General features: G+C 51.7%; 2 protein-coding genes across 9 annotated transcripts in view; one reads left to right on the forward strand and one right to left on the reverse strand.

Moving 5' to 3' along the window:
• The first annotated feature begins 4,808 nt into the window (after nucleotides 1–4,808).
• Nucleotides 4,809–86,565, forward strand: Grip2 (glutamate receptor interacting protein 2). 7 transcript variants are annotated; one of them, XM_036180659.1, is made up of 24 exons: nucleotides 4,809–5,059; nucleotides 61,377–61,457; nucleotides 61,651–61,786; nucleotides 62,482–62,627; nucleotides 63,270–63,356; nucleotides 63,984–64,059; nucleotides 64,988–65,133; nucleotides 65,913–66,060; nucleotides 66,148–66,317; nucleotides 67,000–67,122; nucleotides 67,452–67,595; nucleotides 69,609–69,795; nucleotides 70,224–70,369; nucleotides 70,870–70,950; nucleotides 71,171–71,237; nucleotides 71,329–71,474; nucleotides 72,484–72,646; nucleotides 74,630–74,769; nucleotides 75,267–75,446; nucleotides 76,211–76,382; nucleotides 77,424–77,529; nucleotides 81,754–81,897; nucleotides 83,447–83,593; nucleotides 84,435–86,565. In XM_036180659.1, the coding sequence occupies exons 1-24, from the start codon at nucleotides 5,005–5,007 to the stop codon at nucleotides 84,591–84,593; spliced, it is 3,150 nt and encodes a 1,049-aa protein (XP_036036552.1). In that variant the 5' UTR covers nucleotides 4,809–5,004; the 3' UTR covers nucleotides 84,594–86,565. The 7 variants fall into 7 exon arrangements, with proteins under 7 accessions (XP_036036552.1, XP_036036555.1, XP_036036556.1 ...); XM_036180662.1 differs by having other exon boundaries at nucleotides 71,174–71,237; XM_036180663.1 differs by having other exon boundaries at nucleotides 72,502–72,646; nucleotides 84,435–86,564.
• Nucleotides 86,566–94,053: 7,488 nt separating this feature from the next.
• Slc6a6 (solute carrier family 6 member 6) overlaps nucleotides 94,054–141,615 on the reverse strand; it is a 72,105-nt gene continuing 24,543 nt past the window's right edge. The window contains exons 1-14 of one of the 2 annotated variants that reach the window (XM_036180534.1): nucleotides 136,933–136,991; nucleotides 125,580–125,819; nucleotides 124,161–124,295; nucleotides 122,722–122,956; nucleotides 113,677–113,809; nucleotides 109,152–109,286; nucleotides 108,161–108,264; nucleotides 107,914–108,038; nucleotides 104,220–104,332; nucleotides 100,599–100,736; nucleotides 99,522–99,624; nucleotides 98,954–99,054; nucleotides 96,869–97,039; nucleotides 94,054–94,337 (exon numbers count right to left, since the gene is read on the reverse strand). In XM_036180534.1, the coding sequence (XP_036036427.1) occupies nucleotides 94,194–94,337; nucleotides 96,869–97,039; nucleotides 98,954–99,054; nucleotides 99,522–99,624; nucleotides 100,599–100,736; nucleotides 104,220–104,332; nucleotides 107,914–108,038; nucleotides 108,161–108,264; nucleotides 109,152–109,286; nucleotides 113,677–113,809; nucleotides 122,722–122,956; nucleotides 124,161–124,295; nucleotides 125,580–125,819; nucleotides 136,933–136,951 (1,896 nt within the window). In that variant the 5' untranslated portion in view covers nucleotides 136,952–136,991 and the 3' untranslated portion in view covers nucleotides 94,054–94,193. Of the gene's footprint in view, nucleotides 94,338–96,868; nucleotides 97,040–98,953; nucleotides 99,055–99,521; nucleotides 99,625–100,598; nucleotides 100,737–104,219; nucleotides 104,333–107,913; nucleotides 108,039–108,160; nucleotides 108,265–109,151; nucleotides 109,287–113,676; nucleotides 113,810–122,721; nucleotides 122,957–124,160; nucleotides 124,296–125,579; nucleotides 125,820–136,932; nucleotides 136,992–141,615 lie in introns of those variants that run through there. The other variant, XM_036180535.1, reaches the window with a different exon arrangement.

Below are 141,615 nucleotides of genomic sequence, written 5' to 3' on the forward strand. Positions count from 1 at the left end.
AGGTTGGGATTAGAGGCTTAAACTACCATGCCTGGCATTCCTGCTGCTTTTTTAGAAGATTTCTATTTTTTTTTTTTGCCCCCTTTTCCTACAAGGCTTCAGAATTGGCAAGCATCTGGAAGGAGCAACAGCTCATCCATACATACCTTCTTCTCTCAGATTCTTCCCAGAGTTCCTATCTGTGACTGGAAGTCCCGCCTATCCTCTCCTGCCTAGCTATTGGACATTCAGCTCTTTATTAAACCAATCAGAAGGTGCCTTAGGCAGGTGAGGTAAAACAGCAACACATCTTCACATCATGTGGTCAAATACCCTGCAACAGTTCTTTCTGGATCTGGGCACACAGAATGCCTCTGCAAATGTTCCCAACCCCTTACATACTTTTGTCAGAGCCATACTGCAAGGTTGGGAAAGAGGGAGCTATAAGCTCTACTTCCAAGGTGAATAAACTGAGGTTCAAAGAGATGCAGTGATTTGTCTGGGGTTGTGTAGCAGGTGAGCTGATCTGTCGGCATGCTAGCTCACAAGAGCAACAACTTTGGTCCAGTCACTGATGTACTCTAGCATGGAATATGGTGGCTTACCCTTAGTAGTGGTGCTCAATAAGCATCCACATCGTGAATGTCTGAGATGATGATATGGGATGTAGGCCCTGGTTATGTGACTGCAAGGCTTTGGCTCTTTTGAACGCTCAGCGCTGTCTCCAGTTAGGGCAACAGAAAGATGTGGATTATGTTACAGAAGGCAAAGGGCATAGAAGCATGTAGAATACCAACTGTGTGGTGGCAATCATCAGGAAAGAATGAGGAACAGCTAGGAACAATGGGGAGGCCGGGCCACACTCAGTTCCATGTGGTGCCTTGTACAGGCCCAGCAGCGCGAGCACAAAGGCTGCTGGGAGCCTGCTGGGCCTGCAGTAATTGCAGAGCAACTGTTAGTGCTGGCTGCAGGTACCCTCTCCCAGAGGGCCGGCCTGTGCTAGGGGGATTGCTTTGGCCCAGGCTTCTCTGAACTTCTGGTCTTTTGTGGGCAAAATAGTTTGGAAGGGCACACCCCCAAATATGCACATGGTTATAAACTGAACACATATGCTGTCGTCAATTCATGTCAAATACAAGGAAATCTTCCTGTTCGATTTTTCCATTAAAAAAGATAACTAGCAACAGTGCCTTCCTCTGTCCCAGTGTTTTGCCTCAGCTCCTTCCGCCCCCCCCCATCACCAAGCCCAATTCTGTCTACCTCCACCAAAGGTTGACATATTTCCAAACTGTAGTCAGTGTTTGGAGCTCTAGAGTACCTACACTCTGGTCACCCAGAGCCAAGTCCCTCCCTTGGGAAGCCTGGCTAGAAGGCCTGGAAGCCAGACTGGGCCCAGGGTCTGTGCCCTCTTGGAAATGACCTTGGCTGAGTCTGGTCCCTGTCTGCAGCAGGTTATGAAGCTGTCACCAGATTTCTGACAGGGACATGCTAGGACCTACCTGCTCAGAAGCCTAGGTTATGTAGGATCCGGGGATGTGTACTGTGTAGCAGGCATGCCAGCTGCATGGGCTGGGCACACTGGAGCACCACTGAGGTGGTAACAGCCATCTACACAGGCTTTTTGATCAGCTGGTCCTGGCAGCCTTCTCCCTGTGGCTACTGTTCTTCCGAGTACACTTCCATAGTGCCTTCTCCATGAGGCTGACAGCAGACGCCTTATTCACGTGAACTCATTCAACCCTCATGCCAACCCCTGCAGGCAGGGATACGTTTACCCCTCTTGTACAGAGGAGAGGACTGAGGCCAAATTGGAAAGTCACCAGAGGCCATGTCCCAGTTTGGAGGACAGGAAGCACACTGGCCCATTACTTTTCTTTGCATTTCTGTTCCTCTGAGTGCAACTTATGTCATAACCCAAAGACTGAGACGTTTCTGCGTGTCCTGAGCTGCTGTTCCTCCTGCCCCCATTACTCTGTGCATTGCAGGGGGCGGTTCTATTCACAGAAACCCACTGTATATCAGAAGTAGCCTAGGTTGAGAGCTCCTGGAACACCCTGGCCTGTGGCCCATCATAGCTCAGCTGCAGCTTGCTGCAGATCTCTGGTCATTCCTCTCATGGTCGGGACTGACGAGACAGGACATGACCTTATCATGTCTAGTTGTCTACAGCAAAGAACAACATAGATTGCTCTTTTTTTTTTTTTTTTTCAAGACAAGATTTCTCTGTGTAGCTTTAGAGCCTGTCCTGGAACTTGCTCTGTAGACCAGGCTGGCCTCAAACTCACAGAGATCCACCTGCCTCTGCCTCCTGAGTGCTGGGATTAAAGGTGTGCATCACCACGCCTGGCATAGATTACTCTATTCTACAGAATAACATATGTCATTTTCTCAGCATCACCAAGTCAAGGAGTCCTGAGTCAGCCCATCCTAATTCAGAGGCTATCTGTGTATGACCATCCTGCTGTCATTTGGATCTTGAGAGACCCTCCTCCACCCCCACCCCCCACCCCCCACAAAGACTCACATTTTAAAGGTTTGGTCCTCAGAGTGGCATTCATAGGAAGTGGAAAGACTTCCAAGGGGCAGAGTCCAGAGGTCTTCAGAGCATTAGAAGCATGCTATCGCAAGGGCTGATCTGGGTCCTGCTTCCCACCTTTCACTCTCTTTCTTCCTAGCCTTGAGAGCTCCTGCTAAGATGCATACCACCACAGGCCCCAAATAGCCCAGCCCAATGATCATGGCTGATCCCTCCAAACCTGTGAGTCAAAACCAACATTTTCTCTTAAAAAGTTGAAGACTTCAGCTGTGTTGGTGTAACAGGAAGCTGACTAGCCCATCTCCCAAACTGGGGAAGGGGCAGTCCTTTCTCAAGTCACCTTTGAGGACCCACTCCCGTAAAAGTTGCAGATGCCAGGAACCAGCAAGGGACGTCTCCAGAGGATCCCAGCTGTCATCCACTTTGTCCCACCTTTCATATCTTTGTAGAATTGTCATATATCCTCTGGGCCCAGATTCCTGCCTACAGACTTCACAACCGTGGTGAAATGGCTATTTTATACGGCACTCAGTGGCCTCTTCAGCACCCAGATGTCACTGAAGACCCTCCCCACACAGGCTGTTCCTGCATCCCGACGCTGCCAACTGTGCAGCACCCTGAGTGTCACTGGCCTCTTCTGGGGCCCCTGTCTGAGCATGGCCATTTTTACCTCTTCCATCAGCAAATCTATCCCACCCTCCTTGGCACTTTGGTACTCTAGCCATAGAGACCTCATTCTGGGCACAGATGGGAGAAACCTGTCTTGCTGCAGTGAGGCCCACTCCCCTCTTGGGTACACAGCTACCCAGGGGTACCCACTCTCAGGTGGGGTACACAGCCATTAGGCCTAGTTCTGGAGTTCACTTTGCAAACTTGAGTTCACCTCAGGCCTGCTGACTGAAGTGATTAATGGTTCAAAATGAATACCAGGCTGTGATGAGATCCATCAAGGGTTGTTAGAAGCACACATAAATGGCAAGCGTGTATGTCAGACATCGTGGGTTGTGCTTGACTGGGATGCTTTGGGGCTGAGCAGACCTGGATTTAAAGGTCAGTTCTGTTAGCTCCTGGCTGTGTGGCCTTGGGCAGTGTGCTTAACCTTTCTGAACCCCAGGATCGTCATTTGCCAAAAGGGCGATTACAGCAGTCATGCACAAAGGCTGAGGATCAGACATCACACTCTTCTTTCAAAGGCAGTACTTTTGAAGGTCCAAGTTTGAATGGCTGGGTTGATAGGATCAGGCTCCTGGTTCTACTTGCAGTTTCCTTCTAGAACACAAGCTCTTGCTCCAGCCTGACTTGACTGCTGGGACATTGTGGTGTTCTTAGATTTGTAGGTGCAGAGAGTAGGGGAGGCCCAGGGAGATTAGCAATTTCCCCACTGACCACACAGTTAAGCTCTGGCAGACCTAGGCTCACCTTCCCATCATTCCCTGGGATAGGCTGCTCTGTGCAGGCTCCCTCTCTACTGACCAGAGAGACCCTCTTGTACCCTTCATCTATACTGATGACACACACCTGACTATTCTAAACTGTTCCTCAGAGTTGAGATCGGTGGAGCTCAAGGGCTGACAACTTGGCTGGGTGGAACCATCTCTAGGTACAGAGTCAAACTGAGCAGTCACCCTTCCGCCCCTCCCCACCAGATCCAGCCTTTGCAAGCTTCTTCAGACAAGCCCTACCCTTCCTGAGCTTCTCTGGCCTTACCTGCAAGATGCAAGCCTCAGGCTTCCTTCTAGAGCAGGAGGGAGCCTGGCCTCAGGGCTGTGTCCTGGATGGCTTTTGTCTGTCACAAGTAAGGCTGGAGGACATTAATTCATTTAGCAGTGGACCACTTATTCCCTTCATTAATTTCCTCACTGATTATTTTTTTATCTCATTCATTTATTCAGTCAGTCACTTATTCACACCTCTTTAGTCTATTATCCACGTGTTCATTTATTCGCCCATCCATTCATTCATTTCTTACTAACCCATTCATTGCTCATGCATGCATTCATTTATTCACCCATGCATACATTCGTTTACTTTTTAATCCATTTATTCATGATGCAATCATTCATTCATCCTTGCGTTCATCTATTCATTCCTTTACTTACTGATCTATTCATTCTTTCACTCATTTATTCATCCATGCACATATGCATACATTCCCCCACGCATTCGTTCATTCATGAATCCTTGAGTGCAGAGCGCTGGGGCGGGAGGCCGACGCTGGCAGGTTGCGGGTGCGAGGCCCTCCTCCTCCGGGCGCCCCTCCCGCCCGACTCCCGCGCCGCGCCGCCCCGCCCCGCCCCCGCCGGGAAAGCGCGCGCTCTCGGGGAGCCGCTGCTCAGCCGCGGGCGGGCGCGGGAGCTGGAGCGGAGCCGGCGGCATCTACGGAGCCGGCCGCCCATGCCCCGCGCGCTGGGCCCGCGGCCTCCGGAGCGCTGCGCTGCGCCCGGCCCGGCGGGGGCAAGGCCGGGTGGAGCCGCCCGGTGGCTGCGGGGATGCGGGGCTGGCGCAGGAACCTCGCGTTCTGCCTGCAGCGGCTGCCGGACGAAGGTAGGACGCGGGTGCGGAGGGGCCGGACGTCCCTGGGGCCGGAGGGTCACCGCGGGACGCGCGCTTTGCCCAGAGCTCGACAGGACCGCGGTGCGCACAGCCGCAGCGGAGCCGGGCCATTAGCTGCCACGTGCCTCCTCCTCCGCGCCGCCCGCGGGGCCTGGAGCGCAGGGACCCCGATCCTCAGAGCTCGGCGCCCAACTTTCCTGCGCACACCCGGCTTGCGACGCTGCGCGCACCAGGAGCCCTCAGCCGCCCAAGTTACAAAGAGACTGACGCGGATGAGGGTCCCTGACCGGATTCCCCTGCCGCAGCGCTGCGACGCGGCACCTCCAGGCTGCCCCTCCCCTTACCTGTTGTCTGCACGGCCCGCAGGGGAGAGGATGAGGGTGAAGCGGCAGTGGGAGGACCTGCGCTGGGCTGTCACCGCTAAGCAAAGTTTGGGTTTGATGCTAATTAGGAATTGCTAGGGCCGCGAGTCCCGGACCAAGCGAGTCAGAAGGCAGCTGCCACCCCCCAGCCCCCATAGCTCACATTTGAGGACGACACTGGGTGGCACGGGCGCTGCCTCACACCTGCCCCTGCCTTTAACCTTCACAACCACCTCTCGGGGGCGCTGTGGTTCTTTCCACTTTACAGGTGAGAATGGCCTCAGAGAGGTGAAGCCCGGATCCCAAGGTCACACAGCCCGGAAGTGGGGAGAGTTGAGATGTGAACTTAAAAAAAAAATCTATGAGACCTAAAAGATGGCTTTCGGGCCCCCAAGTTGAGTCTTGCACAGCTTCGTGTGAAAGGATCAATTTCTGACGCTTGTTGGGGAGGAGTGGGCCTGGGGAACTGGTCCTGCCCATCTGTTCTGCTTAGACCCCCTTCAAGCTTGAGTTGGTGCCTTTGATGCTTATGAGCCTCGCACTGAGAAGCTGAACGGCAGACCTGGCACCCTAGAGACGCAGGAGGGGTAGTTTCATGCCTAAGGCAAAGGAGGTAGGGTGGTCAGCTGGGGGTATGAAGTGCCTTCAGGAAGTCAGCAAACCAAGAAGGAACTCTAGCTCAGCCAGGTGCACACCACCCACCTTTAGACAGATAAGGGCTTTCTGGAAACAGAGCCACTTTGACTAAGTCGCTCACATTCTAAGGCCTTAGTCCTGACCAGATGCATAGCCCAGATCCAGCTTTGAAGTGGAGGGCTGTAATGTCCTGTAGGGAAAGCGACGCTCTCTTAGAGTTCAGGTCTCCTGCTCTACGTGTGCACACAGGCCTGTGGCATGAGTCACATGGCAGGTGTGCATAGGGTACCATGTGAGGCACAGTACAGGTTATGTGCATGTATGTACAGGTGGGTATAGCATGTATGAGATACATATGGGGTGCCTATGAGGCCTGTGACACCAGTGAGGGATAGGGGTCAGAGACACTTGTGACAGCTTTGCCTGCTATGGGTGCCATCTGTTGGACGAAGGCCACTCCCCGGTGACAAGCAGAACTCAGCCTTTGAGTATTTCCTGGAAAATCTTGGTTGGGAATTGATCCTTGACCTCAGTGCTCCAACAGAGGGTGGCGGGCGTAGCCATCTTGAGGCAGGAAATTACTATTTTAAATGGACAGAATCTCTGGCTTTCTCTGGACTACAGGAAAATTGGTTCCTGTGGGCCTGCCACTGATGAGAGGCTCTGAGATGTGGGTCCCACTGGACAAAGACTGGGTGGTGGGAGGTCACTAAGCTGAGGACAAAATACAGAGACAGGGCTCCCGTGATCTATCAGAGGGGAGCTTTACCCAGACAAAGGGATGTTTTGAACAAGACCGACTCCTTTGGGTTCCATGCTGGGTAATGAAAGGCCTTGGGGAAGAGGAATGGGCTTGGGGACCAGACTCAAGTCTAATATCTCTATCCTAGTTTGCTTAACTATTTTCGTGATAAACACCATAACCAAAAGCACCTGAAGGAGGAAAGAGTTTATTTTGCTTATAGGTCACAGTCCATTATAGTGGGAAGCTAGGGCAGGAGCTCAAAGCAGGAATCTGGAGGCAGGAACTGACAGAGACTGTGAAGGACTGCTGCTTCTTGACTTGTCCCCTGGCTCATGTTTAGTTGGCCATTTAAAATATAGACCATGGCTCAGTGGTTAAGAGCATTGGCTGCTCTTCCAGAGGTCCTGAGTTCAATTCCCAGCAACCACATGGTGGCTCACAACCATCTGTAATGAGATCTGATTCCCTCTTCCAGTGTTCATGAAGACAGGTCATTCATATACATAAAATAAACAGAAAAAAATATATACTCCAAGCCTGCCTGCCTAGGGATAGTTACTGCTCACAGTGGGCTGGGCCCTCCAACATTAGCAGTCAATAAATTCCCCCACAGCATGCCCATAGAGGCAATTCCTTCATGGAGGTTCCCTTCTCCAGATGACTTTAGGTTTGTGTCAAATTGACAGCTGAAGCTAACTATGACAGCGTCTCTAAGTGCCAACTGGGTGACCTTGGGCATGCTAATCTCCCCCCTTCCTTTTTGCATTGCTAAACATTGAACTCATGCTTGCTAGGTAAGCTCTTCACCCTGTTTTGGAACCTAAGTTTTTTGTTTTTTGTTTTTTTAATCCCACCCTCAGGTGTCATGAAGAGTCCCTGCTGTCCTGTCTTAGTGTAGGGACTAGCACACAGTAGGAGGTCTTTCTTCCTGATGGTTACAGCTGATCTGACCTTAAATTTCGGGAAACAACACAATCCTTAGAGAGCTCAGGACCCAGTGTGGATTTTGTGTTGAGTAGCCTGTGCAAGGCAATCCATTGCTACGATTTGGGGTAGTCCACAGGGTAGTGTCTATGGTGTGGCTAATTTATCCGCTGCCTTGCACTCTGAGGTTGACTTAAAGTAATAGGATTACTTAGCATCATTTTTGGAACCTGGAGCAGTAACCAGGATCTTGGAAGAGGGAAATACAAGGCCATGCAGTTGCAGGAAGCATTCTGTGATTCTTGCTTCAAAATACTCTCTGGCTCTCTGGCTCTCTGGCTCTGGCTCCGTCTCTGTCTCTCTCTCTCTCTCTCTCTCTCTCTCTCTCTCTCTGTGTGTGTGTAAGAGAGAGAGAGAGAGAGAGAGAGAGAGAGAGAGAGAGAGAGAGATGCTCCAGTGAACCTTCACCTTGACCTTCATGCTCCTATACAGTGACACATTCTCTTCCATTCATTGTAGCAAATGCTTCATGAAAGACACCCCCCCCACACACACACACACACATGAACCAGTGACTGTATGGTTAGAAAAATAAAAGCAGGTCTTTAGCTGAAAGTTGTTCTAGTCTGCCAGACCGGCAACAGACACCCAAAGTGCCCAGTTCTTGGAGGATGCTACTGAGAGATAAGAGACTCTGCAATCCAACTGAGATGGTCAACTGTTAGCCAGCAGCATCTTCCCAGGATTGGCCTGATTTAGGTTGTCCTTTGCCGGTCCTTCCTGCTCTCTGACAGACTTTGGAATGTTAACCAGGGGGTATCAGCAGTCATCATGCTCTACTCTCTCCAAAGAGATGGGGAATGAAGGAGGTGCCGCCAGTATGTCTAGAGCCCTGCTTTGTGTGCGGAGGGTCCCACCGTGAACACAGACAGGGAGAGATAAAGACGTGTCCAAGTCAGTGTGAAAGGGATAGCTTTGGAATCTTCCCTGAAATGAGCTGACTCCTGGGGGAGATGTACTGCAAAGCCCCAGGGAAAGGGATTTCTTCAGGAAGGGCATATGTGGCCAAGGAAAGTGACTTCAGTTGCCTGAAGAATAAGAAGGCCTAGCAGTGCAGCAGTGATTTGGGCCAAGAGCAGCAGGTGCAAAGAAAAGTATGGGTGTTCAGGGGTCGTGTATGTTGGACAGTGTGACTTGAAACAGGAAAGGAGGCAAGAGGGAGAGGGATGAGCTGTAAGGCTGAAAGAACTCGGATCCTGAGATGCAAGGTATCTAGCCCCTATGGCAGGGACTTTTTGGTGAGCGCCTTGGGAGGACTTAACCCAGGGCAGATGTGGGAAAACAGAGAGAGGAGAGGCTTCTACAATAGGCCCGAGGCGGCTCCCGGATCTGTCCAGGGTGCTGACAGGCGCGTGCCAACTGTCTGGAATTACAGCTGTTAGGATGGCATGCAAGTGTGTGTGCACGCACACGCCTGTGTCCTGTGGTACCCAGTTAGCTGATGTGTCCCTGTGTCGGTTACCTAGGAGACAACGGGAAAGATGATAGGATGGAATGTGATTGGCTACTCACTCCTGCTGCTCATCTCTCTGTCAGACCCGCAGGCAGGGGTTACAAATGGTCCTTGTGGGCATGCCAAATGCCGGAGAGAGCCTCGGATGCTCACAGCCTCAGGCCCTCTGCATGAGTGTGGCTGCCAGTGCGTGCCATGCACTCAGCTTGAACAAAGCGGCATCTGGAGCTGATGGACGTCCTGCTGTGAAACATCTGCTTAGGGCTTTAAATCAGGTAGCGGGGACCCGATAAATTTAAGAAGAACTAGCCAGACTCAGGAAGGGATCTTTTGTTTGGTTTTAATAACTGTAATGTCAACACACAATCTGATTTTAAATGCCTCCTTGGGCCTCCAAAAATGCAAATAAGGCTTTGAACGGCGGAAGTTATTTCCCATGACGAGGCGGGTGATGTCAGTGAGTGGCTGCCCCGCCTCCACCTGGCCCGCTGGGTGGGGTGAAGCTGTGATTGGGCTTTTCCTTCCCTCCCCGCCCTTAGAACATTTCATTTTCCTGTACATTGTGAGTGAAGGGATATAAGATCCACATTTTGCTTAGAAAGGTGTTAGGGGAACAAAGCTGTGTGCCACCTTTCCATAGCAGTCAGGGGTGGGGGTGGGCAATCATTTAAGCAACCCGAACAGACAAAAGAAAACAAAACAGAAATCAGCTCTGAGACCACAGAAGGTTAGCCCTGTCCGTCTTTTCTCCCACCGCATGCTTCAGACTCGGTAGGTAATGCGGCCCGGAAGGAAGTCAGCAAAGTTCCCTTGTGTTCCCAGCTTCTCTGTCCTAAGCTCAAGTTTTCCTGTGCCCAGAGCGAGACTTCTCAGTCTCTTCCTTATTTTTAGTGAGAACAATAACAAAAAATTTCTCCCGTAGAGCCAGCATGGTTCTATTTAGAGCACTTTCATTTCCATGCAAAAGGAAAGCAGATTTCTGTGGTCTGGAGACCAACCTGGCCTCCATATGGAGCTCCAGACCATCAAGATTCTACAGCACAGCAAGACTATCGGTCCCCTGCCATCTTCTCAGCTCCTTCTTCGCTACCCATGTCATCCTCTCAGCCTGTCTGAAGGTCTCCATTGGAACAGCACACACTGTTGAAACATCACCCCTGGGGCCCAGGACTTACTCAGAGGTAAGACAGAGTCCACAAGAGGAGCGAAGGGAGCCCAAGACTTCTGCACTCTGTCGCCTCTGTCAGACCGTCCTTCCGTCCAGTGTTCTCTGATCACTTCCTTGACCTGTGCAACTGTCCCTTCCCCGACCACCCATCTGACCCAGCAGCCCTTCACCTCTACAGCTTCCTCCCTGCAGCCACTAAGGAGCTGACTTCTGTTACCTACCTTTCCTGCTAGTATATGTCATGCCAGCCGCCATCATGTCTGTGGTCCACTCGGAGATACTCAGCTGCTCCTTAATGACACACAAGAGGGAAAGGCAGAGGAACCACCTCCAGTGAGCACCTGTTGTGAGCCAGGGCCTGGGCATCCTTTCTCACATTCTTCCTGAGACGTGATGCCTGCAGGGAGGACAGTGAAGCTCCAGGAGGGAGATCCCCTGGTCTGGGCATCCCTGTTTAGCTGAGTGCTCTTCCCAGCCTTGTGCAGCCCCCTCCCCAGACCTGCTTCTACTCAAACCTCTAGTCCAGACTACCACCTGGGGGTGGGGGCTTCAGTCCCAGCCGTTGTACTGAAGCTGTGGGATGACATTTGATGACTTTGCCTCTGAGCCTCCCCTGTCTTCTCTGTAAAGTGGGAGCATGAACAGCCTCCAGGCAGAGGAGTGGTGAGGAGGCAGAGAAATAAGGTAGGAGAGGTGGTGGGGTCCTTGTGGGATTGAAGCCGAGAAATGAAGTCAGAGCCTCATTAGGGAGAGCAGAGCAAGATCAAATGTCCTTCTGTGCCCCAGGGCCACAAGCTTGAGAGACAGATCAATCAATGTGTGCTTCTATATTGGAATGGGATAAAATCACGCCCTACCATCTTCAAAATTTATAATCAATTTTTAAAAACTCGTGTGTGTGTGTGTGTGTGTGTGTGTGTGTGTGTGTGTGTGTGTGTGTGTGTGTGTGTGTACGTGCATGTATATCACATGAGTGCTGGTACCCATGGAGGTCAGAGGCCTGGGAGCCCCCTGGAGCTGGAGTTGCATGCAGTTGTAAGCTTCCTGATACAGGTTGTGGGATTCAAACTCAGGTCCTCTGCAAGAGCAGCCAGTGCTCTTATCCACTGAGCCCTCTCTCTAGCCCCATATACTTTATTTTTTCTCAAAAGACAATTAAAATAATCTCAGGCAGAAACCCCTTGTCTTTTATGAAAAAAAAAATGAATAAAATATTCTGAAAGAAGTAAAAAATTAAAAAAAAAAAAGTGTCTCGGGCCAGACAGGTCCTACAGCTACTTGGTTAGCCCATCTGGGCCTCAAGTTTCCTCCTCAGGAAAATGAGCAGATAACCCTCCCCAAGGAGGTGGCATGTGGATGCAGTGAAATAAAGCAGAAGAGGAATTTGTTTGGAAGTCACAGGCCAATCCTCTGGCGCCTTTAGGAAGGTGGGCGGGCAGGAGAGGGTGGTGCTGTCAGGTGACCCTGGAGCAGGGACCAGGTTAGAGGAGGCTTAGCTGCGCTGGCTCCTGAGTGTGCTGCACACCATGCTCTGTGCGCTTTACAGATTAGCTATTAGTTTTCATTGTAACCCTAAGAAGCAAGAACTGGGTTGGCTTTTTTGGCAGTGCTGGGATGGAAGCCAGGGCTTTGCAGAGGCAAGCCACTTGGCAACATCCTTGGGCTTTTTGGTGCAATGAGACAGGGTCTCATTGTAGAGCTGGCCTTGAAATCTCAATTCTCCTGCCTCAGCCTTCCAAGTGCTGAGATTACAAGCATGCAACATCATGCCTGGCTGAGAGAGGCACCATTTTCACTTCCTGTTTGTCAGATGAGGAAACTGAGGCAGAAAGGTTGAGTGACTTCCAAGGTTGCGTACAATGAGGAGCAGGTCTGATCTTGAACACAGGCTGCTGAGTTCAGGGTCTGTTTTGCACCACACGACCTTCCCCAAGGTGTCCTTTAGACGTGTGCATCCTGTCCTCGAGGGTCTTTCCTGGCTTGGGGATGGGCTCCCTCCCCAGGACTGTGGTCTGTAGAGCTTGATCCCAGGACAGGGAGTCCTACCTCTGGATGGACCCTGTAAAAGAAGAGGGTGATTTACCAGGCCAGAAGAGCAAAAATGGGGATGCTGGCCACAAGGCAGGGCTTGTTTGACTGTCTGTGGCTGGAAGTATCAGTTACTAACTTTAGGTGAGAGGAGAGATTTCATACCACTTTCTTTCAAAGACATGGCACGTGTCTTTGAACTTGCACTCCTGCTGTCCTTAGGGAGGTATATTACCACACTCCCCACCCGCACAGGGTCTTGGTCATTCTTTCCTCCTCACCACAGCCTTGCCAGGAAATAGAAACTCCAAAGGCGAGTTTCACAAGGGAAACAAACTGAAAAAAAAAATGGAACCAAAAAAGTAAAAAGTGTTTATGACCCAAGAAACCACAGACAAGGTTCAGGCTGCCCCCCCCCCCCCCGGAAGAATAGTTCACGGCACAGGACACTGGCAGACGATAACACCCCGAGCGCAGAAAGATCCCTCCGGTAAAAAGATCTAAGAAATCTAGGCAGTGGTGACATCCGCACGGGGGGGGGGGGGGGGGGGGGGGGGGGGGTGGGGGGGGGGTTGTTAGCAGCAATGGCCAGGGTGAAGAAGAAAGATGGCCGCTGCCATGTCATCTTTGATAATTGTCATGGTAGCATGGGGGAGACACTCACCGAGACAATAGCAGAACATCTATTTTCTTAAAGGCTTTTTTATTTTTTTAAAGGTTTTATTTATGTGTGTGAGTGTTTTGCCTGCAGGTATGTCTGTGCACCATGTGTGTACAGTACCCTCAGAGACCAGAAGAGGGCATCAGATCCCCAGAACTGGAGTTACTGACAATTGTGAGCCACCCTGTGAACTGAACTTGAGTCTTCTGCAAGAGCAGCCGATGTTCTTAACCACTCCAACCCCATAAGATCAAGTTTAATTCTTTTATTTATTGTTGTGTGTATGTAAGAACACATGCCAAAGCACATGTGTAGGTCAGAGGACAACTCTGGGCAGTCAGTTCTTACCTTCTGCCTTTACATGGGTTCCAGGAGTGGAACACAGGCCATCTGGCTTGCACTGTTAGGTGGAAAGGACCTTTATCCACTGGACCATCTTGATACCCCCAGCACAATGTTGGTTTTGAGAGGAAATGTAAAAATTCATAGTACCTAGTGTTGACGAGACCCTGGGGGAAGCAGGTATGGATGTTACAGTCAGCAGAACCATGTTGGAGGGGATTGCACAGTTACCTGCTAGTCTAGAAAGTGCTAACATCCTTTGGTCCTCCCTTCCTTTCCAAAGTATTCTAGGAAACTCTAACACAGGGGATGGGATGAGGAGATCTGTTTCCATGTGTCTTAGTTACTTGTCCAGTTGCTGTGATAAAATACTCTGCCCCAAACCACATCCTTCCCTCTCCTACGCTGGGGAACCACTGTTAACCATTTCTAGCGTGCCCTTCTGGAGATTTCTTTACCTCGGTAGGCCACCGTTGATGCTTTCTTTCCCCGCCTCTCCATCAATGCCGGCATGCCAGCCCACGCTTCTGCACTCTGCTGTCAGATCTACTGTGCACAGAGATGGCTAAAGTGAGATAGTTCACCTTTGGGGCTGGGTGCGGTGGAGCGCGCCTTTGATCTCAGCACTCAGGAGGCAGAGGCAAGTGGACCTCTGGGAGTTTGAGGCCAGCTTGGTCTAGAGCAGGAGTTCCAGGACAGTCAGGGAGACATAGAGAGACGCTGTCCCAAAACAAACAAACAACCAAAACCCATGAGCGAGTGCACCTTTGAGAGTGCACAGGGTGACTGCATCTCACTCCAGCTTAAGCAACAGAACCACAGTACCACACAGCTCTCTAAAGGCTGTTCACCCTTGCCTTGCCTCTTCTTATTTTTTAATTAAAGTTGTTTTCATGCACTATATTTTGATCATATTTTCCCCTCCACCAACTCCTCCCTATCCACCCAATCAAATAAATAAAAAAAAAAAAAGAAAAAGAAAAAGAAAAGAAAAAGAAGGTAAAAACAAACTAAAAAAATACAACTAATTAAGACAAAAATACCAAAACAAAACACAATAACCCAAAACGAGCACAAAAAGAACATGGAGTCTGTTTTGTGTGGGCCATCTGCTCCTGGGCAGGGACCTGCCCTGGAGGGTGGCCCATAGCCCATGAGGCTGTCCTGCCTCCTAAGAGTGATTTATTTGGTAGGAAGAGGACTCTTGTGCAGTTCAATGTCCCTGGTTTGGATCCCCTTTGTCTAGTTACTCAGCAAGGTGGGTACCTCAGGCTCAGAGGAGGGGATGAAGACAGTGAGGTGGGCTGGTGTGGAAGGCACTGGCGCTTCCTGCTGGACTTCTCGAGCTGGGAAATTCCATCTGGCAGACAGCCATCCAAACAGCTGCTCTTCCACCAAATGAACAACTGCTTCCCCCTTCCTGTCCTGGGAGGTAATTTATCCCAGGGTGAGGAATGAATTCTCCCATGATGCCTTCCTGCCAGAGACCCTGCAGCCTGAGATTTACAGCTAGCCTTCTGCACAGAAGGCTAGGCTCAAGATTGATATCAGGGGTACAGAGTAGCTGCTTGGGGTTGGTGAAGTCTTGGATGACAGGCAGCGGGGGCAACAGTATTTCACTGTGAGGCTGGGCCAGGCTGTAAATCAGCAGGCTGAGGCCTCCTCCCCACAGTCATGCAAAGCGGCTGAGGAGACTGTGCCTGGGGACAACATTTAAGACCACCCTCAGAAGCCACTTGGTTTGACTCTCTTGGGTTCTAGGTGGGGAAGTGGGGTACTGAGGAGAGGAGCAGTTGGCCAGGGATCCTTTGAGTGGATCCTTCAGCTGTTTTTGGTTGTTGTTGTTTTGTTTTTTTGTTTTTTGTTTTTGTTTTTTCCTTCCAAGCAGAAACCAGCTGAGCCACAGAGCTCACTCAGAATAATTGGTTTTTGGTGTTTTGAGACAGTGTCTCACTATATAGCACTGGCTGACTTGGAACTTGCTGTGGAGTCCAGGCTGGCCTCAGACTCACAGAGATCTGCCTGCTTCTGCTTTCCAGATGTTGTCACCATGCATGGCCAACTCTAGGTCAAGAGCCAGTGATTTGCTGGGACCGTAACAGTGACTAAGAGCTTGGTGAACGCTGCCAGCAGGAATGCACAGGCTCAGCTCATCTACTAGGGGTTGGTGGAGACACATTCATGACAGGAAGGTGGAAAAGAATATCAAAGGCTTTGGTTGGCATTTGATCTTTTGTTTGTTTGTTTCTGTGTGTTATACATGACACACTATGAAGAGATGTGTGGCTAATTAATAATATAACATGTTCATGGGACTGTGGAAGCATCACAGATATCTTTTACAGGGGAGGGTTTGAAGCCGAAAAAGTTGGGGGACCATTCTCTGCCTACCTGTAGGATCTGGGATCTTAGAAGGTGGAAGATGGGGCTGGCAGAGGATGGCTCTGTAGTGGAGCGTGTTCAAGTACTGCTCTTGCAGAGGACCTGGGTTGGGTTCCCAGCATCAAAGTCATTGTCGGGACAAGTGGCTAACTGAGGTGCCTAAAGTGGCTAACAGTGGCGCCTATTAGCATACCAAAGCGTATGCTTGCCTCCAGGCTTTCTCAGTGTCACAATACCTGGCGCTGCTCAGCTCTCCTCACCCCACCCCTACCCTAAACTCCAGCTCATGGGCTTCCTTCCCCAGCTCCTCTTTCTGTCATTTCAGACCTGTGTGCTCTTGGCTCTCCCTTTTGTCTTTCTCTCTTGGCCCCCTCTCTTGGTTTCCTGTGCCCACTCTCTTCTCTCTCGCCCACCCCCTAGCGTGGACGAGTGCATTCTGCCGGCCATGTTCAGTGTACTACCTCCCCACTACTCTGGACTCTTCCAGATGCCTCTGGCAGTACTCCCCCTCATATCTACAATAAAAACTTTCCCCTCAACCATACCTTGGAGCAGTCATGTCTTCAGTTTATACATCTAATGCCCAAACCCTCAGGTTATACATCCAATGTGATTCATAACTGCCTATAACTACAGTCCCGGGGGATCTGATACCTTCTGGTTCTGAGGGCATTTTTTGCACACATGTGCACATACTCACACATATGTACACAGGTAAGTTTTAAAATGTAAAAAAAGAAAAAGGCCATTTAGGTAGTGAGTCTTTCATTAAATCCTAGTGGCTTTAAAAGAAACGGAACACACATACACACACACTTGTGTGCATACACACCCATATGTCACATGATATTCTATATGGCCTGAGACTTTGTAGCAAAAGAATGAGGTTCCTAAGGCATTACAACCAGAACTGTGAGCTAAAATTAATATCTCTCTCTCTCTCTCTCCCTCCCTCCTTCTCCCTCTCGCCCCCCCCCTCTTTCTTTTATAAGATCAGTAGCCTCAGAACTTTTATCATAATCAGAAAAAGCAAACTAAGGCCCTATTTTATAGCCGAGGAGCTAGAGACACAAAAAGAAAAGAGGTTTGTCTGATTGCATCTCACAGGCCAGTGGTGTGGCTCTTCCTTTTCCTCTCTTTCTGATGAAGAAGGAAAAAAAATCACCTTACAAGGTGTTTGCTGGGCATTTAAATCTTTTAAATAATGAAAAAACGTCAGTAAAGAAGAGTGTGGCCACGGCCATTTCCCACAGGACAGATAGGTGCATGTTTCTGATCTTTGGCTAACATTAGAAAAAAAAATCAGTCTTTCAGATTCAGGATATAACTGTTGTCACTGAAGACTATCTTGATAATAAAGACCCAGCCTCCTGGGGTACTCTAGTGGATTCTGTCATGCCAATGCAACCTTCTTATGTTTGCTGTGCCTTCACAGGCTTCCCAAGGTCAGCATGTTCCTTCCTGGGTTATTAAAAACCCTTCTTGTTGTATGGTGCCCCATTGGGTGACCATACCAGACCTGGTTTCTTCACCAGCTCCCCTACAGCTGGGCACTGAGATCATTTCCAGCCTTGCTTATAGAAGCCGTGAGAAGTGCCATCGGCCTGGCATGTGGCCCCTTGCGGCTCTCCCACAGATGTTATTTCTTGTACTTGTCATTTGTAATGGCCACATCATCTCTGGGAGCGTTGCTGTTCCTCCTGAGCTAGGCCATGTCTCCCTCTCATCCCATGAGAATGGAGCCCCTGCTCCCAGCGCCATCGTGTAACCTCAAGCAGGGAGGGGAGGTTGCCTCTGCCTCCCTCCTGCCTTTGGGGCTGGGGTGCTGCCTCCCCTCCCTTCCCCCACCTTCCTGCTGCTAGCTAGCCTGGCCCGGGTGCCAAACAAACTTAATCTCTGCCCTTGCGGAGCAAGGCAGGTGGGCTGCGGGGTGAGGGGGTAGGAGGGCAATGAATATGTGTTCTTACATGTTCTCGGAGCCAGGAGAGCTGCTCAAAGACAGGGAAGGTGGTCTGTCAGAAAGGGTAACATTTGCGCTGTCACCAGCTTAAGGAAGACTTGGAGGAGGAGGGTTTCCAGCGGCAGGAACACTGGTGGCCCAGTCCAGAGGCGAGTGTGTGCACTGGGGTGTTTGCAGCATGGAGGAATGTGGCCACCTTGTGGTCTAGGGAGCTGCAGAGTGAGCTAGGAAGCAGGGGTGAGGCCCCCCCAGGCTAAAGGCAGTGCTGAGTTCCATGATGCAGAGTTCTGCAGGGTTCTAAAAGGCACTGCCTTGTGACCTGATGGCTTGCCTGCCACCTCCCACTGTTGCCCCTTCACCTGAATGGACCTTCCTTCCACTTCCTCAAAGGGAAGAGCAGTGTGATCTTCGGAGGAAAGCGCTGATGGGTGGGAGTGGGCCAAGGTGACAGTGGGACCAGCCATGTCATTGGTACCCGAGAGCCACTGCTAGAACTGCCTATGAGGGAAGTCAGGGCTGAGGCCTGTGTGCTGCACACGACTCCCCCAGGCTACTTCATGTTCCTTTAAGTCTAACCCACCTCCTTGAAGTGGCTCACAGGGCCTCCTCCGACAGGTGCCTTAGGATAGGGTGGTGTCATACATTTTTGGTCCTTTTCCCTGCTTCCCTCCGTCCAAGGGAGCCCACAGAACTGCACTGTGTTGACTTGTCCCGGTGAACCTGTCTCCTGTAGCTGTGAGGATGATGGGCACCTGTCGGGGCTCACAGGTATCCACTCCAGGATGTTGGGGCAGATATCTTGAACAATACTCTTTTACCTTGAACTCTCTGTCCTGTGGGCTGGAGGGTGTGAGTGAGCCCTGCCTCAGTCCCTGCCTGTAGGTACCCTGGAGGGAGGTGGAAAGTGGCCCCTTGGGGACAATCAAAAGTGATTGCCGTGGATCCCCACACTTAATTTAATGAAAAGGCTGTGCAGGGAGGCAGAGGCAGCCAGGCAGGACCTGTGGGCTGAGGGCAGGCGTGATTCCAGGGAGATTGATGGTGCTTCATAAAAGATTCAGCTCTGGTTGATCTGGGACATGGCCCAGCTCAGTGCCTGCAGCCTGGGAGGCAGGTGGTCTACACTCCCGAGGGTTCCAAACACTGTGAGCCGGGCCAGTGACAACCCCTCCCTGGACTCTGCAGTATCTCCTTCCTTTCCTAGCCCATTGTCTTTGGTTAATGTGTTTTCAAGCCTTTCACAGGCCTGCTAGTTTAGAGTTGAGTTTCTTCCAAGGTATTGTTCCATTTCACAGAGGAGGAAACTGAGGCTTCGAGAAGTCCAGCATCTGGCAAACCTAGAGCAGTGCTGGGGCTGAGTGGCCCTTGCAGGTAGAGGGGAGCTTCCACAGTGGGATAAAAGGGCACCTGGGATTGGAGGGGGCTCTGGCTCTTCACACAGCCTTGGCGTCTGCTCTGTGAGGTTTTATTTTTCCTCTCAACAGAGAGATGGTCAGGACAACTAAGAAACTGGTGTGAACCCACAGCAACTAGTGCTAGAGGTAGTGTTGGGGCCCAGCCTTCTTCCAGCACACTGCACAGGGCATTGGGCCTCCCTTTTCTGGGGCTCATCTCCTCCACTCGCTCACTCGCTGTGCGACTCTCGGCTAGCGAGCTGCCTTCTCTGAGCCTCCGTAGCGGGGATGACAGTACTCGGCTTTCTCAGAGCCGTTATGTGGATACCTGGATCAGGTGTTGGCTGGTAGCTTCTACTTCAGAGATTCCCTTTCCAGGCTGTGCACACCATGGAGGGGGTCCCTCACAATAGCCGCCCCTCTTCCAATAGTTGTCAACTCTGCTGTGGCAGCCTGCATAGCCCCCGGGGGCAGAGGAGGGAGGGAACTCAGCGTGGGCCATGGTGCGGATGGCAGGCAGCTAATTTATTTACCTCTTCCTAATAAATATGCACAACACATAAATAAAATATCCCACTTGTCCTACTCACCCTCACCCAGGCAGGCAGCAGCGGTGGCAGCCAGCCGCACATCACAGAGGCTGTGGCCCAGGTGAGAGCTGGGGGACTCTGCTTTGGCTTCCTTCCGGGCTGAGACTCCCGTGAGAGGCACAGGTCCTCCTGTGCCTGGCTCAGCGAAGTGAAGCCCAGGGCCTTCTGCTTCCTCTGGAGGAGAGCAGGACCTGCCCAGACTGTTCTGGAAAGTGGTGAGTGTCTGTGTTAGTCTGATTTTTTTTTGCTGTTGTGATTAAATTCACTTTGACTTAGGTCCAGAGGCTTCAGCCCACAGTCAGCTGACCCCATTGGTTTTAGGCCTGTGAGGAGGCAACATCCTGGCTGAAGGAGCTGGTGAAGCAAAACTGCTCACCTTATGACAGCCAGGGAGCAGAGAGATGGGAGGAATGGTGACCAGGCATAATCCTCAAGGGCATGCCTCCAGGGACTCACATCCTCCACCCAGGCCTCCCCCTCTTTATTTCCGTAACATCGTGGCATCAGGATTTCACTGATGGACGAATCCACTATTGAGCCAGTGCCCTCACTATCCACCATCCAAAGCCTCATCAACAGCCACACACCCCTGCTCCCTCCTCCAGACAGCTCCCCCCTCCCCTTCCTATCCTTTTCATCCTAGAGCTAAGAATCAGCTCTAACACAAAGTAACAATTCCAGGAACTGCTACTCTAGAGCCCGAAGCAGTCTAGGAAGGGCAGGGAGCAGGTGCAGGCTGTGAGTCGGAGTCCTGACTCTCCCTCTGCCTCAGAAAAGTCAGGAGATTTCTTGGAGTATCGGTGTCTTCATCTGTGAAAAGGACAGTATTTGTCTAGGGGGGTGGGGGTTGGTGAGACTTACAGTTGTTTCTCTGAGCAGTAAGTGCACCAGACACTGCCATAGGCTATTGGTGAAATTATTGAGGCCACTCCACATAGTTAAAAGGGAGGTTTATTTTGTGGGGTAACTTACAAGTGAAGGGATAGGTCACAGGGTCTGGGAAAGGTGTAGCGCAGTCAAGCGGTGTTCTCTGGAGAACTCTGCTCCGTCTACCTCTAGCGTCCAGGGTCCAGGAACCAAGAGAGCTGGCCCATCCGGATCTTGGGTCTTCAGGGTCCTCTCTCGGCCCCGCCTTATAGGCATGACAGTTACAGAAGCCTCAGTGGGCGTTGGAACTTCCAGATCAAAGCTGGAATGGCTACCCACCTACCTACTACATCTCCCCCTTTTGTCTACATAAGAATGTTCTAACCTAATACAAGACTATATACAAAGGAATGGTTGTCAAATATTGTCAAGGAGCCTCTGTAGCGAGGATGACAGTACTCGGCTTTCTCAGAGCTGTTATGTGGATACCTGGATCAGGTGTTGGCTGGTAGCTTCTACTTCAGAGATCCCCTTTCCAGGCTGTGCACACCATGGAATGTGAAAGGCTGAGGCAGAGAGACGCTGCCAGACGCCACTATGACAAGCGAGATGTAAGGTACTGGTAAGCCACGAGCCATGTGGCAACTTATAGACTAGTAGACATGGGTTATTTAAGATATAAGAACTAGATAACAAGAAGCCTGCTGCGGCCATACAGTTTGTAAATAATATAAGTCTCTATGTGTTTACTTGGTTGGGTTTGAGCAGCTGCGGGGCTGGCGGGTGAGAGAGATTTGTCCTGACTGTGGGCCAGGCAGGAAAACTCTAGCTACAATAGGCCCTGGTGGTTCACTGGTAAATGGGACACACCAGGACTCTGCTCAGTGGTTCAACGAACAGATGTGCACACTCACGATAGGTCACGAGATGAGTGTAACAGAAGCATTTGCCTAACAGCCAAGATCCACAGGCAGCCTAGGTGTGCGTCACCAGAGGAGAGGATAAAGAAAGGCTTGTTGGCCTAAACAACAGAGCCTTGTTCAAATGTAAAGAATGGAAATGCAGGCTGGGGAGATGATGCAGTTAACAGTGTGCCCTTCTCCTGTAGAGAACCCGAGTTCCATTCCCAGCACCGTGTTGGGCAGTGCACAACTACCCCTAACTCTAGGAGATCCATCGCCCTCTTCTGGCTTCCAAGGTTTCTTCAGTACTCTTCTTCTGCTGTGACAAAGCGCCATGACCAAGGAAAGTTATAGAAGAAAGCATTGGGCTGAGGGCTCAAGGCTCCAGAGGGTTAGAGTCCATGACCATTGTGGCAGCAGGCAGCAGGCAGCAGGCAGGCAAGCTTGGCCTGAACAGTAGCTGAGAGCTTACATTTGCTCCACAACATGAAGCAGAGAGAGAGAGACAGAAAGAAAGAAAGTACTAACTGGGAATGGCATGGGCTTTTGAAACTTCAGTGCCCTCTCCCAGTGACACACCTCCTCCAACAAGACCGTACTTCCTAATCCTCTCCAAACAGTTCCATCACCTGGGGAACAAATATTCAAATATATGAACTTATGAGGGTCATTATCATTTAAACCAACACACACACACACACACACACACACACACACACACACAATTTTGGCCAGACATGGTGGTACATGGCTGGGAGGCAGAGGCAGGTGGATCTGAGTTTGATGCCAGCCTGGTCCACATAGGGAGTTCCAGACTAGCCAAGACAACATAGTCTCAACAATGATGATGATGATGATGATGATGATGATGATGATGACAGTAATAAAATCTTTCTTTAAAAAAAAGATGAAATTACATCATTTTTAGGAAAATCCTGGAATTGGAGATTATCTTGTTAAATGAATTAAGCCAGAATCAGACACCACACATTTTCTCTCAGATGCAGATTCTAGATTTATAAGACATGAAAACAGGAAAGGAACTCCAGGGGAAGAGAGGAGACCAGGGGGAGGGGGGAGGACAAGAGACAGTCACAGGGCGAGCATGGACAATGTGCACAACAGTGTCACCAAAAAAGCCCTTTATACTGTACACTAACCAAAACCAACACCAGCAAATGAAATGAGGCAGAGCCAGGGGACAGCGAGGGAGCAGATCACTGCCAAGTCACTGGGGGCAAATCTCCTGAGTGAGAGAAACCATCAGCCTTGAAGAAAGGAAAACAAGCATGGGGCTTTGGGGAGTGTGAGCAGGAGGCTGGGTGTGAGCACAGTGAGGGAGTGAGCACTGTGCCAGCATGGCTCTTGGCATGGGGCAGATACTTGTAGGTCCTTCTTTCCTCCTTCCCGCTGCCCACATGCTTTGTGGCTATGCTTGAATCCTTCATGCCCCCTGCATGAGAGTCATGGATTCCTACAACACTCAAGCTGAAAGGATTTTATACTAGTACAAAGACCCTTTAGGTGAGTCTGGTGGGTGGCTTGTGATCCTGCCTCCTGTGCAGCTATATAACATTTATACTTGCAAAGGATTTGCAGCCAGAATATATAAAGAGCTACTATAAACTAACAAGAAATTGGGCCAAGGACCTGAGTGTGTAGGTCCCAGGAGAGGAACACAAAAATGTGCCCAACAGCTTTGTGAGGAAGGAGAACAGAAAGCTATAGCGGAGCTCCTGCCAGAGGGCTGACATGAATGGCCTCAAGAGGCTGGGGAGCTCTGGTGAGTGGGGCAGTCCTCAGAAAAGAATGACAGGGTCGTGCTTACCCGCCTGAGCTCTCATTGTGTAGCTCATCTCCCGGTGACCCTGTTCCTAGGTCCCTCCTCCTAGTTCTCTCTCCTTGGCCTCTCCTGTTGCCTTGTTACTCAGCTCTGTCTACAAGCTTGCATACGCAGGGGCCTAAAGCACAAGGTGGGTTATCCTGTCAGTGAGCCTTGCTATTCCTCCTCATGCCTCCTGGCAATGACAGCTAGATAGTATTTAGTTATGTGACAGACCCAGTCCCAGCTGGAGAGAGAGAGAGAGAGAGAGAGAGAGAGAGAGAGAGAGAGAGAGAGAGAGAACTCCCATGCTCACAGCAGCTTCAGGAAGGGTTGTATCCAGAGACTCACAGAGCAGGCACCCACACCTTCTCTGCACTGCTGGTTCAGTCCTAAGCAGCCTATCAGATTCATATCTTTCTACTTTCTGGTGGGGAAAAAAAAATTCCTGGATGGCTTTAGCGAATGTCCCTGGGCCATCTCCCATGGGTCAATATGGAATCACTTGTCTGTTCCTCGCTTGAAGAATGACTTGCTTGCTTGGATTGGATGGATTTAGCTAGTATCTTTCTTGCGAACAAGGTCAGCCATTTGAACTGCACATGAGCAGAGAGGTAGTGAAGAGGTTGCCGCAGGTCAAAATAAGGGTGTAGGTACCAGAAGGAGGTTTGGATGGTTTGTGGGCATACAACTGTTCATTTGAATGAGGAGGATGGAGCTTGGATATGCTGCAGAACTCTATCAGTATGCCCTCTGTCTATCTATCCACCTACGCACCCACTCACTCTCTATCCCATGTACCTGTCTCTGTCTGTCATTTTAAGGAACTAGCTCACATGACTGTGGAGGCCAGGCTAGGCTGAGGGTTTCTCTGGAGGAGTCTTGTTCTTCTATTGAGGGGCCCTTACTCTGTTATTAAGGCCATCATTCTACATTAAGGAGAGGTGACAGGTTTTCCTCAGTGTCCACGCATGCTCCCAGAGAATGTCTGACTAACCTGCTGGGCACAGTGGCTCAGCAGTTTGAGGATCAGAGGCAGAGGCTTTTTGACACCTTGAGGCAACTTAAGCATGCTGTCCTTGTCCTCCTGGGGCTGAGAGGAACTGTTCAGGGAGGGGCAGAGGAGGCCACAGCAGAGGGAAGGGGAGGAAGACAGAATGTTCTCCAGCTCCCCATGTCAGTGGTACAGCTCTGAAGGGAAAGGTATCCTGGTAGTCAGAGCCGAGGAGTACCACAGTCACACCACACAACAAACCTTACACAAGCGATTTATTGTGAGGGAAAAACCCAGGAGGGTGGCTGCCTCTGCTTGGGCAAGAAGCAGCAGGGAACTGGGCAGAAGACAGGGTTTATACAGCATTTCTTGGTGGGTGGAGCTTTCCAGGGTAGGAATGAGAGGGTTTTCAAGTCCTGAGCTTGGACTTTTTATTCTGTAGGGTTGAGCTTGGCGGCCTGTGTCTGGAGGGGCTGGGGCTGGCCATTAAGGCTGTTAGAGTGTTCTGTGGGTGGAGCCTGGACAATGGAGGTCCTCAGGGGCAGGGAGGGGGCAGGCTTGGAGTCCATGGATCAGTCGTAAGTGAATGTTGGTAATGAATTGCCAGCTGCACCCAGCCTGGCCCTACAGGGACCCAGAAGCAGGGCCTGGTCCAGCTGCAAGGCACAAGCTGAAGTCTGCAGCCCTGGGAGCATCCTGGCACAGGATAATTTAGCCAAAAGGCACAGTGCTATGATAGTGACAAGAATCACAGTGATTAGTGACAGTGATAGTGACTTAAATGTGGCAGGCAAGCTCCCTCCACCCCTGCCTAGCAGTGAGTACAGCCCAGAGGTCTGCCCATCAACAGCGTAAGTTCCAGCTACTCCTGCCACTGGGGAGCCAGAAGCCGTAGGGAGGTGCTTGTCTCTGCAGGCTAATAGAGTTCTAGAGAACTTGGGAACTAGTAAAGGCCACTTGCACACCTGATGTCCAGCCTAGAGCTAAGGTGAGAGGGATATTCTAGAAATTAAGACTCAAGGAGAAACACAGCGAAAGACTGATTTGTGGCCCAGGTTGGCCTGATACCAGAGCTAGAACTGCCTCATTTTCAGGGGCATTTTCAGAGCTTGTGCCTTCAGCTATGGTGGTGACAGCTGGTTTCAACACCAAACAGAAATCACCACAGTCCACGGAAGTCATCAAAGTCCATAGAAATCGGTCCACAGGAACCACAGTCCACAGAAACCACAGCCCACAGCCATCACCTCAGCCCCTCCCATCTGTAAAGTGCCTCTCAGTTTGATGAAGCTCCCGATTAGTATCCAACAACTCCTGTTATACCACAAAATACCTATGGCATTTGTGGTTTGGAAGTTGTGGCCCCTGGTGTTGGCCCTGTGCTGAGGCATCTGATCATGCCTAACATGTGGCAAAGCTACTAACTCCACCCATGAGGAAGCTAAAAAGGAAGACCCCAGGCCCCACAACTTCTTTTGAGTGCATACCCATGCCCTAAAGACCTCCCACTAGGCCCCATCTATAGAGTTTCATACTGCTCAACAGAGCAAGCCTTCAACATGTGGCCCTTTGGGGACACACCATCCAAATTCCAGCAGTGCCCACTTTCCTTTCAGATCAAATGGGCTTTCTAGAAGATTTCTTAAAGTTGGCTTTATTGATGTATAATTTATATGGAACAAAATGTATTCATTTCAGTACACGGTTCAAAAGTGCACACATGACCACAAACCCAATCTGAGAATACTGAGAACTTTCTAGTTTCCTCCAAAGGTTTTACTGAGCCCTTCTGGCCTGGCCTGACTCAGGACACCATCAACCCCGCTGTGGCAATGTACATTAGGTCTGTCTTTTTAAGAGTCCCCTGGAATAGAATCACACAGTACAGTCTTCCGATTCAGGACTGGCTTCCTGAAGTGGGTGTGTCTCTGGGCACTGTCCTCTCACTGGTGATGTTAGAAGTGGCTTCTAGTCTGGGCTGCTCTGAACACCCATGAGTACTGTGTGTTGTGTGGTATTGATAAGGGAGTGTTTGGCTAGCTTTATGGCGAGTAGTCTAGGGGCAGAGCTACAAAGCAGCTGGTCCCTGGGTGCAGAAGAGCCAGAGTCAGCTGACAAGTCAGAAAGAAGACAGCTCATCCCTCCCATCCTCCCCAGACTCTCCCTAGGCATGTCACTCAATCCTGCCAGCAGTCCTAGGAGATGAGTAACATTGTCCCCATCTCTTTAGTAGTTTAAATGAGAATGTCCCCCCACAGGCGGTGGTGTTTGAACACTTGGGCCCCAGTTGGTGGTGCTGTTTGGGGAGGTTTAGGTGGTGCAGCATTACTGAGGAGGTACTCACTGGGGATGTGTTTTGGGATTAATGTCAGGAATCAGCCCAACTATTGAATAGTCCTGTGAAGATTGAGAAATGATAGACATGAAAAAGATAGATGTAGACAAAGAAAAAGACAGACACAGGATAGCTTCAGGAGGGCCCTGGGTCAATACCACAGTCGCCTCGAGTTTATTCCTAATGGGCGTTTTATACACCAGCAAGGGGAGAGGCAAAAGACCCTCCCCCTTCAAGGTCAAGGTACAAACAAGTGTAGACCCTTCCTTAATTTTTAAAACACCTGGTAACCACACTTTTGGCCAAAACATCTGATTATGCAGCCTTGCTGGGCAAAGCAAACTCAGACTCTGACCCTGAGTGAAGATGGAATAAGGCTGCACTATGGAGTCTCCGTGGGCCCCCAAAGACTTACCTTGTTTCTAGTTTGGTCTCTCTGCTTTAGGCTGAGAACCCAAGCTCTCAATTTCACGTTCCCACACCTGCAGTTGCTGCCATGCCTCCCTGGCATGATGGATGCTTAGCCTCCTAGAACCATGAGCCCCAATAAACTTTTCTATAAGTTGCCTTGCCCACAATGTTTTATCATGGCAACAGAAAGTATAACCTTCCAGTGAGGAATCAAGGCTGGGGTCCCAGGGAGACCCCAAGCACAGACCCCCTTAAACTATAGACAGCCGGGGGGAGGGTCAGGCTATTGTTTTGTTGCAAATGCAGCCAGGCCTGGGGGGCTGCACCATCTTTGGCTGGCAAAGGGTTATCAGGCCAGAGGCATCCACTGTGTACACCAAGTGCCTACTTAGCTGGGCCCCCAACTTCACATGTACCCTGCAACCTTAGTCTGGGCAAGGGCTGGCACTGGTTAACTTGAGCCTGGGGTATTGTTAGCCACCTAGGTCATATTTGCTGGGACCCAGGCAAGGTGAGATTTTTATCTGACCTAGATACAGTTTTCCTTAGCAAATCCGTGAATTTCGGGGCAGGACCTCCCGGGCTGGGACCACAGTATGAGCAGCTGTTGGAGTTAGGAATGGCCACAGAATGCCTGGAGAGGAATTGGGACAATTGGGAATACTGCCGTTTTATACTGCTGCGTAGTCAAGAACCTAAACCACCTTTGTATATATTGTATTAGTCTGATTTCTGCCACTAAAACAAAATACCCAGGGCTGGGTAATTTGTAAAGGGAAAATTTTTTTTACCTCAGAGTATGGAGGTCCAAGAGCCACCAGAGCCAGCTTCTGCTCCTCTGAGGGTCTCAGAGCTGGTAGCATCAAAATAGAATTGGCGTGTGTATAAGGGTATGAGTGGCCGGCCGTGCGGTGGTGGCGCACGCCTTTAATCCCAGCACTTGGGAGGCAGAGCCAGGCGGATCTCTGGGAGTTCGAGGCCAGCCTGGGCTACAGAGCGAGATCCAGGAAAGGTGCCAAAGCTACACAAAGAAACCCTGTCTCGGAAAAAACAAACAAACAAACAAACAAACTAAAAAAGAGTATGAATGTGTGAGATAGGAAGTTAGACAGATTTGGGGTCATGTTTGCTCTTTTCTGACAACCTACTCTTGCAGAAACTAACTAGTTCCCTGAGACCTGAAGACACTTCCCACAGCCTGCCAGCAGGTTCTACCTCTTAAAGGTTCCACTACTTTTTGTTCTTTTTAGACTATGTAGGTCTGGCTATCCTGGAACTCACTTGGTAGCCCAGGTTGGCCTTGAACTCACAGAGATCCGCCTGCTCCTGCCTCCCGAGTGCTGGGATTAAAGGCATGTGCCACCACTGCCCAGCATCCCACTACTTCTTAATACTGCCACACTGGGGGCTAACCTTCCTACACATAAACTTTTGGGGGACAACCCACCCCCCAAGGCACAGCATATCTCTCTCTGTCCCTATCTTCCCATCTCTTCCTGCCAATTCTGCCTCCATCTTTCTCTTTGGTCTCTTTTTCCGACTCATAAACATGTTTCAATTTCTGGTGAATAAACCTGGGCCATTTGTCTCGTGTCCAATCCATCATGCTCATTGCTAGCAGAAGTAATCAACATGAAATAAAACTGACATTGGCTAAAACCACGCACAGGAGAAATAGCCATCGACTGAAAATCGACAAGCGTCAAACCTTTATGCCAGTTTTCAAGGCTGCAGAACTCTGACATGTGAGAATTAGAGCTGACAGAAATAATGGCCCGACGGGAAAACCCAGGCGTGGAAGTGGTCTGCAATCAGTAGTGATTGATGAATCAAATCTTCATTACAAATTTTAATTAGACAAGACCTGATCCTGATGTAATCGATCTCAATAAAGCAAAAACCGAGAAAGGGAAAATGTGAGGGCCGCTGAACTGCGTCCTTTGGCGGATGGAGACTGCGTCCTTTGGAGGATGGAGCAATGGCTTAAGTACAACTGGTGAGCCTCATGCCAGCTGCCTTGGGCATCGTGGCTGGGCAAATTCAAACTCGCGTTCTAACAATGGGGTCACAGAGACCCCCCCCCCCAATCTGGAGGGAAGATGCTGGTGCCGAGGGGTGTTTGTAGAGGTGGAAACAATAAGCAGGCATCTGTGGACAGTGTCACTAGGTTGTGTGGTTGGACTTTGGCCAGATAGGCCTTTAAAACATGTCCCTGAGAGGTGGGTGGCTGGGAAGATGGCTAGCAGAGAAAGCACTTGCTGTGCAAGCTTAAGGACCAGAGTTCCTGTATCCAGAACCCATATAAAAAGTTGGGCAGGTACAATGGCCTGCCCATAATCCCCCCACATGGGGGGCAGAGACAGGGGATCCCCACAGCAAGCCCACTAGCCAGACTAGACTAAACTATGGTGAGAGAAGAGTTCAGTGAGGGTATCAGTGTATATGGTGGAGGGCAATCGAGAAAGACACTCAGCATCAACCTCTGGCCTACAGACGCACACGAGTATGCGCGTGCACGCACGCATAACTGTAATGTTATATGCCCACACATATAAACATGCATACATTCCCGAATGAACACATATGTACTCCACCTCACCCCAAAAGAGCTGCTCCATGGACTGGGGTGTTTGTGTGTGAGTCAGTCAGTAAGGTGATTGCCTTGCAAGTATGAGGACCTGAAGTCAATCCCAGAACCCACATGCTCACCATTAGGCAGGCGAAGACAAGCCAGTCTAGCCTTACTGGTGAGCCAGGCTACCAAGAGACAGAGGTGACACAGAGTTCCCGAGGATGCCTCTGCACGAGAGTGTATGTGCACCTGTACATTTAAAACAAGTCCTCTTTGTCCCCAGAACTATTGAGGGTGTGGGTTGCTAGGCAGTAGCTACCCCTCTGGTGGTAGTCTTACGCAGTTAACATGGGGCTGCCTCTCCACATTTACAGAAACTGGCTTTGCTTCTAGAGACTCGGGCTCCATGCAGCCTGTGCCTGCGAAGGCTTATCACAGAGGATGGGCCTGCAGCTTCCGTGTCTCCCACCTGCCTCCCTGGCTCTAGGGAGAGGGAATGAGCCTGGCAGATGTCTGAGCAGACACCAGCTGCCTCCCTGATGACAGCTTCTTAATTGTTTTCTCATTGCCTTTATTTATTTTTTACCTTAAAGGCTGGCCGGGCCAGTCAGAACCCTGCTCGCCCCTTACAGGCTTGCTGTGCCTTGATCCTCCACCCACGGGCACCCACACTCCTGGCTTTGTGCATATCATTCTTTTGGTTCACTTTGTGGTGTGAACGGCCCTGCATGTATCATCACTGCCCTGCATGTATCACTGCCCAAGGCTTGGCTTCACCTCTCCTTGAACCTCCTGTTGGTGCAGTAACACAACATGCAGCTTCTCTGTGCAGCTCTTCACGGAACATCACGTGTCTGATATTCATCCATGTTGTTGAACAAAACAGTGCCTTCCTTTTCACTGCTGTGTAGTATTCCACTGCATGGCTGAACCACATTTTAATTTTTTTATTCTGATGATGGGTCTAGATGGTTTGCTGGGTTTTTTTGTTTGTTTTGTTTTGTTTTGTTTTGTTTTGTTTTACTATGAAGGAAAATGCTGCTGTGAGTTTTTTCCCTTCCTTTTTTGAGGCAAGGTCTTGTTGTATATTTCAAACAGCCAAGAACTTGATGTCATCCTCCTGCCTCAGTTTCTGAAGTGCTGGGGATTACAGGCATGCACTTCCATGCCTGGCTTTGCTGTGAATATTCTTAAATACGCATCTGGGTAGCCAGATACACACATTTCCCTTGGGTCTATACTTTCTAGCAGATAATTTAGCATCTTTGCTGAGGTGTATTTTAGGACACACATGCTTCAAAGTTTTGAAAAATGCTGCCCAGTATCTTAAAATGTAGCTGCACCACTTTACATCCCCACAGGCAGTGGACGAGGCTTCCAGGACGAGTCCTCACACCTGGCACTGTCAGATCTTTAATTTTAGTTTGGGGCATGAATTTATAAACACAAACCAAGCTTCCAGGGGATTCAGATGTGTTTGGCGGGAGACTCATAGGGTGAGCTTTGAAAGTGCAGCTCTGGGGCCTGCTGGGTTATTCTAGGGCAAACCCTGAGTCAGAGCTGCCGTGCAGGTGTGTCGACCCAGACCCTGAGTCAGAGCTGCCGTGCAGGTGTGTCGACCCAGACCCTGAGTCAGAGCTGCCGTGCAGGTGTGTCGACCCAGCGAGCTGCACTCTGGTGTTCCTTAGCTCCCCCCCAAACATGACAGCTTCTTGTCCATTCACACGCCCAGTGTCCTCAGCCTCAGGTCCAAGGTCTCTGGCTGGAGTCTCACATCTGTGTCCCAGAGCTTGGGAAGAGCGGGGAGAGGCCCGTGAGAGGGAGTGGTGGGCACCAAAGGTAGCTTCAGCCCAAAATGGACAGTGGTACTGAGGGTCTCTTGGTTTCCATGGCCACCTTCAGGTACTGCTGCTCAGTGACAGTGTGCCTGCTCTGTGACCCGGCTCTAAAGAAGGGAGATCTGGCAGGTATTCTGAAAGCAATGGTTGACAGCACCTGGTGGTAGACTTAGATGCCTGCAGATCCAGGGGATGTGAGGGAGGTGGGCAAGGAATAAAACATATACAGGTGCACACAGGGATACCTGCACACACACACACACACACACACACACACACACACACACACACACACACACACACACACACACACACACACACACACACACACACACACACACACATACACAAACACACACATACACACACACACACACACACACACACACACACACACACACACACCCCTCACCATTTAAGCCAGCATTTCTCAACTGGGGGGTGACGGTGCCCCAGGGGACATTTGGTAAAAAGGCCTGCAGGCGTCTAAGGCACCTTGGGGATGAAGCCCTGGAGAAGGGGTGCAGGCAGCCTCCTGTCAGTGGCCAGCACTCTGATGTCAAGACAGCTTCCTGCTCACAGCCCTCCCACCTCAAGTGCTGACAGTGCAGGGCTGAGGACTGTTCTGTCCTGTCAGAGCAGAGCACTGACTCCACAGCTGGATTATAGGTGGCCTGCGCCTGGGGAAGTGCTGCCTTGCACGGCTTGTTAGTGTCTTGAGGCCAGGGGGAGGCCAGTGTTTCCTATTTCCAATACACTGAGCATTGATACATTTGAAGAAGCAAACTGGCAATTATTTCATAAAGAGAAATACAAAGCCTCAAGAAACTCAAGCAAGTCAGGGGTGTGGATGCCCCTGCAGGGTCAGAATGAAGTGACAATGGGGTCTAGCCCACAGCCCTCCTGCTGTCGCTGCCAAGGATGATAGTGCAAGTGAGTGTGGGGTCTACAGCTTTGCTCCAGAACAATGGAACTCCCCACCCCATGTGACTCAGATGCCTGTAAAGGGTCCATGCATCCAACACAGCCTCCTCTCACTCCTGCCCTGGACAGTACTGCTGCACCCTATCTTGAGTGACTGTCTGATGGGGTTAGATGGGGACACGTGCTGCAGGGATCGGCTGACTCAGGCAAGACACTGGCAGGAAGCAGCTGGTGGAAAGGGCTAATACCCCTGTTCCCAGCCATTCCCCCACCCTGACTGTTTCCCCTGCCCTTCTCCCCCAGCTGCACACACTGCTGCTCTCCCCTCCTCATTAGATTGTGAGTCAGAGATTCTGGTTCTAATCCCAACTCAGTTCTTATCAATAGGCAGCCGCCTGGGACAGGATGGTCACCTGTGCCCATTTCTGGCTATAGGATGCAGATGAATAATAGTCCCAGAGGCAAAGGTTTTGAGCAAAAGCTCTGTGAGTAAGGATATTTCACAAGCATAGAGCAGGGCCCGGCTCAACTCCTTGCTTTGCCACATCCCAGCCAGGAGAACTTGGGGAAGTCACTCTTCTGTGGGCCATGGTCACTCTGGCTCTGAGGTGAGCACAGAGCCTGATGCTGAAGCCAGCAAGGAAGGCGGAGACAGCTGTGCCTGGAAGAAGGTCACCCCCAATCCCACCCCCAGATGTCTCCAGGCCTCTCCTCCTCTGAATCTCCTCAGCCCACAAGATGCGTCCGTTTAGAGCAACAGAGTGGGCCAGAGGCAGGCTATCCAGTTGCACTCTCTCTCTCAGTGACCCTGGCCCTTTGTCCACACCCTGGTGCCTTGGTTCCCACATTTGGGACACGAGGGTAATCACAGTCTCCACTTCACCGGGTGTCAGAGGAAAAAGTGTGTAAAGATCTAGAATTGGCGTATATGGCCATCATGATGTAACTCACTCCTAGCTCCATTTTTTTTTTTTCCCAGAGAAAATTGTGGAAGTGAATGCTTAACCATCACCTTGCCAGATATAGTTTCACGGAGCACTTATGTTATTCCATAGATAGACCCTAACCTATGGGGAAGGGCCTGGAGGATGTCATAAGTGGCCAAGCGTTGGAGGATCCAGGGCCTAAACCTCCTCCCCAGGTAACAGGCTGCCCTTTCCTTATAACCCTTCAGGTGCTCCAGGGAGCCTAGGACAGGGCAGGAGGAGCAGCCGATGGAGGAGGAGCCCGGCCTGGCCCAGCCTCTTCCTCTGTAGTACATAGGGTCCCTAACTACCACACTCAGGCCATCTCTTCCAAGTGTAGCATGCCGTAATCTGCATCTTCACTAATGGCAACTGCCCAAGTGTTCGCTCCTAATTATTGCCTATAAAGGCGATGCCAGGAATATTAACAGGCTTGCCACCTGTTTCCTGGCAGGTGGCCCTATGGTGCACCTGTCAGCCAGCTGCCTTGGTCCCCAATGAAAACAAATGGTGTCTTTTTCATCCTGAGCTCAGGACCCTCTAGGAGCCATGAGATGGCTGGGTCAATTGCTGGGAGATGTCTGTCTCCCTGGGGGCTGCTTCCTAGCTGTAGCCTCAGCGGCTCTGGTGAGGGTAAAGGGCTTTGGGAATTCTCTGTCCTCTGAATGCTGTGTGATGCAGGAGCTTTACTTTCTCTTTCTGATGGCCAGTGTCCAGTCCTTCCTACAGGGCAGAGATAGGTGGAGGAGCTCTAGCCCTGGGCCAGGACTCATATCAAAACCCCTGCCTTAATTCCCCAGGGGACCCCAGGTGACATCACTTCATGAGTACTGTGGCCTGTAAGGTGAAGTCACTTTCCTGTGAAGCAATGCTACCTTATGAGTGTCATCACTTGTAAGGTGACATTCTCTTGTGGGTGTCATTATATGTGAAGTGATGTCACCTCAGGGTCCAATCACCTGTGAGGTAATGTCACCTCAGGGTGCAATTGCTTGTGAGGTGACATCACTTCCTTGGTGCCGTCACCTATGAGGTGATGTTACCTCATAGAGCCATGACCTGCAGTGACTCCTGAGGCCTACAAGGCCCCGAGTTCTGCCAGTGAAGGCATTCTCTGTGCTGACACTCGGAGCAGAGCACGCTTATGGCCCTGTGTCCATATGGGTTCCTAACTGTCCCTGTGTCAGCTGCCAATCATCTGACAGAAAGGGCAAGACTTCTGACTCACAGTTTGGAGGTTCAGGACTGGCCCAAGATTCTGGCCTTTGAAGACTTGGAACAGGATGGCTACAGGCAGTGCTGTTCACCTCAGGGCAGGAAGCAGGAGACCAGGAAGAGTGGGGTTTGGCCTTATCTGAGGATGCACCCTCCCGATGTTACTTCCTCTAAGGTCCTACCTCTTAAGGCTACACAACCTCTCAGTATCTCTAAGGACATGCATGGCATTTGAGAAATACCACAGGTACAAGCCATAATTACTGAGTTCATGGTGGTTTATGTTGTCAAGGGGGAAACTGAGGCCCAGGCAGCTAAACTCAGGGAACCTGCTTCTGATCCAGTGAAAGGAGCTGCCAATCTGGCCACTCAGTCTTCCAAGATGCACAGGCTCTTCTCCCTGTTCCCCATTTCAGGGACTGTTAAATCACAGGGCAGGTGGGCCCCTTCTGCTACAAACACCTGTGCCATTGCTCCCGCCCTCCCTCCCTTGGAGAGCTCTGCCTTACCTCCAGCTTTCTTGCCTCTAGCCCGTCTACTAGCCCTACTGCCCCGCCCCCTCACACTCTGTGCTCAGCCTGTATCCCCAGCAACCACCCCCACCACCGCCCCTACCCCATCCCCACCCCCACCCCACCCCCACCCCGCCCTGCCACCATGGCTCCCTTCCTCTTCTAGCTTTTTTCAAATGTCACCTTCCCAGTGTGGCTTTGATGACCCTCCTCTCTCCTTTTTTATTTCCATACTTTTAAATTTTCCTTTACTTCCCAATGGCACCTTCCTGTAAGGCAGGACCATCTTGAGGCACTTTACAGGCAAATCAGAGCTGGTTGGTTGGTTGGGTTGGGTTGTTTTTGTTTCCCCATATCTTTAACAGATAATAGGGTTTTTTGTTTCCCATAGTGATAATTACAATAACGGCATCAACCTAAAGGAATTAACTATAAAATTTTTTTTTTCAAGACAGGGTTTCTTTGTGTAGTTTTGGTGCCTGTCCTGGATCTCGCTCCTTAGACCAGGCTGGCCTCTAACTCACAGAGATCCGCCTAGCTCTGCCTCCCGAGTGCTGGGATTAAAGGCGTGCGCCACCACCACCCGGCTAACTATAAAATCTTAACATCATCTCTGGCTTGGTCCTTGTGAAGTCGCCCCCACCACCACCTCCACCCCCTCTCCCCACACACATACACATCCTGTAGTCTTCAAAATGTTTCTATTCATGATTCATTCACATTGGGATCCTGCCAAGGCCCCTGCACCTCATCTAGCTGATCAGTCTCTCTAGAAAAATTCCTCTCTTTTGTTGGGGTAAACCAGGTCATCTACCCATGAAATGTTCTCCAGGTATCTTTTAATGCATCCCCATGTCCTGTGTGCATGCATTGTGCCCACTGGTCCTCGGGATTTGAAGGCTCCCTGCCACTGTCTGGCATCCAGTCTGTGCCTGATCCTACATCTTAGGATTGAAAGAGAATGATGTCACATTGTGCTTGTCAGAGCAAGGGGTCAGAGACGCAGCTCCAACTGCAACCCCACACGCCTGAGGAGCACCCGGAGATGTTTAAGGACCTCAGCTCAGGCCAAACCAGGATCCTTGGCTTCCGGGCAGAGAAGAATTTCAGAGCTAACCAGTGTAGTGAGGCAGAGTTGGAAATGTTATTTTAATGTATTTTAATATAGAGTTAAGCACAACGCTTCAGAGAATGAGAGGCACTCAAAAGAAATGAAGGAAACCCAAGTGTGAGGTGTGCTTCCTAAGGGGGAGCAGGGAAAAGTAGGACACACCCATGTGTAGGGATGCCTCAAAGGGTAGAAAACATTGGTGGTCTCAGCATCAGCCCTTTATACCAGTTTGGTGACTCCTAAGCTACATCTCAGAAGGTTGCAAACTCCCCTTCTCTCTTTGCTGTTATAAAAGATATATGAGAGATGGCTCTGGAGGTGCCCTGGGTGGAGTTATAATATGATAAGATAAAACCAGAAGCCACTAGGGTTGCACAAGGGATTCAGAACTAGTCCTTCCCCTTCCAGTTTACACTGCTGGGAGTCCTAGAAAATTGCAGGTTCATGGCCAAGAAGGGAGAAAAGCCTTAAGCAGTTGGTAGCTATGCTGGAACTTTTGCTCTGGTGCTGGCAGAGGCTTCAGCCAGATCGAGTGAAGGACTTTCACTCCCATCTCACAGCCCCAAGATTTCCCCCGTCTTCCCATCCTCCCAATCGGTCTTGGCCCCACCGGCTTGCTCTGGTTCCTCCCTATGACACATCTCCTAAAACACATCTTGCTGGGAACAGAAGTCGAGGTTCTCATTCTATACCAGCATTTGTCCCAAGTGACCGGAAGGGTTTGTGGCTCTTTCCCCTTCTTTGGGACATCGTATGCATGCATGGTATCTTACAGTTTTCCAGTCTTTCTGCTTTGTTGTTCCAGTTGTGGATGCCTGGTGCCAAGCTTTGGTGACGTTCCCACCTTCCCCTCTCAGACTTTGTGCACTTCCTTAATTGCTGGGACCAAGGAAAGATAGTCAACATGTCCTCCCTAGCCCAGCCTTAGGTCAGCCCTGGGGTCCTTTGAGCCTGTAGAAGCCAGTGAGAGTCCACAGTCTGATTTCCGGGAGACAACACAAACTTCCGGGAGATACCCTTCTCCTTGCTCGGTTTCACCTTCTGTTACACCATGTACTTATTTATTATGTGGTTGTTATTCTTTCTCCTCACTAGAACACCAACACCAGAAAGCCTTCATTTTGTTCACTGCTGGGCCTCTGAGACAGCACACAGATGATGTCTAATAAATATTTGTTGAATGAAAAGGGGGATGGGACTGATGGATGGCCCACATACTCGCCCCCCCCCTGCCTGAGGGAGTTGCACAGAGGGTCCCCCACCCCTTGCTGCCTCCACAGACTCAGCCTTGGGTCTTATTTATATCCACAGAGCTAGGTGGCAGAAATGTCACCACTGGGACTGTGGGGAAGGAAAGGCCAAGAAGATTAAAGGCATCTCTGATGAGATGCTAATTTGTTTCCGGAGGCAAGTGGGGGCCCTGGGCCTTGAGGGCTTTGTGAGGCTGAGGCAGGGCTGGAGGAGGCAGAATGGCTGGCAGAGGCTGCCCTGGATCCTTTTGTGATCTTTCTACCTGTCTTTTGAGATCTGGAAATCTTGTGTGCTAAGGGGAGTTAGTCAGTCCTGTGTTCGAATCCTACCCTCAACACTCTCTGGGTCCTAACGATTTACTGTGGTTTCTAACTGCCACTGTCAGCTGGCACACAGTCAGTGGGGGTGGGGGGGGCACGACTCTGGTCCCAGCTCTGTTACCTGACGGTTGGTATAATCCCAGTGTGAAGCAGCCTCTTGTACCTGTACTGAGCTGGCAGGACACACGACACACAATGGGGCTTTTGACAAAGGCATCTCTTTGGCCCAGTTGTGGCAGTTGACCTAGGCTCAGAGTTGAGATCGAGACCTTGTTCTACCGCTTGCATGCTGTGTGACCCTGGTGGAGTCCTGCATCTCTCCTAGCCTCAGGTTCCTCATTTGTAAAAGCGGAATGCTCCTCAGACCATCCTGGTGCACTGTAAAGATTAAATGAGATAGGTTGTGGGAGGCAACAGGCTATTGATTTTCCTGCCTTGACTTCCACTGTGATTTGCACATAGGGGTGGCCTCCGTGGAGAATAATCATGCTACCAGCTGCCGCTGACTGGCTATTGAGCTCGGGTATGCCAGACTCAACTGTACACACTGCTCCTGCCGCTCACTTCAGAGGCAGTCTTAGCCCTGTTAGTCAGATGGGGAATCGGGCTCAGAGGGAAACATGGAGCTGGTTTGAGCTCAGATCTGCTCATCCCCGAAGGCTTGAGTTCTCTTATCTCTCCCCTTGCTGTTTGGATGGCTAAGTCGGAGCCTTGTTGTCTGGGAAGAGCCAAGGCCTCTCTTCTGTGGGTAGAGGAGTATGATAGGGGCAGTGGCAGGAAGAGCCAAGCAGTCTTGTGCCCACTTAGGGCTCCAGCATGCACACCCCAAAGATGGAAGAAGAAAATCTCTCACGGAGTTGGATAAGGAACCCAGGACCTCACGCCTCCCAGCCCTCCCTGACCAGTGCTCTTTCCTGACTCAGCAGGAATCCCCTCCCAGAGAGAATCAGCTGAGAGCCTGATTCCAGTCAAGCCAGGACGAACCCAGCCCATAAGGAATCAGCCTTCCGGGAGACCTCTGGGACCCTTCTTCCATGGGCTTTTTATTCATCACCTGCTCTATTTACCCCACAGTGCCCTCCTCCATCCCATCTACTTTGTCCGCTACTGGCAGGAATGCAGCAGCCCTTGAGCAGACTGGGTATCCAGGCCTGGCGGGAGGACCGACCTCATGGATCAAGGCCTCACTGCTGCTGACTCTGAAGCAGGCTTCTTCTGCAGCCCCGACTCCTGAGCAGTCCTCTGGGCTCCTCCTGAGAGGGCCCTGACCCATCCTAGAGGTTTAAAAAATGAAGAGGGAGCCTAAGCAGCCAGCTTAGAGGAGAGGGCAGGAATCCCTTTCTGCCACATGCTTGCTCTGACCCCAAGCAGGTAGTTGCTACTCTGCCTCATTTTCCCCAAGGGTAATGCTGCCTGCCCAGCCAATGGGAAGGGAGAGATGATGTGTTTACTGAGCTCTTTTCAAATACCTGGCCCTGTGGACTCCTGCCCCATCCATTCAGGCACCCACCGGGGTTTGGGGACATGTTGCCAGTGATCTGTGCTATGGCACAGCAGGGCAGTCCTTCCAGCAGCTAGCTAGCTAGGATGGGCATCTGAGGGCCAAGCAAGCAGGCAGAGAAGTTTCACAGAACCCACCCAACAGCTGGCAGAGGAAGAGGGGTGGATGCTGGTGGAGCGGAGCAGAAACCCGGGTGGGCTAGGCAGCACTTTTGGCGGGAAGAGGAAGTAGAGGATGGGTGTGCTGAATATAGATTCCCCATGCCAGAACTTGGGAAGATAGATCTGCTCTGGCGCCCCGCATGCTGTGGAGGAAGGGCCTTGCCGCCGGCTCTGGGGAGGATTATCTATTTTAGCAACTCGGGAAGGGAGGAGGCCGGGAGCGCCCAGCCTCCACCAGTCAGGCGGCTGGGGCGCAGCGCAGAGGCGCGGGCTCTGAGCTCTGAGACTGCGGGGCGGCTGCGGGGCTCCCGGCCTGGGACGTACTGGCGGGCAGTAGTGATGCTGGCGGTGTCACTCAAGTGGCGGCTGGGCGTGGTGAGGCGGAGGCCCAAAGGTACCGAACAGAGGCTGCTGTGGGGTGCTGAGGGAGCCACTGCGGGAGGCTCCCTCTCTACTGGAGGTCCTCATGTCTGTCTCCTAGCTTGCTTTTGTCTGGGTGCTTGGGGTGTCTCTGTGGCATTCCTCCTGGGGCCTAGAATCTGGGTCTCTTCTCCAGTCAGTTGTTCATTTCTCTGCATCCTTCTCTGGGGCCCCATCTCCCTGTGTTCTGGATACCTTCCTCTCTCTCCACCCCAGCGCTCTTTGTCTGGTCCCCTGGGGGTCTCTCCCTCTCCCTGGCCCTCCTCCCTGCCCTGATGGCTATCCTTATGTCTCTCCCGTCATCTCTGTCCTATTTACCCACACCTGCCCTCTCCCGTCCTCACTGGCTTTGTTCAAGGGCCCCTTTCAGTGTCGTTCAGTATCTTCACTTTTCTGAGCTTCTCATCCCCACCCCTCATGGGATGTGTCTCCAAAGAGCTTTTCTTTCCTTCCTGTTCAGACTATGGGACTGTGCTGTAGTTGGGGCAGGCTGGGGAGCGGGGAGAGAATATGCATGCATTCACACCTCTGCTGCAGGCTGGGCTGAGGGCAAAGCCTGGGCTTGGCTCTGATCCAGGCTAAGTCAACTCTGAACCCTGGCTTCCACTGGTCCCATCCCTGGCACAGGTATAGCCCCCTGGAGAAGAAGAATGGCCTCAGGTGGGGACAGGTTGCAGTGGGCTGAGGAGGACAGTGTGGAGCTGAGTGTTAAAGCCCCAGAGTCTGTGTGACCCTAGACATCACCTGTGACTGCCCTTCCATTTTCCATCTATAACACAGGGGATGAGGATGGCAGGGATTCGTGGTCCTGGGCTTCAGGCTGAGAACTAAGAATAACTACACTGTTAGCAACAGGCTCAGACCTTATCGATGCCAGTGTGTGTCAGAGAAGGCCTTTCTTCATTTAGTCCCCACTGCACCTCTCAATACCAGTACACCCTTACCTTGGTATATAGCAGAAAACTGAGGTCCAGAGAGGTTAAGGAACTTGCCCTTAGGCCACACAGCTGATCCACAGCTGCACGGTTGGCAAACATTTTATTAGCATTTGAAGGACCTGTGTGAGATGGGGCTGCTCCCCTCAAAGTGGCCAAGGGGTAGTGGGTTCATGAGGTAGCAGAGGGTTCCAGGACCTATTCTAGCCTGTGGGCAGCTGGAGTCTACTAGAGGTCCCGGCAGGGACAGAGGCATCAGGAACAGGGTTACCCAGGAACTCTCTGCTGGGCCCCCAGAAGTCTGCCTCCTCAAGGCTGTTGCTCAGATCCATGGGTCCTGAGGATCCTGTAGATGGGATAGGTGACCACATCTCAGGGCTGCTCTCTGTGGAAGACCCTGAGATCTGGAGAGAGGATGCGCTTGTGCTTTTTGGACACCAGGAAGTACTTGTATCTGCCTAGACAGACCTGGGTTCAAATCTCACTCTCTGTGTTGCTATAGACAACTGTCAGATCTCAGTTTCTTCAGCTGTAGAGGGTGACCAAGAAAAACCATCCTTTTCAGATTGTAACTTAAGAGTCTGGAACAGGGCCTAGCACATAGCAGGCTCTTGAAAAGTTTGTCTTCCCACCCTCTTCCACATTACACCTCCACCCCACAGTGGTGATGCCCTTGAACGTTAAGCTCCCTGTGGAGAAGAAGACAAAGAACATAAAACAAACAACATGTATCCTGGCTGGCTGAGGACCTACTGTGTGAAGGCATGGCCTGGCTTCTGCCATTAAGAGGTGCTCTCTGGGAGACACAGAGCTGCACACCATTGCATGGAGCTATTACTTGAGGGAGGACCCCTGAGGCCTTGGTGGGAAGCAAGAGGTTCCCCTAGCTTCATAGTCAAGGCTTTATATTTTTAAGATTGATTGATTTATTTTATGTTATATTTGTGTACTGTGTGCATGTAAGTGCCCACAGAGGCCGGAAGAGGGTGTCAGATCCCTTGAACTGGAATTACAGGTGATTGTGAGCTAGCTACCTGACATGGATTCTGGGAACCAAACCTGGCTCCTCTGTTTCCCTCCACAGGATCAGAACACACTCTTAACCACTGATCCATCTCTCTAGTCCTTCAAGGTTTTATTTTAATGTCTGGGGACATGTGTCCTTACCTTCAGCCCATGGTTTTGTTGTTCTATTGTTATCTGTTTACCTTTTAGTTAGTGTCTGTGCTCACATGGGCCATGGTGTATGTGTGGAGGTCGGAGTACAACTTACAGGAGTTGGTTGTCTCTTTCCACCATGTGTGTCCCAAGAATCAAACTCCGGTCAGGCTCGTAGGCAAGGCTCCTTACCCACTGAGCCATCCCATGTGTGCTCCAACCATGCTTTCAATGGGTCTTCCTGTTTCTCATCTTTTCTGAATAAGACCTCTAAGTGCCTCATTCTTTGAGTGCTTGACGGTGGGAGTCACAGGCTGCAGGGCCATAGGAGACCCATAGCATATTCTGTAACTCGAGTCTTTCTCTACCCTGCCAGTCAGCTCCCCAGTAATGACACGGAGACTTTTTATTTATTATGAAAGTTTGACCTATAGCTTAGGCTTGTTGCTAAATAGCTTTTATAACTTAAATTAACCCATTTATATTAATCTATGTGGTATCATATGGCATTACCTCTCTTCCATCTTGCACCTCCTGTTTCCTCTCCGTGTCTCCTAGCATCTCTTGCGTGCCTCTTCCTTTCTCTCCCCAGAAATCCCGCCTATACCTCCTGCCTAGATGTTGGCCATTCCACTTTTTATTACACCAATCACAGAAATGCATCTTCACACAGTGTACAAATGTCCCACAACAATATTCCTCAACTGAAATCTGAGGGTCCAATTAGTGTCTGGAGAAGGAGTCGATGGTTTTGAGAGAAAGGCTGGGGGAGGCAGGGGCTCGAAGTAGGGATTTGCTAGTAAGTAACAGAGAGGACAGCTTGTGCAAACAGGGCTGTGGAGCACAAAATCAATAGATGCTGACACAGGGTATACTGCCCCTGCCTCATTCAACATTTATTGAGCACCCTTTGTGTACCAAGTACTGCCCAAAGTCTTAAGGGGACATGGAGCAGGAAGGACATTATCATCTGCGGATTTGTCCACACATCATGACTTCTTCCTCCTTCCTACCCCTGAAGAAGGAGGCTCCCCAGAACCCACCTTGGTCACCACAGCCGACTCCTTGCATTTCTTATACAGCCTCTCTCATTCCCCACAGAAGCAAGAGGCTCATTTCTGACCCCCAACTCAAGCATGTTCCTTCCCTCCAGTGCCCATCCACTGGTCCCTCTTTCCTGGGCTTCTGCCCTCTTCTTGGTCTGGGACACCAGGTGTTTTAGAGACTGTGCCAGGGATAAAGTCATCCAGGGATTGTTCCAGAATCACGGAGCCCTGGCAGGCTGCTGTGAAGCTTTGCCTTGTTCTGTGTCCTTTGCAGAGTGTCAGCTACCACACTGGGTTCTTGACAAGTACTTCCTTGTATTCCTTGAGGGCTTGGGGGTCTAAATTGCCCACACTGCACCTGGGGAAACTGAGGCTCAAATAAGAAGTGACTTTCAAAAGCCTGATGTGGCTGGGCGGTGGTGGTGCACGCCTGTAATCCCAGCACTCAGGAGGCAGAGGCAAGTGGATCTCTGTGAGTTCGAGGTCAGCCTGGTCTACAGAGAGAGATCCAGGACAGGCACAAAACTACACAGAGAAACCCTGTATTGAAAAACCAAAACAACAACAACAACAACAAAAAGCCAGATGTGTAGGAAATGGTAGAGTCTGAGTCTGCCCGGGCAGGATAACTACCCATCCCAAGCATCTTGCCAGGGCATCTCATTCCTCAGTGGTCAGTGAGCTCATGCATCTGCTGGGAGCAGTGTCCTTTCTGTGATGTCCCCACTGTGTCCTCACATGCACAGCTGGCCTGGCTTTTCGAGCATCACTGAGGTTCTCTATCTTCTATAGCTCTGCCAGGGGATCTTGGCAGCCTTGATGGGCCCTGAAGCTGCTGGCTGCTTCATTTAACTAGTACTGCCCATGCCTGGCCGCTGCCTCTGCCACACCCACTCCTGTCTGTGTCCCTTTTGTGGAGTACAGACTCAGCTGGGACTCGGAGCCTGCAGTGCATGAGCCGCATAGAAGGGGCAGAGCCAGTCATAGCCCGCCCTTGCCTAGCACACACTGGGTGAAATGTGCCTCCGCCTACCCACCTTGCTCACATCGCTGTCCCCGGAACCTGTGCTGATCTCATCAGCTAATGCCCCGTGCTGTCTCCGTTTGTCAGCTTGAATGCTCAGTCCGGCAGGACCATCTGCCTGCTTTAATTGCCCAGATAATTGTGAAGGCTGCTAGCCCTGCCTCCTTCACTGCTGGTCTGATGGGGCGGAAAGAACATCTATCAGTCAGAAGGCCTGGACAGACCCGACCCCCAACTCCCTGCAGGTCCGTGGGCAATCCAGCTCTCTCTGGCCTCAGTTTCCCTTCTGTGTCGTGGTCCTGCCCTCTTAGAAATAAAAGCTCCTCACCACAACCCCTCATTTACCCACACAGTGCCCTTGGGCTAACCTTGTTTCTGAGGCCCCCGCATTCCTGTTTTGGCCGAGGTATCAGTGACTCAGAGCAGATGCGGGCAGGTGGGCGGACGTGGCGGCACAGAGCCAGCCAGCTCTGATTGCTGCACAACTGGGGCAGCTGGAGTCCCCAAGGGACGACCTTGGACGAGGTCCTTGTCCTTCACAGAATCGGGGGCGGGGTCCTTTACAGAATGGATATGTTTGAGGCAAGGAGGCAGCTACAGGTCACTTGGGGTTTATAATCTGGGGATGGAGATGAAGGGACCCCAGACTGACTGAGGCTGAGCTGAAGCTGCCCCACAGCTATTCCAGACCACAGACCCTCCCCATCCTGTTCTGGCCCACATATGGACCCCATTTTACACACGGGAAGGCCAAAATCATTTCTACTCAAAGACATCCAGCTGGTCTGAGGTGGGGGTGTCCGGGTTGAGTTCAGAGCTTCCAGAAGGCCCCAGAATGCTCTTTACTCTTTGTTACTTGTCTTGACAAAGCTCTTTGGGGGTTAGTTAGACAAGGAAGAGTGTGAGCATCCAGCCAGCAGGAAAGACCTTAGGGAGGAGGTAAGCTTCCCAGGGGACAGGACAGCAGAGTTGTGTGGAAAGACTTCCAGGACAGAGAGTACTAGGAACAGGCATGTCTGGGAGACTATGGTGCTAAGGCTGGGAGCTGGGTTCTCTTAAAGTGTTTGTGCCAGAACAGAGGGGGAGTTGCCCAGGTTTGAATCCTTCCATTCACAACACTCCTGGTGAGCCACAGCTCAAGTGTGGGACCCTTACCTGTCAGGCATCAGGAATGACCCAGAAATCACAGGCTCCAGCCCCTGCCTCAGACAATGGTTCCTACAAGTTCCAACCTCTCCAGGGATAGATACTCCTTGACATAGGTGTAAGAGCTCCCTGGTGGTCCTTTTTGCACCCTCACATAGCAGCCACCAGCTGTCATCAGCTACAGAGCTCTCCTTCCAGGTTCAAATCCACCAAAAGGACACAAAACCAAGTAGGGCCATGCCAGCCCAGTGAAGCCCTTTGGGGATCACGTGCACATCAAACTGTGGCTTATTCCCTCACCTGTCAAATGGAACTGTTATCCCAACCTCATAGAGGCAGAGGTAATATCACAGAAGGTGAGGTACAGTTTGGAGTATGGAAGGGCTGGAAGAAGCCAACTGATGTGGCCAGTGCTGCAAGTTTGTGTTTTCATTCTCTTAGAGTCTCAGTTTCCCCTTCTATGTACTGCTAGCACTGGGTATAGAAGATGTCTCTCTGGCGCGGTCCATGCTTTGCCTTGTTTCCTCCTCCCCATTGGTGGAGAATCCTCCCGGAGGAGGTCTCAGAATGGCAGGTGGGTGGCTAGTGGTGGTCCAGCCATACACAGGGGTTAGTGAAGCCACATCCAACGCAGAGCTGTGGCTCTTACTGCCAGGCCAGAGGCTGCATTGACTCCAGTGAGGAATCGAGTGTGCTTCTTACTCAGTGGATGTTCCAGTGCAAGACAGGCTGTCCAGGAGGCAGGGAGCGAGCTCTCTGTGGAGGTGTCCCTTATGGGATAGAAATTCTAGAATGATAGCAGTTCTGAGATCATGCATCTTAATTATTTATGTCTTAGTCACTCAGCCACACTGGAATGGCACTTCCTGCATATAGAGCCTCTGGGCCTGAGGCAGTGAAGGATCTCCCACTAAGAGGAAAGAACAGGGCCAGTGAAGGGAAGGAAGGCTGAAAGAAGGCAGTGAGAACCTGCTAGTGCAGTCAAGGGATGGCTACTGAGAGGAACAGGTGGAAGCCAGAGTGAGGATGGGAATGAGAACATCTTAGGCAGAGGACTGTATCTTCATAGAGGGCCCAAGAAGGAAGCAGCTGATTCTGATCCTCAGCCACCTAAGCTGTGCATGCTGGGCCACATCTTTCCTCTCCTTGGGACCCAGTTTCTCCTCTTTTTAAAAATGGCAGCAGCACAACCCACTTCATGAGGCTCTTTGAAAGAATCCATGAGACACTGTACATGTAGTATGGCATATCCAGTAGGTGCTTAATAAATGCTGGCCCCTGGCCCCTATTTAGGGCATTTGCACTTGGACAGAGAGTGATGACCTGATGCAGGGGTGGGAGTCAGGACCCTGGCTGACCCAGATGCATGTGCTTCCCCTACAAGCACCCTGTGCTCAGCCTTTGCTCTCTGCCCCCGACAGCCAGATTTAGAATGCAGATGCCCAAGCACTGCCTCACAAAGCAACTGCTCCTGTCCTTCCCAGCACACTGAGGTGTCCTCTGGAGCCTGTCCTCCCTATGTTACCTACATAGCAACCTTAGTGCCAGGAATGAGACCCTTAGTGTCCTTTGCCCCACACCCATCTGCCCGGCACACCTGCCTGCTCATGACCTCAGACCCAGCCATGCTGGTGAGAGCTTCTCTTACACACTCTGGGCACCTCCTGCACTCTGTGCTGGCCACCTCCACTGCTGGCAATGCCCTTCCCACCTCACCTCTGTGGGTTTACATCCTCTGTGGCACCCTGAGTGTGACCCATCCTGAGAAAGATGCTGACGCTCCAGCGTGGGTTCTGCTTTTAGCACACAGTAGGTCCTTGGTGAGCTGAGCTGGGCCTCAGACCTGGATCTCTCCACTCCTGGCCTAATATTTTTTCATGTTGACATGATTCAAGTTTTGATTTTGTTGTTGTTGTTGTTGTTTGGAAGGGTAGTAAAAGGGAAGGGAGAAGAGAGGCTAATGGTCCCAAGTTTGTCTACAGGGGCAAAATGGTCCCAAAGGACAGGAGAATGTGGGGTGGTGCATTGACTAAGGTCAGCTGAAGCCATCTCCTGCTCCCAGGGACTCTGTCCATTTAGTTATTTTCTAAGACCCTAAGCTGACCTCTCTCTCTCCATACTCTTCTGGCTGCCCAGTGTTTCCAGAACAATGTTCTTAACATGCCACTGGAGAAGGCTATTTATTTCTTATACCTCAGGTTCCAAGGGCACAAGGTCCCTCCATTCAGAACACGTGCTCTTGAGGCAGCTCAACCTCTGGTCTGTACAGGGAGCTGCAGGTTGGCAGGCTCTGTGGCCTTGTCAGGTCCCATCAGGGCAGGCAGAGAGCCTCACCCTGCTTCCTCATGGCAGGAGACTCCCAGGGCCAGGTTTGAGGAGGATGTAGATATCGTTATCTTTCAGGAGTCTGACCAGGTGCTGGAACACTGGATGACAGATTATTCCTGTAAACACTGCCTCCTTTTACCCCTTCCACCACACTCCAGCCAGGCTGCCACTTTCTTCCCATCTGCCACAGTCATAACATTTGTTGCTCAAGAGAGTCAAGCAGGAACTTGGGTACCCATCTTCCAGTGTGATGGGCCAGTTGTCTCTCTGCCCTGTCTTCCTCTTTCTTCCTACTTTGCAACAGCCCCGCCCTCCCCTCAGTCCCTTCCTTCTCTCCATCAGAGAACAGATCTTGCTGTCTAGCCCAGGCTGCCCTTGAACTCATGGCAATTCCTCTCCAGCCTTCTAAGTGCTGGGATTATAAATGTATACACCCCCTACATCTCCCAACTCCCACTTTCTAACCTCTCCTGCCTGGCAGGTCTCCAAATATATGCTACTGGCCTTTGTGAGAAAAGCTTTAATGTGCCCAAAGAGGAGAATGAGGCACAGAGCAGGAAGGGGCCTGGGATCCAAGTCTCCAGCCTCTGAGGCAACTGACTCATTTTCCCCTCTGGTCGCTTCCCCCACAGTCCCCAAGCCATCCAGTCCCTTGTACCCTATGTGGCTGTCATTGAAAACAGGTGGACCCTCTTATGGCTCCCTTCAAACTAGAACACAGTCCAGCTCTCCTCCCAGGGCCCTTTGGATCTGCATCCCTGAGGTCCTAGATCCTGTCTGCCCCCAGCCACCATAAGCACGGTCCCCCTGCGTGCCCAGAACCTTCCTCCTTGCCTCTTTTCATCTGTGTCTCAGCCTAAAGATCACCTCTGCGAAGGGGCTCTTCCTGACCACTTTCCCTGAGTTCCTCACTCAGCATCATTCCCATGTCCAACACAACCTTGAATGTGTATTTTCTTGATTCCTCTCTCTGGTCTCTCTTAGTTGGGGAGCTCTGGAAGTATGGGGTCTGTCTGCTTCACTCATTACAGAACAGCAGATCCAGCTTAGTTTCTGATAGGCACTAAATTCTTGGTAAATGTCCTCTGATTGAAGTACTAGGGGCTTAGTAAATGTCCTCTGCATGCAGTACTAAGTGTTTAGTAACTGTTATGAATCAGGTATGAGGGGCTTAGTAACTGTTTTGAGTGAGGTCCGAGGTGCTTAGTGAAGTCCTGAATGGAAGAGCAAACCGCAGTGGGGTAGGATTATGGATGTACAAACCTACACCAACCACCTTTCTGTGCCCCACACCCTGAACTTCTCAACCAAACACTGCAAGAGCACACACTTCTTCACCCATGTTTTAGAGGAGGGTCTGAGGTTTAGAGAAGGCCCTACTTGGTTGGACCCTCTTGCCTTCTCCCGTAATTGCTGGCATTGAGGGAAGCATGGAGCCTATGCGAGGGGGAACCTGTAGAAGTTGCCTCTACCATGGCCAGGCTCTGGTTTATGGCACTCTGACCCACCCCAGTCTCCAGAAACTCCTTAGGTGCAGCAGGAGTGCCAGGCCTCTGAACATGAGATCCTTCTGTCCACAGTACTGGACTACCCAGGACACGGGCTGACGGGAGCACTTCTGTGTGCTTCCAGGCACTCTGGGCAGGTTAGCGCTGCCGGCAGATGGCCTGGTTTCCAGCTTTGGCTCACCCCTTAGTCTTGGGGAAGGAAAGATGTGGGATTCACTGTGACCTTGGTTTGCCATCTCCACGTGGGGCTTCCACAACAGGTGCTGGATGGAGTAGGTCGTGGGAGACTCCCATTCTGCCTGGGTCAGCTGTGGAGTATCTTCTGGAACTTACCTCTTCCTTGTCCTTCACTCTGGCTGTTGCGTTTTGCTTTTTGCCCTCCTGAGACCCCGAGCCAGTGACCTCTTCATTAGCGGTACTGTACGTAAGGGACCGTGGAGATTGGGAGGGTGTGGACACCTCGAATAGGTGTAACATAGCTGGAGAGCATCTAAGGAAGCCTGCCTCAGCTCTCTTCCCCTGTGACAGGCAGAATGGCAGGCTGGCCTCTGCGTCCCCCAGAGTCCCCACTTTCTGGAAGTGTTTAATAGGAGTGATGCAGAGGCCCCAGGCCAGGAACTGCTGCCCCCTGCTTGGGGAGGGAGGAGGAGGAAGCCACTCAAGCCCACAGCAATAAAGGGTTTATCTCACTGTCCTCCATTGCCATCTCAGCCTTCCTCCCTGCCAGACTTAATTTCCGCTTGTCACTTGAGAGGCCTGGGTGGGTTTGGGGACACAGCTTGCTTGTGTCACAGTGGATTCAGCCTTGGACTGTGAGAGGAAGGGCAAAGGGCCAGGCATAGCTCAGTGCTGAGGGGGCCTCTAAGACCCCTCTAGGTCTCGGGTTCCCATTGTAGGTGGGGTGTCTGCTGGCTACTGAGGTCACAGCCCCCTGAGTCTCTGGGGACCCATCTGGGAAGTCCATCAGCATGAGGGCACCAGGGAACATCCCACCAGCAGGGACAGGGGACCTGTGAGGAGGGAGGGTCTGGGGCCAGCCCCACAGGGAAAGCCTGCCACAGCAGACCTGTCATAGTCTGAAAAGCTCTTCCAGGGTCCCACTCTCCCCCTTGCAGGTGTGACATCTGGGGCCACTCGCAGCTCCCAGGTAATGAAGCTTGACCATCCTGAGGCAGAGCAGCTAGTCCATGTCTAAGTCTTGCTGAGAGGTGCTTGGCAGGTAGGTGATGGATGGATGCTTTCTCCAGCCATTAGTGCAGGTGTCTCTGTTGTCAGCATTGGAATGAAGCACCTGAGCCAGGGGTTTGTGCAAAGGAAGGAGCCCTTGCTTTGGCCTCACTGTGCTGGTCCCCAGAGTCCAAGGTAGGTCAGCAATTGGTGGGGTAACAGTGCAATCCCAAGAGTGGAGAAGGCATAATCCAGTCCCCAGGCTTCTGTCCCATTGCTGGCTATCGTGGTCATGCCCCCTGGATCTCTGGGGACCCTGTGAGTCCATCAGCATGAAGACACCAGGGAGCATCCCACCTGCAGGGACAGGGTGCCTGTGAGGAACCCTGTTCCCGTCTCATCAAGCCTGGTGGTATGACTCTGGGATATGTGCTTATGCTACCATTCTACATCTTGGGTAGCTAAGACCAGAGAGGCTGAATGAGCAAACCATCCTGATAATCACACACAGCCTCTGGGTTTGGAGACACAGAGTCTTCTGCCAGCCCAGTGGTCCAGCCACCCTCCAGGCTACCCACACTGTCCAGTGTATCTGAGCACAGATAAGTCAGATGCTATCTCTAGGAACTGTAGGAGGCCTGGCCCCCACCTACTGCGTCTACCCTCCAATCTGTCTCCCTCTCCTCTGCCTCCCTGAGGCTGGCAGCACTGGGCTAGAGGGGTGGTCGCTGGAGCAGGTCCCAGAAGCAGCTTGGCCTGCCCTTGGCTCCCAGGTGGAACTTCTCAGCAGCGTTCCAAGATGCCTGAGTTCCTGGCAAAGATTTCTCACCCTCTTTCCCTACAACCATCTGTGGCACCTCCATTGCCTGCGGGAGGAAAGCAAACTTAGACTTCCAAAGCATTTGTTAACAGATAGGTTTGGCCTGAGAGGCCACACTTCTAGCAAGTCCCCAGTGGTGGTGTGAACGATGACATCCCTCAGACCTTACTTTGGAGGAATGAGACCTCAGAGACCTCATCTGGCTCCCTCTGCTGTTTCCCCCTCATCTTTCAGGAAAGACATTGCTCACAGGCTCACATGGTACCTGCTTTCCCATTTCTACTTATCCTTCAAAATCAGGCTCAAAAACCTCTTCCCAGTTGCTCCAGATAGTTACATGCTCATCATCTGCACCTCCAGACCTCTTTACTAGCCCTTGAAATCCTGAGTGGTCCCAGGCCTCAGACCCGCGGGGAGGCGGAGACTCAGCTCCGCCCAGATCAGCTGTGTGACCTTGGGAAAGTTGCTTATCCTTTCTGTGTCAGAGTTCACATCTAGACCCCCTTTTTTTCAAGGTGGACCAACAGTCACTTCCTCACATATGCATGGATAAAAGGAAATAAAAATGTGTGGTGGGGTGATGGGGGCAGGGCAGAGGCAGAACCTGTTTCCTTCCCTTCCTGTCTGGTCTTGTCTCAAGTCCCCAGTGCCCAGCACAACAGGCTCTCCCGGTAATCCATGGGGTGACCTTTCCAAGGGCTTCTCAGCCACAAAAGTAAATTCCAAAGGAGCAGCAAGAGCTGAAGAGCTGCAGCTGAGATTCCCACTGCCAATCAGAATCGCTCTCTAACCGCATCTGTCAAGAGAACAAATGTTTTCTTAAAGAAAGAACAGACGTCACGCCAGACGCTTGTGTATCTTTTGCCATTCTGTCCTTGAGGGGCCACAAATGGGGCAGCGGGGGGGGGGGCGGGAGGGAGAGGGAAAGGCTCTGCTAGTGGGCCTCTGGTGACTTCCTCCCCACTGTGCCCTGGTGAAGGCCCACGTCTTCATGGCCAGTCTCTCCTAGCCATTTCCAGGCAGGGGGCCACATGGAGCCTGTGCGCTCTCTCAGCTTGGTATGGCTCACCCAGGTGGGATTCAGGCCCATGTTTTCCAGACTCACTAACTCTCCCTTGGCTGCACAATGCTCCTAGATCTTTGGCCTTGGCCTTAGTGCTGGCCCAGAGAACTTGCCCGGTGTCTGGACCCTTTTTCTGCTCCCTACTCAAGATTCCCTGATGAGGAATGTCTCCTAAGGAGTGAGAGCAGGCCAGAGACGTGAGCGTGTAGACAGAGAACATAGATTCAGCTGAAGGTACCACAGGAGCTGGCCTGGGGTAGCCTGTGAGCATAATATGACTTCCATAGTGACGGGGCAGCCAGGATTTCCCTTGGGAGTGAGGACGCTGTATTGAAATCTCAGCTGCATTCAGCTGGATTCACTGTGCAAGTGCACAGGTTGTGGCTAGCCCCTGTTTGGTGCCTTGCATCATTTATACTCTGCCCTTCTCTCAGTACCCATGTGTAGCCCTGGGAAAGTGGGATGGGGCAGGAACAATGAGTGAGTACCGCTGTCCCATCTGGAAGGGGCCTGGGGCCACATTAGGATCTTCCTGGTTGGTCCTGTGCCCTGAGTGAAGGAGGCCTATCAGTGCTCAGGATTGGAGCCCAGCTGGGATAGGCAAGGGGCAGCCTGGCAGCTGTGACTGCAGCCCAGGACCAGCTGCCTTTGCCCATCAAACTTAGAGGTGGAAGAGCCTCAGCCTGGCACACTCAGACTTCATGTAATGCTTGTGAACACTGTGTATAGTAGGCTGTTGGGGTCATAGTCCCTACGCCCCACCTTCCAGAGAGAAAGTGAAGTAGAGAGAAGAAGGGCATCAGTGCCAGGGGCCTGGGAGGACTGTGAACACCTGCAGAGGTGCCCATGGGGATGCATGGCTGTACTTTGTGACTTATGACTAGATGCCCATGCGGGTCCTGCTGAAATTGGTTCCTTACAAGAATAAAGTTTTAGAAAGTCCTGTCCTTCTTTCCACATGTAAAAACTGAGACCCAGGAAAGGACAGTCATTGGCCAAAGCCCTGGGGGACTTTAGGAGCAGAACCCTGTGTCCAGGACACTGTGGAAGGACCCAGGGTCATGCTCTTCTAGGAGCCTGGGTGCTGCCACACGTTCCGGGGCTGAAGGGGTCTCAGATACTCATCTTGGAGCTACAGTGATGGAAGCCTTGTCCCCTTTAAGTAGAGAGCGGGCTGCAGTGCGTGGACTATGCCAGCCAGTGGGAGGGAGCTCCTGGGCCCCTCCTCAGGAGGGTGAGGGAGGGACCTGGTGTGTGGCTGGGAGCTGTGGGCAGTGCAGAGACCGCAGACATGCTGTGTGGGCTCAGCCGGGACAGCCCTGCGGAGGCAGGTAGGTGGGGCATGCAGACACCACACCAGCTGGGTACTACAGAGGGGAGCCTGGATGGTAGGAATGGGGCTGCCACTTTAGGGGATAGGGACTTTGGAAGTTGAGTGGGAAAGGGGGCATGGGATCCCTAGCCAGACAGGTGCTGAGGGCTGTCTGCTCTGGAGCTGGCCTGTCACTGGAAGGCTGTCTCCCAGGGCTGTCCCTGGGGCACAGGTTACAGGGTGTTCAGCCAGAGACCTGGGGAGGCTGCCCCTCCTGCCAATTGTTGGGAGCATGGGGCTGTCCATTGGGACTGAGCCTCCCCTGGGGCCAGGGTAGGTCAGGGTTTCTGGGAGCCCTGGGCTCTGGAACTCAGATGAGGGGCAGGGACCAGCTGTCACATTCCCTGGCGGTGGTTGTAGTGTCTGGGGAGGAGCAGGGGGGGTGAGTACAGTGATCCCGGTCTCTGTCCATCTGTCTGTTTCCTAACTTCAGCCTGTTGAGCCAGCCTGACACCTGCCCCCCCCCCCAATAGTGTGGGTCACCCTGCTCTCTGTGCCTTAGGGTCACTATTCCTTCCACAATGCTCCCAATTCCTTCCACAGTCTACACACCCCTCCACAGCTTCCAGGGTTGGTGCCACTGAGCACCATAGGTCTCCTTCTAGGGACACCTCAGTCATAACAGCCAGAGTTAGGGATAGTACAACTTCTGTGCTTGGCTTAGGTCCAAGCCTGCCGCGCTTTCACCCGACTCTCTTCATGGCTTTCAGGCTTCCACCCGGCACAGCCTGTGTCCTGATCTTCTGGCCTCTGGGCCTCCACCTCTGGTGGGGCCTGTGTTCTGGTGTTCTCCTGACCTGCCTCAAGCCCTGAGTTCCCAGGAGGCAGCGGCTAAGCCTGAAGTCTGATTGTAGCTCCCGAGCTCTCTGGGCCTCTCTTTGGCTCTCTAGTTCCGACTCTGATGCTTCCCTGACTCCCCCTCAGACCCTGAGAATCTCCTCTGTAGGTCAAAGGACCTCACAGTCACACCTGCATCAGGATGAGCTGACTTCTGGGAGCAGCAGGATCTAGTGTTCTGTATTTCCTTATCCCCTCCCTGCTCCTCTGTAGGTAAGGTCTGTTCCCTGTTCTTTCTTCTTGACCGCCAAGCTTCATGTCAGAGAGCCTGTTTTCAATAGTTCCCTCAAAAGTCTCAGGGCCCAACATAGATCCCACGCCCATTGCTAAAGCAACCTCGGGGCCTCTCACTGCCCAGGCCTGCTTGTAGGGCCTCTCCTAAGCTGGGGAAGGCAGCCAACAGGTGGTCTCTGCAGAGGTGGGGTGGGGTGGTGGCTGAAGCCTGGGTGAGAGTGGAATTGGCATTGGGGTTGATGGAGCCGGCAGCCTGGCTCTCTCTGGCCTGGATGGACTCTACCCCAGTGGATCTTTCCTCAGGCTCCATCCTGGGACTGTCCAGGCTCTCTCTGGGAGCCTCTAGGGCCTCTATGAGATGGAGAATGTGACATATACAGTAGACCTAATTCAGACTAAAATGACTGAGAGCCCCACCCACTGCCCATCCCAGCATATCACACTGCCCGAAGGATGGGCATGTCCTCTGACTTCTGACCACAAAGATGTCTTTGTCACCAGGGGCTGCCAGGCTTTAGTGAATACTGGCCACCCAGCAGGCTCGGGACAATTGAGGCAGAGTGTATTCGCAATGAATGATCTCTGTTGGCACCCTCCTCCCCAGAGGCTTCATCGAAGCCACTTCTAGGCCTGGGCTGTGGCCATGGGGGAACCTTGGAGGCCACCCACTTGGGGATCAGCCAGGAGCCTGGAGCCAGGGAGAGGTGGGCTCCACCCAGGCTCAACCCCTTCCTATGCCTGGCCTCCGCCCACTTATTATGCTTCTTTGATGGCCATTTTCCTCATCCACAAATGGGGATAAAGTTCAAAAGCTAGTTGCTTACAGAATGCTAGACAGCCCTACCCCCACCCCTGCTCCCACCTGAAGCACAGTGAGGTCTTTCTGATAATGTTGAGTGCTGAGGAAAAGATGGGGAGAGTTGGTAGGGACTTCAGGAAGTGTTGGGATGAGTACGTGTACTATAGACCATGGCATGGCCTCCCTGACCAGGGGATATTTCATCAGGTTACTGCAGGAGGTAAGAGAAGGGGTTTGTGGGTGTCTGGGAAGTCTTCCAGGCACAGGGAGATGCGACTTTAGTCATGGCTGCAAAGAGCCTTGCCCTACCTAGCCAACATTTCCTGCATCCTCTCTTGGGGTCTTTGGTGCTCTTGCTAGGGGAGGGAATAGAGAGATGGGAGTGAAGGATGTTTCCCCATTATGTCAGGATCACCTGGTTCCAGGATGTGGCCTCAGTCTCCCCATCACAGGGACCCCAGTGAGACTGCCCCCTTGTTTCTCAGTGAAGTACAGCTTGTGTGGATGTTTGCAGCTGCATGGCCAAGGAAGAGCCCAACAGAGTTGCCAATCCTTGTTCCCTCTGGCTACCTTGGCACTGCACAATGAGGCTTCCTGTGTGGCTGCTGGGCTCATACCATTGAAACTGTACCATGGCTGTCTTATCTGTCATCCCATGCCTCTCTGCCTATGGAAAGCTGGCTTCCTGGAGGCCTATTGGCTGTGAAGACCAAAGCCCACATCTCAACCCTGTGCTCATCCAGCCCTGCAGGGATAGTGGTGTCACTGTGGACCAATGTCTCTTTGAACAGAGAGATCCAGGGGCTGCTGAGGTGTTATCATGTTCAGAGGGAGGGGGTATGGGGGGCAGGACCAGATGCCCTGGGAAGCCGTGTGGCCTGAGCTTGAATGCATCTAGGAGCTGAGTGTCCTTACTGTGGTTCCCTTAACTTCTGTGTGCCTTGGTTTCTCCATCTATCACGTGATAGTGACAGTGGTGTTTTGGACTCAGGCTTATGGTGAGGACTGAGTGGTAATGACTTGGAAGTTCTTAGAACTAGGCCTGGGGCAAAGCTTGTTCCATCTTTTGCCATGAGGCAATAGTCAACCTCTCCGTGCCTCAGTTTCTCCCCATGTCTATCAGTATGCCAAGCTGGCCTGACTCCAAAGTTTATCCTTCCTTCTGCATACCAACAATGCCTTCCGTATTCTGGTGGTCAAATCAAGGTTGGCCAGGGATGTAATGCCAAGCAGCCACTCTCCAGGAATTGTGAAAGTGGGCTACTAAGGGTTGGGAGTGGGGACTTTAATACAGCTGTCATGGGAACACATGGATCCCACTAAGGGGTCTTCATCTTCAGCTTGCTCAGCTGCCTCTGATGCAGATGCCAGGCCTCAGCTAAGTTTACAGCACCCCCTGCCCCATGCTCCCTTTCTGGCACTCCACTTGGGCGGCATCCTGGCACAGCAGCCTGGCAAGGGTGGGGCTTCCTTTTCCCTTCGTCAGAGTTTAGTAGCTCCCTGGGGCTGCAGAGGGAGGGAGATGTAAGGCAGATCAGCAAGATTTGCCTGAGAAACATAAAGGGAAAAGGACTGCCCCCACCTCCGCCTGCCTAGTTGCAGCAGCCAGGACCAGGTGTCCAGGCCTGTGCCCTGACTCCCCATGGGCCCCGGAAGTGAATTTCCTTCTGAAGCAATTTCTACAGCCCCGATTGACTGAAGTAGTGCTCATAATTGGCCATTGCTGGAAGGAGGAGACTAGGAAAATGCAGATAAAAATATCCCTGCTTTTTTATGCATGTTTCCAGCTGAAATTGGTGGGAAAGATGTTTTTTGAAAAGCCTTCATCTCTAAGTATGTAATTACCAGGTCCAAGAACCCCCCTCCAAAAAAAATACAAGAGGCCAGGAGAATGTGAACATATTCCCTGAGGGAGGATGCTGGGGGCCAAACCCCATGGAGGCATCTATAAATAAAGTGGTCCCCTAATTTCTCACTGTTCTCGGTGAGGGAGACACCTCCCCCACTGCAGAGAATAGAGGCTCAGGCATGCAGCCAGTTGGCAGTTCTGACCCTGCTTTGGTTCTTGGTTTGAATTCTGCCTTGGTCTCTCCCATCCCAAGGTTGTCCTGGGTTGGGGGGAGGCATGATGTTCCCCCTGAAAATGCATCGGGAGATATCATCCATTCCTTATGGGTGACTCTGAATATGACTGGGGGGTCTTAAATTCAAAAGCCTCTCCCTCTCTCTCTCTCTTTCTCTCTCTCTCTCTCTCTCTCTCTCTCTCTCTCTCTCTCTCTCTCTCTCTCTCTCTCTCTCTCTCTCTCTCTGTGTGTGTGTGTGTGTGTGTGTGTGTATACGCGTGTGCGCGCTTACATGCACATGAGCATATGGACATGTGCACATGCCTGGCTTTTTATGTGAGTTCTGGGAGACCCGAACTCGGGTTCTCATGCTTGTGTGGCAAGCACTTTATCTATTGAACCGTCTCCTCAGTCTGTTTACTGACTCCATGCACAATGCCATTGACCTGCTTGTAACATCCCATCAAAACCTGGACCTGCACAGCTGGCAGCCGGAGCCCAAGGCTAGCAGGATTTGTATGAAGTTGAGGCTACTCAGTGTTCCAACAAGAGGACCCATGTGACTTAGCTGCCCTATGAAAGTTACCATGGCCAAGTTCAGCACTGGACAAGATCTGAATATTAGGATGAAAAAAGCAGGGAGAGTCATCTTTAAAGATGTGTTGCAAAGACACCACAGGGACCCTCTAGGAACGTGGTCCCCTCCTTCAGCAGCTAGCTTGCCCAGCCCATGCTGCTGAGAGCAGCATTTGGGGATGCTTGACCTTCAGTTCCCTGTTGTTTCTATTTTATCTTCAGGGTTCAAATCTCCACCGTCAACCCACAGGTATTCGGGGATGTGTTACAAAGGAGTCACTGCTCTGGTTTGGATGAGTTTCCTTGAAATACAGGCCCTCATACCCTTCCCCACAGACACATAATCCTTGAATCTTATCTCTCATCTCCCTAGCACAGTCCAAGAGGGAGAGAGCCTATGAGGCAGGATCTGATTTGCCCGGGATAAGACACATTTCAATTTCAGAATCGTCCTGGTGAAATACCAGAGACATCTGTGCCACATTGCTGATGGAACGCAGCCTTTCTAATTTTATTAGCTCAGAAACGTCTTGTTGGAGATAATGAAGGATGTACGAGGGAGCAGTAACGGGAGGCATTATACTAAATGGTGTGTTGCCTGCATCAGCAGTGGCTGTGAACATGGGTCTGAGGAGGAGGGTGAACACAGAGCTGCTGAGGACCCCACTCCAGGAGCCCTAAAAATACTGCTCACTTTAACTGCTGTTTAACTGATTATTTACCAGGTTTGGGGGGAAGCAAAGGGAGCCTGCCCACTCGGCAGAGTAAATGGGGAACCCCAACAGTTTCTCATGGGTTAGACTAAAGATGATGAAGGTTTCCATAGGCCTCAGTTGAGCTGTGGCCCTGACCCTGGCCAAGCCTTTCCCGTATGTAGGCTGAGCATGTCCCTGATCATAGAACAGTGGTCCTCAGTGGAGGCTAATGTGGCTTCCTCAGGGAACACTTGGTAATTCCTGGAACCATTTTTGACTGCCTCAGGATCTATTGATGTCTGGAAATGGAGACCGGGGTGCTGTGAACCTCCCTACAATAAAAAGACCCTCTTCCAAAAAAGAAAAAAAAAAAAAAAGGCAGTAGAGTAGAGGTTGAAAAACTCACTGAGCCCTGGATAGTCCAAGCTGTCTTTTCTTAGACTGATTAGCCCAGGCTGACCCCTAATATAGCAAGACCTAGCTGGGATGAGGTAAGTGGCCTTTGCCACCTGCATGGGTACCGTGACTTCTGTCTGACACCAGCCCCAAGGCTTAGAGAGAAGATACCTCTCTCCAGCTGTCGAATGGCAGGCACAATCCACTTAGAAGGATGGGCCTTTCTGCTCTGAGCTGGACTTGTTTGAGGGAGACACAGGGGGCATGTGCAGGGTCAAGTGAGGTCTGAGGAAGGAGTGGGAAGCTGGGAAGGATGACCTCTCCTCAGCTAGCACAGGGAGCTCCGCCCTCTTAATGGATGTCAGTCGGGTGCTGAGAAGAAGGCGGCTTGATGGAGCATGGTATACAGCCTGGTCAAGAGGTCCTGAGCCATGGGGTGGGGATGGGGGTGCAAAGTCTACCTTGGCACTGCCAGTCTGAGCCTCAGTTTCCTTATCTGTCGGGGGACGTGAAGGTCTCACCTCCCTCCCCCTGGGGCAGCTGTGAGAAGAGCAAAGTCCAGAGAAGGGACTGTGTACAACAAGGGTCCTGTGGGAAGGGGAGGCAGTGCCTTCACCACAGGGACGGTGATCTGGATACCCTGCAACTTCAGACCTCAGAAACCCAGGTGTGGGTGAGCCTGGGAAGGGGTGGAGGCCATCAGTTAGCAGACAGGGAAAGGCACAGCCCTCCCAGGCCAGTGCAGGCCACTGAGCCACTAGAGTTTCTGGGTTACTCAGGTGCTGCTGGGCTGGGTTGTCCCCGGGTGTTCAAGGGGAGATGCTTCCAAGGCCTTTGAATAACAAAAGCCACAAAGCTTAGATCACATTCCTAAAATAACGTTATTTTTGTATGTCACCTGTGTGCATTCCAAGGACGGTCAGCTTTCTGTACTGCCTGTCCCCTCTGCTGTGGGCCAACCAACCACACATAAAAATTGTCAGGAGATATTTGTACTGGGCTGTACTGAACGTACACAAATCTGTTTTCCCCATCATCTTAAATATTGTGTTACCCAGAAGTTTGGGTCAGAAGGTACTATCTGTGTAAATAATAATTTTATGAATGGACTGGAGAATCTGCAGACCTGGGTTTTTCAGGGGCTGGGAGATCTGATCCCGGTGGATAACTGAGGGATAACTAAGCTACCTTATCTCTAGTTTTCTTAAAATGCCCATCACAATGTTCATGTTGGTCACAGCTGCTGACCTGCATTGCTTAGGGATTCATGGAAGAAGAAAAGAAGATTGGGCATGTTCAGTATAGGAACATTTTTTTCCTGAACATTTTTTTTCATAGTTGCATCTGCAGGTGTGGAGACAGAGGGCTGACTGTATTTTCTTTATATTTGAAATATTGGGATGGGGTGTTTCTTTGTTTTGTTTTGTTGAGGGCCTCATAGCACAGGCTGGCCTTGAAGTCACTATATAGTTGAGGATGACCTTGAGCTCCTAACCTCTCTCTACTTCTGGAGTGCTGGGGTTACAACATGTTCCACCACACTGTGCTCTAATAACTCTTAAAAAAAATCCCCCAAAGACAAATGTCTGTGCAGATGAGACACATCCCAGGAAGATAAGGAGACAGGAAATGAGAGAGGGGTGGTAAGGATCTGAGAAGAGAGTGGCAGGCCCCAGTCCATCTGCTAAGCATTTTGAAAGAGAGAGAGGGAGAGGGAGAGGGAGAGAGAGAGAGAGGCTGATGATGCAATGGGAGAGATTTTTCTTCCAGTAAAGCTGAGGTTGGTGGGCTTACACATAAGTGGGGTTTATAATCTGTAAAACATTAACATGCACACACACACACACACACACACACACACACACACACACACACACACAGAAGCACTGGCCAGGCCTGCTCACAAAAACTGTGGTAAGTGCCTGCCCCACCAGGTATGCATCTAGATCCTGGGGCAGGGCCAATAGGTCTGGGTTCTAAGCTAGGTCATAACCCCCCAGCTGTGTGATCCTGAACATGAGTTCTCCCTCTCTGAGCCTTAGCTCTCTTTCCGGATAGTGGGGTAACATTACCCATGATAACAATATGGACTGTGACATGGGCATGTCAGATGCTCAGCCATGGATTGGCTGAGAAGCTCCCGATGTGGGGATCCTTACCCAAGCATTCTTAACCCCGAAGACAGCCCCAGGACATCTTGACCGGATACTAGGTATAACTGGTGAATGGCATGAAGTAAATGACCTAGTTCCTCAAGTGGAATGAAGTGGGGCCTGGGCCAGCTTCTGATTCCAATTTCTCTCTTTCTCCCACAGACGATGGGCCTTACTCAAAGGGGGGTAAGGACTCAGCGGGGGCTGATGGGGCCCTGGTGTGCCGCCGCCAGAGCATTCCAGGTATGGTAGATCCCGCTTTGCTGAGCTCTGCCCTGAGAATTCCATTGACTCATGAAGTGTAGGCACTACCACTAACTGGTCGAGGGTGACGTCACCAGGAGGAAAGTGGCTGAGTGCCGCCTTCCCGGCCCTAGCCTCCCCAGTCTTAGTCCCAGAGTGGGCACTGCCTGCTCATCTTCCTGTCTGTCTACAGAGGAGTTCCGGGGCATCACCATGGTGGAGCTGATCAAGCGTGAGGGCAGCACTCTGGGCCTGACTATCTCAGGAGGGACCGACAAGGATGGGAAGCCTAGAGTCTCCAATCTAAGACCTGGGGGCCTGGCAGCCAGGTGAGAGGTGTGGGGCAGTACACTGGGCATGGGGACCATGGGGACACAGGTACGCGAAAAAGCTTGATGTCCACCACAGGGAAGCCTCTAAAAGGCTGATTCAAGGCCCAGCTTCTTTCCTTCTCTTCCCCTGTGGCCGCAGCACCCCAGGCAGGCAAGGCCATGAACGCTTCCATGCCACTTCCTCTGTCCCCCCAAAGCACGCTCCTGGAAGACTCCCATTCATCTCTCTGTATGTAACACAGAAGTCACTACTTCCAGGAAGCCCTCCAGGCTTCCAACTAAGGTAGTGCCCTGTACACACTGTCCTGGATGTTTCCTTAGATAACAAGGGTTGGAAGTTGGCCCAAGTGTCCTAGTGAACCAATCAGAAGGGCTTCAAAGGACCATGGGAAGAAACTGAGAGAAGAGCAGTGGATGGGACACTATGACTGTTCCTTGGGTTTATGCAGAATGGTCACAGATGTCAGCATGGTGCTGTACCAGGCCAACACAGTGGGCCAGTCTGGGAAGTTCTGGGTGTCACAGCTGGCCTTGGTTAAACAGGTACTATCCTACCCCCTTGCTGTGTGGCCCTGGACAAAGGAAGGACTCTGAGTCTCAGCTCTCTGAGGATCCCGGGGGAGGGCGGTATGAATGTTGGTACCCAGAGGGTAGCATTGGTCCCAACTCAGACTCTGGCTTTCTTGCTTTAGGAGTGATCTACTGAATGTGGGTGACTACATCCGCTCAGTGAACGGGATCCATCTGACCCGGCTCCGACATGACGAGATCATCACACTGCTGAAGAATGTGGGCGAGCGCGTGGTGCTGGAGGTGGAGTATGAGCTGCCCCCGCCCGGTGGGTGCCCTTGGACGGGGAACTCTGTCCACTGCCTCAGGCATGGGGGGACACAGCTGCCTCCCTGCCCAGGCCTAGGGGGGTTGGGGATCACCTAGACAGGGTGGGTGATGTCTGGAAACTGGCCACACATGCTAGGGCATGCATACACTATGTTGTCACCAGGTGGTGGTGGGACCCTGCTCATAACTTGTCATTTTGCAGAGTTGGATAGAAAGGAAGGTCTGGGGATATGGACTGCATAACCTGCTCCCTGCCCCATTGCTCTTGACCCCACTGCCCTGCACTGAGCACAGTGGCCTAGGGCTTCTCCCAGCTCTGAATGTTCAAAGCTGGTCTGAAGAGTTCACTCGAGTGACTGGAAGCAAGCCTGGCCTAGGCCCCAGTCTCACCCTATCCTGTGCCCGGCTGTGGCCTTCATGAGCATGGTCAGGTCCTCTCCACTGTCTGTGGTGGACTAGGTGCGGGTAGAGACGAGGACCTCCCAGCACCCCTCACTTCCTCTGCCTGTAAAGTAGAGAGGTCAGCTGTCGCTGTGACTCTAGGACTGGTCACTTGGTTCTCCTGGAGCAAGCCTTGGGCACACTGACCAGCACAGAGATGTGGCAGAGAGACTCAAAGGAGGCCTCCATTTCTCCATAGCTCCTGAAAACAACCCGAGGATCATTTCTAAGACGGTGGATGTCTCCCTCTACAAGGAAGGCAATAGCTTTGGCTTTGTCCTCAGAGGTTAGTGTGACAGTCATCCTTGGAGTTGAGATGACGAGAACAAGGGCATTGAGAATCCCTGTGTGTTCTGTGTCACATTAGCGAGTGAGACATACGTTTTTCTTAGGACTTTATCCGTTTGCTTAACTTCATGTCTGTGCATGTATGCAACGTGACATGTGTCTAAGAGTCAGAGGACAACCTGTAGGGAAACAGTTCTCTCATTTCACGGTATGTATGGATCCTCTGTATCAAACTCAGGTTGTCAGGCTGGGCAGCAAGGCTCTTGACCTGAACCATATCTCACTAGCCCTGCTTAGGACCTTAAAGGACCCTGGAGCACTGAGTCAAACATGAAATGGACAGTTGTGAGAAGCAGTGATGCGTGCATGGCTGATGGGGCCAACAGAAGAAATGATGGGGGAAAGCTGTGGCACGTTCATAACCAAGTTTGGAGTTACTGAGTAACCAGGGCAAAAGGGAAGAGAGGATGAGATCACAGGAGACACCCATTATTGGAGAGGATTTGTGTTTCCTAGCCTTCATTCCACCTGTGCCAAGGCAGGCCGCCTGGGCTGGTACCAAGGACTTTACTTACCAGAGGAACAGTGGGTAAGTGATTCCTGCTTCCTGTTGAATTCTGTCCAGGAGGTGCCCACGAGGACCTGCACAAATCCCGCCCGTTGGTCCTGACTTACGTGCGACCTGGTGGCCCAGCAGACAGGTGAGCCTGCAGAAGCATCTGTATCCCCTAGCCACTTGACATGTAGACATGTGGACACTGTGTGGCCCTCTGAGGCTCTACATCTTCACATCACTTCCCAGATGGGAGATGGAGGCCAGGAGGGGACAACCTGCCCAGAGTCACTCAGGGATTTCATGGAGGTGACTAGGAGAGACCCCAGCTTGCCTGGCTTTCCAGGGTCCTCCTGACTCAGCCTATGGCAAAGCGCTCTGGGCCATGTGAATGGCCCTCGCTGGGACTGTGTGAAAACCTCTTATGACCCAGTACTGCCTGGCTCAGCCCATCAGGGCCAGGAGGACAGGGTGTGGGATCGGAATATGTCCAGGCCCTGCCCCTGTGCCCTGACCCCTCACCCTTGACCTCTGAGCAGGAGACTACTGACCATTTTAAGAGAAGCCTGGACCAGGCTTGTTGTAGATCTAAATTCATCCTTGGTCTGAGGCCCTGCGTGAGTGGCTATTCATAGAACCTCCTGGAATAGCTTTGGCACCTGTCAGGGGTGACATTCCATGGCAGGGACTGGGCCCAAACTGGAGCCCTGCTGAGTTCTTTCCCAAGCTCATCTGTCACTAGGCCAGAGTCACTACTGGAAAATTGGGGTGGGGACAATGGGAGGAGACTCCACAGTGGGCACCATGGGACCCATAGACCACCCCTTCTCTGATGCTGTGTGTCCCCAGCCACTCTTTCTGGGCTATGGTGCTCTCTTCTACATCTGGTGCAGGAAGTGAGTGAGCAGCCTTGAAGAACCCTGCTCAGACATACTGGAGGGCAGAGGGCATCAGAGGGGGCCTGTACATTTTACTTGCCCTTTCTGTCTGTTCAGCCCCAACTCCCTCGGGCTTCCCTCCACACACTGTCCCATTGCTGTGTCCTTCAGCTGACCGGGCTTTCACCTTCCCCACAGGGAGGGCTCCTTGAAGGTGGGTGACAGACTGCTCAGCATAGATGGGATCCCTCTGCATGGGGCCAGCCACGCTACTGCAATAGCCACCCTTCAGCAGTGCAGCCACGAGGCTCTTTTCCAGGTGGAGTATGACGTGGCCACACCAGGTATGCTGGAGTCTGAGGGTAAGGGCTGGGGCAGGAGGAGGTCCCAGATGTTCAGTACTACAAAGGCTATGTGATCTTAGGCCAGTACCTCAGCCTCTCTGAGCCTCTTGACTGGGTCATGCCTCTCCTGATTTCACTGGGGATCTTGTAGGAACAATACAGGTGAAGTCTCTGGTCTTGTGGGGAGGGAATGTCAGTTAGCACACTAGGTAAGTTAATGTATGTTTGATGACAGAGAAAAGAGCAAAGAGAGAGGGGAAGCAACAGTGCGCGCGCACACACACACACACACACACACACACACACACACACACACACACACGCATGCATCCTGGGGCATAGGTTCTAACCAGGGCATGAAGTGCAGGAGTGAACCACCTTTGGGGAAGCTCGAGGCAGGATGGAGTGTAAGTACAAAGGCCCTGGGACAGGAGTGTTTGCCCTGAGTGAGGGGGTCAGCCTGGCTGCAGCAGATGACTGAGTGGGGAGAAGCCAGGACAGAAGGGGTGGAGGTAGAAGGCACTGTAGGGGCTACAGGAAGTGACTAGCCACCTCATGGAGAGCTGATGTGAGACCAAGATGCTTGGGGTGCAGATAGGGCATGTTTCTGAGATACGATGGAGGTCTGGCCTTCTTTGCTGGCGGCTGTATGTACCTCTTCCCCTCCGTACCACCCCTTCCCTAGGCAGTAAGGGTTAAAGGACAGCAGGGCTCGTCCAGGTGGGACAGGAAGCATGTTTACTTCCTGTGATTCTTTTTTCCCCTCCCGGTCATTCCAGACACTGTGGCCAATGCTTCAGGCCCATTGGTGGTAGAAATAGCCAAGACTCCAGGATCTGCCCTGGGGATCTCTCTCACCACTGGCTCCCACCGGAACAAGCCGGCTATCACCATCGACCGCATCAAGCCAGCCAGCGTGGTGGACAGGTGAGGCGAGGCAGGGGTGTGCAGGGCAGAGGCAGCCTGGGGCTCTGTCTGCTGGATCAGCAGCCCCTCTGTGTCCCTGTCCCGCAGGAGTGGCGCCCTGCATGCTGGAGACCACATCCTGGCCATTGATGGCACCAGCACAGAACACTGCTCACTGGTGGAGGCCACCAAGCTCCTGGCCAGTGTGACTGAGAAAGTGCGGCTGGAGATCTTGCCTGCACCCCAGAGTCGTCGGCCCCTGAAGCCCCCAGAGGCAGGTAGGCACCTCCGCAGGTCTGGGGACCCAACCCTGGGATGGGATGAGGAAAGTAATTGAGGCACCAGAGTTCCAGGATGGAAGCCTTGAGCAGACAGGAGAACCGTGGGACGCTAGCAAGCTAACCGCCTGCCACACTTGGTAGGGGAAACTGAGGCTGCAGAGGCTGAGGGAAGGACTATGTGGGGGCCCATGCTGGGCTTTGTTAACTTAGTGTCTGCTAAGGCCCTGCTGGAAGCCCTAGGGATTCTTTCTGAGGAGGCAGACACTCTGCACGTCGCATTTTATTTAACCAAGAGTGGAGCTTGGAGCAGGGACTGAGGGCAGCCAATCTCCGGCGCCACGGGGTTCCATGCTGCTGCAGAAGTTTAAGGGGCCTCGTGAGCACCGCCAGCCTGCTATGCCCCAGTGTCTTTCCAGAAGGGCTTCTGTGGGTAGACTGGGCCGGGACCCTCTGGGCCCATGGCCTGGCTTTCCTGCCTGTCATTGCAACTGGCTGTCGTTGCAACTGGTGCCTGGGCATAGTGCTTGGCACACAGGGTGGCAGTGCACGTGAGCAGGGTGTTCTGTGCCTCGCTAGCTTGGGCAGTGCAAAGTTCTTGGATCTCACCGTTGGTGTGTGGGGACAGTTCTTCTGAACGGCTCCAGACATCAGCAACACCTTCCTCTTCCCACTGCCGCAGTGAGAGTACAGAGGAACGAGCAGCTGCACCGCTGGGACCCCTGTGTCCCCTCCTGCCACAGCCCAAGGCCAAGCCACTGCAGGCCCCCCACCTGGGCACCTGGAGGCCAGGACCAGAGCCGATGTAATGTACCCGCTGCTGCAGCAATGCCGTTGTCCTGGTACCCCTTCCTGGTGGGCAGTGTCTGTTGTACAGGGAGGAAGCTGACCTTGGAGCTGAGGGCTGCCCCTTGTCACTCAGCCTATCCCTAGAGGCCTGTGGAAATCCTAGTCAGGGAGGCCCAGAGCAGGAGAGACCTGTCCAAGGTCACACAGTAAGGGACTTTGGTGAAGGGGCGTGGGGATGCCTGTCTCTGTCCATGTGGCTGTGTGGTTCTCCAACACCACCCCACCCCAGTGCCAAGTGACTAGGACCCTGCTGGGGCTCACAGGGATGTGCTCTGATCTCCCCAGCCTTGTCCTCAACTCCCTTCTCCTCACCAACCGTGAACCCCGCCTTTCCCTGTGCCAACGCCAGCACCCTGCCCCGAGGACCCATGAGCCCCAGGACAACAGCGGGGCGGAGGAGGCAGCGAAGGAAAGAGCACAGGAGTTCTTGTAAGCTGGAGGCCATCCCCGTGGGGCACCAGAGTGGCCGAGGATGGGGCTGGGGTGAAACTCGGGGTCGTGTGCCAGTTCCGGTGAGGGATGGAATTCAACAAGCAAGGCTCACGCTGGCCACCTGGGTGTGGTCTGGCCACACATTGTAGAGTCCCGGCTGTGACAGGAGCCTCTGAAGTGATGGCTGTCACCAAGGGCCACATAAGCTCATTCCTGTGATGTGTCCAGGGAAACCCACAAGGACAGAAATAGGTTGAGGATAGACTGCCTGGGGCAAGATGCAGGTTCTGGGGCAATGGGTGAGGAGACAGTGTGATTCCTTTCTTTTTCTGGCTTTGAGGCAAAGTCTCACTATGTGGTCCAGTCTGACCTGGAATTCATAGTCTTCCTGCCTCAACCTCCCCAGGTGCTGAGGTTTCAGCCATGCACCACCACACATGGCTAGGAGTTCCTTTGGGAGGGAATGGGAATGCTTTAAGCCATCCAATTATACACTGGATGGGTGATAGCTGTTATGTAGGGACTGCTTATCAACAACGCTGTCACAGGAGCTGGAGAGATGTCTCCGTGGTTAAGAACATTCACTGCTCTTGCAAAGATTCCAAGCTCAGTTCTCAGCACCCATGGCAGGCAGCTCACAGTCCCCTGTCACTCTACTTCCAGGGGGAGCTGACACCCTCTTCGGGCCTCTGTGCGCGTGTGTGCGCGCGCGCACACACACACACACACACACACACACACACACACCTCACACACACCTCACACAGACATGTACACATGTACATAATCGAAAACAATAAAGTAAATCTTTTTTTTTTCTTTCCGGAGCTGAGGACTGAACCCAGGGCCTTGCGCTTGCTAGGCAAGCGCTCTACCACTGAGCTAAATCCCCAACCCCAAAATAAATCTTAAAAAATAAAACTATTGCAAAGGAAAGAGGCATGTAGACTATAGAGCACAAGTACAGCACTGCCCCAATCCAGCTTTACTTTCCTAAATTTCAGTTACCCACAGTCAACCACAATCTGAAAATATTAAATAGACAAGTCTGGAAATGGACCATATGCTTTAAATCGTACACTGTTCTGAGCAGTGCAGGAAAAGCTTATATCTGCACCATTTGGTCCATTCTGGGATGTGAACAGCGTGTTTGCCCATCACATCTATCATGTACATGCTACTCAACTGTCAATCACTCTGTATCATCGTCTCTGCTGGTCAGATTGGCTGGCGTCCGCTGCTCAGGTGATACTTATTTTACTGCATAATTCCCAAAGAGCAATAGTCATGGGACTAGGGATGTAACTCAGACTGTCAGCTGCTTTCCTAGCATGTATGAAGTCCTAAGTTTTACCCTCAGTACTGAATAAACGGGCAAAGTGATACATGCCTGTAATCCTAGCATCTAGGATGGGGAGGTAGGAAGGTCAGAAGTTCAAGGTCATGCTCAGCTACACAGAAAGATCCTAGCCAGTCTGAGCTACATGAGACCCCATTTCAAAACTAAACAAAAGGTGCTACAGTAGTGATTCTGGTAATTTTTTGAGAATATACTGATATAATAATTATATTTTATAATTGGCTATAGTTAATCTCTATCTTCCTGAGGCTTGTTTGTAGGTGAAACCTCATCATGGGGCAGAGGGAGGGGTGGGTGTCTAGGGTACCTGTAAGCTTCGGTACTATTCATGGCTTCAGGAATTTCCTGGGGTCTGGGAACACATGTCCTATGGATAAAGGGGGTTTTGTAATATAATAAATAGTACAGACATCTAGAACCTCTATCTTACAAAATCACAGTCCCTAATGCCATTTCTCTTAGCCACTGCTCGTGCAGGGTAGACGCCATACTGCCCCTATACAGACAAAGAAACCCAGGCCCATTCCGGGTGGCCCCAGGACTCCTGCTTACCTGCCACTCTGGCTCCTGGACCTCTCGGGGACTCTCAGTGGGCAGCTCAGAAGGCCTCACCGGTGTTCATCTGAGCATCAAACCCTCTTGTCCCATAGTGTCACTGGCCTCCAGCACTGTAGGGCCAGGCGGGCAGATTGTTCATACGGAGACCACGGAAGTTGTGCTCTGTGGAGACCCCCTCAGCGGCTTCGGCCTCCAGCTCCAGGGAGGCATCTTCGCCACCGAGACCCTGTCCTCTCCACCGTTGGTGCGCTTTATTGAACCTGACAGTCCTGCTGAGAGGTGAGCCTACTGCCTCTGTGGGCCTGCAATTTGGGGAGCTCTAGTCCATTGGGGAAACTGAGTCACCACTATACTATAGGCCCTAGCTTCACAAAGATACATTTCTTAATCACCATATTGGCCCCATCCCCAGCCATATTTTACAGTTAAGGAAGGGGAGGCTCAGAGGAGTTGCTGTCCTTGCCTAGAGTTACACAGTATGTAAGCCCTGTCTGCCTATCTGCCTCTGGGACTCTGTGTATCTTGTAAGGACAATGGTACCATCCCCAATGGTCAGACAGAGAAACTGAGGCCCAGCAAGCTCAAACCCTTAGCTAGGGGCAAGGCTGAGTCACAGACAGCAGAAGCTGAGAGTGCCCCCCCCACCTTGCACCACCCCAGTGGTTCTAGTCACTGGCTTCTTCTTTCCACTGGGTTCTGGGGGTTAGGTGTGGTCTGCTGCAGGTGGGGGACCGTGTCCTCGCCATCAATGGCATTGCCACTGAGGACGGAACGATGGAAGAAGCCAACCAGCTGTTGCGGGATGCTGCACTGGCCCGCAAAGTCGTTTTGGAGATTGAGTTTGATGTGGCAGGTGAGTAGGCCACCTAGCTACACACACACTCTGGGACTCTGCCCCTCCCCACTTTGTGCTCCCTGAGATCATGCACAGTGAATGCCTAAACCCTGCATAGGGAGGAGGAAGTGCCACACAGGAGTTGGGAGTCGGGAGTCCAGAGGATGTAGAGTGGGTTGTATGCAGCAGGGACATAGAGCAGGGCTCAAAGACTCCAGGCAGCTCAAGTCAGGGCTTTGGTCCTGGGAGTTCTACACTATGTGGACAGGACACCACCTCCCTCTGCCCCCCGCTTCCCCATCTGTCAAGTAGTGGAAGGCCCCACTCTGGCCTCTGCCCTGTCTCTATTCTGAAGACAGCACTCAGCTTCCACTCAGGTGGAAGCAGCAGGGTGGGGTTGGAAATGGTCATTTGCAGAGTTTACCCCCCACTCACCCATGAGAAGCCAGAGTGGGTGCAAGACACAGATCTCTGAGCTCTCCTTGAGTCTTAAGTCACCCATGGCTGTTGGTTCACAGAGTCTGTCATCCCAAGCAGTGGGACCTTCCATGTGAAGTTACCCAAGAGGCGTGGTGTGGAGCTGGGCATTACCATCAGCTGTGAGTCCCCTCATCACCTTATGGTTTATCCTACCGCATCTCCATAATGGGCTGCAGCCCCATTTTATAGAAGGAAAATTGAGTCACACAGAGGCTGGTGTGCTCACAGCCTCTCAGCCAGGAAGTAATGGGACTAGGAGCCAACTGTATCCTCTCCCGACCCCACCTTAAACAGGAGCCCTTCAAGATTAAATTCACAGGTGTCTCCCCTGCCCCACAGCAGCCAGCAGAAAGCGAGGGGAACCCCTGATCATCTCCGACATCAAGAAGGGCAGCGTGGCGCACAGGTGGGGCGCCACACGGGCAAGGGTGTGGCCATGGGGGTGGGGCCGTGCCCATCTGCACCAGGCTCCTCCCATCCCCACCCCACTCATGCAGGACTGGCACCCTCGAGCCAGGCGACAAGCTGCTGGCCATTGACAATATCCGCCTGGACCACTGTCCTATGGAGGACGCTGTGCAGATCCTGCGCCAGTGTGAGGACCTTGTCAAGCTGAAGATCCGGAAGGATGAGGATAACTCAGGTATGTGCCTAGGAGGCCATGTCTGATGGGCAGCTGCTGGCATGGGGGTGGGGGTGGGGGGCTGGGAGGACTTTCTGCAGGGACTCCTGCTACCCACAGTACCCTGCTCCAGGGCCCAGGGGAGCCACTGGAGGCTCCCCAGAGTGTGAGATGTTGACAGGACCGATGTGCAGGGCTGATATCTGAGTGGCTTGCAGGTTGCAGGAGAGGCAGAAGAGGGTGGCGAGGATTGTGGTAAATGGAGCGTGAACCCCATAGTCAGAGAGGCAGGAGGGGGCCCTCACCCTGGAGGAGAAGAAGCCACCGGTGGCCAGTTTTGTTTCCGTTCCTCCCCTCCCCCTCCCCCTTCGTCTCCTGTCCTTCTTCCTTTTCTGCTGTTTTAAAAAATGATTTTCTCTTTTTATTTATTATATTTTGTTTATCTTGTTTTTATGTGTATGGGTGTTTTGTCTGCATGTATGGCAGTGTACCACGTGCATGCCTGTTGCCCAGGGAGACCAGAAGAGGGAGTCAGAGCCCCTGGAACTGGAGTTCCAGGTGGTTGTGAGCAGACATGTGGGTATTTGGAATTGAACCCGGGTCCTCTGGAAGAGCAGCCAGTGCTCTTAACCCCTGAGCCACCTCTCCAGCCCCTCCTTTTATTTCTTCCTCCTTTCCTTCTCTTTTCTCTTTGTCTTCACTCTCCCTCCTCCCTCCCTCCTTCCCTCCCTTCTCTCTCCCTTCTCTCTGCGGTAAATCTTGAGTTGCTGATGGTGGTATGTGAGTCTGTGTTTTCAAATCCTGGTTCCATGTTCCTATAGGTTCTTGGTTTTGTTTTCTGTTTTTTTCTTCCCTTCGTGGTGCCTGGGCAGCAGGCCGGGAGCCTGAGGTGGCCTCCAGGTCCCCAGGTTGTACCCCTGAAGGCCTGAGCAGGTGTGTTAGGGCTTGATGAAGTCATAGGTGGTTGGAGAGTGCTGAGCCTGGGGAGGGGTGGGTCCCAGCCCTGCCCCCTCCTGGGCCTCACCCTCAGGAGCCTGTCCACTTGTAGATGAGCAGGAGAGTACAGGGGCCGTCAGCTACACGGTGGAGCTAAAGCGCTATGGTGGACCCCTGGGCATCACCATCTCTGGCACCGAGGAACCTTTCGACCCCATCATCATCTCTGGCCTCACAAAACGTGGCCTGGCTGAAAGGTAAACTCTGTGGTGACACAAGAAAGACCTGGGGACCCCCAGAGAGCAGAAGGTGGGCTTTGGGACCAGCCAGTCTAGCTTTTTACTTCTGTTTCAACATCAAACAACTCAAGGATATTCACTTCCTCTCTGAGCACCCACTCCCCATCCTTTGCGGGGAATTTTGGTCCAGCCCAGCAGCCAGGGCAGAGAAAATGAGGACAGAAGGGACCAGGGGATCAAAGCTAAGGGCAGAGCTGGACTCACTTTCAGCTGCCTCCCAGAATATGTCTCCTTACAGTCAGCACTCTGAGGCTTCTATGTGTCTGAATATCAGGGGTAATACCCAATTGCTGGAGCCCCAAATGAGGCTTATCCTGAGGTCCTGAGGCTTCTGGGCTGCCTGCTACTCCAAGTCTCTGGGGCTGTGCCAGGGAAGGAGCCTTGAGAGGAAGATGTCCTGACTGCCCCTCAGTGGGTGGGCAGATGTGAAGTGGGACCCAGGAGAGTCCCAGCTTTCTACCTCAGCTTTGCGAGGGGTGAGTCGGCAGCACCAGGAAGTGTGATTTCCTCTGCACAGCTGGGCTGAAGGAAGAACTTCATAGGGCCTGAACTAGCCAGAATCTAGACTCAGGCTGGGTCGCTCCTGGAGCGCCCTCTACTGGACTCTAGAGAGACTGCAGGGGCCTAGTGGGACCATGCTGACTCCAGAGGGCTGGGATGGTGGGTAGTTCACAGCCTTCTTTGCAGGGCAGCAAAGTCCAGAGCAGCTGCAGTACAATCAGATTTGCACTCCAAACTGTCTATCTAGAAGCCACATTCAAAAAGCTAAGTGAAAAGAAATTAATCTTAAATAAATATGCATTTCAACATGTAACCGATACACATTTTTTAAAGTTAGCGTGCAAAGTAGCAGATTTTGTCATGTCATTTTCAAACGTATGTGCCACCAATACACTTTGTTCTTTCTCCACCCTCCCCCACTGCCAAAGCCCTAACCCTCTGCCTCCCCTCTTCCTGATCCCCTTCCTTTCCTTACATAGCACCCCTCCTGTTCAGGTCCCAAGAATCCACCCATTTCTCTTTTTCTCTGTGTCCCTGATCCTTTAAAATCTGGTCCCTGTCATGGTCCTCTTACAATCTTTATAACCCCTCCCTATATATAATTTTATATCTAGCTTCCACATAAGAGAGAAGACACACATGATTGTCTCTCTGAGTCTCTGGCTTATTTTGCTCAACTTAATCATTTCCATCTATTTTCCTACAAATTTCACTTCTCCTTTTAAAGAATTGGTACCTTGAACTTGCTGGGCATTGGTGATGCTCGCCTTTAATCCCAGCACATGGGAGGCAGAGGCAGGTGGATCTCTGAGTTTGAGGCTAGTTGGGTCTACAGAGCTACACAGAAAAACCCTGATTCAAAAACAAACAAACAAACACACAAAAACAAAACAAAACAAAAACCCCAATAATTGTTACCTCAAACTCACAAAGACCTCTGCCTGCCTCGCCTCCAGAGTGCTGGGATTAAAGGTGCGTGCCACCACATCAGGCATCTATTTTCAGTATTTTGAGAAGCCCCAACATTGACTCCCTTAGAGAGCTCCAGGCCAGCCTGTGCTACATAGCAAGACCTATCTCAGAACAAAAGAGGAGGAAGAGGGTGACTTTGAACCAACAGAGCTATAAAACCTGGAATCTGGGGGAGAATTGTTCAGCAGAAGTTCTGAGGATGACTTGGATCCCTCACCCCTCTTCCTCTCTCCTCCTTCCCTCCTTCTCTCTCTTCTCACCTCTCTGAGACAGGGCCCCAGGATGCCCCTCTGTCTCTGAAATACTGAGAATAGCAGAATGTGCTGCTACGCCTATCCTTCCTCCTACCCAGCTGGGGCCAGCCAGGCCTGTGCCTTGGGGCCTCTGTGCAGTACTGGAAGGCAGGACCAACACACTCTAAGGCCCTGAGCATCTGGGCCTCACTTGTGCTCTGTGTCTGCTCCTCAGGACTGGTGCCATCCATGTGGGGGACCGTATCCTGGCCATCAACGGCGTGAGCCTCAAGGGCCGGCCCCTGAGTGAGGCCATCCACCTTCTGCAGGTGGCAGGGGAGACTGTCACACTGAAGATCAAGAAGCAGCTGGACCGTGAGCCTTTCCACTTCCTGGGGATTTCCTGGCCTACAGAGGAAGGGCAGTCCTGGGTCAGGCTGTGTGCCACCAATCTTGGAAAGGGGGTGGGGTCCCTGGACCAGCTGATGAGGAGGCTAAGAGAGAGGGGCCCTGTGCCATGGTGGCACAGTGCAATATGGGGTACATTCTGGGTCTAAACCATGTTCCTCATTGTTTTATCTCTCTTCAGGCTCCTACATGTTCCTATGTTCTGTGTGTGCCACAGTTTACCTGAGTCTTGGGGTCTTCTTTTAATCTGGCCTCCATTGTTGTGCACTTTGACCTTTGGCCTATTGTTCAGCCTCACAAGCCTCGGTTTTCCCATCTGTGTGATGGGTTCACTTACTAATATGCCCCACCTACATGGCAGAAGCCAGATTGTCAAGTGCCTGGGAGTTCTCAGAGTAGGGAAACTGAGGCTCACAAAACACCTGTGTCTCTGAGGTCATAGGTGATACTCCTTCTCTTCCCAGGTCCCCTCCTCCCCCGCCAGTCAGGCAGTCTCAGTGAGGCCAGTGATGTGGATGAGGACCCTCCTGAGGCTCTCAAGGGAGGCTTGCTGACAGCCCGCTTCTCACCTGCTGTACCCAGTGTGGACAGCGCTGTGGAGTCCTGGGGCAGCTCTGCAACAGAGGGTGGCTTTGGGGGCCCAGGTAATGAGCCCGGGACCTTGGACAGGATTTTGTGAAGGTGGTCCCTGCATGCCCTTCTTGGCACCTCCTCTCTCAGCCTTTTCCTTCAGAGGAAACTCCCAAGGGTCACCTGAGGAACTCCACCTTTCACCTGCCCCTCAGGGGATCTGCAGTCCCGGATTTCCTTGCCGTGTGCTGGTGACAGAGCAGATCTTATTCTGCTGTCTCTCTCCTTATCCCCATGCCTAGCACACAGTAGGTGTCAGTTCATTCTTCCAGCTGAAGACAGAAGGCAGACGATGCCCTCCTTGCCCATGTGGCTGAGGACCACTGGGGCTGCCCTCTGGCCTGTGGTTGAGGCTCAGGGAATTAGCAGAGAAGCATCTCCTGGTTCTTGGTGAACCCCCACTCCGTTTCAGTTAGGGCCTTTGGCTCTCCCTGAGTGTCCCCATCCCATGCTCCAGAGTCCCCAAGACTCCCAGCTTATCCTCAGGGCTCCTGCAGGTAGCTCTGGGACTGTGATCCAATCAGAAAACTCCCTTTCAAGGAGGCCTTTGAAGAGGCCACACCCGTGGAGCTGACCATGGTGCTGGAACTTCAGTGTTGACTGCTGGATGTCTGGATGTTCCAGGGGCTTGCTAGGGTGACAAGGACTCCTGGGTCTCTCAGTGGTCACTTGGGCCCGATAAGGACACAGATCTGCCCACTGGTATCCAATTTCTGGGAATGAGGGAGGACGAGGCAAGGCTAAAGAGAAGGCCCACATCCCTCTCTCCACCCTCCAGGCTCCTACACTCCCCAGGTGGCGGTCCGAAGTGTGACTCCGCAGGAGTGGCGTCCCAGCAGACTGAAGAGCAGCCCCCCACCCCTTGAGCCCCGGAGGTCAAGCTACACACCTGGCCCTGCTGATGAGAGCTTCCCAGAGGAGGAGGAAGGGGACTGGGAGCCACCGATGAGGTCTGTGGTGGGAACACTAAGAGAGAGTTAGCCAGAGTGGGGCAACACCAGGAAGGGGGAGCTAGGAGAACAGAAGAGCATCCCTGGCCTGAGGAACAGACCTGGGCTGGAAAGGGCATCCTGTGGAAAGATAGCAGCAGGCATGTCCTAGTGAGCTGGCAGCCTGGCTTGTTCCTCCTGAGTCAGTGAATAATCACATTCAGAACTGCAACATAAGACTCAAGAGTTTGAACACAGACTCCTGCTCAGATCAGGTTGTACAAGGCGTGACTCTCAGTTCACAGCCACTAGCCCTGGGCTGTGCATGTTTTGCATGTGTAGGACTGACCTCATACAGCAGCCAGCTCCCACAGAGTGGGTCTCCACAAGAAACACCCATGCCTCCTCTGCCTGGGCTCACCTCTCTACCCATGCTGCACTCTCCTCCTTCAAAGCAAAGCCAGGCCTTTGAGAAATGCGGACTTTGTAAATCACACTGTGGCAGGTGGCAAAGGGCTCTGAGAGCTGTCAGGTGTTAGCTGCAGATGGGCCACACAATGTGGGCTGCCCAGGATGGGTGCTGCCGACCCACCCCACCCCAACGCAAATATCCCATCTTCTCCATCCATCCGTGTCCTGGCTGGTTCTGGCTCTGTTCTGTCACTGTCCCATGGTGCCATGTGTCTGGGTGGGATCGGACTGTCTTCTGGGGCTATCCCATGGATCTCTCTGTCTGTCTCTGTCTTCTGTCTGTCCGTCTGTCTTTCTTCCCAGGCGTCCTGTGTCATCGCTCTCCACCCCGTCTCATCTGCCTCTGTTCTAATTGGTCACCAACAGTCTTGGTCGCCCCTAACTGCGTCTCCCCCCACATTCTGTGTCACCAACCACTGCCCTGGGGCCCCAGCACTGCCACCGAGGACACCCGCCTGCCTGCCTGCCCACCCTATGGCCCCTGGAGCCCAGCACTGGGCCCTAGGCAACGAAGACTCCTCAGGCCCAGCCCGCCCACCCTCCCACCGCCCGGCTGCCCACCAGGAGTTGACGCTGTGGTTCCTGTTGCAGCCCAGCCCCTGGCCCTGCCCGAGAGGAGGGCTTCTGGAGAGTGTTTGGAGAGGCCCTTGAAGACCTGGAGTCCTGTGGTCAGTCGGAACTGCTAAGGGAGCTGGAGGTACTGTCACCTGGCCAAAGGGCCTGCGGGGCACCACGTCTGGACACCCTGGAGGGCTGGGGAAAGGCTCCACATCAATGGAGTCAGGTTCCCGTGTCACCTGGGGATGTGTAATACCTATATGACATGTTGCTGTGACAAAAGCCACTCTGAAAAGAAAGGGTTGGGCTGGACATGGTTAAAGCTCTTATTCAGATCCCCCCAAATCCATGTAAATGTAGAGTGGGCATGGCAGCCTGCCTGTGAGTCCTAGCCTCTGGAAGTAGTCAGGGGATCCCCACACCAAGCTAGTCAGCAAGCTTAGCTATTATTGACGAGCTCTAGGTTTGATGGAGAGATCCTACTGCAATGAATAAGATGAAAAAGCAATTGTGGGGGGAGGTGGTTCTGGAATCAACCTTGGCCCTCCACATGACCTCAGACACACATGCCTGTGCACCCCCATACATGTGCACATATACCCATGCAAATATACATACCCACATAAACACACGTGAGAAATGGAAAGGGGAGGGAAGGATTTGTTTTGGCCCCCACTTCCAAGACACAGTCCCACATGACAGTCCCTGAAGCCATAGCAGCAGATGCTTGGGAGTGCTGGTCGCTGCATTTGCAGTGAGGATGCAGAGGCTTGGGTGTTATGCTTGCCTCCATTTTCCTTTTATTCAGCCCAGAGCTCCAGCCCATGGGTCGGTACCACTCACATTCAGAGTGGATCTTTCCACCTCAATTGAATGGACATGTCCACAGGTTTATCTCCTCACTGGTTCTGAATCCTGCCAGGTTAACAATCGGTATTAACTATTACAGTGTGTGTGTGCTCTTACCTGGGCACCCTGGGAGCGAAGGGGTCTTTACACACAGAGAGGTGTGAGGCACATGCACACACCTGCGTATCTTTGGGGCGTGCATGTCTGAGTGTGTGCATGGAAGTGCCCTGAGGCCATCCTGCTGTCCTTGTGGATGTGTGGCACGTGCACACAGGGCGTGGGTGATGTGGGTCACCATCACTCAGGTATGGGACAGGGCATACCTGACAAAGCTATTCTGAGTTCAGTTTTGAGAGCAATTGAAAGCTCTGTTTCATCTGCTACCACCACCACCCCATTTTATCATAGCGTTGTTGACTGGGGGCACTCCCCATTCATCAGCTTTGCCAATTACCAGGTTTAAAAAACAAAAAAACCCTCCAGTTTTGGTTTTCCTGCTTGTTTTCTGTCTTGCTTATTTTGATATTCATTTTCTTAGACTTTGTGTGTGTGTGTGTGTGTGTGTGTGTGTGTGTGTGTGTGTGTGTAAAGATACTTGTCCTGGTTCTTAGCTATTTAATCTCCACTCCTCTTTCTTCACATAAACTATTTTCAAAGCTATGAGTTGACCTGTAAACACTGAGTTGGCTGTGATCCCACAGGTTTTGTTTGTGGGACTCTTGCTGTCTACTCAGTATCAAATATTTTAATGGTTTCCACTGTCACAAGACTTAAACCCTTGAAATCTACAGAAATGCATGTTTGGGGTTGCCTTAGTCGGGGTTTCTATTGCTGTGATAAACACCAGGACCAAAAGCAACTTGAGGAGGAAAGGGTTTCTTCCACATCCTAGTCCATCATCCAGGGAGTCAGGACAGGAACTCAGGGTAGGAACCTGGAGGCAGCAACAGATGCAGAGGCCATGGAGTTCTTACACCTACCCAAGGGCAGCACCTACCACAGTGAGCTGGGCCCTACTGCATCAATCTTCAAGCAAGAAAGTGCACTGTAGGCTTGCCCACAGGTCAATCTGAGGGAGACATTTTTTCACCTGAGGGTCCATTTTCCCACATGACTCTAGCTTGTGTCAAGTTGATGTAAATGTAGCCAGCACGGGGTTTTAACTGCCAGTTACCTTCTTTAATCTCTCTCCCAACTCACCAAGCCTCTTCTTGGCTGTATTCATACCAATATTCAATCCAGTTCTTAGAGATTATTTCAATTTCTACTTTTTTGTTTGTTTGTTTTTTTTTTCAAGACAGGGTTTCTCTGTGTAGCTTTGTGCCTTTCCTGGATCTCACTCTGTAGCCCGGGCTGGCCTCAAACTCACAGAGATCTGCCTGCCTCTGCCTTGCCAGTGCTGGGATTAAAGGTGTGCGCCACAATCCCCTGGCAATTTCTACAATTTTATTTCCCTAACATCTCTGCTTTTCACATTTTGAGAATTTCTTTCTTAACATCTTTTACTTTTTAGTTTCTTACTTTTCTGTGTGTTTTGGGCAGACTTAAAATTTCTCTTGTATTTTCTATTAGTTCCAGCCACCTGGGTTCAGGTTTGCCTATCTGTTGTGTCTATGGTCAGAGTATAGCTCACCTGTCTGTTGTGTCTGTGGTCAGAGTGTGGTTCACCTGTCTGTTGGGTCTGTGGTCAGAGTGTGGTTCACCTGTCTGTTGGGTCTGTGGTCAGAGTGTGGTTCACCTGTCTGTTGGGTCTGTGGTCAGAGTGTGGGCTCACCTGTCTGTTGGGTCTGTGGTCAGGTGGGCTCACCTGTCTGTTGGGTCTTTGGTCAGAGTGTGGGCTCACCTATCTGTTGGGTCTGTGGTCAGGTGGGCTTTTCAGCTTCAATGTTGCAGCTGCTGTAGCTGAAGTTGCCCATGCACTTTGTGCTCTGTGGTAGTGGGGTGTCTCTGAGGTCTCGAGTCTTTGAACTTCACTGGTTCCAGACCAGATTTTGCCTGCATGTATATGTGCCCTACATGTATGCAGTTTTCCCACAGAGGCTAGAAAAGGGCATCAGAACTCCTGTAACTGGTTACATAGGTTGTGAGCTCTGTGTAGGTGCTGGGAACTGAATCCAGGTTCTCTGCAAGAGCAGCCTGTGCTCTTAACCACTGAGACATCTCTCCAGCCCCTTCACCTTCTGTTTTGAGACAGGGTCTCTTATTGAACCTGGAGTTTACCATTTTGGCTAGACTATCTGGCCAGTGAGCCCTAGGGGTCTGCGTTCCCATCCCCCATACAGCCTAGGATTATAGATGCACACTGTCATGCCTTTACACAGGTTCTTGGGACCTTGACTTGGCTCCTCATGCATGTGCAGTAAGTACTTTCCCCATTGAGCTACCACTTAAGCTCTCTACTCTTTAAGGACTCTGATCCCAAGTCTCTGGTCTTTCTCAGTAGACCCTGACTCTCCAGGAGGTGAGGACAAGTTGTAAGAGATGTGCAAAAGGCATCTACATCCACTCCACCAAGGTTCTCCCCCGTTCCTGACAGCTTGGCTGTCCCTAAAACAGTTGCTTTCTCAGTCTTCCTGGCACTTGGACATCAGCGCCAGACAGAACTATCCACCAGAGTGGAAACTCAGATACCATGATGGACACGAAGAGAGAAATTTCTAGGCTGGGGAGATACCTGGGTGCCTAGGAATATCACATTGGAAGAGGCTCATCCTACTTTGGCACCTCTGTGGTCTGCAGATGTCCCTTTCTGAATGTGATGCTCTCAGCTCACACTCACATGATGGGTACTTCTGACTCTGCCCACTGCCCCATCCCATCCCACAGCCCCATTCCTTTCTCATCTCCATCCTTGTCCGGATGACCCTTTTCCTTTTCCTTTTGCTTGGCAGCTCCATGGTCCCACCATGTCCTTCCTGGCCACCATACCCTCCTAAACACTCACATCTGTTCATGTTACATTCTTCACCAATTACTTGCTCCATAGTCACCCTGTTGTCACCGTGGGATTAAAGAGTCACATACTTCCTGTAGGCTGCTGGGTGCTGGAAGACCCTGACTCTCCAGGCGTTCCCACAGTCCAGCTCTGCCTTGTCCCCTCTGCCAGGGATGCTCTTCTTTCCCCCTTCCTGTTCCAGATATCAGCTCTGGAGGCATCTCCAACTCCTCCCTCTGTCCCAGACTCTCACTTCCTATGTGCCTTGATGCTATGAGCCAAGGCTCAGAACCCTAACTGTGGAATCAGATTCTGAGTTCAAATTCTCTCACTAAACCTATTTGTATGTAAAACAGAGAAAACGGCTCAGTACTCCAGATCGTGAAGTGAGTTAAGCTTGCTGAGGACTGAGCCGGGCACAGAGCAGATGTTAGTCTGCCTTTAGTCCCCAGAGGCTCTTGTTCTGATTCTGTGGTTGGTCAATGACCTCCTTCACTGTCTTCACCCTGTGACCGCGTGCTTGCCTGACAGAGCCAGATGTAAGTATATGGTGTCTGACTGACAACTGTGTCCCCACAGGCTTCCATCATGACAGGTGCTGTGCAGACTGTGGCTGTGGATGGCAGGCCTGGGCCTCGGCCCTGGCGCCGGAGCCGGGAGGTCCGAACATCCCCTGAAGACCTGCAGGAGCTGCTGTTGCCAATGCCCCTGGAGATGCACAGGGTGGGCACTGGAGTTGGGGGCTGCAAGCAGGCAGGGTGTGGGCACTGGGGGCCTGGCACCAGGAGGAACTTAGCTGCTTGGGATGCTGAGGGCCCCTACTCTCTGTTGAGCTTTATTCTCCCTCACTGAAAGATGGGGACGTGGAGGCTGGAAAGATGACTTAGCAGCTAAGAGCACTGGCTGCTCTTTGGGGGACCCAGGTTTGATTGCCAGCACCCACAGCAGCTAGAAACGATTTGCAACTCTCGATTCAGGGAATCTGATTCCCTCTTCTGGCTTCCAAGAGCACCAGGCACACAAGGAGTATGCAGACATACATGCAGGCAAAACATTAAACACATAAAATAATAGAAACTTTACAAACCTAAACCAACCAACCACCACCACCAAAAACACCCAGGGATTTTTTTATTTTTTTGGTTTTGGTTTTTAGAGACAGGATTTCCCTGTGTAGCTTTATACCTTTCCTGGAACTCACTTGGTAGCCCAGGCTGGCCTCGAACTCACAGAGATCCGCCTGGCTCTGCCTCCTGAGTGCTGGGATTAAAGGCGTGCGCCACCACCACCTGGCTTTTAGGTTTTTTGAAACGCTCACCATTTGGATGATTGCACCCTGCACCTGCATACAGACACACCTGTGATACAGTGGGCTATTCTTTTTCAGCAAACTTTATCCCTAGATGCATGTACACACATACAAATATGTATGTTACATATACACATATATACACACATAAAGGTTCCATTACATATATGTATATGTGTATATATACAGTTAGTCTTCCCTTCTTACAAGTTCTGAATTCAGTCGACCAACCACAGATCTCAAGTATTCAGGGAAAAGCTAGACATGGTGGTATAGCTCTTTAATCCCAGCACTTTGGAGACAGAGGCCAGCAGAACTCTGTGAGTTCAAGGCCAGCCTGGTCTATATAGCAAGTTCCAGGCTAACCAGAACTACATAGAAAGACCCTATCTAAAATAATAATTATTATTCACAGTAAAAAAAAAAAATCTGTACTGAACATGGGCTGACTTTGGACCTCATTCCTGGTGAATCATCTACATAGCACCAACCATGACCTAGGTCTCAGAAGTCCTCTGGAGAGGACTTGAGCCCGTGGGTGGGCAGGCACAGGTTCTGTGCAGATCCTTCACCATTGAGCATCTGCAGATTTGGGAATCCTCCTAGGGTCCAGGAGCCGGTACCCTGCAGATACCAAGAGACCACTTTGCATGCCACCATAGGCAGATGAATTGACACACCTTCCTGCCACCACCTATATAAGAACCAAGACATCAGAGCACATGCCAAATCCAGGGGTTTGCCCAGGGTGATGAAAACACTATGATATGACCCCCTACTCCCCTTTCTAAGGGACCCCTGAGCACTGGGACCTGCGGGCTGCACATGGCAAGGTCAATACCATAGGGCCCAGGGTCAACAGACTGCTGAGGGCAGCCTAGAGTATGGCCAGCCAGTAGACTGGGCCTGGATGCCAGGGACATGATGGGGGCTGGAGCAAAGGTCACTGCCTCCTCCTCCCAGGTGACCCTGCACAAGGACCCAGTGCGGAACGACTTCGGCTTCAGCGTCTCCGACGGCCTCCTGGAGAAGGGTGTCTATGTCCACACTGTGCGCGTTGATGGGCCAGCCCAGCACGGAGGCCTGCAACCTTTTGACAGGCTCCTGCAGGTAACTCAGGGGGGCCCAGCACTGGCCCAGGGACAGAGCTTGATTCAAACTCTGAAAATGCATGGAAAGGCCAGTGGGATGAGTCAGGTGAGGCTGCTCACACAAGAGCTGAGGTTCCACTTGCTGCTGACTCCTTGGCTGACTGAGGGCCTGCCTGTCTAGTAACTGTTCCTCCGAGACACGTGACCTCCTTAGACTCCCTGGTGTAGGAAATTTTTTTTTCCCTGCCTTCCCTCCAAACCATTATATGACAGATTCTCTTCCCAGCCTACCGGCCAGAACCAATCACATGATCTTCTAACAGAAAGGGCCTGGGAAACAAGGCTGTTCCTAACTTAGCCTCCAAGACTGCCCTTCCATTGCTCCAGCTGTTTTTATCCCCTTGTTCATTTTGTTGTATTTGTTCTAAATGTACTTAATTTGTGTTTCCTCCTAAATCTGGGTGGGGCAGGACTTCATTTCAGGAAAAACACAGTTCTCACCTCAAAGGGGATGAGAGAGTTTACTCTAGAGCCATGAGTGATTGAAATCAATATAATTTAAAAGAAAATATTGGTGGATATATCACGTAGGCTGGTTATGGCAAGTCAGAAATCCACGCTTTGGCTCTGATACCATTCTTAGTTCAGGGGGGCTGGTGGAACCTAGCGGTCACTTGATCATTGAAAGGGTGTTAGGTCAGACACAGGTAGGCAAGGAACGGCTATTCAGTGGGAGCTGAGATAAATCCGAAGCTTTGGTCCTGCCCCAGCCCACCCTCTCTCCAGTTCCAGTCAGTCGAATTGGTGCAGCTTCTTCCTAGAACTTTCATGTACAGAGACTCTGTCCCTCGGCTGTGCAGGTCAACCATGTTCGCACTCGGGACTTCGACTGCTGTCTGGCAGTCCCACTCCTGACAGAGGCTGGGGACATCCTGGAGTTGGTTGTCAGCCGTAACCCACTGGCACAGAGCCGCCGGACGCCACGGGCGCCAGGCCCCAGCAGTCCACAGATGCTCTGAGGTCATCATGAGCTCAGCTGGAGGAGTGGCCCCCAATCACCCACTTGTGGGTCTGCAGATTCCACACCCGGTAGAGTGGCATCATCAAGTTGGATCTTCAAGATGCTCAGAGAACCCCAGCTAACAAGGGGTCAGCCCTGCTGCTCAGCCAGGAAAGCGTTGGGGTGCCTCGAGATCCCTGCTTGTTACCTCCGAGCAGCAACAAGAGTGGGAACGGCCCAGCTCAGTGTGGTCACTGAAATGAGCTGCCAGTGTTTCCCACCCTGGGAGGCGAATCAGCGGGAGGACAGTCCTAGACTGTAGCAGGAAGTGTTTGGTGATCCAGCCGGACAGGTGGTACCCAGTCACACAGGGACCCTGCCACCAGGAAGGATGAGGCACAAGGAGAATAGCAACCCCCTTCCTCCCAAATCCTGGTGTTGTGAGAGCCTCCAGCATCCAATGGCCACACTGGGAAACCTCAAATAGGGACATCTGGGAACGCCAGCCTTTTCCTTCAGGTTGTTGGTTCTATACCCCAGAGCAGAGCTGTGGCCATCAACCCTCCTGCTCCACAAAACCTTAGCACAAGTCACTGCTCAGGGCGGAAAAGCCCAGGAGCATCCACCCGCCTGCTGTTCCAACAGATACGGAAACTAGGCCGAGTCACAGCTCTCCTGCCGACCTTATCAGTGCAAGGAAGGAGGAGGAAGAGGAGAGAGAGAAGCTGAGAAAACGGCTGAAAGACAAGAGAGTAGCAACGGGGAGCAAGGTCCGAAGAGGCTATTCAAGGGGGCCCCCACTTACAGCTGGGGATACCAGCATCCCCTAAATCGGGCTTCCTTCATCTCTGCCAAGCAGAACCCTTTCAGCTTCAAGCAGGAGGTCTGGGCTGGTCTGGGGATTGGCTTTGTGTTTGCCCAGCTCAAGGTCTCAAGGACCCAGGGGCCTCCAACCCTACCCCATCTCCACTTCTCTGCCCTTGAAACTCGTGGCCAGAAAGACTCCCTGTTCAAGAGGACAGGCAGGGGTCCAAGAAGCCATTCTTTGCCCCTGGTTCCCTTCTTGGCTGTGCAACCTTGGGTGAATCTGAGCAGACACAGCACCATCTCCACCTACCCACTGAGACCCCTTGGCTCTTTGCTCTCCCACGGCTTCCCCCATGCCTTGCCCTTTGTGATGGCCTCCCCAGGGTCCCTCTGCTTTCACTGCCCCAGGGTCAAAAGATACTGCCCACCCATCACGGGCAACAGACAAATCAAGACCTTCAGCTTCGAGGGCAGGTGAATGACAGCAGAGAGGTGACTCCTGGCCACCAGCACCCGGTACTGTGTGATCTTGGGCAGATGGCTCAGCCGCTTTGGGTTTCTGGCATGTGGCATGACTGACTGTACTCTAAGGGCCTCTTGGCTTGGGAAATCTGTGTTCCACTCAAAGACTCCAGGCTCTTAAAACACAACTCAACCCCTCCCCTCCCCTCGGGCTGAGGCTCTCCCATCCTCCCAGACATATGCAACTAGGCCAAGCGGGTGGTCTTCCTGGCCATGGCCTAAAGCCTTCTCATATGCAATATCCCCCTGGCTTCTCACAGGGGTGTTTGCCCCACACAACATCCCCAGCTCCCTCCCCAGTGAGCATCCTGCCTGCCTATGCATTTTGGGTACCTCCCCTGTGACACCCCCCCCCCCCCCCCCCAGAGCTGTATTTTTCTCTGGCTAATATTAGAATATATTCCTTGTAAAGTATTTTTCTATGTGGGTTTTCTTAGGGCACCCAGGAAGCACCCAGTACACCCATGGCTCCACTGCACAGGCTGGTTTGTCTGGTCTGTCTGGGACTCATGGCTAAATCTTTGTCCCACCAGGTATCACAGTGACTGGGGGGAGGTGAGTGCTATTGGGAGAAATTTTTAATAAAATTGGTTAAATGCACACTGTAGGTTGTTTGCTTTATTTAAAAATAAATAAATAAATAATAGGCTGGCAAGGTTCAGCTTCTGTGTAAAGCTTGCAGCCCCCAACTTCTTTTTTCATTCATTCATAAAGTGGTCCACGGAGCTGAAGAGATGGCTCAGTGGTTAAGAGCTCTTGGTTCTGTAACCAGAAGTTTCTCTGGTCCTGCCTTGCCCCACAGTCCGGATGAATCTCTCCCACTGGCGGTCCCACAACCACTTATAAAACAGTTACTCAAAGGTTTATGTGAATTACAAACTGTGTGGCCTATGGCTTCAGCTTCTTGCTAGCTAGCTCTGTCATCTTAAATTATCTCATTCTTATTTATCTCTATGTTGCCACATTGCTGTGGCACTACCAGTCTGCTGGCATCTTGTTGCTCTTTTGGAGGCAGGCTCTCAACCCCACCCTTCTTCTTTGTTTCTCTGCTTGGAGTTCCCACCTGGCTGTAAACTTTCTTGCCATAGGCCAAAACAGCTTTATTTATCATCCAGCGGGAGCATACAGAAAGATATCCCACGGCATGGTTCTCTCGCAAAGGACATGGGTTTGGTTCCCAGAGCCCACGTGGTAGCTCACAACTATCTATTTCTCCACTTCCAGGGGATCTGACACCCTCTTCTGACCTCTGCAGGCATCAGGCACACATGTGGTGTATGTACATACACACAGGCAAAACACTCATACACATAAAATGAAACACATCTTTAAACAAAAAATACTGGGCCATTTTGGGGGCCTAGTGGTTAAGAACATTTACTGCTCTTCCAGCAGACCTGGGTTCAGTTCCCAGCATATGTATTAGACAACTCACAACTGCCCATAACTCCACCTCCAGGAGACGGACGCCTCCTTCTGGTCTCCATTGACACTGCACTCACATGCACATACCCACCACACACAATGAATAAAAACCTTTAAAAAAAAAAGCCAGCTGCTGTATATCCTGGTGGAGACAGTGAACTGGTCATAGTCTTTTGAGAAGGCATAAAGAACAGTGAAGAAAACACAGCCTATGGGAACAGAGTGGCCAGGGTGAGGAGAACTGCAGCCCAGAAAGGGCTTCTCTGAAAGAGTGATAGGCAGAGTAGGGAATTGCAGGACAGAAGCCGGTCCAGCCAAGACATGGAGGAAGTGTCCCAGGTGGGGGGGGGGGCGGGGGGGGCAGTAAGTGCAAAGGACCTGCAGTATGAATGAGTCTAGCAGGTTCTACAGCCCAGAGAGGGTGGTACTGGAAGCTAGGCTGCAGCATGGGATGTGTCGTAATCTGTGCAGCCAGGGAATCTTTGGCATTGGTGAAGCCTGGCTGACTGGCTGTTGTACCTAAGTCTCAAGGCCCTGGGGCAAGGTAAATTCACTGGTTCTACTAGAGTCCAGAGCACAGGGCCAGGCCCATTAGGGCAGGGGAAACTTGCAGATCTAAAGGCAGAAACTGTTCCCTCAGGATGTCAGTGAGCTCACTCTCTCAGGGAGGTAGAGCAGATAAGAGTGAGGGCCACCACACTCCACACAGCCTATGTGCCAAGGAGAGCTCAGAGCACTTTGTAAGAACAATGAGATCCTTCTAGCAGCCTTCAGAGAAGGACTCCCTCTACACATTACAGAGGAGGGACCAAATCTCTGAGAGGTTAAGTGACTTGCCTAGAACAGTATGGAGTGGATCCAAGATCCAAACACAAGCCAATTGGCTGGGAAGCAGAGGCCATATAAAGGACAGCAGGAACATGGTGGTGAGGTGCTCTTTTATTCTGTCACACTATGAAACCAGCCAGAGAAGACTTATAGTCCCCAGTCCACCCAAGATCTGGCTAAGAAGTCTATGAACCCAAGAGCAAACCTGGTCTGGGAACTTCTCACCTATGCTAATACAGGGAACATCATGGTAGGCTGAGTTTTCCTGTCCCCACACTTGCTCCCAAATGACAAGCAGTCATTCCCAGTTAACTGACTCAGAGATTTAATATAAATTATAAATGTTCAGCTGATAGCTCAGGCTTGTTACTACCTCTTACATTTAAATTAACCCATATTTCTTTTTTCTTTTTTTTTTGTTGTTTGTTTTGTTTTTCGAGACACGGTTTCTCTGTAGCTTTGGAGCCTGTCCTGGACTAGCTCTGTAGTCCAGGCTGGCCTCGAACTCACAGAGATCCACCTGCCTCTGCCTCCCGAGTGCTGGGATTACAGGCGTGCACCATAACCCATATTTCTTATCAATGCTTTGCCACATGGCCCATTTATCTCATTTTCTACATGTCCTGCTTCCTCAGTGGCTGACTGCTGTCTTTCTCGACTCCACCCTTCTTCATCCCAGCGTCCTTAGTTTAGTTGCCCTGCCTATACTTCCTGCCTGGCTATCAGCATTTTATTAAAACAATTCAAGTGACAAATCTTTACAGTGTATTCCACAGCACATCCTTTATATGAAGACCTGAAATCTAAAATGCCCCCAAACTGGAAACTAGATATAATGACTAAGCTAAGATAAAGGTGCTGTTAGACCTGGGGAAGATGGGGGAGGCCCACCCAGTTCCACGACTGTCTGATAAAAGCAAACTGTATTTAGAACTGGCCAGCTGCTGCTTCTCCCAAAGTTGGGATTACAGAGGGCATCCCCTCACTGACTTTGAGGTCCCTTGTGTGGGAAAGGGTTAGGGTTGATAGAAAAGCTGTTGAGATAATTGGTTGTTAGCACCTGGACAGAAGAGTTGGGACTTAGGGCTCAAGGCTGCCTGTCAGGTAGATAAGTGCAAGAATCCATCATGTGGAAGGGGAGTCCTCATATCAGGGAAGACTCATTTTTAAGGCAAAAGGGCAGTCATATATCACAGGTGCAGGAGTCTAGCAAGGCAAAAGGGGTAGGCATACATCATGGGGTTACAAGTTCAAAGTAGGTTGAAAAACATGGTTTGGGGGGATACTTTAGGCTTAGGAAACAGACACTTATTCTTGTAAGGTACAGAGACTTAATAACAATGTGTAACAAGTTGGCTCTTGCTTTGGTTTCACCGTGCGAGGCTGGGAGATGGGGTGTGGGGGGCTCAGTACAGGTGATATGCTTGGCTTGCAAGCATGAGGACCCTCATGTTTGTTTCTCAAAACCCATATACATTTGCCATACGGGGGCTAGAGAACAGTTTAGTGGTTGAGAGCTTTTGCTGCTTTCCCAGGAGACTGGATTTGATTCTCAGCACCTATATGGCAACTCACAACTCCCTTTAACTTCATCTTCTAGGGGCTCTGATGCCCTCTTCTGGCCTCTGTGGGCACTATATTCACATGCACCTACCACTTTACCACAACATGCCCTACATAACTGGGTTTTTTTGTTGCTGTTGTTGTTTTTTAAGAGCCGAGGATCGAACCCAGGGCTTTGTGCTTGCTGGGCAAGTGCTCTACCACTGAGCTAAATCCCCAACCCCTATAACTGTTTTTTAAAAGCCAGGTGAAGTAGTTCTTACAATCCCCTAGCTGGGGAGGAGAGACAGGTGAATCCCTGGGGCTCACAGACCAGCCCCAAGCTAGTAAGAGACCCTATCTCAAAAACCAAGTCCAGTAAATGATGTTAACAGCTGAGCCATCTCTCCAGCCACAGTGAAATCCCTTTATAAACTGTACAGTTTGCCAACATGGAGAGGTGAACACACCACTCCAAAACATACCACCACACGTTCTTGGATTTTAAAAAGGAAATGTTTATTGTTGTGTTACAAGGTGATTATAAACTCCTCTAAAAAAAGCAAAGATGGATTTAAAATATCAATATACATATTCATCTAAAAAGCAAAAGAGGAAAAAAAAACGAAATCCTGCAAAATGCAGGGTCGTTGTCGTTAAACATCAATACACAGAGCTTGTATACTGCAAGACAGGTCACACACCAAGGATCCTTCAAACATGAACGCTCCTCCCCTTATTGGTTGGTTTTAGGTTTTTCTTTTGTGTGCGTTTGTTTTTTTGTTTTTTATTTTTTACAAAAGTTTAAAATATCTTAAAAATATTTTGAAGTTTTTAAAAAATGTCTTGATGAGCCAGACATATTTCTGAAGGAGGCAAAACCCACATTCTCAGCTTTCTCTTGTGCTAAATACAGAGTCACAGTTGTTAGGGATTGGAAAGATTAATTGGATTTTAAAAAAAAAAAATGGAGCTACCATCTCATTTTGAAGCCAAATATAAAACAAGATGCTCTGTCCTTCAGGGAACATGCCAGAACATGCCTGTAATGACACCACCACCACCCCTGTACCCTCCCAAGGAACATGGAAAACCAGCTTCCTGTGAAGACCCAACTACTGGGAGGTCAGCATGGAGGAAGGGAGGCGGGAGCACTGCATCTGGCTCCCGGGTCATCCCTCTCCATCTTGGGGTATCTAGGTTTTGTTTTGTGTGTGGTTTTGGACTTGATGAAGGAGGGATGTGCACACAGAGGTATTTACAGTGTCCGTGGGGACGGGGGTCTCAGGATTGAGTGGGTTGTGAAGGGCATTCTCTAAGGTGCCTTCCTGGCTTGCAAGCGTCTGCATCTTGGAGAGAGGAACCTCTTTAGACTGGCTGTCTAGAGCATTGCCCCATCCAGAGGAGCAGGGCTGGAATGCTGTCGGCCATGGTAGTGACACCCTGGGATACAGAAAGCCCCTTCCTGAGCAGAGGGGATTCATGCTACTTTCTCCTCATGTTTTGTTACTGTCCGCATGGTTTTCCAGGATGATAAGGACTAGGGGCCAGAGGCATAGAGGGAACCTTCCCCCAAGATTTTCCCAAGAAGGAAAGAAACCTTCTCAGGCTACTACCTGCGTAGCCTCGGGCTGCATGGAGGCCAAAGGCCTGCCATTACAGCCTGCCTAAAGCTCTTCACACTAGCAGTGTCTTTGGCCCTCAGTTTCTGTGGTGCAAGTTGGTGGGGGGGAGGGAGTCATGGGAGGGTATCAATTCCTAGCTCCTAAATGCTTTGGGGGAGGAGGGAAGGGTAGCATGGGCCTGGGGTGAGCAGGAGAGTGAGGTTGGGCAGAAGTGGGTGCTGCTCTCTGTTCCATGAGCATAGGCAGGGGGCCCTATCAGTCTGGCCTTTGGTTTACAGGGAAGGCCTGGGTTTACGTAGACAATGCCTGGTCCTGCTTTCTTTCTGCCAATACCTGGGGAGCCTGGAGCTACAAATGACTCAATTATCCAGTTCCACCCAGCTCACAAAAAGTCTCTCCTACTCTAGGCCTCAGTTTTCCTGTTTATAAAAGTGCCTTGGATTGGGGGCCCTCTGGAACTGTCCACAGCACCCAGTAGGGATCCTCCACATGGGGGCTAATGTAGCTCTTGGGACCAAATAACATCTCCCAGGAGAGTCTTCCTGGGCCCACCATGGTCCTCATCTAAATCTGGCATTGTACCTTGCTTCCTGCCCACATCTGACAGGCAGGGCACGGACCTGTTCCAGGCAAGGGCTGGTTGGTAGACAGCTTAGCCCTCTCTCCAAGAAGCAGGTGGACCAGAGTCATGAGCTCTACTTCAAAATGTTACTTACATGCAGACACGGAAAGACAAGATCACAAGAAGGGCTATCAGGGCCAGGGGCTGGGTGACAGTGGTGGGTGGGTATTGAAGACAGGTGCGGGGACACTGTTGGGGAGTGGGCTCAGGAGGTGGCTGGCCTTCCACCCAGGCAGGGCCTGGGGACTTGGCCCACTGTGTCTTTGGTCTAGAATTTGATCTGGGAATGATAAAAAAGGCCTTTCTCAGGCCATTTCCAGAATGGTGCCATTTGTCTGCCAACCCAAAATACTGAAGGCTCGCCAGAATGGCATGCCTGGTGGAGGGGAAGAGTAGACAGGCATGACCACAGACACAGCTGGATGAGTCCCCTCTCCCTTCCATTTCACCTGTCTTCAATTGTCCACAGTGGTTACTTTTAAGGTTCCATAAAACAAAAGAAAAACAGGACACATTACAAATTGGTAAAATCAGGGAAGAAAAACTCCAACACTCACATTAACACAAGAGCAACCAGAAATACACAGGACAATAGGAACACGGTACAATCATGAGTGGCTGACTCAACAGCCACCAGAAGAGGACTGGAGGGTCACTTGGCAGACAGAAAAATGTGTACATTTGTCAGGAGGGCAAGTTGGTTCAGGATGGCACAGTTGGGCCCAGTGGGGGCTGGGGTGAAGGTGTAGCGCCCTCTCCTGGTTCAGAAGGAAACAGCCTTGCCTGAGGTCAGCCAGCTCTGGGGCACTGGCCTTATCTCTGTGAAGACAACCTCAACCTGTAAGATTCCCCTTTGTCTGCTCTCAGTTCCCTGGGTGGGGGGGCCAAACACCTGTTCAACAGCCACCGCAGAGGCTTGGAAACAGTATCTGAGGTCACTACCGAGTTGGCTCTGTACTAGAACTTAAATCCTTTAAGATCCAGCATCTATAGCCACGCTGAGCATTTTGTGCTAGGAGATGGATGGCCCCAGGGTGGCATCTTTAGCAGGAGTCTGTCAAGAGGCAAAGGAGGAGAGTGCCCTCCTGGGGTACACTTGCCAGTCTAGGGTACACTCACTCTCCTGAGCTGCTAATATCCTTTGGTCCGCTGGCTTCCCTCCTGGCCCTCACCAAAATGCATTCTGCTTGGGGAATGCCCTGACCACCATCCGCCATGACTCCATCCAAATACAACGGCCCCTTCTTGTGTGTGATCCTGATTCGGAAACCCTGCGGCTCCTGTGGATTGGCCTCAGACAACTGTATTGAATGCTCAAGAAAGGCTGAGGCTTCTGCCTAAGCCAGCTGAGGCTCCCAGATTGCAGCCCCATCCTTGCCTGCCTTTCAGACTTCCCACTCCTGCCTCTAAGACCCATGGTGGTTCTAAGACCCCGCTGACCACCCACCCTCTACTTCAAATTAAAAGGGAGGGGGTTGGGCCCTGGTACAATGGCTTCGGCTGCTCTTAGAATCAATCCTTCATGCTGAGGGGTGAGTTATTATTTTGGCGTCTTTTTTATTGGCTGAGAAAGAGTGATGATTCTCCTCACAGCCCTGCACTCTCCTGCCCCTCAGGTCTGTTCAGCTAGTGGGGGCTCCCTCTCCTCAGCTGTGTTCTTCCTCCTGAACCAGCCCAGAAGGGACTATACCTTACTTGAAGATGTATCCATCACCATAGGAAAATTCCACCCAGCATTTAGGTGTTTTTTTCTTTTTTTCTCTTCCTTTTTTTGTTTGTTTTTGGGCAGAATTTTCTGCCAGCTATATAAGCACCGAAGAATTGCTTTTGAAAACGAAATCCATTGCTGGCAAGACCAATTCAAGTGGTAAAGTGTATGACAGACTCTAAGTATATATATAGTTATATGTTAAAAAAAAATACAAAGAAAAATTTACCAAGTTCCCATAAAATACATCAAAATCAATAAGAAAGTCCATCCTCTCCCCAGGACATAGGCCCATGGGTTCTTTTTGTACAAAATATCCCCCAAATCAGAACAAAATACACATAGACAGACACACACATCACACACACACACACACACACACACACACACACACACACACACACACACACACAGAGTAACATTTTCTGTGACAATTAAAAAAAAATCCTAGTACAAATATAAAGCTCTGTAAACCTGGTCCTATGAGAATCTAACATTAGTAAACAGCAGGAGAGCGGCGCCTGTCGCATGGCCCGGACCTCACATCATGGTCTCCACGATGACGTGACTGGGTTTCATGAGTGCGCCATTCATGAGGTTAGAGCGGGAGTTGAAGGGCGTGGCCCCCTCGTGCTCCACAGCCCAGCGGTTGGGTTCCCTGGGGGTTATCAGGTATTTGATTCTCTGTGGAGGGAAGATGAGGAGGGGTCAAGAGGGGACCGAAGGGGTCCCTCCCCACCCACCTCCTGGAATACCCCAGGGTGCCTGCTATGTGGCATCTGGCCAGCTGCCACCCGTTCTGGGCCTTTTGCTGATTTTTAGAAATGGATGGGAACGGCCCCAATGTCCTACAGTGGTTTCCCCTGAGAAACAGAGTCCTGTCTCCCTGTGGTTTATTCACCCCAGTTGCTCTGACTTTCTGCTTCTACCGTAAGTCTTAGGGTTGGGTAACTAACCTACGTGTCCATCCATATCCTTCCCCGGCCCCGGCCCTGGCCCAGCAGGGAGGGCTCTGCCCTTTCAGATAGGAGACAGTGGGAGAATCCTCAGACCCTCTAGGCACGGAGCCCAGACTTCCCAGTGTGGTGACTGATCATGGGATTGGTGAGGAAAGAGCCCTCTCCAGGGACTCCAGGAAGTCACCAGCAGAGGTGGGAATGGAACTTGGCTCCCGCCACCCGCCTCCTGCCCACTTCCTGCCAAGTGCCTGCTCAAACTGAAACGGGCCAGCAGTTTAAAAAAAAAAAAAAGGAACAAAAGGCCCTCCTAGGTATTTACATTCAACTACGACCTATCACAACTGAAAAAGCTGCTTAAAGCCTACATGTGTGGCCTTGAGCTCTCCCAGGCACTGCCAAGGGAGCTGAGGTGAAGCCACTTATTTAAAAGGATATTATTTCCCTTGAGAATCCACATTTCCACATTCTCTTGGGAAAACCCACAAGACCTGGTGACTCTAGGCTGTGTGGCTCCTACTAACACCTGAGTTGTTCTAAGCAGGCTGACAGACCTGCAATCCTTCCCAGAGTCCCAGCCTGCCTGCTCGCCTTCAACCCTGCCTCTCCTGCACTGGAACACGGGGTTCCTTGTGCAAAGTGGGGAAGTGGTACCCATCCCATGACGTGGGAAGCTCAGCTTGCTCTGGTATCCTGGTAGGGCTGGAGAGCCAGGTGTGCCACTGGCTACCTCACAACTGGGAGGCCACCTGCCAGAGGGGCTGTGGCTCACTCTAGCTGTGGGAGACATGCTTCCCCACCCCCAGCAGCTCACTCTGAATGAACTTGTGTACATGGGCCAGATCAGCCTCTTAAAATCAGGCCTTCCTTGAGCTAGATAGTGGGGCTTCTACCCATATTGCCAGCACTAGGGAGGCTGAGGCAGCAGAGTTGTGTGTTGGAGTGAGTTCTAGGCCAGCTCAGGCTATAGATTCAGATACTGTCTCAAAAAACAGTTGGGTTGTCAAGAGACCCCACCCCAGCTTAGTGACTGCTAGGGAACCTGTCTAACCAGAACAGACCTTTAGAAACCCCTGCCATGTCCAACTAATTCATATCTAGGTGGTAATGACCTTCTAGGGTGGTAACCCAGGTTGGCTCGGGCACCAAGGGCCACCTGGAGGGCTCAGAGTGGAAGCTGCAGCTGCCTGTCTGTCCTGGGATCCAGTGTTTCAGCACTAACAACAGAGAGGGATTTAGACTCTGGCTTAATGGTAGAGGAGCTGGGGGAGCTGGGGTCCTAGCCCCAATGTCTACACGCTAGGAAAGCCTCTGGGACTCGGCCCAGCATGTGTCCCCTGGCTCCTTCCCTGTCTCTTCTCTTCTCTCCCAGCCAACACAGCCCCCTCCAAGGGAGGAAGCCTGGGCCCGCTCAGGGGGGAGCCAGAGCCCCAGGACATCCTGGCTCCAGATTCTTTTTGTAAGAGAATAAAAACAGCCCAGAATAAAACTGTGGGGCCTTGGAGCCCGCCCAGGCACAAAGGTTAAAGAAGATTCTGAGAAAGGGATTTCGTGGAAAGAGCAGGGGACTGCCAGGCCTGGAGGCTCCAGCATTGTGGGAAGAATTCCTGAGGAGGCTGGGGGAAGGGAGGGAGCGCCATGAGGAGACAGGCAGTCCTAGAGGCTGGAAGCAGGGTAGAGGGGGCACCACACCCCAGCACAAAGGGTAGCCACAGTGGGGGCAGGGCTGGGTTTCCTCTCCAAAGCCCATCTCCTGTCCTGACTCGGAACAGAGATCCCACACCCTTTAGCTTGGCTCCTGAGGCCACTGTCCCCTCTCTAGGTATTGACCCTCTGGATCCAACACCAGGACCGTATTCTACCTCATACTATGTTGGGCACATTCCTCATTTTTTGTTTTGTTTTGTTTTTCGAGACATGGTTTCTCTGTGTAGCTTTACGCCTTTCCTGGAACTCACTTGGTAGCCCAGGCTGGCCTCAAACTCAGAGATCCGCCTGGCTCTGCCTCCCGAGTGCTGGGATTAAAGGAGTGCGCCACCACCGCCCTGCGGGCACATTCCTCATAAGCCCATGGTCCACTTTAAATGCCCCCACAAAGCCTTCTCCCATGTGATGGCACCAGCCCGTTTGCCCACAGCATACTCCTGCCTTGGATCTCCTGCCTTTTGTGTAGTGAGAGAAGACCTGGAACTCGGAGAGGGTGGTACAGAAACTGACACTGGTTGTCCTCCACCCCCACAGCCCATGTCCCATGCTCACCACGCGGAACGGTCCCTCCGTCCGGCAGAAGAGGATGACAATGACCATGGGAATACACACCATAGAGGAAAGGGCCAGGCCCCAGCCCAGCCCAATCGCCCAGTCGGGGTACACGTAGACTTTGTTGTAGGTCAGGGGTACATACTTGACAAGAGAGAAGATGAAACATCCCTGTGAAGAGATGGGGCAATCAGAGGGTCCCCAGACACTTGAGAGCAGGGTGGGCCTTATCCGGGGCAGGGCCTCTCCCTATCCTGACTATGGAGATAGACTGGTAGTATGCTTTCTAGGTCTCTCCCAGGCAAATCTGGCCAAATCACCTGCTCAGTGTCCTTCCATGGCTCCCCAGGTCCTTTGGAATACCAACCATGTCAGCCCACAGCTTAGGACCGCCTCCTTTTTCACCTGCTCCCACCCCTGAGGACTCCCTCCAGCTCTGCAGCATGTGCCCGGGGCCTTACACAGGCTGTCCACGCCTGTTCACTTTGCTCCATCTTTTTCACGCTTCTTCCACTCTGGTGTACTGGCCTTGCTTGCCCAGGCCCCAGCTTTTCCTTCCAGAAGCCATATGACACCCAAAGTTCAGGAGTTTTCCTCCCTCTAGAGCAGCGGTTCTCACCCTGTGGGTTACAACCCCCTTGATAGGGGGTGGGAGTGCCAAACGACCCCTTCGCATTGGAAAACACCATTTGTTTACATTGCGATCCCTGACAGTAGCAAAAGTATACTCATGAAGTAGCAGGGAAAGAGATGTTGTGGTGGTGGTGGTGGGGGGGGGTCAGCACACCAGGAGGAACTGGATTAAAGGGTTGCAGCATCAGGAAGGGGGAGAACCGCTGCTCTAGAGGGCCTCTCTTTTCTTTAACACCAGATGCAGCTCCAGGCGTACACAGCAAGTGCTCAATAAGTGTCTAAGGCATGGCTGAGAGCCAGCCAGCCAGCAGCCTCAGTGCCTTTGCCTCTCTGCACTGGTCACCAGTGTGGACCTGGCCTTGGGGTGAACCCTGAACCCTAAAGCTGTGCAAAGTCCACTTTTGCCTTTGAGAGGGGGCTCTTGGGGGACTGCCCTAGACCTTTCTCCTCAGAATGAGGAACTCCAGGGAGGGTCATGGGTGAAAACAATCAGCTACTCACTGCCTAACAACAAGGTCTGACGGGAGATAGTGGTGCAGGGTAGGGCAGGTGGCCCACGGGGCCCTACCCTTCTCTGATGCTTTCTGCCTAGAAAGCCGTAGCTTAGGTGAAGTGAACCCCACAGGTGGGTGGCTCTGGTCTCTATCTAGCATGTCCAGTAGGTACCCTCATTCTGCCCCAGAGTGCAGTCCACCTCTGGTCCAGACAACTCTCCAGAGAGGAGAGAGAAGGAAACTGGGGGTCAGTGTGAGGGGGAGTCCAAGCACAAGTCTGGTGTGAAGGAGAGTGGAGTGCAGGCCTGAGCCCGGCTGACTACGTCTCTGCCCGGGGTTGGGCCTCCTGCTTGTGACCTCTTGACTTTGTCCGGGGGATGTGTGTTGAGAGCCACAACCACACTCATCAGATTCTCAACTGTCCCCTGCCACTGAAGTCCCACAGGTGGGGAAACAGGCCCAGAGAGAGAAGTGAGTTAGCGTGTCTGCTCGGTCTGGCCTGAGTAGAGGTCACAGGAAAGGGGAGCCGTTCATCCTGAGCACTGGTTCTAAAGTGAAGGTCTCCTGTGGACTCCAGGCGCTAGCCAGGGACAGCGGTGCAGGCGGGACTCCCACACACCCAGATCCCTCGGGCATGACCAGGCTCCGCTGTGAAAGGGCAATGGTCCTCACAAGCAGAGTCTTAGAAAAGGGCCTTGCCGAGGGTGCCCAGGCAAGCATCAAGGCCAGCTCCAAGGTGGCGGGTCGAGGAGAGCAGCCTGGCCTAGTGTCCTTGGAACTACCCTTCCTGTTTCCCCTTTTTCACCAACTCCTATTGGTCCTACAGAACCCTTCTCAACCAGGCAATAAAGAGCAAACCGCCCCGCCCTCCCAGGTATAGCTGAGGCTGGCTTGGTCACAGCCACACCCAGATGAGGCAGGCTCCCGAGGTGAGAATGTCGGGCTGGATGAGACTTACGACACAGAGAGCTGGGGTGATGACAGCCCAGCTGTACTTCATCCAGGGCCCAGGCCGGTAGCCAATCATGTCCTCAATACCGTCATATAAGTTATCACCGCCTACGAGAGACAGCAGTGGGCCCCTGGTGACTCGGTGGCCAGAGCCAGCATAGCCCCGGGGAACAGTGCAGCAGGGGTCACCTGGGGGCCTCTAACCACCAGACCTGGATCTCCACACCAAACATAGCCACGTGTGTCTAAGGCAGCTAGACACTCAAATGCAGTTGGGTACCTGCACTTTGCCAGAAAGTCTCAGTCAGGGCCCACATCTCATTGTGGCCAACCTAAGTTCTCTAAGAGGTCAAAATGGACCATTTCTAGGCCAAAGAGTAGGTCATCGTAGGCTCCGGTGTGACGGTGTTATGTTTATAGCAACATATGTTCACACCTTGTGCTTTCAGTGGGATTGTCTGTGATATGCTCAAAGAGCATCCCAGAGTGAACATTCCAGGCAAGGGAAGTTTTTCCATTAAATGCTCTGACCAAATGACCAGCTTGAAAAAGAATGTGTAAACATGTATACTCACCATATATCCAGGCAATAACAAAACATTCAAAGAATGCAACCCACAAAAGGCATACACCACTAGCTGCATAGTAGTCAAAGAGTTGAAACACATACATGCCACCCTGTAAAGGGGAAAAAAAAAAAAATCAAAGGTAAAGTTGGTTTGCTATATGGTCTCCAATCCCCTTCATATATAAAGGGCTATGACAAATCAATGCATTTATTTTAAATTCTAAAGAAAAACGGGCAAAAGCTGGGATGACCAAATACAGGTTACTTAGAGGAGGAGGAGAAGGAAGAATATGATATTCAGGGCTAAGTGTGGTGATTCATAGCACTTACAACAAATATTCTAGAGGCCAAGACAGGTGAATGCTGTGAGTTCAAGGCCAGTTAGGGCTATATAACAAACTCAACTTCATGTTTGATAAAACACACAGGGTTGGGGGAGAGCACAGCATGTCTTAGCAACAAAAAGGATCACAGAAGTCTACACACACAGGTGATTTAAAACCAAGTGTGGCCAAGCCCAGAGAACCCACGGCTTGGTGAGTGGATGCTATCTGACTTTAGAGGGCTGTTCTCAGAAGCACTCCCTGAATGTTTCTCCTGGTAAAGAAAAGTGGTGAAGGCCTGAACAGGGTGTGGGGCAATGATTGACAACCTTCTCCTGGAGAACTCAGGCAAATTGGTATACTGGGGGCTCATCCCCTCTTCTCTGTCCTTTCTCCAGCCCCTGCAACTTCCACTGTTCAATCCTGTTCCCTTCCTTTCCTGGTCTCTCTCCCTCCTATTTAAAGTATGGCCCCTGCCCTCTGGGCATAGCAGATCTCTCCTCAGCAAACACCCACACAAATGGTAGAGTACTTGCCACACAAGTGCCAGGGCCTTGGTTTGACCACAGCATCTCAGAAAGGAAGTGTCGGGGAAGCTGCATGATCATTGAGAGCCGGACAGACTATGGATGGGGGGGGCACGACCCTAAGGGGGTATGGTAGGTACTCGCCTCCCCTGTGCCCTTGAGAAGGTGGCTGGGTATCAAATCCAAACGTAGGCAGGGAAATCCCTCATGCCACCCGAAGTACCAGCCACCTACCTCCGTCACCATCGTCAGCCCCAGCAGGTAGCTGATGCTACACACGATGGCGATGAAGATTTCCCGACGATAACCCTTCCTTAGGAAGGACGGGTAAAGATCAACCAAGGATGTGATCTGTCCTTCGACTTCAACAAACTGAGGTGTGAGAGAGAGAAAGAAAGGGAGAAGGGGTGTGAGGGGGTTCAGGAGGAGCGCTTGGAAACATCTGACAAAAGAAAGGCATAGGAGCTCTGTCCCGTGTCCTGAGCAACATCTCACAAAATCCACCTGGAAATCCACATAGCCAAACCCTGGGCTGTGTAGGCAGCCACTGTGGTCTGAGGTCTAAGTAACTCAGGATATATGGCTCTACTCAGGTCATTTTTGCCCTCATCACTGGAGACTCACCTGAAAGCAGATGTTTCTCTAGGAAGCCAGGGCCAGCTCTCTGGCCTGACACACTCTCTCCTTGGTCAAGGCAGGTGCCACACACATCAAGGCAATGAATGCCTAGCCCAACCCTTCACACGGCTGCTCAGCCAGAGCACGACAAGCAGGTCAACCTCTGCACTAACCAGCTGGAAGACTCTGGGCAAACCCTGGCCTCAGTTTCCCCATCCACAGGACAGAAGGCACTTCCAGTCTGACTCACATGGTGGCATAAACCCACTGGATATCAAGTGATCCAGGAATCCATGGGTTCCAGACATCATGAAGAAAATTCTGGAACATCTACACACATCATGCTTGAGGATGATTATCAGTCTTTCTATATCTTTCCATCCTTTTTGTATCTAATGATTTCTCTTGGAGACTGTGCTATGTCCCTGTACAAAAAGCCACCTTGCTTTTAACAGCAGCATAAACCTGCACCCTCTGGACACATCACTCTTCACCTAACCAATGACATGGCAACAACATTCCTTGTCTGTAACCAAGTCTTGGCAGTATTAGGGGGTTTTAGGGTCAGGGAGTTAGTTAAATTAGAGGAGCCGCACCCAGACTGCTCTGAGTCATTGAAAAATTGAGATGCTAAAGGCTCAGGGTGCAAACATCTGGCAGTGTGCTCACCCAGCATGCAAAGGCCCTGGGTTTGATCCACAGCACTCCGTTAACCAGGGCTGGTAGTGCACACTTGTAATCCCGGTACTCGGGAGGTAGGGGCAGGAGGATCAGAAGTTCAAAGTCAGACCTGACTACACAGTGAAATTTGAGACCAGCCTGGTCTACATGAAATGTTACCTTGAAATAAAAAGACAAAAAGGTTTGGGGACAGAAGTTCCCCCGGCATTCCCATGAGAAAGATCCAATCATGGAGGCCTTTGGGAGTTGGTGAGGGAGAACATTAAGAATGGACATGGAGAGAAAATCCCCCTTCATGTGTCAGAGGGATGGCACTCTGCAGCCAGGATTCAGGGATAAAATGACCAGAGCTTGGAGAGAGGGGTGAACTTTATGATCTCTGATTGATATGTCCAAAGGGGATTTGAACCTGAAAAACAACTGAGTTGTGGCGAACCAGCAGCCCCAATGCCAAACAAGTGCAGATGAAAGGCTGGGAATCAGAGCCAAGATAGGCCTCTCTTAGCCTCAGTTGCTCTGGCTGCAGAAAGGGCAGTGACACCCAGGCTGGGACACTGCAGGGATAGAAGCTAATTGATAAAGATCAGGGTGCAGTGGACTGGGGAGCAGTATATGTCTAGCATGGGCAGAGCCCTGGATCTCATCCCCAGTACTACAAATAAAGACAACTATTGGTGCAGAGCTGGGGGAACAGCCTCTGTTTGGGAGGATGGAAAAGTTCCAGGGACAAAACCTGACATCAGACACACTCCAGCGAGCTGCACATGGAAAAAATGGCCATGTGACATCTGGCACTTGATGGTATCTCACACAATGGGTCTCTCTGCACCCCCACGTAGGGCTGGCTTCTCCAAAGCCCTCTTATTGCTCCAGGTTCTGTAAACCAGTGTCTGGAAGACCAGTGGTCCATGTCCTTGCTCATCTGTACTTGAGTGAATGATGATACCATCGGGTCACTTAAGCACCTTGGGAGCCCCTCTCTACAAAGCAGGGGAAAGAGGAACACCCCAAGGCCGGCTTTCACAGTCCCTCAAGATTTTCCACTTAGGCTGTGGCTTAGCTGAGAGTCACACATCCTGAGCCCCTGCTCTCCCCAGGGGAAGACACTCATGGCACCTCCGGCTGGGAAAGTTGTGAGCCTGCATGGCCTGTTTGGAGCCATGGTGATGTCACGCTTAGCCACTTATTAACTTGTGTTTTTGTTTTCTTCTTCCCCTCTGAGCCCTGGAAGATGTTCTAAAAGCCACTAAACGGCACTGCATGGGGTCTGCTGCCAGGGCCAAGCTCTCAGAGCAGGAATGATTAACAGAATCTTGCTTGTTTACAGCCATGGCTGCCCATCACCAACTGCACAAGGATTTGTTTTTCTGGCTCTGAAAAGTTCCTTTGCTGTCTTCTCTCCTAATCCCACCCCCTTGGCTGCCAAGTCTTGCACTATGTTCTTGACCTTGCTAGCTGCCTCCTCTGGACTCATTTACCTCTGGTTCTAAGTCCCCCAGGACCCATCCTGACAGCACCTTTGGAGGCTATGCCCTTGGGGAGGGCCTTGAGGAGTCAGTCCCCAGACCTGATCCCACAGCCTGTTTCAGTTTGATGGACTTTTCCTGAAGCAGATGGAGACCCAAACCCAGGCCACACAGGAGCTTCTCCTGCCTTCCCCGGCTCTCTACTGGCCTGAGCCCACGACCTCCCTGCCCTGCACACACCACAGTCTTCCTCCTGGAGTCTCAAAATACCCCCACAAAAAGACACTCACTTCAGGCAAAGAGACCCACAATCTCCCATGAATCTTACAGGCACCTGAACGCTCTATGCCTGGCACTGAGCCTTGTGCTTAACAAACTATATCCATTAAGCACGATGAGGAAACAGGCTCAGAGGGAAGATGATGGATGAGGCCATTGTCACAACGCTACCTTCTCCTGAGCTGGATGCAGCAGCTGGTTGGCTGTCACCAGCGCTCCCTGGTAGTGAACTAACTGCTTTCTATGGAGCCCTAGCAGGGAGTTGGGGCAGGATGTGGGGTTCAGAGCATAAAAAAAAGGCCGAGGGGCATGGCTTAGGGCAGAGTCGATGCTTAGTGCATGTGAAGCCCTGGGTTCCACCCCAAAAATAAAACGGACATGCAGATAAGGCAAAGCTTAAAGCAGCCAGAGGAGGGGGACAGGCTGGCCTGAATCAGGAGCAGTATGCCAAATGCTGTTCAGCTTTTCTGGACATACTTGGGACTGTGGTGGCCTGAACAATGATTGACACGTGCACTGACATTTGTATCTCTGGGTCCCAGCCTTCTATTCCTCATTTATGGCTTGACTTCACACACACACACACACACACACACACACACAAACACACACACACACACACACACACCATCTCCTTGCTGGAGTAACAGCCTTGAACAATAGGGCTAAGGCTAAGCCTTTCTCTGGCTGCCTGGAGCCTCTGAGGTGGGAGCTTGATGGGGAAGGGTCTGAAATGTCCCTCAGCTTCAATAAGGATGGGTTCTCACAATGAGGCTGCCCAGGGGAGCACCACAGCCCCACATCCACATACCTGGCTGTCCAGTCCAAGCAAGAGGAGCATAATAAAAAACAGAATGGACCAAAAGGTGGGCAGCGGCATCATGGTCACAGCTTTTGGGTAGGCAATGAAGGCCAAGCCAGGACCTAAGGGAGAGAAACGGGAAGGGGACACAGGAGGACACACATCAGCACCCTGCCACTTAGAACCCTGGGCCTCACAAAACACTCACATCTGAGTGAGGAGAGGCTCGTCTAAGCCCCAAATGCAGGAGGAGCCAGGGAAGGAGACTGGTGAGGCTCGGGAGGGGCCCCAGGTAAGCATCTGCCTCCTATCCAGTACATGGCCTCCTCGATTGGGGCAAGGGAGTGGGACTGAGCGTGGGGCTCAGGTGTCCAGAGACTTAGGAAAAGGAGGACCACCCCTCATAAAACCAGAGGCGCACACTGATGTTAGCTGGAAGGAGGGCTGCAGTTATCTGATCTGTAAAACCCTCCTCTGCAAAGAATGGTTGCGATTTGGGGGTTAATGGCTAACACACTGTTTAAATGGAAAGAAAAAAAAAAGAAATTTAGAAGAATGCCCAGACAGGCAAATGGCTCTTCAGTGGCATCCCTGTGGGGCCTCTGTCCCCCACAGGTACCCAAGTTCACACAAGGCAAGGTAGACCCAGCCAGGCCTGGCACTGAAGGGAAGCAGCACGGGACAGGACAGGTCCTCAGGCCCAGGAGACTAGCCACATCCCAGTCCTCACTCACAACTTCCTCTCTAGATTTTTTCAGGCTTCAGTTTCCTCTACCTAAAATAGGAGGGTCAGGTGGCCCCAGGATCCTTGTGTTCAGATTCTCAGAGGTGGATATCACCGCCCAGAAAGGCGCTATGGATTCTTATCAACAGGGAGTTCTTGCCAGACCCAGAGGCAGAGGGGGACGTGAGCTCCGCCCACTCCGAGTGCCTCTCACAGAGTCATTTGAACACAAACATCTCCTGCTTGTAAAAGCCCCCCAAGTAGATGCTTCGGGAGACATTATCTAGCTGGCACTTGTGGGCTGCAAAGCTAAAGTGAAATCAACTACTAGAAACAAAACAAACCAATCAAGAAGAAATACAGGCCAGACTGCAGGAGACTTGGAAGATGTTCTATACTTTATAAAGTAAACATCAAAACCAAATGAATGGCTTAAGAGGAGGGAAAATATCCACAAAAACAAACCAATTTTGGAGAAAAAAAAAAAAAAAAAGGAACCAGAATTCACTTAATAAAGCATCAACAACCGGAACTGTGGCAGGGGAGGGCGAGTCTTACGATGCCAAACTCTACTGAAACAATGACCCGGTGCAGCCCGCTAAGTGGTCGGTAGAAGAGATACTAGAAGATTCTGTAAGTGGGAGGTGGGAGACTGCTTACCAAGGTGGAAGCTGCTTGGAAGAGCAAGATCAAGGGGAGAGGGCTGGGTGCAGAACACATCCCTCCCACCCAGGGCATCATGAAACACACTTGGAATTAAGTTAGAACCAAAAGCATTCTGGTCCCCCTAGATTCCAAAGCTCTAGCCTTGCCTGGTCCACCCCAAGAATGAGGAATCAGGACTAACCAACTACAAGATAGATGTAAAGTGTGGTGGTCCCCACCCCCAACACCTCTGCACCCGACACTGTGAGCAGACTCAGTTCACTTATTTCTGTCTTTCACTTTTGGTGTTCTCAAGCCAGCCTCAGGAGAGGGGCTAAGTTCCCTTCTCTAAGGGACAAGGAACTTAGGAGGCTAGAAGCCGAGAATGCTGAGGTCATTCTGATGCCCCTCCAGCACAGCACGCCGTGTCCTGTCTGGGCTTCCCTCAGCTGTGGAAGACACTCGTTCAAATGCACCTTTGTTGTGATGCTTGCTACAATCTTACGGAGGCTGTTCAGACATCACTATGAGGAAGGAGTGACGAGGTCTTTAGATAGATGCAAGAAGAAACAACTAGGACCGACCACATATTGGCAAGAAAATAACCGTTGTGCACAAAGATCTCCTTGATGGGCCTCATCTTTCTCCCCTAATAAGCTTCCTCTGTGCCCCTGGTGACACCCAGTTACTGGTTTTGGAGTCACCTTGCATGTGTAAGCAGAAAGAGCGCCATGTGCAGAGGGGCTGGAAGTGGTGCTGGGCGCTTTGCGAGATAACTTTTAACACAGGAGGCTCTGGTAGAAGTCTCTCTGCCCTTAGTCCCTGTCTGTGGAGCCCGAGGATGGGCAAACAGTTCTTCTGAGTGTCCAACTAGGACACAGCGCAATAGATACATGTGCACAGTGTAGAGTTCACACTGGAGCTGTGTGTCTGTGTCTGAATTAGAGCCTGGCAGCAGACAGAGGATGAGGGGTGCCTGAGGCCAGAGGAGCCAGTGAGAAGGGAAAGGGCTACAGTAGAGGGCTCGACAGACATGCAGTGGGTGGAGACTCAGCATCCAGATACACGGCCTGTGACCCTCGCTTGCTCCAACCCACTCAAGCAAGACTCCTGCTCTGGGGCCCTTGATCTCATCTAAGACATGAATATTTAGAGACACGGTGTCAAAGGACCCTCCGACCTTCTAATACCAGGGCTCAGTTCTGAGAAACTGGGACATGACCTTGAGTTTCAAACACAAGGAGGTCAATCAAGGGCAGAGAATGATGGGGACTTGGAGTTCCTGGCCCTGGCCTGCAGAAACCGCTAGAATAATGATGCAGTCTACTCTCATCCTACCCCATCCCCATGCCTGAAGGGAACCCCAGCCCAGAGCCCTTGGCAGCCTCCAGAAGGCCCCAGAGGGGCTGTGAGCAATTAGGTTAGGTCAGACAATACCTGACCACTCTTCAAGAGAACTGGGTGGGGAGGTGGTCCCTGGGGATCTCCACCCCAGAACCCCAGCCACCATAAGGCTAAATTGTAGGCTTAAGCCAAGGCTAAGCCCCCAAACCCAGATTTCTGAGGTGGTAGGATTCTAGTTCATGTTCCAGAACCACTTTTACTGGAGCTCTGGGTCCCATGTTGCTAAGAAGGGAAGCACTCTGTGCAGAACCCATGACCCTAAGACTGACCATCCATTCTGTGGCTGTAAGCGTCTCGAGTAGCAACATGGGACCAACAGGCCCCCATTCTCTAAGGGCAACAGTGTCCTTATATCCTATTCCCAAATCGGCTGTCATGGTCCCTGGGTGGTGTTCCTCCCCTGCCCTCTCACTCCTGGTGACTGTGGTGGAGGCTGGGAGGGGTGAGGAGGCTGGGAGGGGTGAGGCTTGGTAAACAGATACAGGAAGGGCTGAGGAGTGGATCGGCCTGGTGGTGGAGCTCGCCAGGAGCAAAGTGCAAACCGCAGGAATGAAGACTAAGATGCCAGCAGCGCCAGCCATGGTGTGCTAGCTGTGGCTGATCTGGGCCTCGGTTGGGAAAGCAACTTCCATGGCTCAAGCCGGCGGTGGCTGGGGAAGGATTGGGGGCTGGAAGACCAGGACTAAAACAGCCACCAATTCCCATCTCAACCGCCCTTGTTCCTCCCACCTTCAGTGGGCCAGGATGCACTGAAAACCTCTGAATGTAGCTTTTGTACTCAGGTATGGGGGCACGTCTTGGGGGGAGTGGGGATGTCTATGTAAAAGCCAGGCTCCCTCCATCCCCCTGGGGTCTGGCTCCATGCCTGCAGTACTCATCTTACACACTAGGTGGCAGTGCCCACCACCACTGCCACCAACACCACCGTACCTGACTCAGCCACATCAGCAATGTCCACCCCTTGCTCTTGTGCCATGAAGCCCAGGATGGAAAAAATTGCGAAGCCAGACACAAAACTGGTACCACTGTTCAGGCATCCCAGCAGCATACAGTCCCTAAGTTACACACACGTCAGGGGGTAAGTTAATCACAACACAAGGAAGCCAACGCTCCCTACTTCTCTTTTTCTTTAATCATCATGTCTAATGTTCGCGGGGCCTGCCGGCGCGACACTTGCCTGTACGAGTTATACTTGTACTTGTTGTAGCTTCCCAGGGAGGTCATGGCCCCCAGGCAGATGGCATAGGAAAAGAATATCTGGGTTCCGGCGTCGATCCACACCTGCGGGGAGGGGACGAGCATTAGGGTGAGCACACACTGGGGGGTGGGGGTAGGTATCTGGCTATGGGAGGATTTTTGACTAATCATGGCAAGGTCTACATTGGGATCCTCACTGTCGATGAGCTGCAAGGAACCCCAGAAAGCCGAGCCAGGGTGCCTCCTCTTTGAGCATCAGTTAAGAGACTAGACTTCTAACTCTGGGGTGACCAGCACCACTCCTAAAGCCTTGGTTTTCATATCTACAGAATGTGCGCCCTAGCCTACCCTGACCTCCAGCATGACTTCCCACACTAAACAAGAATGGTCTTTATTCTGTCTACTCCTAAGTCAAGGCTGCTTGGACAGTTAAGTCCGGGGACCTGAGTTAGAATTCAAAGCATTCTTTACTTCTCCAGACACTATCCCCAGTACCTCTGGAAGGCAGCAAGCCTACCTTCCCAGCTTGCAGCTCAGGCTGGCCACCGAGCCTACCCTGCTCGGAGACCCAGAAATGCTGGCCCCTGGGAGGCAACTGAAAAGCTTGGGATCCTGGGGCAAAGGTCTCAAAGGGCACACAAAAGCCTCCTGGGTTTCATCAACTCCCAGCACCCCTCAGTGATGTGCTGGGATAGGGGGACTTACAATATGACCTCCTTAACCTTTAGGGTCGCCATCAATCCTAAGTCCCTCCCTCATCTGAGGATGCTGTCCCAAATACTGATCTCTGTCCTGGCATGGCCAGAGCAGGAGCCCCTGCCTCAGCCAGTGCTATGCCTGAGATAGGCTCTGTAGCTTGGAAGGGCAACAAGCCACCATTGGCCCAGTGCAGAAGTCCTAGGCAGCAATGCTTCGCTACACATGGGCATGAAAGAGCCACAAGAAACACTGGTTCCTGCACCCTGACATACCTGTGGGTCCTCGAGGCGGCTGATGTCAGGGTACAGGTAGAATTTGATGCCTTCACCAGCACCTGGCAGGGTCAGTCCACGGACCAGCAGCACCAGAAGCATGGCAAATGGGAAAGTGGCGGTAAAGTAGACAACCTGGAGGGGCGAGAGGGAGTTGGGTAGGCCTGTGAGCACCCTTGCCGCAGTGAAGTGCAGACCTCCACTTCTCTCAGAGGCAGCAGGTCACACTGGGAATAGCAAGGACTCTGCAAACATGCTGGTGGTCCCGACCTGCAGTGTGTTGCTTAACCTCTGAGCCTCTGACACCTTTCCTAAACAGGACATAAGGATCTAGCTTATAGATGGGGGAAAAAAATTAAATCCTGTGGGTAGTTTACATGGCTCATTTAAGCTCAGAATTTTAAAAAGCAGCCAAGATGAAAAACAAAACCTCCCCACTTTGAAGAGCTGATCACTAGGAGGAAAAATACAGACAGCATACAACTGAGAATCACCCAGCAGGGGTATGTGCAACAGCTCAGCCCAGTAGCTATCACGTGGTACTCAGCACATACTGGCTGCCATTACCTGTCAGTACGACACTGGGGTAAATAATCAGAGAGGGCCAGAGGGATGACTCAGTGGTTAAGAGCACTTGCTGCTTTTGCAGAGACCCGAGATCAGTTCCCAGCATCCACTCGGCAGCTCTGGACTATTTGAAACTCCAGTTCCAAAGGATCTGCCATTCTCTCTTCTGGCCAACAGAGGCACTAGGCACACACGTACATGTAGGCAAAATACCCACACATACTTTTATAAAAAAAAAAAAAAAAGCAGGTGTGGGGCTGGAGAGATGGCTCAGAGTTTAAGAGCACTGGCTGTTCTTCCAGGTGTCCTGAGTTCAATTCCCAGCAACCACATGGTGGCTCCCCACCATCTGTAATGAGATCTGGTGCCCTCTTCTGGCCTGCAGGCATACATGCAGGCAGAACAGTGTAGACATAAATAAAACTCGGGGGGGGGGGGGGGAAGCAGGTGTGAGCACACATCTGTAATCCCAGCACTCAGGAGGCTGAAGCGGAAGATTTCAGGGCCTGCCTGACAAGTGGTTCAGGTCCAACTTTGGGCCTTAGTTTCTTCTCCTATGACATGAAGGCAAGAGTCACAACAGCCCTTGTCAAGAGATGGGTGAGGATTTACGCAGACAACAGCAAACGCAGACAACAGGTTGTTAAGACACACAGCCTGAGTGACAGTGACTTGAGAGAAGATGGGTGGTAACTTCTCCAAGGTCATGACCAGCTTACATGGTCAACTTTCCCAGCTTAAAAGAGACCCACGAGGTCACACTGTGTGTCCCAACAGGTCAGAGTCAGGGGTAAGAAAGAGACTGGTAATAATGCCCTCTGCCTGGTCCCATGAGCTGTTTGGTCACACCACTGCTGGGCAGTTGGCCTTGACAAGGGGTAGAAGACCTGAGGGAGACCATCACTTTCTGGCGAGTCAAGTCCCTTGGAGGGGAACTCAAGCACAGTGCCTGGCAGCTGGCGGTCACTATCCCTTTCTAGATTTGGTCTCCTCACCTCAAGGTGAGCGCCTCAGACTGGATAGGCTTAGGTTCCTAGCACTGAGGCTGCAGAGCAAGGAGGTGACTGGCCCGGAGGGTCAACTGGAGTTCATCACTCATCTGTCCTACCTCTCAGCTAGCAACTGTGGTTGCAGCTCCAAGGGGGATCTCTGACCTCACCCTCTGTCAATGTCTGCAGGGAGTGTCTGGAAACACTTAACAACCCAAACAGTGGTGGCATTCTACAAGAAGGAAGGGGGGCCCTCTCCTGCCTGACACCCCTCCCGGGATGCCTTTCTTCCTCCAGGCCTCGGTCCTCAGCCACCCTTGTTTCATCTTTCCTCAACCAGGACAAAGGCCAGTCAGGAAGCCATCGAAAGGGTAAAAAGAAAGAAAATCTGCCTGTCTCCTCCCTTCCTGTGGATAGGCAGCAGGCACCCCTGGCCAGGTCCCCTCTCTGAGGCCCTGCAAGGCCACACCCAAGCTGGTAAACAATAGCCATACACAGGAGCCCCTCAGGGTTCCCCAGAGGGCTACTGCTTCAAAGCAAGTGGATCACAGCCAGAATTCCTGGTGAGCTCATGGGGGATGGGGGGCTCTGTGCCTTGTCTCTTTAATAAGCGCTTAGTCGATGCCTACTATGTGCCCAGCATGGTGCTGTGACCTTAATACTCAGCACATCTGGATGAGCTCAGAGCCATTACAGCCTGCCCCTTCCCTTGCAAGGAAAGCAGACCCACACTGGCCAGTGTCATCTGCTTGGGGTCCCCAAATAATAGGAGGTGTCAGCGGTGGGATCTGATCTAGGCCAAGTATTTTTAGGGCTCCCATCTCTTCAGGAGCGTGACTGTTGTTGACACCCTGGTCATGCGGCTCCAGCCATCTCTGGAGAAAGCCACCCTTGTTTTGTAGACTCTGCTGCTTCTTAGATGAGCCCGAGAGCCCTTCTCTCAACTTTTCCGTGACTGTCCCTTGGGATCTCCCAAGGAGATCCTGGTGCCAGGCGCCACCATGGGCCCCTGACGGTGGCCCAGTAGGCCTTGCTGTGGGACGTGGTATTTTTCCACTCCTGTTGCTGATCCTCCATGACTCCTCTGATGTCAGGGCCCAAGGCCTTGTAGGAAAAACCACTGTTAGTTGGTGGGTGGCAAGAAGGAGCTAGCTTCCAGCCTCCTGTTTTGTTACTCAACTTTACTTGGGAACAAATGGCCTGGGTAATAAGAGTGATTCAATCATGCACTTTACACCAGGGGAAACTGAGGCTGAGCAGGTGAAAAGGATTTGCAAAGTCATTCCATTTTGTAGGAGCAGAGCTGAGTCCAAACCCAGGTCGGGCACTGTCTGCCCTGGAGTGTGACCGTAGGCCCAGCCATGCACATGGCCAGGCCCTTCCTGGGTGAGCGTTGGCAGTCTGCCTCCTTGTGAGAGCAAATAGGAACATGCCTGGCTTCTGCCTCACTGTACCTGCAGCCCAGCATAGGGATGAGACTGAGAAGAGGGAGAAGGAAGTTGCCTGAGTTCAAATCCCAGTTTGGCCACTGATAAGCTGTGTAGCATTGGGCAAGTTAGTTAAGCTCTCTGAACCTCACCTTCAATTGTACAGAATCAAAGAACTTCCAGGGATCAAATGAGCTGCCACCCAGCACAGAGAAGCCATGTGGACACCCCAGCTATCTGACTTGTTGAAGAAGTAAAACTGAGGCTGAGTTTGGGACCTATTTCAGACCCTCAGAGAGTTGCAAAGACCAAAGCCAAGCACCTGAAACTGGGTCCTGGGCATCTGGGGCCCAGGCCTCCATCCATCACCCTACCTTCTCTTGGACTAAGTTAGCCACGGAAGCAGGCTTGGCCAGGACGAGAGCTCAGCCCCCACAGCTAGGAGCCTGGTCTGCAGCCAGGGCTGGGAGCTGAAGCCAGCCGGCGGGTGGGCCTCTAGACGGGTAGGCGGGCGGCCTCTGAGGGCCTCTCAGCAGTGAGCTGGAGGAAGTCCATAGAGCTGTTTGTCTTGGCTTCTCTGACCCATCAGGCCCGCTATTCTAGGAACCACACGTGCTCCACAGAGCAGGGTGCAGCTCAGGGTAGGGTGGGAGGTGGGAGGTGGAGGTGGGCGCTGGCCAGTCACATTTTCACAAGGAGCCACAGCTGAAGCCTGGCACCCTGTATTTGGCCTTGGCTCTGTGTTTGATACATTGCTGACTGTGCCTGGTGGATACCAACCTCCTCCATCAGACTAGGGGCTTCCTGTGTCCTGGCCAGATGCACTGCACGGCCTTTACAGTGACCATTGCCTGTCTCAATACTCCCTCAGATATTCAACTCTCCACTCCTTTCTCACTGTTCCTCAGTCACCTCAGGAGCCCTTGCCTGGCCCCTCTATAAGACACCCTTCTCTTGGCACCTGTGTCCCATGCTCCTCTCTCTGCAGCCCAGCTCTTCCCAGCCAGCCAGATGCCGACCACTGCTCTAAAACAGGACTCAGGCACAAGAGGCTCAAAGGACATCAGTGCACCCCTGAACACAACTGATGCTCTCCAGCATGCTCAGCACCAAAGCTCCTTGGACACTGCCCAGCAGATGACTTATTCAAAATGTGCCAGCCCGCTATGCAAAGTTAGGGTCCACACTGCAAGCTGATGGCCTCAGCCAGCAGTAGGGCTGCCGGCTGGCCTCTGGCTCAGTGGGCCTTGCTCACCACACCAACACTGCTCATCAGGGAACAGGGCAACGTCTAGTGACCCAACTTCAGTGGGGGATACCTGGCTGCCCACCAGTCACGAGGTCACTAAACCCCTGGCCAGTGGGTAGTGGACACTAGGGGTCCTCACCCAGTGAGAGAGAGCACCACACAGGGCTGTGTGTCTGTCCTGTCAGAGCACTCTCGTGTCCCAACATGGGCCCTTCTCCTAGGGTAGAGCTCTGCAAGGAGAAGGCTGGCCACAGTATGGCTATCCCTGAGGCAGGGGACAGGAGTCCACTCACCTTGCCTGTAGATCGAACCCCCTTCCAGATGCAGAAAAAGCAGACGAGCCACACCAAGAGGAGGCAGAGTGCAAGGTCCCATTTCAGAGCGCCTGGGTTGTCGATTCCGGAGGACAGGCTGAGCACATTGCGCCTTTGGGGAAAGAGAACAAGAAGAGGTCAGGAGCTGGGGGCCACTTAGCAGCAAAGCCAGCATGAGCAAAGTCCTGGGTTCCATCTCTGGCACCATGATGAAATAAAATACAAATGTTCATTTTCATTCCAGCACCGGGGAGACAGAGGCAGGACCACCTGAGTTTGAGGCGTGCCTGGGCTACATTGTGAATCCCAGGCTGGCCTGGGCTACAGAGTGTGACCTTGTCTCAAGAAATTAAATTAAAAAGACATCAATACCTGCCCCCATCTCTAGAGAGATACCTCAGTGGCAGCCCCTGCCCCAGGCACTGCATGTGCATAAGCCTTGGTATCCACTTGTCAGGAAGAGAATGGAGGCCACTAGGACAGCAGGGCAGTCAAGAAGGTGAAGAATCCCTATCAAGTGACCTCAGGCTCAACCCACCAGCAGGGCCATGAGCAAGTTAAGTCCCCAAGCCTCCATTTCCTCATTTGTAAAATGGACACTGATTTGGGTGGTATGATGGCTGGGCACATAAAAGTGCCTGCTGCCAAGTCTGCTGAACTGACCTGGGGCCTGCATGTGGAAGTAAAGGGCTGACTCTGTCAAGCTGTCCTCTGAACACACACACACACACACACACACACACACACACCCATTTTTTAAATGGGAACTGATTATCTGCAGGACCCATGGACAACCTTCAATTTTAACTGTGAGCCAAACACAGGTTCAAATCTCCACTTCTGTCCAACTGTTAACCCTAGGCAAGTTACCTAACCATCCCAGACCTCTGTTGCAGTATGTCAAATGAGGGTGGACTCCCCTTTCCAGCACCCACTGTCCTAGCTTCCCTGATCTAACCTGTAATCTCAGGCTGAGGCAGGAGGATTATGAGTTCTAGGTCACCCAGGGCTGCATAGTCAGATTCCGTCTCAAAAGAACAAACCCAATCAATAAAAAAGATGAACCCTGCACGTTATTTAGATCTTTCCCAAGGGATAAGCTTCAAAAAGGCAAAGTGGGTTCTGTATGGGCACAGACCACTCATCTTGCTGCAGTAATTTGTGAGGAAAACACCACAGAAATGTCCAACACCATAATAAGGTCTGGAGGTGGCTGACCGCTGCCACACCTGATCACATGTCTGCAGGATGGAAACATATCCACAGAAGCTGCTGGCATACAGCTGGTATTTAAGTAGTGCTGATTTCCTCTCTCCTTCCCTGCCAGGATTTTGGAGCTCTCTGGAGGATGCAGGCCCATAGCTTTCAGGACAATGGCCAGCGAGAAGAGGCCACTAACCCTGCTCAGAGTAACACCACAGAGCTGGGGTCTGTGGAGTCATTTTTGCTAGATTCTATGGTTTACACACACTCGCCTTCACCCAGGGCCCTCCCTGCAGGAAAGGAACCATAGGAGCCATCTTGGCTCAAAGCCAAGATGACCAGGGAACCTACTGCCCAGGGACCCGGTGTCCTGCAGCACCCATACTGAGCACGTAGACCTCTGCCTCAGACACTGGGTCTCCAGGTTGCACATCACCCAGTCTTTAAGCTGCCAACCACAGCAGAAAGGACACAGGGTCCCCACACTCCAGTAGAGTCCCAGACAAAGACTATTTTTGTACAGCTGCAGGCAGGGCCCTGTCCCAGGCTACCCTCCGAGCAGGAGTGGAGACTCAGAGCCTTGGTTTGTCCTTTTGTAAACTGGTAGTGCCAGCCTCTACTTAGGGTGCTTACTTAGGAAAGCATTCTAGGATGTTCTAAGCTTTCAGTGAGTTAATGGGACCCCATAGTCAGGAAGCCAGATGGGTCTTAAGTACCATCTGGACTAGGACCTTTTGGCTTTTTCCCTCCAGAAAAGCCTCAACATAGGAATTTTGAATAATCCAAGGGTCTTTCTCAAATGGCCTTCAAGCAACATGTTTGGTCCACAGTCATTGTTCTCAAGACCCAGGATGACACCTGGAACACAGAAAAATTCAACAAATACCCACTGAATGAATGAACCACCCAGGATAACAACCAAGCCTCACCCTACTGGGTTGATGAAAAAGGTACCCCCAAGCCTAAAGGAGGGACAACTTTCTTTGGTTCTTCTCCTGCAGCTCACAGTGACATCAGTGCCCCTCACCAGTTCTCTAGAAGAGTGTGTGACCGACACATAGAAACCAAAGCCGGCAGAACCGGACTACATGCCGTTTCCATTGATCTCACTCAATCCAAGGGGTAGAGCTCATTGCACTTCACAGAGGGGAAAACCAAGGCTTGGAGGGTCCATTCGCCCACATGCACAAAGCCGCTAAAACTCCAGGCCTGCCTGATTCCCAAGGCTCTCCCAACTCTACCACAACATGGTCTGATTTTAAAAGAAAATAGTGCCTGCTTTTAAGAAGGACCTCCAGGCGTGGAAGGTTGGTTCAAAGGTTAAGAGCACTGTCTAATCTTCCAGAGGATTCTGTTTCAATTCCTTGTACCCATATGGCAGCTCACAACCATGTGTAACTCCAGTTCCAGGGGATATTGCACCCTCTTCTGTCTTCTGGGGCATTAGATACACAAGCAGTATACACACACACACACACACACACACACACACACACACACACACACACGGGGGAGGGGGGGATACAAAACACCTCTAGACATAAAATATAATAAAAAAAATTATAATAAATTAAAGGGCTCTCCAGTCCTCCACTATGAGCTGGGATCATCTGGTGCCTGGGGCAGCATCCTGGGGTACCTTCACAAAGCAGGCTGACAGCCAACCACATGCACCTGGGCCCCTGCCAAGCTAAGACCTGGCAGCACTATAGGACAAAAAGCCCTTCCCATTCAACATTCAGCACTTGGGTGCCAGCCATGGAAGCTCAGAGCACAGGGAGAAAGAGCCCACGCTCCTGTGAATGGGCCACATTAGAGGAGAAGAATGTGGCCCCATTCCACACCTTCACACATGCAGCCTTTTCCCTGGCCTGCCCTCCACAAGTGTGCCCTCTGCAGCTGATGCTCCAGATGACTTGGGTAGAGCCCATCTAGCTTGCCCTTCCTTCCTGATGGCTCTGACCACCCCGTAGACAGCAAGCACACATAGTCTCCTCAGTGATCAGCCTTGAGACCGCCAATGTCTCTTTGTTCTTTGGGGCAATCCATCAAGAAGAAACTCCAAAGCCAGATCCTGCAGGTCCTGAGAGCCCCATCCAGGTCATGACCCTTTATCTGTTCATCCTTATTACCCTGCTAGGCAAAGCCAACTGCCCAACAGTGCCCACTGCTGCTAAACACTGCCAAGTAGAATTGTTCTGGGCAGCTGAGACAAACAAACTGAGTCCTTCTATCCCTCTGCTGCTGGGGACAGTCCCTGCAGGGTGGTTGGTATCCAGTGACATTTTAAGGTGAATTTTCCCTGACCCAGTTGCTCCATTCCTGAGACCATCTCCTATTATTCTACCAGTATGGGGGCCCAGAGACAAAGCATTCACCAGGAGGTGATCCAAGTACCCCTCTGTAGGGTACAGTAAGCCTTGGGGCTGGCCCACTGGAATACCACACAGACCAGTGTCAAGTTCTTGATATGCTGATAAAGCAGGGTAAATACCCTGAGGGACACAGTGAACCCAGAGAGGGGGGCCATCTGCACAAGCCCAGCTGCTGTGATAGGGAGAACCCAAATACACTCCAGGCAGACAGCAGCGAGCGGCACTGCCTGGGGACAGGGACTCAGAAATAAAGGCCGCTCTTTTGCTCTGTGAGAGTACACACACACACACACACACACACACCCCTTATAGATTGAGTCAGGGTTTCTCTGTGTAGCCTTGGCTGTCCTAGAACTCACCTTGTAGACCCAAACTCAGAGTTCTGCCTGCCTCGGCCTCCTGAGTGCCGGGATTAAAGGCAGATGCCAACCCTTCCACACCACCTCTACCCTCAGCTAGACTTTTTTTTTTTTGAGACAAGGTTTCACATAGCCCAGGCTGGCCTTAAATGGTTGATTATCTTGCCTCTACCTGTAATTACACAGTATTGAATTTAGGCAGTTCTGTCATCAGGCTTCAAATAGCTTGCCAGGGCCACAAAATGTCCTAGGAATGGAAGAAAGGAAGTCTGCCAATCAGGCTTGGACAGCCCCAGGCAGGCCTGAGCTGGAGAGTAGCCAGTCATCTGCATCCCAGCAGGGACCCTCTGCTTGTTCTCTGTGTGCCTGCTCTCTCCAAGGGGGACTCTCCCTCCAAGGGGGACTCATGGATCTCCTGGGGGCCTTCACACTGCTGTGAGCGCATTCATGAGATACGCTGCTACACAAGCCACATAATGTCACTCATGGGTGACTCCTAAACACCTACACCCACCCCCACCCCACCACTGCTCCGCCACAATGCCCTGCTCAGGCCCTCCTGCACCCTAAAGCCACTACAGTAACTTCTTCCCAACCTACAATATTCGCCACGGAACTTATCAGAGGGACCCTACAGTATCTGCGATGCCAGCTCACATCCTGCCATGGCTCCAACCTTCCCTCCTAACTTGTCCCTCTTACCTTCCACTCAAATGATGATGCTTTAAAGAATTGTGTGGGGGGTACCCAACAAGAAGACCAGGGAAGCACACCGACAGGAAGCCAGACATCATGGGTGCATAGCTGTCTACTCTACCTCCCTCCCTCACCGGCCCCTTGACTGCACGCCAGCCCACTTTTTCCCCAGCACTGGTTCTGCCGTCAGCCCTTTCCCATTCACATCTTAGTTTCTGACTGGTTGATGTGTCTACTAGCAAGTCAGCTCTGTGCATGCAGGGCTTGTAGCTGTTTGAACCACAGCACCCAGCACATGAAGGTAAGCTGCAGATCTTTTCCAAGAAAAGGGACACATCTTGCCAGGATGGGAACTAAAAGAGTGGCCGGCCTGGACGCGTGTTTGCAGCCGGCTGCCTTGCTGCCGTCCAGTCAGCACTTGGAGATGTAAATTCATCCTCAGAGTGGGCCAAATCGTTTCCTTTTGACTGCAGGCCAGCCGTTTATTGGCCGCAGCAGTCCCCTGGAGACTGGCAGAGGCAACAATTATAAAAGGGCCGCCCGCCGGAGCATGGGGCCCCCACACAGCCCTTCCCGCACCACCTCCTCCTTCCGACAGCTACGGAGAAAGATTGGCTGAGCATGGCTTGTTTGCAAATATGACTCATTTCTTTGATTCTAATAGAATCTAATGATCCATGCTGGGCTCCCAGGGGGCTCTGCAGGAGCCTCGGAGGAAGGTCTGGCTCCAGCCTGCTGAAGGGCGTTAGGCCAGACCTGGCCCCGCCTGTCCTCCAAGGCCTGTGAAGGAAGCAGGAGGTTTGGGGACAGAGGTGACCTCAGAGGGTGAGGACTCAGTGGGATGAGGCTGTGGCAGAAGCTCTGTGGCCACACCATGCAGCCACCAAACATACCCTAACGCCAATGTAAAATGTTGGTCTCTGGGGCCTAGTGGCTTCTCACAGGAATTGGAGCTGCTGAGGCTGAGAAGGTGCCTGGCTTTGCAGACGGGGTAAGTGTGGCAGGGTCACGCTGGACAGAGGAGCCCATGCCTGACCAGAGACAGGAGACATATAGATGTGCATGCACACAAGCAGTGCACCATGTGACCTGTGATCATGGACTTGGCTACAAGGCCTGCCCCATTATCACAGGGGTGGGAGGTGGGGTGGAACACAGACAAAATGTTCACTAAGGATGGACCTGTGTCCACGCTTGGTCCCCAGAACCCTAAGCAAAAATAGCTTGTCCAGGTTCCTTAATGTTCGAGAGCAGATGTGAATGCTGGGGCCAGGTTAACTCTGGCTCACAGAGCATAGAAGGGAGACTCAAGCTTGAGTTCCAACTGCCCTGACTTCAGAGGGCTGGGACACATGCTACACTTAGGCCACACGGGGAAGGGGAGTTCCCCTCTGAGGTCCTCCTGCCTCCATGGTAACCAGCAGAAGGGAGGGGCCACAGGGTGGCTGACAGAGTCCTCCAGGGATTAGAAACTGGGGGTAAGAGCTCCCACCATGCCTGTTACCTTTGGCTCCAAGACCTCCAGATCTGGTTCAGGTAAAGAAACAAGGGCAAACAGCCCAGGCCTGGGCCAGTGCTCAGTGAGCACTGCTGTACTCACCCACTCCTTTCTGGCAGGGTAAGATCACAGTGTGGGAAAAGCAAAACAAAGCTCTGAGCCAGGGATGGACCAGAGCTTCAAGGAAAAGGCAGGGAGGGAGTAAGCAAGAAGCCAATGAGTGTCCTTTACCTGCATATTTAGGAGTCCCTCAAGGGATGTGGTGTGCACAGGGGGGTCGCTAGATTCTGAATGCATGACGGAGGGCCAATGAACTGCACAGGAAATGGGTGGAAGAATTTCCCACAGTGGCTACTCTTCTCCCTACTTAAGAAACTTCAGGGTCCAGCAAGAGGGCTGGCTGGATAAAAAAGCACTTGCCATTGACTCTGATGACCTGAATTCAGTCCCTGGAACTCATGTAAAAACGTAAGGGAAGAACTGGCTGGACATAGCTGTCCTTTGACCTCCACACACGTCATGATGTGCATACCTCAACCCTCCTAAAGTAAATTAAATGGAGGAGGAGGAGGAGGAGGAGGCGGCTTTGTGTCGGCACAGCTCACTGCACCCACCCTTTCACCTTCTGTATCCCTGTTTCAAGCCCAAGACAAGGGAGGGGGTTTCTTAGAAGCAGGAAGCCCTATAGCCCTATAGACTTGCTCCTGCCCACCGTACCTCTACACACAGGCTCAGCAGGAGGCTGCCCTGGGGCCTCACCTCAGCCTGCTTTGCAGCTCTGCTCAGTGGACCCCAGGCTCAGGTTCTGTGAATACCAAGGTATTCTCAGAGGTTCCTGTAGAACTCAAAGTCAGGACAAGAGCCTGTGCAGGCCAGTGTGGGCAGAAGCCAGCACTCCTTGGGCACAACATATCCACAGACACCATGCCTGCAACAAAGCCTGTGGAACCAGGCATTTTCCTAAAGTCTCTGGGCTCTCCTGATGAGAAACAAAGGCCAAGTGCTTTGCGCAAGGCCTCTAGAACACAAGGTGCTGGAATAGAGTCAGGCTGGGCGTATCTAAGGAGAAGGCAAGGGCACTGAGCAGACGTCTTCCAAGAGCTTCATGTCACAATGACAGGTGCCAGGCAAAGGCAAAAAGAGCATGACTCCCTTGCCATCAGAACCTGGGGACATTTGAGGGGACCACATACAGATTCAAAGTGCCCCCCACCCCCCAGAAAGGATGCTTAACCACAATGACGACCCGTATGAACAGTGTCCTGAAGTGAAGGGACAGCTTTTCAGGGTGGCCACGCAGGAACTCATCCAGCTGGGGCTGTGGTATAGCCCCTAGGCCAGTACTAGGATCATCCCAGGTATGGACACTGAGGCCCGGAAAGGAAACCACATCTGCCCAAGACAGAAGTGGCAGAATGAAGGCTCAAACTTAGAAGGTAATGAGGTTTGGCAGATAGCTTAGAGGCTGGCCAGGTGCCACAAGTCCAGGGGGGAGGGGGGGATGCCCTGGTACCCAAGCCATGCCAAAAACAGTACAGAAAGGCCAGAGCGTGTGGCCTTGGGCCCTTCAAGGGAAAAGAGTGAAATGCCAATATTCCTTTGTTTAAAATCTCAGCTCTCTGAAGGGTGGGGAACATGCTTTCAATGGCCCCTTTTGTTTTGCTAGTGGAAAATACACACATTAGGAGACCCAAAGTCCCCAAAGCCCAGGGCCCTGCCTGTGGATAGAGTACAAAAGACTCAGGCATGGCACAGGCCACCCAAGTAAGACCACAACCTCCTACAAGTAAGAAAGACCAGCTCCTACAAGTAAGAATAGCTGACCCATCCTTATAGAAACCGCAGTGCAGCTCCCTCGATGGCCCCGAGTTTAGCTTTCTTGAAGTAGGGCAGCACCTCAAAGGCAGCCACTGTCCACTAAGGAGAGAGAATCTCATCTCCTGGGAGTCAGGGACAGGCCTTCCTCTGCCTTGGTTCTCTGCTGCACATGGGGCCTCATCTCAGTCATTTCCAGAAGTGAGAGGCTGTCCCTGACTGAGCACCCCGAGTTAAGAGCATGTGCTTATAAGGGAAGTGATGCACACCAGGGTTTCTTATCAGCTTCCAGGAACTGTTGTCCTGGAACACACGCTCATGAGTTCCCCAAATGCCATTAACACAAGGAGCTATCTACATGCTGTTCACATGCTGGGGCTTGACTGTCTGTTGCACTAGAGCTGTCTATGACAAGCCAAAATGGGGAAAGACTGAGTGGTGAGACCACATAAGCCATTCACTCCTAACCCCCTCTCCACTGTGAGGCCAGCCACAAAAGAGTGACCCACAGACACATGCAGAAGCCCAAGAGCAGACCTACCAAACTGAGCTACAACCCAAACTGGCACCAATTAGTCGTGAGCTCAACAAATAGTACTTAATTAAAACCATCATGTTTGGGAATGGTTGTTACATGTAAGAGCTAACTAACTAATACATAGTTTTACTATCAACTCACATTTTCATTTGAATAACTACATAAGTGTGTTTTTCTCTGGGATATCAATGTTTCCCCCAAAATACATTAAGAAAATTGTAATTTTCAAACACATATTCACCTATATTTGGAGGAAATTCTCTCCCAGGAATCCCATGGAATAAGAACTCTACATTTTCCTCACTTGACAGATAAACTAAGGCTCAAAGGGCAGTGGGGTGACTTGCCTAAAAAGTCAAATAGCCATTAGGTGGTAAACCAGGATTCAACTCCATCTTGTATGAGACAAAGGCATGGAGGTATGGAACTGTGTGTCTTCCTTCCCTCCAGAGACAGGGTCTCCTACAATCAAGATGAAGATCCCATCCCTGCTAGACCTGCCCAGGCCCCTCCTCCTTCCCATGACATGGCCTTACTTACTCCCAGAACTCGATGACAGGTGAGGTGAAGTTGGTGGTGCTAATGGCGACCCAGAGACTCTCATTCTTACGCAGGGTGTCCTCCATGCAATGTGGGGTGTTCCAGCTGTGGTTGCAGTGGGCCCAGGGAAGCTCGTTCTGGAAGGACTGGAACAGGTAGTATGTGGCCCAGGCCAGGATGACAATGTAGTACACATTCAGGAGGGACACAATGACGATGGATGCGTAGCCAATGCCTGTGGGCAAGCAAAATGGACACATGTCAAAAAGAAGGCACATTCAACTGGGGGGCACTGGTCACGAAAGGACATGTGAATGAATGGTTGGAGAAATGGCGGCTGGATGGATCACAGAATGAAAGAAGGAGAGATAAGACAATGATTGTGCAGTTGGATGTCAGCTGAGTGGACAGAAACAAGGATGGACAGATGGATGGATTTTTCTATAAAAATGGACGGATAGAAATATAGATGGCCAGATGGATAGAAATATGGACAAGCAAATAGAAACATAGATGGGTAGATAGAAATATGGAAGGATGGGCAAGAATAGAGATGGATGGATAGATAGATGACTAGATAAATGAAAATATGGAGGGAAACATGGGTGGATGGATAGATGGAAATGTGGATGGCTGGATGGAAACAGAGATGGATGGATGGATGGATGGATAGAAACATGGATGGATGGATGGATGATGGAAACATGGATGGATGGATGCAGAGCTAAATGAACAAACTTTACATTCATACTTGAATATCCATGTTATAAATATATGAATATATAGTGTAACTCTTGATATGTGTGCATATATATGGTGGTTGGTTGGGAGGCTGGATAGATGGAAGAAATGGAGGTGGAGGGCCTAATTATTGAGTGGAAGCAGAAAGTAGTAAACATTTATGTGGGTGAGTAAAGGAAGGGCTCATATTCCCACTCCTCCCACTCAATCACAGTAGTGATTGCTCCAAGTATACACTAAGTACCAAGCACATAATGGAGCCACCATCAAGAGTGCTGGCCACACACATGAAACACTCAGACATGACTGTCGTTCTGTTCTGACAGTAACTCTAGAGAGTGAGAACACTGTTTTCTAGATGAAGAAAGTAAGGGTCGATGATTTCCCTAAAACCACCCCAAGGAGAGGAGGAAGTGAGGCCTGAAGCCAGCCTGTCCCCCAGACTGCTGCATTTTCAGAGAGCTGCCAGCTCACTTACTCATAGAGGTGGCCCAAAGGGGGCTTTCTGAGCAGCCAGGAGCCTGCCACATCTCCCTTCCCCCTGCCTCTTGGTGATAGTGACATCACAACATGCTGCGGCCCTGCATCTGGCACTGATACACGTGAGGAGATGTGATAAACACAGAAGACAGGAGGTGTCACTAAAACCTGGTGGACTTGATGCATACAGACCCAGCTGACACCAGCTACATACTCACCAGAGAACAAGGGGCAGATCTTCTCCCAGCAGGTGATGCCCCCTTCTGAGGTGTACTGGCCTATGATGACCTCCAGGAAAAACACAGGCAGGCCGCTCCCGAACAGGAAAATAAAATACGGTATGAGGAAAGCACCTGCCAAGAGAGCAGAGGGGACAGGGTGAAGCTGTGACTATCACAGCATGGCCAGGAAGGTACTCACTCTCAAGCCTTCCCAACCAAAGGTATCCGAGGAATGAGGGATGTAAGCATGGAGGCCAGACTCAGACTCCATTGAAGATTCTCCAGGCCTGCCCACTGGCCCCACTCACTAATCTGCAAATCTACTAGGTTCTTCAAGCCACCAGGCTGGTGCCTATGCCTGCCTTCTCCACAGTATCCTTCCCAATAGAAGTGGCTGAGTCTGCTAGGTACACACTACCACGTACAACACTACCTCCAGCTGGAACTTCACTCATCTGCCACAGGCCAGCCTGCACCAGTGGCCAGGAAGGTTCAGACACGGGTGGGGTGGAAGGCAGGAGATGGACCCTCCAGCTAGTGGTGGGTGCCAGGGAGACAGGGAACACAGTATCTGAAGCGGGTAGTCCTACCTGCATACACCAATGGCTTCAGCAGGTCCATAAGCCCTGTGAAATTATGGGCACCTTGGGTCTAGGCTATCTGCTTTGTTCTAGGGAGCATCTAGGATACTCATCAGAGTTCCCAGGGTGTCTGATACCTAATGAGGTCAAGAAACCAGGTGCTAAGAGGAGGGTCCCCCAAAAGCAGCCCTCTTACCATGGCAGCAGGAAGTATGCCCACCTTTACAGTCACATGGCAGGTGGTCGCCACCTACATTATTCTCCTCTGGCCCCGCTCTGCACCAGGGAGAACATCTCTAGGCTGGAGCTGGCTGTCTAACTTTGACACCCAAGAGGGCTCTCTCAGAGGAGGAGACACAGCCCACACAAAAATCCAACCCAAACCCCCCACTCCACCCACCATAGCTAAAATACCTTCATGGATCTCCTCCGCTCCCTCCCCCCCTTTGCAGTATGGCAAATGATACTGATGTGTCATTTACTGAAAGACAGAACTAGCTTTTGGGAATACATAGGGTTAAAAAGCAAAATCAGTATCAAAGATGCTAAAAGAGAAGGCTGTGAGCTCAGAGGTGGTGGAATGGAGGAATAGAGGGCATGAATGTCTGAGATGGAGGGGGCATGGGTCAGACAGGACAAACCAGGAGATCAGAGAGGGTGAGGGAGGGTGCTCCAGAAGGTAACCTAGCCAGAGGCTGACACCCCTGTACTCAGGCATGCTGACCCTGTGTCTGAGGTGCAGTTGAGGCAGGGTATACCTGGCCTGGAGAAGTTCACAGAATAGGAAAAGATCTCTCACACTCTGACCCCAGCCTTTAGTTTGACCCAGACTCACCTCCACCATTTTTGTAGCAGAGGTACGGGAAACGCCAGACGTTGCCCAAACCCACGAAGCCTCCGGCCACAGACAGCACAAAGTCAATCTTGCTGGACCACTTCTCCCTCTGAGGGGGCTTCCCCTCAGCCTCATCCTCAGGCCGTGTGCCTGGGCTCTTCCCTGGCGAAGGCTTCAGGATGTCTTTGTGGAAGTCTTTCAGACATTGCAGCTTCTCTTTGGTGGCCATTTCCTCGTTTTCTAGGGGAGGCAGAACCAATGTGGATGATGAGGCCTATCCCAGTGACTTAGGACCAGTTCCTACCTCCCCAGGCTGCAGCGGGGGCTTCCACACAAGAGTCCCCACCATAGAAGCCACTCAGACTCCAAGGATCTCAAAAATTCAGGTATGAAACACTTGCAACCTATAGAAGCAACAGGCTCCATTTCCCAGGCACCAGCTAAACAGAAGCACTGGTGGCCCAAGATTGTCCCCAAACGTCAAATTTCATTCAGTCTGTGTACCCTGGGCAGGCAGTTCCTGACATCTTCCAAAGGAGAGGCTATCTGCCACTCTCCACACCAACAGACATTTCCAATTTGGTCTACACAGAAGACAGCAACACACGTCTCAGTTACACCTCCACACAGAGCCTAGTGTGGGGCCTGACCTACAGGAGGCACCTGCTCCCAGGTGAAAAAGCGAAGCAGAAGATGGCGTTGGCCACACAGGACACTATACAGGGAAACAGGCTTCACCATCAGGGTATAGAAAATGGACAACGACCGAATCCATATGTAGCAGGAAAACAAAACAAGGCTTTCTTATGCAGAGTTATACAAGGATGCTTGTGGCAGCTGAGGATATGACGCCAGGGCAGAGTAAGTGTGGGATATGAGTGAGGAAAGCCTGGGTCCCATCCCCAGACTGTGAACCAGGGCTTGCTACTTACGATCCATTCTTCAGTCCTGTTGAATCCTGGCTAAACCCACAGACCCTAGCAAGCAGGTGTCTTGCTTTCTGTTTCCCAGATGGGCTTGGACAGAAGGAGGCTTCCTAAGCCTGGCACAGCTCAGGGTCACCCTCCTGCTCGGCCTCTATCCTAGGTAGAGGGTTGTACCAGCTGATGTTCATCATCTTCTCCTAGCATCTCCGTGTGTCTCTGGAGCTTAGCTGAGAGGTACTGTCACATCCTGTGGTGGTCACCATCCACATATGTCATCAAAGGACACAAAAGCAAGAGTTCACATACAGCCTGGCAGAGAGCTGCAGGGTAGGGATGAGCTGGGGAGACGGGCAGAGCTAATAGCCCTCCCTGCTCTCTTCTGAGCCTCAGTTTCCCTATCTGCAGAATAAAACGAGGGACAACAAAGGTAGTCACAAAGCCTAGGACACACCTTGTTTGTCTCCACGATCCAAGTGAATAGCTGACACTGAAATACAGATTTCAGAGAAAAATGGAAATTTTCAAGTCCTCTTACCACACTGGAAGGGCAGAGCACACAGGGTCTGTGCTCCTCATGAGAACACCCACAGAAATAGATTTTTTAAAAAAGTGTGCTGTTCCCAGCTCAGGCCCTCTAGGAGAGCGCCTTCACCTGCTTGGCTGCAATCTGGCTTCCCACAGCGAACCCCTACCTGAGCACCAACTGCCCTGGTGTGCACACACTTCCCAGCTGGCGGTCTCTTCCATGACCAGACCAGAGGTTTATGGAGATAAGGACCTGTCCAAAGTCCGGCACACAGTAGGGCATCTGGAAAGTGCTGCTGCACCCACAGAACCTCAGTGCCAAGGGAGACATAGTGAGACCTTGCACTAAGGTCCAGAGCGGCTACCAGAGACATTAGGGTATAAAGAAGTGACATGCCAGATCCCCGGGGGGAGGGGGGGACTTTGCAAGGAGCAGAGGCCCAGAAGCTCAATAACCCCACTTCCCCCACACCTCCTTCCTCTCACTGGCAGGCTTGGGGTGGAGGACCCCAATTGTTTTGCTATCAGGCAGTGAGCAGACCAAGAAAGGCTTCCTGGAGCCACCGGGCAGCCCCCGGAGTCCTTCCTCTGTCTGGGGGAGCATCCGCATGGCCTTTCTCTGTGGCTCCCCCGGGGCCCCGCATGGCCCAGCAGGCCCGTGGCCACTGTGAAAACAGCTCAGCAGCCAGCATTGTTCCTGCAGCAGGTCAGCAGCCCCCGATGGTTATCTGAACAGCTCATTGTGGCCTGCGGTGGGCGCATAATTGGAGGATGTGGGACTCCACTCCCTCCCAGGGAAGGGTCCGCTCAAGAATGATCTGGAGCCTCCAACTGAGAAGGGCTGACCCACCCTTTGGACACGTCTCAATCCTTGGGGCTGGGAAGACTTCACAAGGTCAGCCTAGCTTTGAAACTAAGGAGGAGGAGAAGGGAAAGCCTCCAGCACTCGGGAGGGAAGGGGGACAAGGGTCCCTTCGCCTCACAGGCAGCTACTGGCCAAGGCTGGTCCTATGAGGAGCCAGACTCTAATGCCCTAAAGGCTCGCTGCCCTGACAGCCCTGGTTCTACGGTCTGGACTCCCAGAACTGCTAACCACTCTCTACTCAGAACTCTCTAGAAAAATGGAAAGGGAGCAAAAACTGGAGTTTTTTAGATTCTGCTTTGCTCCAGGAGGAATCTATCCCTGTATACTCTAAGGGCTCCATCTATCATCATGCTGCCTGAGGCTGAACCATGATGGCTGGGGGCCTGAGTGAGGCAGTGTAGTGCCTGTCCTGTACCTGGTGCTGCGAGGTCTCTGTGGGTCTCTTCAATCATTCCACCCAGGAGTGTGATCCTCCTTCACCATCCCCTCTCCTCCCTGTGAGAGTGTGGTCCAAGAACCAAAAAGTTCTCATTTGCCTTTGGAGAACTCAGAGCCCAGTAGTCCTGCCTCAGCATCACCTCCAACCCTCAGGTTGGCTGCAAATCACAGGGCTACCATCTAGGGAGGGCATTCCCCCAAGCCTCAGACTTCCCCAGGTCCAGAGAAGGCCCTGCAGAGATACAGGCACCCTGTCCTTCTTCCCTCTTGGATTCTCGTTCCAAGCCCCTCACATGTGCCTGACCAGTGGCCCTGCAATATACCATTCCAGCAAGACCTGCAGATCTACTCGGCACATTCTTGGCATCCACCCCCACGTCCCTGTCACCATGGCAACCTCTCAGCCAGCAGCCCCTAGCGCAGGAGGCATCTACAGCAGCCTCCCCATAGGTCTCCTTGGCGCTCTGCTGCCCCCCAGCCTATTCTCATGCAGCAGCTGAAGGCAGCTTAAAAAAAAAAAAAAAATCACATTCATAATGGACCCTAGCTCTCAGTCCATTGCTAGAGGGAAACACAAGACCCTCTCCAATCCCTGGTCCTCTCAGATCCCAAGCAAGACCATTACAAACCCTTATTCTGCGCCTCCCCCATCCCCATGTGGAACAGCCCCACAGAAACGCTCTGGCTTCTCCCACTCCCTACACAGCTGCTCCTGGCCCTGTAGTAGCTTGGTGATGTGAGCCCTGACTGAGGGGCTGGGAGCCACTTAAAGGGGCTGAAGGATCTTAGGCAAGGCACTCAGCCTCTCTGGTCTTCAATAAATAGTCTCATCTGCAGAGTGGTAGTGCCTGGCATGGGGTGCAGAGAAATGAGGGGGTACATAGCATGTGGCACATAGCAAGCACTCCCTAATAACAGCTGGTGTCATTATTACCAACCCCAGGGTGGGCAAGGCTTTTATCCCACTCAGTGAGACATGAGCAAGGCCCAGCCAACTCTAAGGTCACTGGAACGAGCCAGTATCAGAGAGACCCTGAGGCCTTTGCCTCTGCCTGCCCTCTGCTGGCCCAGCCTGACTTCTTGTGACACCCTCCCAAGGGTCCACCTCTATAGACTCCCAGTTAGTCCAGTCTACCCCCATGGCGACCAAGTGGCCTCAGCATAGCACAGTGGGTCCCTTCACATCAGCTGCCAGCAGCCTGCTTCTCTAAAAGGCAGGAGCAGTTTCTCTTGGCTCAGGGCCCAGGGTTGTTCTACAGTGGAGAAGATGCTTATTTCTCACTCTGGGATCTTCCTTGTGATTACCACAGCTACAGGTGATTACAATTGCCTGGAGTTACAGGCTCCAGGCTGAAATGTTCCTCCTCATACAGCTGAAATCACTGTTCCTTTTCCAGGGGCAGCAGCCAGATCCAGATCCAGCTGTGCTTAAATGCTAGCTTGCTTAAAGATCACCAGGCAAGTTTTTGCCACCTACATAGCCCGGTTGACCCTGGTGCCAGTGACATTGTGGGTTTACAAGATAAACTTTTGTACCCTCTGGGCAGTTTTAAAACATCATATTTTTTTTAGTACCTAGGCTAAACTATTTCAGAACAGTCTCCTATTCTGTCAGTCTTTGGGGTGGGGGGGGGGGGGTGGTAAGAGGTGAGGAGGCCAGGAAGGGAGGTGCCAGGAAGGGAGGTGCGCAAGAGGGAAGACAGTGTCTCATATATCCCAGGCTGGCCTTGAACTCACAAATAGGAGGGATGACCTTGAACTTCTGATCCTCCTGCCTCTACCTTCCCCTCCGAAGTGCTGGAATTACAGATCGGCATCATCACACAAGGCTAATGTAGTTCTGGGGTCTGAACCCAAGGCCTCGCACACGCCACACAAATGCTCTACCACTGAGCGGCTCCACAGCCCACAGAGACTTAACATGTTCCCACACAGCAGAAGCAGGGGTACAAGCAGAGAAGGGGTGGCCTGCCTCAGGCCACACACAGGGGCCAGGGCAGATGGAGCCAGAACCCCCATCTTGCTTTATATCCACAGCAGAGTACAGATCAGAAAGATCTACTGTGCATAGATAGGGTGCTGGGTCAGAGAAGTGACCTGCCTAAGAACAGAGCCCACAGACTGGACACTCAGAGACACGGCTCCTGCCTGCCTTCCTCTCAAAGTCTGTGTAGCCTCTCTGGCCTTCAGACATCCATGCACCAGCCAGGCAGTTCTTGAAGATGATTTCAGTTGTCCCTGCCTCCCCAACGAATTTGCCTCTGTCCTCCAAGTCTCAAGCAGTTAGTGCCTGCAGAACCTTAACGTCAATCAACGACCCCTCCTAGAAATGATTAAAATCTCATTGATGCTGTCCTCACCATCCAGGATCCCTTATCAAGGAGGCAGGCACGTGTCTGTTTCCTCTTGTACTTGTCCCCAGCCCACCCCAGTGCCTAGCACACAGCTTGTCCTCACAGAGAGCTTGGTGAGAGATTGGTTGTCTCTTAGGGAGCCTCCGCAGGAGGAATGAGGCATTCTGTATTCAGTGTGAGCAGCTCTCAAAACTGGGGCAGGAGATGGGTCACACACCCATGGCACATGTGGAGACACCTTGGCCTGAAGAGCCCCTGCAGGGGCGAGTCTGTGGCTAGACCCCTGTCCTCCCTCCTGCCCTTGCTCTGTTCACTAGAGCCAGTAGGCATGAGCCTCCATGAGGAGGCCATAATGATGCTTCGTGACCCAGGCAAGTAACAACGTCTCCGTACCTCAGTTTCCTCATTGGAATACACTTGAGAGCTCTTACCACACTACAATGAATAATAACAATAAGTATATATTTGAAAACTGTCAAGAGAATTACAGATTTTCAGTATTCTTTCCATAATGTAAGTACGTAAGACAGTTGGTTTGATATAGCCATTCCATGACAAATATGCATCTGAAAACCTCATGTTGGAGCTAGAGAGATGGCTCAGTGGATAAAAGCACTTGCCGCAGCCTCCAGCACTTGGGAGGCAGAGGCAGGCAGATCTCTGTGAGTTCAAGACCAGCCTAGTCTACAGAGCAAGTTCCAGGACAGCCAGGGCCACACACAGAGAAACCTTGTCTTGAAAAACAAAAAAATAAAATAGAACTAAAAAATATATGTGTGTACATACACACACATATGTATGTATGTATGTATGTATGTATACATATGCCCTGCATGGTGGCCCATGCCTGTAACTCCCGCATTTGGGAGGTTGAAACAGTAAGATTGCAGCATTTGAGACTAACTTGGTCTACAAAGCATAACCCTGTCTCAAAAAATAAAAATAAAATAAGCAAATATAGTCTGGAGAGATGGCTCGATGGCTAAGAGAACAGGCTGCTCTTTCAGAGGACCCAGGTTTGATTCCCAGCATCTACATGGTGGCTCACAACTATGTGAAACTCAGTTCCAGGGAATCTGATGCCCTCCTCTGGCCTCTGTTGGCACCAGGCACACATACAGACGTGCAGGCAAAACCACCATCCTCATAAAAAATAATGGTGATGAAAATTAGAAAGGAAAAGAAAGAGAGCTGCATTTAATAGTACCATGTTTCCTTAGCACTCTGCTAAGTTCTTCCAGGCATTCTTTTAGTGTACTCCCTCCAAAGGTGCCTTCATCGTCTTGCTTTTGCTGATGGCACGGCCTGGAGAGGTGAAGGTCATTTGGCCATGGCCACACAATGCACACTTGAGCTGTGAATGGCTCCTAAGCCTGTCCAAACCTCCAAAGCCCATGTTCCCAACCAGGTATGACAGTCTAGGGAAGCAGTCTCTACAAGTTCACGAGTAAAATGGGGCTCAGTGCCTTTAAGAAGCCAGCTACAGGCTGATGAGATGGCTCAGTGAGTGGGCAAAAGTGCTTTGCCACAATTCCTAGATGTGGCACCCCCAGGATGGAAGGAGCCAACTGCCTCCTGCAGGTTGTCCTCTGACTTACACATGAGCGGTGTGATCAGTGCACACACAAGCCCACTTACACTCACTAGATGCAATTTTACAAAATTAAAAACCAGCTGAAGGCCACTGCGCCAGCTGACAAATAAGGGAACCAAGCTCCAGGGCAAACAGGGAAGTGAAGGGCCACGTGATGTGACAGGCTGAACCAGGGATCATGGGACTGTGATGGGGGGCCTTGTGCACAGGGGCCTGCCTCTAGTCATCAAGAACATCTCACAGATCAAAAGAGGTTCACTTGAACCAAGTCTCCACAGACTTAATAGCAAACATATAGGTGCAAGGAGCAGGAGGGCTGGAATCTATCAGTAATGTCTGAGTAGGAGGGCTGGGATCCATCAGTAATGTCTGAGTAGGAGGGCTGGGATCCATCAGTAATGTCTGAGTAGGAGGGCTGGGATCCATCAGTGATGTCTGAGAAGGAGGGCTGGGATCCATCAGTGATGTCTAGTGGACTAGGATCCACTAGAATTGTCTGCCAAGGGTCCGCTGTTCTGCTCAGGTTCCATCCTTGGCTCTAAGAAGTATCTAACAAGCACCACTGGATTAAGTGAGCCGGGTTAACAATGTTCTCTGCCCTCTGAGCAAGGTAGACGTTTCTATAAAGAAAACACAAGACCCAGGGTGCTGGCACTGGCTGGGAACCTCAGCTTTGGGGAGGAAGCACCAGGATCAGGAGTTCAAGGTCAACCTCAGTTACACAGTAAGTTTGAAGTTAGCCTGGACTACATGTGACTAGCTCAAAAAAAAAATTTTTTTTTAAAGGAGAAATTATTTTTTTAAAGCCTTTTTTTTATAAAGTACACCTTTAACTGATTTAATCATTTAATTGGATCACATGGCCTTCATCCTTTGGTAATCTATTTCTGCAAAGAGGCTAAGTCAAGCGTGACAACTGAGCCATCTCCAGGGGTCTGGCAGGCAAAGGCAGAATAGAAGAGCCGGGACCAGGGAGGATGGGCAGATCTAGGCTCCCGCCACCAAAGGTGCCTCTGGGACTGGGATCCCCTGGGCCCATATCCTCCACGGTGTCTCAAGAGAATTGGACTGTAGTACCTTTTCCAACTTCTCTAACCCCTGTGCTCCAAACACAGAGAAGAAGGGGCATGGCCCAGCCAGGCCCACTTTGGTCAGACCACTGGCCCAGCTCAGCCAACAAAGGCCCAGTGAAGGGCAGGGTATACTGGCAAGGTTGGGCTTGAGCCCCGATGGCTTATCCCCATGGGGTCAGCCAGGAAGCTGGTGGTTTCACTGGGCAGAGCACAAAGCAATGAGCAGCAGTGCCCTCATCAGAATGAAAGTGAACAGCTGGAGCATTAGCTTAGCTCGCCATCTCTGCCCAGGGTGCCTGTCTACTTGGGGCTCAGCATCCCACTTCTAATCTGGCTGCAATCCCACCCTCTGAAGCACAGGACGGGCGCTGAGGCCCAGACCAGGAACGCTCTTGCTCCACATCTTCACCCAGAGGACCCGGGGGACCTCCAGATGGGACCTGCCAAACTGAATTATGCCTTTTACCAGCTTACAAGGGGCAAGCAGATAGGGTGAGGTCGGTTCTGTTTGTAGCCACACACAGCTGGGATTTATATCCAGACAGTCCATGCTTTCCACCATAGTGCCATCAAGTCAAGTTCTAGCTAGAGGATCCAGGGGAATAGAGTTCTGAGAGAGGGGGAAGTGTACACAAAGTCAGCCATTCCAGGACCTGGAAGGGTGACTTGGTGGTTAAGAGAACCAGCTGTTCTTCCAGAGGACCTGGGTCTCATTCCCAGCACCCACACAGTGGCTCAATCTGACGCTGTCCTCTGGCCTTTGCAGGTACTGCAAGAACGTGGTGCAGACATGCACGAAGGCAAAACACCCATAATTAATAGTTAAATCCTTAAAAAAAAAAAAAAAAGATAATAAGCCAGGTGTGATGGCACACACCTTTAATCCCAGCACTCAGGAGGCAGAGGTAGGTGAATCTGTGAGTTTGAGGCCAGCCTGGACCACATAGTGAGTTCTGGTCCAGCCAGAGCTACATGGTGAGACACTGTCTTGACAACACAAACAAATAAGTCAAATTTTAAAAATAGCTATATTAGACCTGGTAAATAGACAGTGACCAGAGGATGCCAGTGCCTGTAGGCACAAGACCTCCAGGCTAGGTTTAAACAGAGGTTTATACTGAGTTTCCCCACTGACCCACTGATGGCTAAAACCCTTTTATTTACAAGCCCCAGCTTTCCCTGAGTCCCTGGCCAGTCTTCCTTCCAGCTCAGGAAGAGGGTCTGAAGGGTCTGCTTGGAGGGTTGTGTGACTTTCTGGTCATTTAACCCAACACCCTGGAGCTACCTGCTGCCTTCCTGAGCTGAGCCACTCATGGGATAGGTGGAGGGCGTCTGCCTTTGCATGCAAAGGACCGATGGTAGCTGACCTCCTTCCTTCCGGTCGGAGGTCCACCGCTGGTGATATAAGAAGACACCGTCTCCAAGTGCAGGGCTAGCACCAGACTCCAGAGAGGAAGCTGAGCTCTGCAAAGCACAGAGTCCCCCCCCCCCGCCCCCCCTTCTACAAAACGTGACTCCCAGGCCTGGCTCAGAGTGGTAGTTCTCCCTGGTGGCAGGAGGTGGCTGTGTGGACACAAAGCCCCATCTGTCACCTGCCTGTCATGTACTTGTTTGGTCTGGTTACAGGGTCATCCCATTGTTTCCCTAAAATCAGAGACAGTGGGAAAGCACATTTTATTAAAACAACACAAAAATGATGGGAAGTTCAGAGGAAAGGCACGAGGGCTTCTGAGGTAAAAGAGGCTGCAAAGAGGGGGGTACCGGGAAGATCCCTTCCCTCTGAGGGAGACACCCAAAGCCCAGGTTGGGGGCTGGGGGGTGGGGGAGTAACCTAGTTACCAAACGCCATTCAGCAGAGCTTCAGCTTGTGGTAACAAAGCTAGGCAGGAGGAGGAGGTGGGGGGAGGAAGAGGGAGAGGAGAAGGGAGGGCAAGAAGGAGGGGAGAGACAGATGAAGGAGTGAAGAAAAGTAGGGGGAAAGGGAGGAGGAAGTAGGGAGGCCTGACCACACCATGGTGTCTCCTGGGTGCTCTGGGCCTGTCTTAGAAGCAGAGCCGGGTGTGCGCACCTGAAGGCTTTGTACACACAAAGAAGGCTGCAGGGACGCCTGGCTCCTGACTTGGCCAACCACCTGTCTCCTTTAGTTCCTAGGTGGACATGCTCTTGGCTCTGAAGGGGCAGCTCTGCTCCTCCCACTTTCTCCTCCCCCTCAGCTGAGGAGCCAGGGGAGGGTGAGTCAGCAGGCATCGGCTCCTGGCACTGACTCACCCAGCCACAGGGCTGTCATTCACCTCCAACAGCGTCACTTCCCCAGCATCAGGGACCTGGGCCTCTTGTGGTGGGGGTGGGGCACCAGGGTCCTGGGGCAGGCACTGTGGAGTCCAGGATTATTTCTGGAGGCCTTTGCCACTTCTACAAACCTCCCCAATTTCAAGCTACAGAAGCCCAAGGCTGCATCCTGTGTCCTCTGTATGAAAGGGAAGCAGAGCCCCTAAAGTTGTCATCCATATGGCCTGAAGTCATGGCTTCGTGGAGAGCAGGCAGTGTATGCTCTGCTAGGTGGCCTCAGACAAGCCACAGCCCTTGAGCCTAGGCTTACCCACTCTGTGCAGTGGGCGTGATGTCTAGGCACCGTGTGTTATTTGTAAATACTCCCCTCCCTCAGTGTCCCACAGGAAGGACAGCCTTCCTTCCTTCCAAGCACCAAAGCCCAATCAGACTCTGACCTAAAAGCACAGCAGAAGCAATCACCTACCCAGAACCACCCTCGTTCTGAGCAAAGGGGAAGCTGTGCCTGCTTCCCTGTCCCTACTTCCAGAAGCCGACCACCTCCACAGGATGCTTTCTCACACCCCACACCTTGGCTCGAGTGCCCTTGACCAGGGACACTAGACCATTCAAGAGTACTGAACAGAACCCTCACCAGGCAGTAACAGCCACCACATCACCAGCCTGTGCTGTCATCCCTCCCACCAGAGTCCCAGCGGCTTCCTGACTTCAGGCACAGTACACACAGCAGAGAGAGTGTTGAGGACTCTGCTGAGGCTCAGTGCAGTGGGGTGGGGGGTGGGGGTGCCTGCAGGGCCACAACAAAGTTCAGTGACAAACACTTAAGACTGTGGGCAAAAGAGAGAGTGACCAGGAACCTCTTAGCCCCAGAGCACAACTTCCTCCAAGAAGATGAAGATTCTTTTTGTTGTTGCTTTGAGAGCCCTGAATCTTAGCTTCGATTTCTATTATACAACACATTTCCTGAGTAGCTCTCCAAATGACTCTGGGGTGAACTTGCTGTGGTGTTTCCCCAAAGGTTTGTCAAGTACCAGGGAGTTCCCTTGGAAGCTGCATGAGAGGACCTCGGAAGCCCCGGCACATCCATACACAATCCCACTCTGTAGGAGAGAAAAGCAAGGCCCCGGCCCCACAGCACTCTGCCATAGGTGGCCCAACGTGGATGGCCGCAGGAGATATGTTCCAGAGAGGGAACTGGAGGGAGGTGGGGGGAGTGGGGACACTCCTAACACCCCCACCCTGTGGATATAGTAGGTGCCAGAGGCAGAGAATAAACTCCTATTGCAAACCTGGGTGCACGGGATTCATATCTAACTCTGTCAGGCTGACGGACGTTGGTGCAGCGGATGGCAGTGGCAGCGGCTTCCAGGGCTACAAGATGGTGCCTAACACCAGCTACTGCTTGGCTAAAAGAAAAACTCAGCGTTAAAATCCATGTGGGGAGTATCTGGAGGTTGACACAACACAGCTGTGTCTTCCTCTGCGCATAGGGCATCTCCCAGAGCAACCTCAGCATTTCCCTCTCCACTGCTAGCCCAGGTAAGCTCTTGTGATGTCCACGGGGCACAGCACTGCCTTCTCGTGACTTGCCACGTAGGTGTGGCATCACAAGATGCTGCCACACCAACCACTGGAGTCTCCTCAGAGGCATGCCCCCAGCTCACTTCTAGCAAACTCTGCAGGCAGCTGGGTCAGCTCTGGCTCAAGGACTAGCAATGGTTCCCAGCTGCCTGCAGAGCTCTCTCAGAACTTGACCCAGAACCCAAGCTTCACCAACCCTTCCTATCCGGTCTTGGGTAGGTAAGCCCCTTTTGTGTCCCAAGACCACCACATTCCCTGGTATTCCTCTTTCCGGCTCTATGCTCTTGGAGCACCCATGTTTAAGGGTATACCACCTAGACTGGAAGCCTTCTTGGCCATCCCATATTGTGCCACATCACACCTACCAGTCACCTGGGGCTTGGCTCTGGTTCAGAACTGGGATTTTGTAACTTTGCCCAAAGTTACAAAATCTGCTTGAGAAACCTTGGTGTCTTCATTTTGTTTCTGATACAGGGTCTCACTGTGTAGTCCTGGCAGGCCTGAAACCCATCATATAAACCAGGCTGGCCTTGAACTCATAGAGTTCCCTCTGCTTCTGCCTCCCAATTAAAGGTGTGTCCTACCTACCACTCCCAGTCGGCAAGCCTTCGGTCTGATGGTCTGTAGAACCCTGGGTCTTAAGCTAGGGCATGAGTACCAGGACCCATCTGTACCTATTGACTCAGTCTTTAAGGTGGAGCCCAGAACTCTCACCTGCTACATCCGCTTCCCAGGAGTCTTGGAATCAAGGCTGGGAAGGGCGGGGCTGTAAACTGGGAGGCACTGGATAAAATGTCAAACAAAATTGAGCTGTGTTTGGCTGATACAGTACACATGTGCTGGAGGGTGGGGATGGGGTGGGGGAGGGGTAGGCAGTGGCTAGCAGCACTGAAGAAGCCTTTCAGGCCCTCCCGAGGCAGTCTTCCAACTCTAGACAGGGCCACACACTTCACCCGCCTTAATTGGAAGAAGTTTGAGAGACCAAGGTGAGGGCTGGTGGGGTGGCTTCTGGGGCTAGGCAGTTAAGTGGGACCCGCCTGTCTGATCCAAGGGGAAAGTGGCTATACCCAACCACAGTGGGCAGCCAGGGCCACAGAAGCTCCCCCTCAGCTCCCAGTGATGTGGCTCTGGCTCCCCAGAGTAATCCTGTACCTTCTCTGGTGGCCTCAGATTGTTTTCTGTTCCAGGGCAGAGGCTGGGCCTGCCCCAGGTGCACTTAGAAAGACCCAGGTTTACTCCCATAAGGGTAAAAAAAAAAAAAAATAGTTGGGCTAGCCTCTCATCGATGGCACCATACCACAGGGACATGTCTTGGATTTGTGGAGGAGGGGACAAGGTCTTCTACAGTGGTGGAAACAGAATATTCCCAGTCAGAGAAACACCTGCCATGGAATACCAGCAACAGGGCAGACCTTGGAGGCCTCAAGCTCCACTGCTGAAGACAGACTGTCCCTCACTGAAGTGAGGTTAAACCAGCTGGCTGGGGAACCCCACACCTGGAGACCCACTGTCCCTCCTATGCCAGTCTCTCTCGGGGAGAGAGCAGTCACAAAGCAGTCCCTAGAGAATGGGCCCTGCTCAGGAGCACTGTTGGGATTAGATGCCTCCCAGAGGGCCTTAGAGCAGCCCCAGCTGACAAGATAATGAATGACAAAAGGTGACCACCATTCTCCAGAAACCCCTGGCAGTCGCCAGGACATGGGTGCTGAGTGTCCACTGGCTCCCTCACTGCCAGGGCTCAAACACAGAGTGTCACCCTAACACCTCACCTCCACTGCCCTTCCCTGTCTCCTCCTCTCTGTCAGTCATTTTCGATCTCCTCAGGGGAGGTACCCGTGGTGGAGGGCTGAGGACAGTAGCGATCACCACTTCAGACTCCTATCTTCCCAAAGAGCTTTGCCCCCATGGCTGTGTAGACTCAGGTGCTTTTGCCAGCAAGATGCACCCCCAGTCCATCCCTATTTTTTGCTGTTAGGAATGTTTTTGCCAGGCAATGACGGCGCACGCCTTTAGTCCTAGCACTCAGGAGGCAGAGTCAGGCGGATCTCTGTGAGTTTGAGGCCAACCTGGTCTACAGAGCGAGATCCAGGACAGGCACCAAAACTACAGAGAAACCCCCATCTTGAAATCCCCCCCCCCAAAAAAAGAAAGAAAAATGTTTTATCTTTTGCATCATGGGGAAAATAACTTATCACCTTAAAAAAAAAATCCCATGGGGCTAGAGAGATGGGTTAGTAGTTAAGAGCACTTACTCTTGCAGAAAATTAGATAGTTTGGTGGCTCCCAACCATTCATAACTCTAATTCCAAGGGATCCAATGCCCTCTTCTGACCATTGTGAGCACTACACCCACACGGCACACATACATATATACAGGCACACATTCATACACATTAAATAAAATAAACCTTTAAAGAAATCTCTAAAGGAGGCTTAGGGTATGGTTCAGTGGCAGAGCTTTGCCTAGCATACACATAGCTAGTTCCCTGGTTCCACCCTTAGTACCACGGGGGGAAAGGAGGATTCCCTCCCACATCATGCAGACCCTAGCAATTCACAGTGGGGTGTACCCCCAGGCACCCCAAAGTATTTCTGGCTCTCCCCGCTCCTCACTGCTACCTCCTCAGGGAAGCCCTCCCTGCCCCGCCTACACCCATCTCCCAGCAATGTAGCTCTGGCTCCCCAGCAGTAATCCTGTACCTTCTCTGGTGGCCTCAGATTGCTTTCTGTTCCAGGGCAGGGGCTGGGCCTGCCCCAGGTGCACTGAAAAGGACCTGGGTTTGCTGTAGTCATAGCAACCTTTTGTTCCTCTAATTCCAACTGTTTTCCTATGGTTGAAATAATAACTGCAGCTGACATGTGGCCACACAGCTCTGGGTGCTTTATATAATTCTACCTAATAACAGTTTTTTTTTTTTGTTTTTTTTTTTAATCAGGCTAAATATTTCCCTTCTTCCCTTAAATCCTTCTCCAATGATTGCCGACGCTCACTTATCTCCTAATTAGTCCAAAGGTAATGGGACTTCAGAGCATCTTAGCCTGCAGGGACAAAAGCACTCTGGAAATGTCATATGCACATGGAGAGACACCCACCTGCTCAGCCAGTACATTCCAGGCTCTAAGTGTTCAACCCTTACTAGTCAGGGAGATGAGAGCCATTACCCCACGTTGTAGATGCCCAATCAAGGCTCACGAGGTTAAACCACTTGACTGAGGTTTACACAGCCTGGAAGAAGCACACTCCTGAGTCTTGGATCCTTACCTGCTGAGCTTGGGATTATTTCCAGGTCATTGCCGATAACAACACAAAGTCCTACCCCCTTCAACTTGGCACAGGAGAATACTGACAGTGGCTAAAGTTAGAAGGGCCACTTTGCAATTAACCCCCCCAAAATTAAGAGTCCAAATCTACATAGCACAGTTGCTTTCACAGGCCAGATGCAGGCACGTGGCATGGTGGCTATATGGCAGGTGGCCGTGACAGCAACAACAGACATCCACAGGCCACGCAAGCCTTGCTAAGTGTTTTCCCACTTAATTACACTCAGAACAGGTGAGGGTCAGTGATACCAGCTGCGATCCTAAACACCGACCCTCTGGCTAAGAAAGAGGGCTTGTTTTCAACCATTAAGTTCAATCAGGCTAAAACAATCATGAGGACAAAGTCCAGGGAGACAGCCAACTCTCGGGGCTGCCCCAGCCCAGGCCATTTCTGTAAAGGGGACTGCCTCTCCCTACCCGCTGCCTGGCTCAGCAGCGTCCCCGCCCCTCACCTTCCCTGAGCTGTCTGTCAGTCACTCAGACTCTTTCCAGTATCCCACCCTCCACAACCCAGGTCTTAATCAGCTTGGGCCACACAAAAAAGGTCTCCTTTTCCTCCTTGGGGGCAAGGATACCTGTGATTTAGGTCATAGCTATAAATAACCCCTAACTCCATCCTTTTTAATTGACTCATCTATTTATTTTGTCAAGGAGTTCCTTCTGGTCCCTCCCCACCATGGCCGAGTTCTACATTAATACTTCTACCTGAAATCACAGGACTGATGCCTCAAGAGGAGGGTCTCTCCCCTGACTTCTGCAACTTGGCTCTCTGAAGTCCATAGCAGGCGATACCTCCTCTTGAGAATCTGGTCCCCAAATTCCACTGGCCTCCTCTTCTGCCTCACCTAGATTTTAACTGGAACCTAATGGGTCACTGGCCATCTGAGTGGTGACCTCAGGACCCTAGCTTCTCCCTGGGGGCCTCAGTAGCATCATCTGCTAAATGGACCATCTCAAATTACATAAGTCAAGGCTGGAGGAAGGGCCTCAGCACAGGATCAGATTCGCTCTGGAGACACAACATACCCTCTGCCCCGGAAGATCAACCTGCTTTTATTTCATGAACTTTT

Source organism: Onychomys torridus, chromosome 3 (assembly GCF_903995425.1).
Source record: "Onychomys torridus chromosome 3, mOncTor1.1, whole genome shotgun sequence".
Classification (NCBI taxonomy): domain Eukaryota; kingdom Metazoa; phylum Chordata; class Mammalia; order Rodentia; family Cricetidae; genus Onychomys; species Onychomys torridus.

Excerpts from the sequence above, each read along its gene's own strand:
- Grip2 (XM_036180659.1), top strand. The coding sequence starts at position 5,005 with ATGCGGGGCTGGCGCAGGAACCTCGCGTTCTGCCTGCAGCGGCTGCCG. Across the intron at positions 69,796-70,223 it reads CCTGACAGTCCTGCTGAGAG|GTGTGGTCTGCTGCAGGTGG; the intron begins GTGAGCCTACTG and ends TCTGGGGGTTAG. Across the intron at positions 75,447-76,210 it reads GGGTGGCTTTGGGGGCCCAG|GCTCCTACACTCCCCAGGTG; the intron begins GTAATGAGCCCG and ends TCCACCCTCCAG.